This window comes from Oncorhynchus tshawytscha, linkage group LG13 (genome assembly GCF_018296145.1).
Source record: "Oncorhynchus tshawytscha isolate Ot180627B linkage group LG13, Otsh_v2.0, whole genome shotgun sequence".
Lineage (NCBI taxonomy): Eukaryota > Metazoa > Chordata > Actinopteri > Salmoniformes > Salmonidae > Oncorhynchus > Oncorhynchus tshawytscha.
Window position 1 is genome coordinate 15184791 of NC_056441.1, and position 144179 is coordinate 15328969.

At 42.2% G+C, this 144179-nt stretch overlaps 3 protein-coding genes across 4 annotated transcripts in view; 1 reads left to right on the forward strand and 2 right to left on the reverse strand.

The window, feature by feature from the left end:
• Positions 1-33286: 33286 nt before the first annotated feature.
• Positions 33287-112077, reverse strand: LOC112237284 (calcitonin gene-related peptide type 1 receptor). Of its 2 annotated transcripts, XM_024405884.2 has the most exons (17): positions 111908-112077; positions 111580-111712; positions 80189-80254; positions 73489-73648; positions 72893-73000; positions 67729-67832; positions 66758-66992; positions 65510-65620; positions 65112-65224; positions 63218-63309; positions 54466-54592; positions 48151-48304; positions 44095-44155; positions 43882-43948; positions 43304-43522; positions 42265-42306; positions 33287-36496 (listed from the first exon to the last, which is right to left on the reverse strand). In XM_024405884.2, the coding sequence occupies exons 3-17, from the start codon at positions 80231-80233 to the stop codon at positions 36272-36274; spliced, it is 1863 nt and encodes a 620-aa protein (XP_024261652.1). In that variant the 5' UTR covers positions 80234-80254; positions 111580-111712; positions 111908-112077; the 3' UTR covers positions 33287-36271. The 2 variants fall into 2 exon arrangements, with proteins under 2 accessions (XP_024261652.1, XP_042151156.1); XM_042295222.1 differs by having other exon boundaries at positions 111580-112077.
• A 16321-nt stretch (positions 112078-128398) lies between these two features.
• LOC112237283 (actinia tenebrosa protease inhibitors) overlaps positions 128399-144179 on the reverse strand; it is a 29186-nt gene continuing 13405 nt past the window's right edge. The window contains 5 exon segments of the mRNA XM_042295032.1: positions 128399-128415; positions 129059-129232; positions 132660-132836; positions 133145-133315; positions 133555-133648. Coding sequence (XP_042150966.1) covers positions 128399-128415; positions 129059-129232; positions 132660-132836; positions 133145-133315; positions 133555-133648 — 633 coding nt within the window.
• The window catches only part of LOC121839041 (guanine nucleotide-binding protein G(T) subunit gamma-T1-like), a 973-nt gene continuing 77 nt past the window's right edge, over positions 143284-144179 (forward strand). Inside the window, exons 1-2 of the mRNA XM_042295223.1 lie at positions 143284-143421; positions 143821-144179. The exon at positions 143821-144179 is cut by the window's right edge and continues 77 nt beyond it. Coding sequence (XP_042151157.1) covers positions 143299-143421; positions 143821-143949 — 252 coding nt within the window. The 5' untranslated portion in view covers positions 143284-143298 and the 3' untranslated portion in view covers positions 143950-144179. The remainder of the gene's footprint in view (positions 143422-143820) is intronic.

The window sequence follows — 144179 nt, forward strand, 5'->3', positions numbered from 1 at the left end:
GATGAAAAACATACCCAAATGAAACTGCCTATTTCTCGGGCCCAGAATCTATAATATGCATATAATTTTCAGATTCGGATAGAAAACACTCTAAAGTTTCCAACACTGTCAAAATATTGTCTGTGACTATAACAGAACTGATATTGCAGGCGAAAACCTGAGGAAATTCAACCCGGAAGTGCTGTTTTTCCTGAAAGGTTCAATTGCCTGCCTTGCCTCCATTTAAAGGGATATCAAACATATTCCTTTTCCTATGGCTTCCCCAAGGTGTGGACAGTCTTTAGAGATAGTTTCAGGCTTTTATTTTGAAAAATGAGCGAGAAAGATCACTTCGCGTCATTGTATGGCTGGGTGCCAGCAGCGTTTTGCATGCTCAACAGCTTGGAGCATACATTTTCTCTCTCTCTCCTATTGAAGAAGATACAGTCCCGGTTGAAATATTATCGATTATATATTGTAAAAACAACCTGAGGATTGATTATAAAAAACGTTTGACATGTTTCTACGAACTTTACGGATACTATTTGGAATTTTCGTCTGCGTGGTCGTGACCGCTCGAGCCTGTGGATTTCTGAACATAACGCACCAACCAAATGGAGGAATTTTGGATATAAAAATAATCTTCATGGAACAAAATGAACATTTATTGTGTTACTGGGAGTCTTGTGAGTCCAAACATCCGAAGATCATCAAAGGTAAGCGATTCATTTTATTGCTTTTCTGACTTTCGTGACCAATCTACTTGGCTGCTAGCTATTTGTAATGTTTTGTCTACTGAGAGAGATGTCCTTGCATAAACGCTTGGTATGCTTTCACCGAAAAGCTTTTTTTGCAATCTGACACGCCAGGTGGATTAACAACAAGCTAAGCTGTGTTTTGCTATATAGCACTTGAGATTTCATGAAAATTAAATATTTTTTGTAATTTAATTTGAATTTGGCGCTCTGCAGTTCAGTGGATGTTGACGAAAATGATCCCGGTAACGGGATGGGTGCTTCAAGAAGCTAGTACTTACAGCACAGTTGATGTTGACGAAAATGATCCCGGTAACGGGATGGGTGCTTCAAGAAGCTAGTACTTACAGCACAGTTGATGTTGACGAAAATGATCCCGGTAACGGGATGGGTGCTTCAAGAAGCTAGTACTTACAGCACAGTTGATGTTGACGAAAATGATCCCGGTAACGGGATGGGTGCTTCAAGAAGCTAGTACTTACAGCACAGTTGATGTTGACGAAAATGATCCCGGTAACGGGATGGGTGCTTCAAGAAGCTAGTACTTACAGCACAGTTGATGTTGACGAAAATGATCCCGGTAACGGGATGGGTGCTTCAAGAAGCTAGTACTTACAGCACAGTTGATGTTGACGAAAATGATCCCGGTAACGGGATGGGTGCTTCAAGAAGCTAGTACTTACAGCACAGTTGCCTGGCACTAACTCTATTCCATCTGTGGATTAAAAGACGACAGCAACACAGTTGCAGTGGGCAAGACTATTTGGTTGTAGAGTCCATCATGGACTACTTACTACACAATCTATGGTCTGTCATGGACCAATGAGTGTTGTTTAATGACTTGATCCAATATTGACTTCATTTCTCTGACATTTGTATTCTATCCCATCCATTTCAATCAGTGTGTTGTCTCGTAGCTCAATGCTTATTTCCAGCTTCCCCCTTTTCCCCTTTTCCCCACGGAAAGCCACAGCCTTAAGGTTCACTGAAGTGACTCAACCTCGTCAGAGTGAAGTCAACAGAAAATTGATGTTTAACTGGACCTGAGCAAATCTGAAACCGTGAAAGTGTTTCTTAGAATGGCATTTACACAGGGTTCTGCTTTGAAGCTCTGACACTGTGTGTGTGTGTGTGTGTGTGTGTGTGTGTGTGTGTGTGTGTGTGTGTGTGTGTGTGTGTGTGTGTGTGTGTGTGTGTGTGTGTGTGTGTGTGTGTGTGTGTGTGTGTGTGTGTGTGTGTGTGTGTGTTTAATTAACCTTGTGTGGACCAGAATTCCCCAGTAAAATTTTTTTGACCAATTGAAGACATTGTTAGTCCCCACAAGGTCAAATGTTATTTCTATTGGGTTAGAGTTAAGGTTAAGTTTTGGGGTTAGGGTTAAGGTTAGAGTTAGGATAAGGGTTAGAGTTAACTGTGTGTCCAAGACTATGTGTGTGTGCATATGCATGTTTGTGTGTGTGTGTGTCTATACCACCGCTCTCTAATGGACTGTTTTAAAAGCCCTACAGAGTGCAGGAAATCTCACATTCAGCACTCCTGCCGTCTAGATTAAAAGACTTTAGTGAAATGCACAACTGAGGGATCCCTGCCAGCAAGGCACATAAAGAGAAACACATAAATCCTCCATCTCTCTCTACGTGTGCAGTTCTCTGGCCCTGGACTGTAGAGGGATATATCTAGTTCTGGCCCTGGACTGTAGAGGGATATATCTAGTTCCTGCCCTGGACTGTAAAGGGATATATCTAGTTCTGGACTGTAGAGGGATATATCTAGTTCTGGCCCTGGACTGTAGAGGGATATATCTAGTTCTGGTCCTGGACTGTAGAGGGATATATCTAGTTCTGGCCCTGGACTGTAGAGGGATATATCTCGTTCTGGCCCTGGACTGTAGAGGGATATATCTAGTTCTGGTCCTGGACTGTAGAGGGATATATCTAGTTCTGGTCCTGGACTGTAGAGGGATATATCTAGTTCTGGTCCTGGACTGTAGAGGGATATATCTAGTTCTGGTCCTGGACTGTAGAGGGATATATCTAGTTCTGGTCCTGGACTGTAGAGGGATATATCTAGTTCTGGTCCTGGACTGTAGAGGGATATATCTAGTTCTGGTCCTGGACTGTAGAGGGATATATCTAGTTCTGGTCCTGGACTGTAGAGGGATATATCTAGTTCTGGACTGTAGAGGGATATATCCTGGACTGTAGAGGGATATATCTAGTTCTGGTCCTGGACTGTAGAGGGATATATCTAGTTCTGGTCCTGGACTGTAGAGGGATATATCTAGTTCTGGTCCTGGACTGTAGAGGGATATATCTAGTTCTGGCCCTGGACTGTAGAGGGATATATCTAGTTCTGGCCCTGGACTGTAGAGGGATATATCTAGTTCTGGTCCTGGACTGTAGAGGGATATATCTAGTTCTGGTCCCTGGACTGTAGAGGGATATATCTAGTTCTGGCCCTGGACTGTAGAGGGATATATCTAGTTCTGGCCCTGGACTGTAGAGGGATATATCTAGTTCTGGCCCTGGACTAGAGGGATATATCTAGTTCTGGCCCTGGACTGTAGAGGGATATATCTAGTTCTGGCCCTGGACTGTAGAGGGATATATCTAGTTCTGGTCCTGGACTGTAGAGGGATATATCTAGTTCTGGTCCTGGATATACTGTTCTGGTCCTGGAGAGGGATATATCTAGTTCTGGCCCTGGACTGTAGAGGGATATATCTAGTTCTGGCCCTGGACTGTAGAGGGATATATCTAGTTCTGGTCCTGGACTGTAGAGGGATATATCTAGTTCTGGCCCTGGACTGTAGAGGGATATATCTAGTTCTGGTCCTGGACTGTAGAGGGATATATCTAGTTCTGGTCCTGGACTGTAGAGGGATATATCTAGTTCTGGTCCTGGACTGTAGAGGGATATATCTAGTTCTGGTCCTGGACTGTAGAGGGATATATCTAGTTCTGGTCCTGGACTGTAGAGGGATATATCTAGTTCTGGTCCTGGACTGTAGAGGGATATATCTAGTTCTGGTCCTGGACTGTAGAGGGATATATCTAGTTCTGGCCCTGGACTGTAGAGGGATATATCTAGTTCTGGTCCTGGACTGTAGAGGGATATATCTAGTTCTGGTCCTGGACTGTAGAGGGATATATCTAGTTCTGGTCCTGGACTGTAGAGGGATATATCTAGTTCTGGTCCTGGACTGTAGAGGGATATATCTAGTTCTGGTCCTGGACTGTAGAGGGATATATCTAGTTCTGGTCCTGGACTGTAGAGGGATATATCTAGTTCTGGTCCTGGACTGTAGAGGGATATATCTAGTTCTGGTCCTGGACTGTAGAGGGATATATCTAGTTCTGGTCCTGGACTGTAGAGGGATATATCTAGTTCTGGTCCTGGACTGTAGAGGGATATATCTAGTTCTGGTCCTGGACTGTAGAGGGATATATCTAGTTCTGGTCCTGGACTGTAGAGGGATATATCTAGTTCTGGCCCTGAACTGTAGAGGGATATATCTAGTTCTGGTCCTGGGCTGTAGACGGATATATCTAGTTCTAGTCCTGGACTGTAGAGGGATATATCTAGTTCTGGTCCTGGACTGTAGAGGGATATATCTAGTTCTGGCCCTGGACTGTAGAGGGATATATCTAGTTCTGGCCCTGGACTGTAGAGGGATATATCTAGTTCTGGCCCTGGACTGTAGAGGGATATATCTAGTTCTGATCCTGGACTGTAGAGGGATATATCTAGTTCTGGCCCTGGACTGTAGAGGGATATATCTAGTTCTGGTCCCTGGACTGACTAGAGGGATATATCTAGTTCTTCCTGGACTGTAGAGGGATATATCTAGTTCTGGCCCTGGACTGTAGAGGGATATATCTAGTTCTGGCCCTGGACTGTAGAGGGATATATCTAGTTCTGGTCCTGGACTGTAGAGGGATATATCTAGTTCTGGCCCTGGACTGTAGAGGGATATATCTAGTTCTGGTCCTGGACTGTAGAGGGATATATCTAGTTCTGGTCCTGGACTGTAGAGGGATATATCTAGTTCTGGTCCTGGACTGTAGAGGGATATATCTAGTTCTGGTCCCTGGACTGTAGAGGGATATATCTAGTTCTGGTCCTGGACTGTAGAGGGATATATATCTAGTTCTGGCCCTGGACTGTAGAGGGATATATCTAGTTCTGGTCCTGGACTGTAGAGGGATATATCTAGTTCTGGTCCTGGACTGTAGAGGGATATATCTAGTTCTGGTCCTGGACTGTAGAGGGATATCTCTAGTTCTGGACCCTGGACTGTAGAGGGATATATCTAGTTCTGGCCCTGGACTGTAGAGGGATATATCTAGTTCTGGCCCTGGACTGTAGAGGGATATATCTAGTTCTGGTCCTGGACTGTAGAGGGATATATCTAGTTCTGTTCTGACTGTAGAGGGATATATCTAGTTCTGGTCCTGGACTGTAGAGGGATATATCTAGTTCTGGTCCTGGACTGTAGAGGGATATATCTAGTTCTGGTCCTGGACTGTAGAGGGATATATCTAGTTCTCTGGACCTGGATATATCTGTTCTGGCCCTGGACTGAGGGATATATCTAGTTCTGGCCCTGGACTGTAGAGGGATATATCTAGTTCTGGTCCTGGACTGTAGAGGGATATATCTAGTTCTGGTCCTGGACTGTAGAGATATATCTAGTTCTGGGATATATCTAGTTCTGTTCTGGTCCTGGACTGTAGAGGGATATATCTAGTTCTGGTCCTGGACTGTAGAGGGATATATCTAGTTCTGGTCCTGGACTGTAGAGGGATATATCTAGTTCTGGCCCTGGACTGTAGAGGGATATATCTAGTTCTGGTCCTGGACTGTAGAGGGATATATCTAGTTCTGGTCCTGGACTGTAGAGGGATATATCTAGTTCTGGTCCTGGACTGTAGAGGGATATATCTAGTTCTGGTCCTGGACTGTAGAGGGATATATCTAGTTCTGGTCCTGGACTGTAGAGAGGGATATATCTAGTTCTGGTCCTGGACTGTAGAGGGATATATCTAGTTCTTCCTGGACTGTAGAGGGATATATCTAGTTCTGGCCCTGGACTGTAGAGGGATATATCTAGTTCTGGTCCTGGACTGTAGAGGGATATATCTAGTTCTGGGATATATCCTGGTCCTGGACTGTAGAGGGATATATCTAGTTCTGGTTCCTGGACTGTAGAGGGATATATCTAGTTCTGGTCCTGGACTGTAGAGGGATATATCTAGTTCTGGTCCTGGACTGTAGAGGGATATATCTAGTTCTGGTCCTGGACTGTGGTCCTGGAGGGATATATCTAGTTCTGGTCCTGGACTGTAGAGGGATATATCTAGTTCTGGTCCTGGACTGTAGAGGGATATATCTAGTTCTGGTCCTGGACTGTAGAGGGATATATCTAGTTCTGGTCCTGGACTGTAGAGGGATATATCTAGTTCTGGTCCTGGATATATCTAGTTCTGGTCCTGGACTGTAGAGGGATATATCTAGTTCTGGTCCTGGACTGTAGAGGGATATATCTAGTTCTGGCCCTGGACTGTAGAGGGATATATCTAGTTCTGGTCCTGGACTAGAGGGATATAGACTGTAGAGGGATATATCTAGTTCTGGTCCTGGACTGTAGAGGGATATATCTAGTTCTGGTCCTGGACTGTAGAGGGATATATCTAGTTCTGGCCCTGGACTGTAGAGGGATATATCTAGTTCTGGTCCTGGACTGTAGAGGGATATATCTAGTTCTGGTCCTGGACTGTAGAGGGATATATCTAGTTCTGGTCCTGGACTGTAGAGGGATATATCTAGTCCTCTGTAGAGGGATATATCCTGGACTGTAGAGGGATATATCTAGTTCTGGCCCTGGACTGTAGAGGGATATATCTAGTTCTGGTCCTGGACTGTAGAGGGATATATCTAGTTCTGGTCCTGGACTGTAGAGGGATATATCTAGTTCTGGTCCTGGACTGTAGAGGGATATATCTAGTTCTGGTCCTGGACTGTAGAGGGATATATCTAGTTCTGGTCCTGGACTGTAGAGGGATATATCTAGTTCTGGCCCTGGACTGTAGAGGGATATATCTAGTTCTGGTCCTGGACTGTAGAGGGATATATCTAGTTCTGGCCCTGGACTGTAGAGGGATATATCTAGTTCTGGCCCTGGACTGTAGAGTCCTGGGATATATCTAGTTCTGGCCCTGGACTGTAGAGGGATATATCTAGTTCTGGACTATAGAGGCATATATCTAGTTCTGGCCCTGGACTGTAGAGGGATATATCTAGTTCTGGCCCTGGACTGTAGAGGGATATATCTAGTTCTGGTCCTGGACTGTAGAGGGATATATCTAGTTCTGGTCCTGGACTGTAGAGGGATATATCTAGTTCTGGCCCTGGACTGTAGAGGGATATATCTAGTTCTGGTCCTGGACTGTAGAGGGATATATCTAGTTCTGGTCCTGGACTGTAGAGGGATATATCTAGTTCTGGTCCTGGACTGTAGAGGGATATATCTAGTTCTGGTCCTGGACTGTAGAGGGATATATCTAGTTCTGGTCCTGGACTGTAGAGGGATATATCTAGTTCTGGTCCTGGACTGTAGAGGGATATATCTAGTTCTGGTCCTGGACTGGGAGGGATATATCTAGTTCTGGTCCTGGACTGTAGAGGGATATATCTAGTTCTGGTCCTGGACTGTAGAGGGATATATCTAGTTCTGGTCCTGGACTGTAGAGGGATATATCTAGTTCTGGTCCTGGACTGTAGAGGGATATATCTAGTTCTGGTCCTGGACTGTAGAGGGATATATCTAGTTCTGGTCCTGGACTGTAGAGGGATATATCTAGTTCTGGCCCTGGACTGTAGAGGGATATATCTAGTTCTGGTCCTGGACTGTAGAGGGATATATCTAGTTCTGGTCCTGGACTGTAGAGGGATATATCTAGTTCTGGTCCTGGACTGTAGTTCTGGTCCTGGGGATATATCTAGTTCTGGTCCTGGACTAGAGGGATATATCTAGTTCTGGTCCTGGACTGAGGGATATATCTAGTTCTGGTCCTGGACTGTAGAGGGATATATCTAGTTCTGGTCCTGGACTGTAGAGGGATATATCTAGTTCTGGTCCTGGACTGTAGAGGGATATATCTAGTTCTGGTCCTGGACTGTAGAGGGATATATCTAGTTCTGGTCCTGGACTGTAGAGGGATATATCTAGTTCTGGTCCTGGACTGTAGAGGGATATATCTAGTTCTGGTCCTGGACTGTAGAGGGATATATCTAGTTCTGGATATATCTAGTTCTGGTCCTGGACTGTAGAGGGATATATCTAGTTCTGGTCCTGGACTGTAGAGGGATATATCTAGTTCTGGTCCTGGACTGTAGACTGGGATATATCTAGTTCTGGTCCTGGACTGTAGAGGGATATATCTAGTTCTGGTCCTGGACTGTAGAGGGATATATCTAGTTCTGGTCCTGGACTGTAGAGGGATATATCTAGTTCTGGACTGTAGAGGGATATATCCTGGACTGTAGAGGGATATATCTAGTTCTGGCCCTGGACTGTAGAGGGATATATCTAGTTCTGGTCCTGGACTGTAGAGGGATATATCTAGTTCTGGCCCTGGACTGTAGAGGGATATATCTAGTTCTGGTCCTGGACTGTAGAGGGATATATCTAGTTCTGGTCCTGGACTGTAGAGGATATATCTAGTTCTGGCCCTGGACTGTTCTGGTCCTGGACTGTAGAGGGATATATCTAGTTCTGGTCCTAGAGGGATATATCTAGTTCTGGTCCTGGACTGTAGAGGGATATATCTAGTTTCTGGACCTGGATATACTAGTAGAGGGATATATCTAGTTCTGGCCCTGGACTGTAGAGGGATATATCTAGTTCTGGTCCTGGACTGTAGAGGGATATATCTAGTTCTGGTCCTGGACTGTAGAGGGATATATCTAGTTCTGGTCCTGGACTGTAGAGGGATATATCTAGTTCTGGTCCTGGACTGTAGAGGGATATATCTAGTTCTGGTCCTGGACTGTAGAGGGATATATCTAGTTCTGGCCCTGGACTGTAGAGGGATATATCTAGTTCTGGTCCTGGACTGTAGAGGGATATATCTAGTTCTGGTCCTGGACTGTAGAGGGATATATCTAGTTCTGGTCCTGGACTGTAGAGGGATATATCTAGTTCTGGTTCTGGCCCTGGACTGTAGAGGGATATATCTAGTTCTGGCCCTGGACTGTAGAGGGATATATCTAGTTCTGGTCCTGGACTGTAGAGGGATATATCTAGTTCTGGACTGTAGAGGATATATCTAGTTCTGGCCCTGGACTGTAGAGGGATATATCTAGTTCTGGCCCTGGACTGTAGAGGGATATATCTAGTTCTGGTCCTGGACTGTAGAGGGATATATCTAGTTCTGGTCCTGAACTGTAGAGGGATATATCTAGTTCTGGCCCTGGACTGTAGAGGGATATATCTAGTTCTGGTCCTGGACTGTAGAGGGATATATCTTGTTCTGGTCCTGGACTGTAGAGGGATATATCTAGTTCTGGCCCTGAACTGTAGAGGGATATATCTAGTTCTGGTCCTGGACTGTAGACGGATATATCTAGTTCTAGTCCTGGACTGTAGAGGGATATATCTAGTTCTGGTCCTGGACTGTAGAGGGATATATCTAGTTCTGGTCCTGGACTGTAGAGGGATATATCTAGTTCTGGTCCTGGACTGTAGAGGGATATATCTAGTTCTGGTCCTGGACTGTAGAGGGATATATAGTTCTGGTTCTGGACTGTAGAGGGATATATCTAGTTCTGGTCCTGGACTGTAGAGGGATATATCTAGTTCTGGTCCTGGACTGTAGAGGGATATATCTAGTTCTGGTCCTGGACTGTAGAGGGATATATAGTTCTCTAGGGTTCTGTTCCTGGACTGTAGAGGGATATATCTAGTTCTGGTCTGGACTGTAGAGGGATATATCTAGTTCTGGTCCTGGACTGTAGAGGGATATATCTAGTTCTGGTCCTGGACTGTAGAGTTCTGGGATATATCTAGTTCTGGTCCTGGACTGTAGAGGGATATATCTAGTTCTGGTCCTGGACTGTAGAGGGATATATCTAGTTCTGGTCCTGGACTGTAGAGGGATATATCTAGTTCTGGTCCTGGACTGTAGAGGGATATATCTAGTTCTGGTCCTGGACTGTAGAGGGATATATCTAGTTCTGGTCCAGAGGGAGTTCTGGTCCTGTAGAGGGATATATCTAGTTCTGGTCCTGGACTGTAGAGGGATATATCTAGTTCTGGTCCTGGACTGTAGAGGGATATATCTAGTTCTGGTCCTGGACTGTAGAGGGATATATCTAGTTCTGGTCCTGGACTGTAGAGGGATATATCTAGTTCTGGCCCTGGACTGTAGAGGGATATATCTAGTTCTGGCCCTGGACTGTAGAGGGATATATCTAGTTCTGGCCCTGGACTGTAGAGGGATATATCTAGTTCTGGTCCTGGACTGTAGAGGGATATATCTAGTTCTGGCCCTGGACTGTAGAGGGATATATCTAGTTCTGGCCCTGGACTGTAGAGGGATATATCTAGTTCTGGACTATAGAGGCATATATCTAGTTCTGGCCCTGGACTGTAGAGGGATATATCTAGTTCTGGTCCTGGACTGTAGAGGGATATATCTAGTTCTGGTCCTGGACTGTAGAGGGATATATCTAGTTCTGGTCCTGGACTGTAGAGGGATATATCTAGTTCTGGTCCTGACTGTAGAGGGACTGTCCTGGAGAGGGATATATCTAGTTCTGGTCCTGGACTGTAGAGGGATATATCTAGTTCTGGCCCTGAACTGTAGAGGGATATATCTAGTTCTGGTCCTGGACTGTAGACGGATATATCTAGTTCTAGTCCTGGACTGTAGAGGGATATATCTAGTTCTGGTCCTGGACTGTAGAGGGATATATCTAGTTCTGGTCCTGGACTGTAGAGGGATATATCTAGTTCTGGTCCTGGACTGTAGAGGGATATATCTAGTTCTGGTCCTGGACTGTAGAGGGATATATCTAGTTCTGGACTGTAGAGGGATATATCTAGTTCTGGCCCTGGACTGTAGAGGGATATATCTAGTTCTGGTCCTGGACTGTAGAGGGATATATCTAGTTCTGGTCCTGGACTGTAGAGGGATATATCTAGTTCTGGTCCTGGACTGTAGAGGGATATATCTAGTTCTGGTCCTGGACTGTAGAGGATATATCTAGTTCTGGTCCTGGACTGTAGAGGGATATATCTAGTTCTGGTCCTGGACTGTAGAGGGATATATCTAGTTCTGGTCCTGGACTGTAGAGGGATATATCTAGTTCTGGTCCTGAACTGTAGAGGGATATATCTAGTTCTGGTCCTGGACTGTAGAGGGATATATCTAGTTCTGGTCCTGGACTGTAGAGGGATATATCTAGTTCTGGTCCTGGACTGTAGAGGGATATATCTAGTTCTGGTCCTGGACTGTAGAGGGATATATCTAGTTCTGGACCTGGACTGTAGAGGAATATATCTAGTTCTGGACTGTAGAGGGATATATCTAGTTCTGGCCCTGGACTGTAGAGGGATATATCTAGTTCTGGTCCTGGACTGTAGAGGGATATATCTAGTTCTGGTCCTGGACTGTAGAGGGATATATCTAGTTCTGGTCCTGGACTGTAGAGGGATATATCTAGTTCTGGTCCTGGACTGTAGAGGGATATATCTAGTTCTGGTCCTGGACTGTAGAGGGATATATCTAGTTCTGGTCCTGGACTGTAGAGGGATATATCTAGTTCTGGTCCTGGACTGTAGAGGGATATATCTAGTTCTGGTCCTGGACTGTAGAGGGATATATCTAGTTCTGGTCCTGGACTGTAGAGGGATATATCTAGTTCTGGTCCTGGACTGTAGAGGGATATATCTAGTTCTGGCCCTGGACTGTAGAGGGATATATCTAGTTCTGGCTGGACCTGGACTGTCCTGGACTGAGGGATATATCTAGTTCTGGTCCTGGACTGTAGAGGGATATATCTAGTTCTGGCCCTGGACTGTAGAGGGATATATCTAGTTCTGGTCCTGGACTGTAGAGGGATATATCTAGTTCTGGTCCTGGACTGTAGAGGGATATATCTAGTTCTGGTCCTGGACTGTAGAGGGATATATCTAGTTCTGGTCCTGGACTGTAGAGGGATATATCTAGTTCTGGACTGTAGAGGGATATATCTAGTTCTGGCCCTGTAGATCTGCCCTGGACTGGGATATATCTAGTTCTGGCCCTGGACTGTAGAGGGATATATCTAGTTCTGGTCCTGGACTGTAGAGGGATATATCTAGTTCTGGTCCTGGACTGTAGAGGGATATATCTAGTTCTGGTCCTGGACTGTAGAGGGATATATCTAGTTCTGGTCCTGGACTGTAGAGGGATATATCTAGTTCTGGTCCTGGACTGTAGAGGGATATATCTAGTTCTGGTCCTGGACTGTAGAGGATATATCTAGTTCTGGTCCTGGACTGTAGAGGGATATATCTAGTTCTGGCCCTGGACTGTAGAGGGTTATATCTAGTTCTGGTCCTGGACTGTAGAGGGATATATCTCGTTCTGGCCCTGGACTGTAGAGCGATATATCTAGTTCTGGACTATAGAGGGATATATCTTGTTCTGGTCCTGGACTGTAGAGGGATATATCTAGTTCTGGTCCTGGACTGTAGACGGATATATCTAGTTCTGGTCCTGGACTGTAGATGGATATATCTAGTTCTGGTCCTGGACTGTAGACGGATATATCTAGTTCTGGCCCTGGACTGTAGAGGGATATATCTAGTTCTGGCCCTGGACTGTAGAGGGATATATCTAGTTCTGGTCCTGGACTGTAGATGGATATATCTAGTTCTGGTCCTGGACTGTAGAGGGATATATCTAGTTCTGGTCCTGGACTGTAGAGGGATATATCTAGTTCTGGCCCTGGACTGTAGAGGGATATATCTAGTTCTGGCCCTGGACTGTAGAGGGATATATCTAGTTCTGGTCCTGGACTGTAGAGGGATATATCTAGTTCTGGACTGTAGAGGGATATATCTAGTTCTGGCCCTGGACTGTAGAGGGATATATCTAGTTCTGGTCCTGGACTGTAGAGGGATATATCTAGTTCTAGTCCTGGACTGTAGAGGGATATATCTAGTTCTGGTCCTGAACTGTAGAGGGATATATCTAGTTCTGGACTGTAGAGGGATATATCTAGTTCTGGTCCTGGACTGTAGAGGGATATATCTAGTTCTGGTCCTGGACTGTAGAGGGATATATCTAGTTCTGGACTGTAGAGGGATATATCTAGTTCTGGCCCTGGACTGTAGAGGGATATATCTAGTTCTGGTCCTGGACTGTAGAGGGATATATCTAGTTCTGGTCCTGGACTGTAGAGGGATATATCTAGTTCTGGTCCTGGACTGTAGAGGGATATATCTAGTTCTGGTCCTGGACTGTAGAGGGATATATCTAGTTCTGGTCCTGGACTGTAGAGGGATATATCTAGTTCTGGTCCTGGACTGTAGAGGGATATATCTAGTTCTGGTCCTGGACTGTAGAGGGATATATCTAGTTCTGGTCCTGGACTGTAGAGGGATATATCTAGTTCTGGTCCTGGACTGTAGAGGGATATATCTAGTTCTGGCCCTGGACTGTAGAGGGATATATCTAGTTCTGGTCCTGGACTGTAGAGGGATATATCTAGTTCTGGTCCTGGACTGTAGAGGGATATATCTAGTTCTGGTCCTGGACTGTAGAGGGATATATCTAGTTCTGGTCCTGGACTAGAGGGATATATCTAGTTCTGGCCCTGGACTGTAGAGGGATATATCTAGTTCTGGCCCTGGACTGTAGAGGGATATATCTAGTTCTGGCCCTGGACTGTGGATATATCTAGTTCTGGACTGTAGAGGGATATATCTAGTTCTGGCCCTGGACTGTAGAGGGATATATCTAGTTCTGGACTGTAGAGGGATATATCTAGTTCTGGTCCTGGACTGTAGAGGGATATATCTAGTTCTGGTCCTGGACTGTAGAGGGATATATCTAGTTCTGGCCCTGGACTGTAGAGGGATATATCTAGTTCTGGACTGTAGAGGGATATATCTAGTTCTGGTCCTGGACTGTAGAGGGATATATCTAGTTCTGGTCCTGGACTGTAGAGGGATATATCTAGTTCTGGTCCTGGACTGTAGAGGGATATATCTAGTTCTGGCCCTGGACTGTAGAGGGATATATCTAGTTCTGGTCCTGGACTGTAGAGGGATATATCTAGTTTTGGCCCTGGACTGTAGAGGGATATATCTAGTTTTGGCCCTGGACTGTAGAGGGATATATCTAGTTCTGGCCCTGGACTGTAGAGGGATATATCTAGTTCTGATCCTGGACTGTAGAGGGATATATCTAGTTCTGGTCCTGGACTGTAGAGGGATATGTCTTGTTCTGGTCCTGTTTGTATGGACATCTCTAGAGGTTTCGAGTTTAAAGATGAATTCTGCCCATATCATTTAGGGTACCCGCCTGAATAAACAATGGTCTGTCATGTAACTTTGTGATTTCCAGACTTTTTGAGAAGAGCCACCTGGACTGTAGGTGTCGCTGTCGGTGATGGATGTGTGCTAATTGATGTGGGAAGGGGTGGACGCCTTTCCCCACTTATACCCTGAAGTACAACTAGTCAGACTCAGAACCACTATACCAGACATGACTATCAGAATGGGAACCTGACTTGGAGGAACATATTTTTGTAAATTTTCTACTGCTGTCTGTCTGTCTCTCTCTCTGACTGTCTCCCTGTCTTTCCCCCAGCCCTGCCGTTTGCATAGTCAAATGTATTTATGTGTCTCCTATCCATGATATTTAAGTGGTGAAATATCAATGGGAGTGTTGCCTTTCACATCTGGCATGTGTTTGTGCTTGAATTATTCTAAATGTTAAACCAGACAACTCACCTTCAAGTCTGAGCCATTTTAACATGCATTCTCCATTAAATGGTATTGTGTTTCTCCTCCGTACTTTATCTGATGTGTGTATCTAGTATTAGGGAAATGCCGTCTGGCCCAAACACCAACCAGCATATATATATACAACAACATGCTCTCACAATCTCAGTGCCGTATCAGACGTCCAAACCTTTGTCCATAAACGTCAAATTTTGAAGGTTAAGTTTAGGTATTCATTCTGAATGGTTAAGTTAAGGGTTAAGGTTTGGGTTAGTTTTAAAACAAAAAAAAACAAATAAATTCCTAGCACTGGGATTGAGCACACGACCCTTGGAGCCGGAGCTCACGGCTTATGCCCATTTTTACCCCCATCCACAATGCTCTAGCAAAACCCAAGCCTACTTGATGCAAATAACGCTCATAGTTGCCCCTAGTGGCCGATTTAGAAGTCATCTCTGGACGTGCTGCTTACTTTGAGGGACGTCTAATTTCGCAGTGGATCTTGAGCAACCTGGTTGATATTCCAGGTGGAAACATATGGAAACATGCTTTGTTGGTTTTCATCTAATAGGTGTGACTGAATAGACTGATGTATTTGTTTTCTCCAAAGATTCATGGGATTGAATGATACCAATGTGTCTGTCAGGGCATACAATCTCCTCATCTATTGTTCAATTGTTGTCCAATGTGTTGATTTATGTTTAATGCGAGTGCATGAGTGCAGTGCATAAAAACGGCCACAACATTTTATCAATCTATTTATTTCTCCTCGCTCTACACTCCAATTCTGTCGGTCATGTTGTGTTGTTGATGCGTTTCCTTCTACGAAGGCACTGATGATTGTTCTGATTGTTATTACACATGTATTTCTGCAGTCTGACACATCAAACAATTGAAGGGCTTTCCGTTTATTTCAAGCTAGTGTCACTCTACTTAGTCATGTCCTGTAGGTCTAATTTTTGTGCAGTAAGGCTTTGTTAACATCAGTTTATCTTCTACTCTTTGCTAAATTATTTGTCTTTGAAAAAATTATGAGCACTTTTTCTCACAGTAGCCTGGTCCCAGGTCTGTTTGTGCTGTGTTTCAATGACCATGGGAGTTGGCTGTACAGCACAACAAGATCTGGAACCAGGCTACACTCACTGATCCTGATCTTGTCATACTGAAATTGATTCATCCTTCTGACGCACAATCAATCCTAAGAAGTCAGACTTCGTTTTCCCTATTTATGCATATGTAATCTCCAGTTCACAGCAGGGTGTCACAGTCACAGCTACCTGACTCAAACTTCACAGTCTATATATTCCTTACACTAGAGTCCCTTCAGGTACACCACAACAGTCCTAAGAATGGATTTTGTTTTCCTATTTATGCAGATCTAATCTTCAGTTCACACGGGTGTCACTGCTGCATTAAAGTACCGGACTGAAGCTTCACATGAAGGAAGGGAAGAGTGTGTATAGTACTGCTAGTGGTGACAGGCATACAGTAGCTTTGATCTACTACAGGAGGGAGAAATGCAAGTCGGGTTTACATTTCTCACCAACAAATCCTCAGATTTACCTCTCTGCCGCCCCCTCTCTCCTCCCTCCTTCCTCCTCCCACTCTCCTCCACTGCCTCACACTCCTGTCATCTCATTCATCATTGGGATTATAATTCGCTACACCTTCAGGGCCTTCGTGTCTTGGAGCAGATTGGCAGCAGATCACACCATCTGAGTGGGATACAATGGAGGAGAAATAAATGATTTCCAACCTGTCTCCTGAGTCCACATCTGTGTGTGGGTAAAAGTAAAATTTCCTCTTGAATTTCCATTCTTAGGTTGAAAAATGTTCTCTTTCATCAGTAGCCTATGCCAGGTAGCCTAGTGGTTAGAGCATTGGGCCAGTAACTGAAAGATTGCTGGATCGAATCCCTGAGCTGACAAGGTAAAACTATGTTGTTCTGCCCCTGAGCAAGGCAGTTAACCCACTGTTCCCTGGCCACTGACGACGTGGATGTTGATTAAGGCAGCCCTCCGTACCTCTCTGATTCAGAGGGGTTGGGTTAAATGTGGAAGACACATTTCAGTTGAATGCATTCAGTTGTACAATTGACTAGGTATCCCCATTGTCTGTGCTGTACCAGCAGAAAACCCACCAAACTCCATCATCCATAATGAGTGATCCTTAGGATATCTGAGACATTTGGCCTGAAAAAGATGATTACTGAGCCTCCACTCAGGCCTGACAGGGATATAGTGATGTCTTAGATATTGGTGCCTGAGGCAGGCCTGAATGGCTTTCAACAACAACTCCAATCTCTGGGTGCTGAGCAGCCCCAAACTGCCCTGGTCTGTAGCCCTCGGAGAAAACACTTCCTTTAGATAAGTAGGAGGCCTTGCCTGCAACCATTAGTCCACACACACACACACACACACACACACACACACCTACCTACAGTAGCTCTAGCTAATTTCCATCAAAGTTGCCGTCTAGCTGACTAGCCTCCAGGCACCTTTCAACCTGGTGTTCATTGAAGCTAGCAGATGATGAATTTATACTTGCGGAATATCAAACGGAAACCAGTTATTGCTGCTCCCGCTGTGCCTGGGACACCTCGTAAAACTGTTGTAGCACCGTGGAGGATGAGGAATGTGGAACTTGGATTGAAATGTCGGAATCTGTACCCTTCTAGAATCTAACCACTGATGTTCAAGGCTCCATGTTCCCCTCAGACCAAGCATTAGCCTTACCTAAACATGTGATCCTATTTCATCAAAGTTTACACCCAAATGGCACCATATTCCCTATATAGTGCACTACTTTACACACAAATGGCACCCTATTCCCTATATAGTGCACTACAATTCACCCAAATGGCACCCTATTCCCTATATAGTGCACTACTTTTGATCAGGACCCATAGTGCTCCCATAGGGCTCTGGTCAAAAGTAGTGAATTGTGTAGGGAATAGGGTACTATTTGAAACCTATTTGAAATATGGACAGCATTGAGTTAAGTAAAAAACCCTCCGTCTCTGATTGAGATGTCTATCCTTGGTTAATAATGGTATGACACTGGCTTTATGAATCTCAGCCATGAGTGCACAGTCAATTCTTTATCCATCTACTGCTACCTGTCAATCTTTTTCACAGTTGTCCTTTGCTGTGAGCATGGGGTGGAATAGATAAACACCAAACCAGACAGTCATATCTATTTATACAATATCCTGGAGAGCATTGCTACAGTACAAGGCAAAGGGTTTAGGCCCATATAGCTGTTTGCCATTTTAAACTTCAAACAGACATGAACTTGAGGTTAACTAAACTCTTCCATTTGATTATCCATTATATAATATTGTGTGGCCCCTTTAGCCTCACTCCTAACAATTCCAAGTTTATCCGAAATAGTCATCATGATGACATCAGCACGTGTGAATGCATGAATATCTCAACGGTTGGTTATGCAAACATTCTAAATGACCTCTGCTATTCAGATCACGGGACTATGCAGACAGGGAAAAACTATGACAGGACTATGCAGTTGTCAGAGATAAACATTTACAGTACTGTGTGTGTGTGTGTGTGTGTGTGTGTGTGTGTGTGTACATGCATGCGTGTGTGTGTGTGTACATGCATGCTTTGCTTTGTATCCCCTTTATAACAGAAAAATTACTCTAAACGAATTAACTAATTTGTTAAAAACAATAAACAACATCATGTTTAGTAGCATGTAGTAATCCCAGCTTGTTTAACTAAGTGTTAGGACAATGTAATTATCTGCAAAAATGATGTTCCCTTTCCCAGTGGCTTCTTCTAGTAACACTGCAATTAGTGGCACTGTCAAAATTATTTCCTCCACACAAAAACACAGGGATTAAATTGTTCCTGTCATAACAAATTAGCATTAACGAGTCTAATCATCTCATCTCTGGTAGATTGGTGGCTTCACTGAGAGCTGGTAAGAGATACTGTAGGAAGGGTCTTTCACAACTCTCACACACACACACACACACACACACACACACACACACACACACACACACACACACACACACACACACACACACACATGCACAGACACTCACAAGCATGCGCACACACACACACAAAAGGACCAGAAATGATGTGTTCTGAGAAGCTACAGATGTAGGATCATAATTTGAGCCAGTTTGCTACAACAGGAAAATAATCCTGCAGCAACAGGAAATGTAATTTATTATGTAGATTGTAATTAATGGACATTTTTTAGGTTGATACATTTTCAAAGTGGAAATTACAATCTTTAGAAGCCTTTTTAAGCCTTAAATAGACTCCTGCAACAACAGGATGATCAAATTCTGTTCTGTTCTGCTTCTGTACTCACCAGAAAATGAGCTATTTATCTGGCAAAACTGGTAATGGCATAATGCGCCCACAAGTATTATTAGGGAGGTAAGAGGATGGCAGTTATCATGTGGAACATAAGTCTACAATCCACTGCCAGAAACACATTCTGAGTTTACTCATGGTAGAGCATCAACAGAGTGGTTTGTTTCAACCTATGGTCAACCATCTTATTAGTACTGGAACATTTACCATCTGTAAACATCTCATAGTTTTCTCTGTTCTCTAGTATAGATGATACTCTAGAGAGACTCTGTGTTTAGACAGCCGTGACTTGACTTCAGTTCAGAGCCGGCTCTACGGGGTGGCAAAGCCGGGCATGGACCCCCACGTTAGAATTTGTGCACCCCCCCACACACACACACATACAGTTTTGTTTCCCCATAAACATAACAAATGGCATATGCATTAAAATGTCCGGTTTTGCCAATGTAGCGTTGTCAGGCCTGCCAGTAGCACAGACCGGGACAGAAGCTGTTTTTTAATTTCTTAACTTTTATTTAACCAGGGAAAATCATATTGAGACCTAGGTCTCATTTGCAAATGTTCCCTGGGAACAATACAGAAAATAAAAATGATACACAATTTAGAACACAATATTAAATAAATAGCAAATATTCTATGCAATAAACAATCAAACCAAACAAACACATTTATCAATGTAAAAATCCCTAGCCTTTCTCCTAAATTGACCCAGAGACAACAACATGGTGATCTGAGGGAGGTGGGATATAACAATGCCATATTTAGTAGTTAAAATCTCCAAATGCATTCTGATTAGGCACCTAGCCATGCAATGTCATATGGTACAGCCTTCATTACCTTGTTTAGGAAGCTCATTGGATCCCACCCAGGACGAGGTCAAATTGACCGTTTATTTCTCAGAGGGAAAACAGTTGTTCACTTTTTTGGACAGTTAATAATAGACTAGATAGTACAGTCGTGGCCAAAGGTTTTGAGAATGACACAAATATTAATTTCCACAAGGTTTGCTGCTTCAGTGTCTTTAGATATTTTTGTCAGATGTTACTATGGAATACTGAAGTATAATTATAAGCATTTCATAAGTGTCAAAGGCATTTATTGACAAATACATGAAGTTGATGCAAAGAGTCAATATTTGCAGTGTTGACCCATCTTTTTCAAGACCTCTGCAATCCGCCCTGGCATGCTGTCAATTAACTTCTGGGCCACATCCTGAATGATGGCAGCCCATTCTTGCATAATCAATGCTTGGAGTTTGTCAGAATTTGTGGGTTGTTATTTGTCCACCCGCCTATTGATGATTGACCACAAGTTCTCAATGGGATTAAGGTCTGGGGAGTTTCTTGGCCATGGACCCAAAATATTGATGCTTTGTTCCTCGAGCCACTTAGTTATCACTTTTGCCTTATGTCAAGGTGCTCCATCATGCTGGAAAAGGCGTTGTTCATCACCAAACTGTTCCTGGATAGTTGGGAGAAGTTGCTCTCAGAGGATGTGTTGGTACCATTCTTTATTCATGGCTGTGTTCTTAGGAAAAATTGTGAGTGAACCCACTCCCTTAGCTGGGAAGCAACCCCACACATGAATGGTCTCACGATGCATTACTGTTGGCATGACACAGGACTGATGGTAGCGCTCACCTTGTCTTCTCCGGACAAGCTTCTTTCCGGATGCCCCAAACAATCGGAAAGGGGATTCATCAAAGAAATGACTTTACCCCAGTCCTCAGCAGTCCAATCCCTGTACCTTTTGCAGAATATCAGTCTATCCTTGATGTTTTTCCTGGAGAGAGGTGGTTTCTTTGCTGCCCTTCTTGACACCAGGCCATACTCCAGAAGTCTTTGCCTCACTGTGCATGCAGATGCACTCACACCTGCCTGCTGCCATTCCTGAGCAAGCTCTGTACTGGTGGTGCCCCGATCCCGCAGCTGAATCAACTTTAGGAGACAGTCCTGGAGCTTGCTGGACTTTCTTGGGCATCCTGAATTCTTCTTCACAACAATTGAACCGCTCTCCTTGAAGTTTTTGATGATCCGATAAATGGTTGATTTAGGTGCAATCTTACTGGCAGCAATACCTTGACTGTGAAGCCCTTTTTGTGCAAAGCAATGATGCCGGCACGTGTTTCCTTGCAGGTAACCATGGTTGACAAAGGAAGAACAATGATTCCAAGCACCACCCTCCTTTTGAAGCTTCCAGTCTGTTATTCGAACTCAATCAGCATGACAGAGTGATCTCCGGCCTTGTCCTCATCAACACTCACACCTGTGTTAACAAGAGAAATCACTGTCAGGATGTCAGCTGGTCCTTTTGTGGCAGGGCTGAAATGCAGTGGAAATGTTTCGGGGGGATTCAGTTCATTTGCATAGCAAAGAGGGACTTTGCAATTGATTGCAATTCATCTGAATACTCTTCATAACATTCTGGAGTATATGCAAATTGCCATCATACAAACTGAGGCAGCAGATTTTGTGAAAATATATATTTGTGTCAATCTCAAAACTTTTGGCCACGACTGTAGCTACTAGCTTTGTTAAGTTTTGGTAGTGGCGAGCTGAATAATTATAGCTGGCTAATAAGCATGGATACCCACCATGTTGAGTGGGATGCCGAGCTCATGGAGCAGCCTGCTGCCCCGACCACCGAGTTTGAGGAGCCTAGCAGCAAATGTAGTACCCACCCATCCCCCACACTGTGTGCTGACCAACGAGATAGAGAAGAGCCATGGCCTAGCACCAACAGCACGAGGGTAACATTACAACAAGCACCTGCACCTCCGTTACCTCAGCAACTAGGATCTGATGACCTGTTGGATATAAACAAACTGAACCAGAGGAAGCAGAGTTTATTGATTCTTGCAAAGTGAAATTGCAACAACAAACGGACACCCCACACCTTTGTCAGCAATGCTGACTGAGCTGTTGGCACTGAAACATGTCTTTGGATGAACATTTGGGACATCTACAGCAATGTGTGACACTTCTTTCTCCACTCTGAAGAACACAGACACAGCATGTTACATCAACAAAAAGCCCAGCTTGTCCAGCTGGCATTTGAGAGGGAACTGACAAGTACATTTCGCCACGAAGGAGAATGGAATCAGAAACTTCTCATGAGGTTCAACACAGCATGGAGGAGGCTGCAACTCGTCTAAATGGTAAGCTGGCATGGCCCTGGTCGCCATGCCAGAATGATTACTTCATTGGTTTTCCCTCATGTAAGCCTGGTTGTTTGGCAGATTTTTTATGTAATATATAGTTTAAGCCTTTGCTTTTTCTTCAATGCATCTTTTAAATTCATTTAATTGCTTGCTTTTGCTGGTCTAATTGCTATTGATAGATATACAGTTTTGTGTTATTTGACGGGTATAAGGACGATGACCAATGTAGCATATTGTTTGTGCTTTGAGGTGATAATGAAATTGGCAGTGCCAATTAAAGTTATCCTTTCATTGTGCTGATGGGAGTGTGGTGGCCATGTGGTGCAAGGACAACAACCTCTCCTTCAATGTGATCAAGACAAAGGAGAGGTTTGTGGACAACAGGAAAAGGAGGAGCGGGCAGGACCTCATTCTCATCAACAGGGTTGCAGTGGAGCAGGTTGAGAGCTTCAAGTTCCTTGGTGTCCACTATCATGGTCCAAACTCACTAAGACAGATGTGAAGAGGGCACGACAAAGCCTATTCCCCTTCAGGAGACTGAAAAGATTTGGCATGGGTCCTCAGATCCTCAAAAGGTTCTACAGCTGCACCATCGAGAGCCTCCTGACTGGTTGCATCACTGACTGGTATGGCAACTGCTTGGCCTCTGACCGCAAGGCACTACAATGTGTAGTGCGTATGGCACAGTACATCACTGGGGCCAAGCTTCCTGCCATCCAGGACTTCTATACCAGGCGGTGTCAGAGAAAGTGTCATAAAAATTGTCAAATACTCCACCCACCCCAGTCATGGACTGTTCTCTATGCCACCACACGGCAAGCGGTACCGGAGTGCCAAGTCTAGGTCCAAAAGGCTTTTTAACAGCTTCTACCCCCAAGCCATAAGACTCCTGAACAGCTAATCAAAGGGCTACCCAGACCCCCCCCTTTATGCTGCTGCTACTCTCTGTTTACTTTCATATCACCTCAATTACCTCAACTAACTTTAAAATGTACTTTTATTTAACACACAGATTTTTTTTGTTTGTTGATTTTTTCAAATTTAACTAGGCAAGTCAGTTAAGAAGAAATTCTTATTTACAATGATGGCCTACCGGGGAACAGTGGGTTAACTGCCTTGTTCAGGGGAACAGTGGGTTAACTGGTCTAGGAACAGTGGGTTAACTGCCTTGTTCAGGGGAACAGTGGGTTAACTGGTCTAGGAACAGTGGGTTAACTGCCTTGTTCAGGGGAACAGTGGGTTAACTGCCTTGTTCTGGGGGGGCAGGATGATGGCCTACCGGGGAACAGTGGGTTAACTGGTCTAGGAACAGTGGGTTAGCTGCCTTGTTCAGGGGAACAGTGGGTTAACTGCCTTGTTCAGGGGCAGAATGACAGATTTATACCTTGTCAGCTAGGGGATTCGATCCAGCAACCTTTCGGTAACTGGTCCAACACATTGACTCTGTACCGGTACCCCCTGTATATAGACTCGCTATTGTTATTTTACTGCTGACGATTAATTATTTGTTACTTCTATTTTCTATTTTCTACTTATCAATTTTTTACTTACCACTTTTTTTTCTTAACTTCTTAAAGCATTGTTGGTTAAGGGCTTGTAAGTAAGCGTTTGCTGTAAGGTCTAAACCTGTTGTATTCGGAGCGTTTGATAAATTTCATTTGATTTGATTTGATTTGGCAGTAGCCTTCTGTCCATGGTCCTGAATCGATGGTTACAGAGTGTTCTGTTTTAATGAGCACATCTTGAGCTACCAGTCTTCGTGGGGCCTCTCTTCAACACTGTGTGCTTTCTTTATTTCCAGACTGGTCAATTTGCTGCTCATGCTTCTCCCTCTTGCAGTTTCAAAAGCACTAGGTTGATTATGAATGGCAGCACTAGGGAGGTTATGAATGGCATCAGTAGGTTGATTATGAATGGCATCAGTAGGTTGATTATGAATGGCATCAGTAGGTTGATTATGAATGGCATCAGTAGGTTGATTATGAATGGCATCAGTAGGTTGGTTATGAATGGTAGCACTAGGTTGGTTATGAATGGCAGCACTATGTTGGGTATTAATGGCAGCACTATGTTGGTTATGAATGGCAGCACGAGGTTGATTATGAATGGCAGCACTAGGTTGGTTATGAATGGCAGCACTAGGTTGGTTATGAATGGCAGCACTATGTTGGTTATGAATGGCAGCACTAGGTTGGTTATGAATGGCAGCACTATGTTGGTTATGAATGGCAGCACTAGGTTGGTTATTAATGGTAGCACTAGGTTGGTTATGAATGGCTGCACTATGTTGGTTATGAATGGCATCATTAGGTTGGTTATGAATGGCAGCACTAGGTTGGTTATGAATGGCAGCACTATGTTGGTTATGAATGGCAGCACTATGTTGGTTATGAATGGCAGCACTATGTTGGTTATGAATGGCTGCACTATGTTGATTATGAATGGCAGCACTATGTTGGTTATGAATGGCATCATTAGGTTGGTTATGAATGGCTGCACTATGTTGATTATGAATGGCAGCACTATGTTGGTTATGAATGGCAGCACTATGTTGGTTATGAATGGCTGCACTATGTTGGTTATGAATGGCTGCACTATGTTGGTTATGAATGGCTGCACTATGTTGATTATGAATGGCAGCACTATGTTGGTTATGAATGGCATCATTAGGTTGGTTATGAAAGGCAGCACTAGGTTGGTTATGAATGGCAGCACTATGTTGGTTATGAATGGCAGCAGTAGGTTGATTATGAATGGCATCAGTAGGTTGATTATGAATGGCATCAGTAGGTTGATTATGAATGGCAGCAGTAGGTTGGTTATGAATGGCATCAGTAGGTTGATTATGAATGGCATCAGTAGGTTGGTTATGAATGGCAGCACTAGGTTGGTTATGAATGGCAGCACTATGTTGGTTATTAATGGCAGCACTATGTTGGTTATGAAAGGCAGCACTATGTTGGTTATGAATGGCATCAGTAGGTTGATTATGAATGGCATCAGTAGGTTGATTATGAATGGCATCAGTAGGTTGATTATGAATGGCATCAGTAGGTTGATTATGAATGGCATCAGTAGGTTGATTATGAATGGCATCAGTAGGTTGATTATGAATGGCATCAGTAGGTTGGTTATGAATGGCAGCACTATGTTGGTTATGAATGGCAGCAGTAGCTTGCGATTAATGACAACATGCAGGCTTTCAGCCCAGTCTCTGATGTTCGTTAGTCTATTGTCCCATCCCATGCTTTACAAATATACATCCTCACTAAAAAAGATGCTAATATAAATTGAAAGTAAATGTTACATGAATGGATTAAGGGGTGCTCCTAGGGACATTATTTAGTTATTTCTACTTAAAGGGCTACTTAAAGATTTTGGCAATGAGGCCCTTTATCTGCATCCAGTATGATGAATTTAGAGGTAGTTTCGTGAGCCAATGCTAACTAGTGTTAGCGCAATGACAGGAAGTTTATGGTATCTACTACAATGCTAGCAGTTACCATAGACGTCCAGGCATTGTGCTAATGCTAGTTAGCAACTTCCTTCAAACTGCACTTCAAACTGCACGCAGAGACAAGACATTTCCAAAATCCTGAAGTATCCTTTAAATATCAAAGGATTTTCATCATAATACCCAATAAAGATAATCACACTGTGTTTATTGTAGCTATTGTAACACTCCCTAAAATCAAAGGATTTATGCTACTAACTCAATGTTGATGATTAGACAGTGTGCGTCGTATTGTAATCCTTAAGGAGGGAGTTATTTCATGTGATGATCACCACTGTTCAAGGTCTCAGAAGACATCTGAGGGATGCTAATTTGACAGAGAGACACACACAATCAAGTACCATTTAAAATTCAATAACAGTGTTATTGTTGTGTGTTTTGTTAATAATTCGACAGGCTCTTCAAAACGTGGGAGGATGGGATCAGAAGCAAGCCCAGGGACAAGACAAAGCTCTGATGCCAGAGAGGAGTGTGCTTCACTTTACCAAATGGCAATGTGTTTTTATGGCCTGTGTGCATCTTCTGTTGTCATTGAAATTGTGTAAAATAACACAATAGATTAATTAGACAACAGGAAGTGCCTGTAGTGTCAGACGTCTGTAAGCTAAGTAGGTGGTTGTCCTACTGTGTATGATGACATCATATCGCTGAGTCTGCCAGCATCCCAAATTGCACTCTATTCCCTACATAGTGCACTACTTTTTTACACATAGTGCACTACTTTTGATGAAAGCCCTACGGGCCCTAGTCAAAAGTAATGCACTATATAGGAAATAGGGTGCCATTTGGGACGCAAACTGTCTTTCAGGGTGAAAGTCAAGATTTGTCATTTCTGGTCAGAAAAGCATAATTTCTAGCATCACCAGATAGTGGCGACCAGATTGACCACATCTTTGTGGTGTCTTTGGCAGGAGATCCGCTATCTCAGCAGGGAGCTAACAACACCAGGATATGGAGGAATACCAAAATAAAACTGCTCCATAAACAAATCTGGAGAAGGTCTGTAAATCCATTAAATGAGCCTTAGGAAATTGGAAGGGAAAAAGGAAGGAAGGAAGAGGGAACGAGAGGAGACGTGGCTGGGTCTGGCGTCTCAGCTTGGGAGGGAACGAGAGGAGACGTGCCAGGGTCTGGCGTCTCAGTGTGGGAGACTAGAGGAGACACGGTGGGGTCTGACGTCTCAGCGTGGGAGACTAGAAGAGACACGGTGGGGTCTGACATCTCAGCGTGGGAGACTAGAGGAGACATGGTGGGGTCTGACATCTCAGCGTGGGAGACTAGAGGAGACACGGTGGGGTCTGACATCTCAGCGTGGGAGACTAGAGGAGACATGGTGGGGTCTGACGTCTCAGCGTGGGAGACTAGAGGAGACACGGTGGGGTCTGACATCTCAGCGTGGGAGACTAGAGACACGGTGGGGTCTGGCATCTCAGCGTGGGAGACTAGAGGAGACACGGTGGGGTCTGACATCTCAGCGTGGGAGACTAGAGGAGACACGGTGGGGTCTGGCATTTCAGCGTGGGAGACTAGAGGAGACATGGTGGGGTCTGACATCTCAGCGTGGGAGACTAGAAGAGACACGGTGGGGTCTGACATCTCAGCGTGGGAGACTAGAGGAGACACGGTGGGGTCTGACATCTCAGCGTGGGAGACTAGAGGAGACACAGTGGGGTCTGACGTCTCAGCCTGGGAGACTAGAGGAGACACGGTGGGGTCTGACATCTCAGCGTGGGAGACTAGAGGAGACACGGTGGGGTCTGGCATTCTCAGCGTGGGAGACTAGAGGAGACACGGTGGGGTCTGACATTTCAGCGTGGGAGACTAGAGGAGACACGGTGGGGTCTGACATCTCAGCATGGGAGACTAGAGGAGACACGGTGGGGTCTGACATCTCAGCGTGGGAGACTAGAGGAGACACGGTGGGGTCTGGCATTTCAGCGTGGGAGACTAGAGGAGACACGGCGGGGTCTGACGTCTCAGTGTGGGAGACTAGAGGAGACACGGTGGGGTCTGCATCTCAGCGTGGGAGACTAGAGGAGACACGGTGGGGTCTGACATCTCAGCGTGGGAGACTAGAGGAGACACGGTGGGGTCTGACATCTCAGCGTGGGAGACTAGAGGAGACACGGTGGGGTCTGACATCTCAGTGTGGGAGACTAGAGGAGACACGGTGGGGTCTGACGTCTCAGTGTGGGAGACTAGAGGAGACACGGTGGGGTCTGACATTTCTCAGCGTGGGAGACTAGAGGAGACACGGTGGGGTCTGACGTCTCAGTGTGGGAGACTAGAGGAGACACGGTGGGGTCTGACATCTCAGCGTGGGAGACTAGAGGAGACACGGTGGGGTCTGACGTCTCAGCGTGGGAGACTAGAGGAGACACGGTGGGGTCTGACATCTCAGCGTGGGAGACTAGAGGAGACACGGTGGGGTCTGCATTTCAGCGTGGGAGACTAGAGGAGACATGGTGGGGTCTGACATCTCAGCGTGGGAGACTAGGAGAGACACGGTGGGGTCTGACATCTCAGCGTGGGAGACTAGAGGAGACACGGTGGGGTCTGACATCTCAGCGTGGGAGACTAGAGGAGACACGGTGGGGTCTGACGTCTCAGCCTGGGAGACTAGAGGAGACACGGTGGGGTCTGACACAGTGTGGGAGACTAGAGGAGACACGGTGGGGTCTGATTTCAGTGTGGGAGACTAGAGGAGACACGGTGGGGTCTGACAGTGTGGGAGACTAGAGGAGACACGGTGGGGTCTGACATCTCAGCGTGGGAGACTAGAGGAGACACGGTGGGGTCTGACATCTCAGCGTGGGAGACTAGAGGAGACACGGTGGGGTCTGGCATCTCAGCGTGGGAGACTAGAGGAGACACGGTGGGGTCTGACATCTCAGCGTGGGAGACTAGAGGAGACACGGTGGGGTCTGGACATTTCAGGTGGGAGACTAGAGGAGACACGGTGGGGTCTGACATCTCAGCGTGGGAGACTAGAGGAGACACGGTGGGGTGGGAGACTGACATCTCAGTGTGGGAGACTAGAGGAGACACGGTGGGGTCTGACATCTCAGTGTGGGAGACTAGAGGAGACACGGTGGGGTCTGACATCTCAGCGTGGGAGACTAGAGGAGACACGGTGGGGTCTGACATTCTCAGCGTGGGAGACTAGAGGAGACACGGTGGGGTCTGACGTCTCAGTGTGGGAGACTAGAGGAGACACGGTGGGGTCACAGGTGGGAGTCTGACATCTCAGCGTGGGAGACTAGAGGAGACACGGTGGGGGGGTCTGACAGTGTGGGAGACTAGAGGAGACACGGTGGGGTCTGACATCTCAGCGTGGGAGACTAGAGGAGACACGGTGGGGTCTGACATCTCAGCGTGGGAGACTAGAGGAGACACGGTGGGGTCACATCTCAGCGTGGGAGACTAGAGGAGACACGGTGGGGTCTGACATCTCAGCGTGGGAGACTAGAGGAGACACGGTGGGGTCTGACATCTCAGCGTGGGAGACTCTAGAGGAGACACGGTGGGGTCTGACAGCGTGGGAGACTAGAGGAGACAGACATCTCGTGGGAGACATCTCAGCGTGGGAGACTAGAGGAGACACGGTGGGGAGACACAGGTGGGGTCTGGGGACATCTCAGCGTGGGAGACTAGAGGAGACACGGTGGGGTCTGACATCTCAGCGTGGGAGACTAGAGGAGACACGGTGGGGTCTGACATCTCAGCGTGGGAGACTAGAGGAGACACAGACATCTCAGCGTGGGAGACTAGAGGAGACACGGTGGGGTCTGACATCTCTGACATCTCACATCTCAGCGTGGGAGACTAGAGGAGACACGGTGGGGTCTGACATCTCAGCGTGGGAGACTAGAGGAGACACGGTGGGGTCTGACATCTCAGCGTGGGAGACTAGAGGAGACACGGTGGGGTCTGACATCTCAGCGTGGGAGACTAGAGGAGACACGGTGGGGTCTGACATCTCAGTGTGGGAGACTAGAGGAGACACGGTGGGGTCTGACATCTCAGCGTGGGAGACTAGAGGAGACACGGTGGGGTCTGACATCTCAGCGTGGGAGACTAGAGACTAGAGGAGACACGGTGGGGTCACATTAGGTGGGAGACTGGGAGGAGACACGGTGGGGTCTGACATCTGGATGGGAGACAGAGGAGACACGGTGGGGTCTGACATTCAGCGTGGGAGACTAGACATGGGGCACATCCAGCAGAATGGACACCGGTTCTGACATCTCAGCGCTCTGGGAGACTAGAGAGACACTACTTCTGACATCTCTCAGCTGCGCAGACAGGGGTCCCTGGATCATCTCACTCTAAGGAGCATACGGTGGGGTCTGACATCTCAGCGTGGGAGACTAGAGGAGACACGGTGGGGTCTGACAGTGTGGGAGACTAGAGGACACAGAGATACCCAACCAAGAGGAAGATAACAAAATGCTCTCCAACAACAACAAGGGATTTGGAGTCCCTTTCTCGCATGGTAAATTCCCCACCTGATTATTCCAAGGTAGGATACGAAGAGAAAATAATATCTGAATTCATTATGGAAATAGAATGCACCCCAAATGGCACCCTTTTCTCTATACAGTGCACTACTTTTGATCAGGTCCCATAGGGCTGTAGTCAAAGTTAGTGCACTATTTTGGGAATAGGGTGCATCCTATTTCCCATTTAGGGTGCATCCTATTTCCATGTTGGAATTCAGATATGATTTTCTCTTTTTATCCTGCCTTGGAATAATCAAGTGGGGAATTTACCATGTCTGGTGATGTCAGCGTATGCTCTACTGGTGTTGAAGTCAGGTGCAGGAGAGCAGAGAGTTGTGCTCTACTGGTGCTGAAGTCAGGTGCAGGAGAGCAGAGAGTTGTGCTCTACTGGTGTTGAAGTCAGGTGCAGGAGAGCAGAGAGTTGTGCTCTACTGTTGTTGAAGTCAGGTGTAGGAGAGCAGAGTGTTGTGCTCTACTGGTGTTGAAGTCAGGTGTAGGAGACCAGAGAGTTGTGCTCTACTGGTGTTGAAGTCAGGTGCAGGAGAGCAGAGAGTTGTGCTCTACTGGTGTTGAAGTCAGGTGCAGGAGAGCAGAGAGTTGTGCTCTACAGAGAGTTGTGCTCTACTGGTGTTGAAGTCAGGTGCAGGAGAGCAGAGAGTGTGGTGTTGAAGTCAGGTGCAGGAGAGCAGAGCAGAGAGTGTGCTCTACTGGTGTTGAAGTCAGGTGCAGGAGAGCAGAGAGTTGTGCTCTACTGGTGTTGAAGTCAGGTGCAGGAGAGCAGAGAGTTGTGCTCTACTGGTGTTGAAGTCAGGTGCAGGAGAGCAGAGAGTTGTGCTCTACTGGTGTTGAAGTCAGGTGTAGGAGAGCAGAGAGTTGTGCTCTACTGGTGTTGAAGTCAGGTGTAGGAGAGCAGAGAGTTGTGCTCTACTGGTGTTGAAGTCAGGTGTAGGAGAGCAGAGAGTTGTGCTCTACTGGTGTTGAAGTCAGGTGCAGGAGACCAGAGAGTTGTGCTCTACTGGTGTTGAAGTCAGGTGCAGGAGAGCAGAGAGTTGTGATCAGGTGAACACTTTATTCGGCAGAAGCAAACAACAGACGAACGCAACAGTGTCCAACAAACCTCCAGCCAAAGGCAAAAGTGCAAAGCGCGACAAAGTCACAAATAAGCAAAAATGTTTAACAATTAAACATACTCCGGGTTGAAACATAGTACCTGGGGGAAAAACCAGCTTGGCGCGTCAATACAAAACACGTAACAAAACAATCCCACACAAAGACATTGGGGGGGAACAGAGGAATATATATATGCAGTTGATTAGGGAATGTAAACCAGGTGAACAAGACAAAACAAACGGAACAATGAAAAATGGAGCGGCGATGGCAAGAAGGCCGGTGATGTCGACCGGCGAACGCCGCCTAAACAAGGAGGGGAGTCGACTTCGGCGGAAGTCGTGACAGGTGATCCCTCAATAAGATCTGCTGTGTGGGGTTGTGCATCAATACAATCCTTATGACTGAGTAAATGGGTTTCAATAAACAGGTTAAACGGTACGTTCCTGCAACAGTAAAGTTTGATTATTTCCCCCATTGTGTATTAACAAATACAGAGACAAATGAATATGAATCTGCTCCATCTTGAGCAGGAGTCTCTTTGCATACTGCTTCATTTTCCTCTCCACTTTCAAGTTGAACACTATCATTTAATGATTCAGTTTCATGGGTTGGGGTTTTCCTATATAAGATATTGTAAAACAGCTATTTGAATGGCAGCTATTTGAAATCCAACATCATTGTTACTGACTTACTATGGTATAGCGGTGCTATAAAGAACCAACAGTCCTTGAAATTGTCCTTAGTGTAATAGACGCTGCATAGTTGCGGAGGCTCTTAGAAAAGCAAAAGCTTGGCCTATCAGGATGATAACAACCAGATTTTACTGATGAGAAGAACTGTCCTTTTCCGAGGACAACTGGGATCTGATGTGCCCAGACTTTATCTGTATCTCCAATGGCACCCTATTCCCTTCATAGTGCACTACTTTTGACCAAAGCCCTATTGGCCCTGGTCGAAAGTAGTGCACTATATATGGAATATACAGCCATTGTGTTGTATAATGGGTGTCAGAAGCATTACTGTATGACGGTTGATGAGAGAGCAGGAATATACATGAAGTCAATCTCACGATACATCGTTTCCATCACATACTCACAATGCAAATCCTCTGAAACTTGAAATGTGTATTTTTTCCAGACAGACGACTAGATTTTAAAGTATGCCTAAACCATTTAGGGGAGTAATTTGGGTACAAAATAATACAGTGGGGATTGTGATGTTGAAGTATTTTAAAACTTTTAAATCCAGTTTCTTCTGCTCCCTTTAAAAAAAACACACACACACACACACACACACACACACACACACACACACACACACACACACACACACACACACACACACACACACACACACACAGACACAGACACAGACACACACACACACACACACACACACACACACACACACACACACACACACACACACACACACACACACACACACACACACACACACACAGACACACACAGACACACACACACACACACACACACACACACACAGACACAGACACACACACACACACACACACACACAGACACACACACACACACACACACACACAGAGACACAGGCACAGGCACAGGCACACGCACACACACACACAGACACACACACACACACACACACAGACACAGGCACACGCACACACACACACACACACACACAGACACAGACACAGACACAGACACACACAGACACACGCACACACACACACACACACACACACAGACACACACACACACACACACACACACACACAGACACAGACACACACACACACACACACACACACAGACACAGACACGCACACGCACACGCACACGCACACGCACACACACACACAAAGGTTTGTTCCTAAGTCCTACAGGTTGCATAGTATTGTAGGAAAGAAAGAACAGACACAACAGGGAATCTTTTAGGAATATATTTCTGATTGAAATAGCTTTTAAACAAACAGCTGGTCACTTTGTGCATTTTACAAAACACTGTTTTTGTTTTCTTTGAAATAACGCCACACAAAGCACTTAAGAGGTCGAGAGCCAAACACAAGCGAAACAAAAGAACCAAAAACTGCGGTTGAAACATTTCACAGCTATTACACACACAAACTCTGCTGTCATGTTGACATGGGCACAGGACAACATGACCATGAACATACTAAATATACAGAAATGATAATATTCCTCCAAATTAAAATAAAAACCTTTAACATGTTATTCATATCCAGAACAAATAAACCTCAAAAGATGAATGGACCAAAACATTTTTTAAATCCACTTCACAGTGGTTAAATCCTTCTCTGGAATCAAACAGACAGAATTAGCTGTTAGAGACCTCATCAAATGGCCTTCTTCTAACTTTTCAAACGGATTGTCACCGTGTCAAATCTTCCATGCTGGCCCGACATCAGCAAAGACGTTGGAAGCAGTATTAACATTAGTGTAAGTGTAAATATTTACTTTATCTTGGCCTAATAGAATTTGAAGATGTAAAATAAATTAGATTGGCACAATTAAATGTATTGTCCCCAAAAGAAAATGTGTCTTCGGCATTCAGGTCCAGACTAGTCTGCAATGAGTCTGGGCACCTGGGGCCTCATTTATAAATGGCATTGTATGCACAATTTAGGATTACATCTGTGCGTACAAATCTTTATATAAATGAGGCCCCTGGTTGTCATCGGTACTGAAGTACCTGTACCTGTCTACAGTAACATACTGCTACATTATATCCAGATCAGGGCTGCTCCAGAGAGCCACTGGACTTAAATCCTAGCAGATGTCTATCTTTAAAAACCATGTGAAGATGGGATTAATCTGGACATCAGAAGGCCCCAAGGCTCATGGATCACTATCTGCATTTTACACACTGATAAACACACACACACACACACACACGCACGCGCGCACATGCACGAGCGCACACGCACACACATATCTCTTTTAACTCAATACAAAGCAGTGTGCTGAGCCATTTCATTCAATTTCAATGGTTTTCAGTGTCCATTCTAAAAATCAATTTTGGTTGTGCAATTTACAAAGGAACACATTTGAAGGTTAAAATGTACATTTCTATGAAACAGAAGGGGCTTGTTGAGGAGACCACCTGCAAGCAGTGACGGTAAACAAGAGATTGCGTTATTCCTGACTCCTAAAGACAGTCTTTGTGACACAAAACCAAAATCACACTCCTAGAAATTGGCCTGCGCTACCAGATTAGCTAAGAGCAAAGGATTCCACATGACACTTTCTGAAATGCCTCAAAGACTTTAATTCAGGATCCAAGAGCATTATAATTTAAGGGCATGATATATTACAGATGTAGGATCTTAATTTGATTTTTAACTTTCCTGGGGTTTAAAATCAAATCAAATTTTGTTTGTCACAATGCTTCTGAAGTTTGTAATTTCAACTTCGAAATTTCAGACTTGATTTATCCTTGCAAAAAATGTATCAACCCTGACAAAAAAATGTCTATTCATTATAATCTATGTAAAAATGTACATTTCCTGTTGCTGCAGGATTATTTTCCTGTTGTAGCAAACTGGCTCAAATTAAGATCCTACATCTGTAGGTGAATGAAAATACATATTCTGTAGTATTCACCACAAGAGAGTTGTTTGAAATCGCCCTCAGTTAGAACGATTTAACAGATTCTGTGCAATGGAAGGAAAATGCTTCTTCGAGGTAATCATGTTTTCAATTTAGATAATTGTATTGAAAATTATAATTGTTGATATAGCAACACTGTGCAGGTAGCCTTAATGTATTTACTAATTTTCTCTCCTTATTCCCTGTACTTCGATTCATAAACGATTTGAAAATGAAAAGAAATTTGAACATAATTCAAATGGCCTTAATTTAAGCACAAAACATAACGATTCTTCGGTAGCCATACAAGCTTCACTTTAGACCTTTTGGCAAATGGACACGGTAAACAACAGACTATTTCACTGAAATAGTCTCCCCTCTAGAGCCATGTGGTACTCAAAATGGCTTCTAAATGCGTTACCTATGTCATTCCATATCTTGCTTTTTATTTTAAGTTAATCAATCCATTTTGCTCTCTCTTTTGAGTCCATATCAAGGCGTTCTGTATCTTCTGCACTCTTTAAATCCAGGCCTTGTGACAGAAACACCACAAGAACAGGCAGCAGCTGTACGAACAGCAAAGCAGTCTGGCAGAGCTAACTAGCTTCACAGGACAGATAGCAGGTATTTAAAGAACAAGTCGTTGACAAGAACAAAAACATTTAGTCCGAAAAATAGAATCTTCTAAAACACCCTTTGACACTTTTAAAGTGAAACTGGTGAAACAAATATGTACAGGATTCCAGAGCTTAGGTACAGGGAGTCGTTGTCAACCTTTGACCTCATGTGTCATGGACACTGTCGGTCGCTTCAGTGTTGGATTCAGTTCATGCAGTGCATGCCTATGGCAGCCGAACCCACACATCCTTTGGTATAGATGAAGCAACAATACAGTTTCATCATCATCAACATCATCCTCAATGTCCCCATGATGTGTAGGAAGAGCTCCACAAATAGCAGCCACAAATAGCAGCTTTAGGACGTGCCACATTTCAAACTCGACTCCCGTTTCATGTATATCTTATAATGTTTTTAAAATCAGCCACAGCAGCAGCAATGTCATGTAAAGAATCATCAGCCATCGTTGGCCAAGTCATGGGAGAGATACTGTATCACTGTATCACTGTCCAGACACACACGGTCTTCTCCTTCACAGTCTGGGGCTTACCCCTCGTTCTGTCTCTGAGATGTGGAAACGCGGCGGGACCGCTGGGTTGTTTCGTGTTAGATAGTAGAGAAACGTCTCCATCTTGATTCCTCTACTAACTCTTTTCTCCTCCCACACTCAGACTGCCTCCCGCTTGTCAGGCGTACATCTCCCCTGTCTTAAGAGCCACCAGCTCAGAGTCCTCAGAGGTGTGTCTGCCGTTTAAGTGTTCGCTGTTGCAGTCGTGGTGGTACATGAAGGCGGGAACCTCAGTGATTGATGTGGCGGTGTAGGAGGTAGAGCGCATGGAGCAGTGGTCCCTCCGTCGCTGACCCCACTGGGCCTTGTACTGAATCCATTGTCGCTTCAGAGCCGCCTGCACCTGAGAAAAAGGAATATTCATATTATAAACTGTATTCTCTAATGGGTGAGTACACACACAAACGGATAAACACACACAGAGTGAGAGAGTGAGAGAGTGAGAGAGTGAGAGAGAGTGAGAGAGAGTGAGAGTGAGTGAGAGAGTGAGAGAGAGTGAGAGTGAGTGAGAGTGAGAGTGAGTGAGAGTGAGTGAGAGAGTGAGAGTGAGTGAGAGTGAGTGAGAGAGTGAGAGTGAGAGAGTGAGAGTGAGTGAGAGAGTGAGAGAGAGTGAGAGAGAGTGAGAGAGAGTGAGAGTGGGAGAGAGTGAGAGTGGGAGAGAGTGAGAGTGAGAGAACAACCATATTAAGCCACTTGCCTTCATCGGGGTTTTACAGACACACAGAGAGACTCATTAGGCACGGACAGGTGAACAGCAAAAAGACACATGGTCTGTTTATACCTCACTGTCACCTCACAGCATTTTAGTACCTCAATGTCATCTCACAGCATTTTAGTGCCTCAATGTCATCTCACAGCATTTTAGTGCACAGCCACACATTTTCATCAATATGCATGATCATTAAATCAATGTAATGTGATTGAGCTCAGGAAATGTGGATTCATATGATAAATGTTAATGGCAGTTTTTAGACATGAAGAAACAGAATTGAATCACAATTTCCTGTGATTAATTGAAGGACAATAGCTTCTCCTTACTGAGTTTAGTGCAGGTAGAGTAGATTGATGAATTTACACTCGCTTATCTGCTGTTCCTCTTTTGAAAATCACCAAGTTAGTAAATAATACATTATGAGAGTATGAAATTATTCAGCACAGCACAAATCTGATTAAGAAAAAAATGAAAACCGGAGAATTATCTTGTGTGATAACTTTATACTGCATGAATGAGCGTGCACTCTAAAAATGGAAAGCAAAGCAGTGTTTGACATAGTTCTCTCAGAAGAATGGCCTGAGCCAGCACAGGGAACATCTAATTCCTGAACAATGCCACACTAATTATTGAGTGAAAATGAGGACAGGACACACTGCACTCTCCCATGATCTAATGATGCAGAGCATGTCAACAACTAGCATTGAAAATCGAGTAAAATGACATTCGCCTGTGTTTTTTTCAGTCTGCCGTTTTTAATCATACTTTTGAATACTAGTTGTTCCTGCCAAAATCAGCACCAGGACCTAGAGACACACTGCTGTGCACAGGGTTTCACTTTTCTTTTTAAAAACTACTTGCACTCTGGTCCAAAGTAGTGCACTATATAGGGAATAGGGTGCAATTTCAGACGCAACCTGGAAAACATAACAATAAGTACTACTTTTTTCCTCATTGGCGTAACTTGACAAAGAGTTATTCAACAGACTGTGTAGCTAGTGCCAGGTCCCAAATGACACAGCTATTCCCTTTATATTGCACTACTTTTGACCACGACCCTTAGGGGAAAAGGTGCCCATGGAGAATGTATGGAATATGGTGTCAATTGGGACACAGCCTAGATCTAGGCAGTTTGGCCCCAGAATCAAATTGTGCAATGAACTCATCTCCAAAAATGAATGTCCCAAATTAGGAGACAGTAAAAGCCATTATGCTGCAAAGCAAACAAACATTCCCTTACTGTGTCAATGCGTCTTTTATCCCCCCCGACAGTGCTGAATCGGTTCTTCGGACACGTCAAACTTGGTTTACGAGAGCCGATGGAGATGCTGATGGGGCCTGGTTGCTCATGCATGAGCTAATAATTGACCTGTTTTCCAGGCCCAGAAATCATTTCCTACGTATAAAATATTACTAAACACTGCGCCTGATGGTGAACGAACACTATGTTAATTCGCTGTGTTTTTGTCAATGCCAGATTCGACCTCATGCTGTGTATTCAAATAAGGTCTCTGTTTTTCTGGGTGTGTGCATTGTTTTTCTTTCTACTTTCTCAAGCGAAGAAAATGCTCAGTCACTCTTTCTCCTGGTCTGGGCTCAGACTGGCCAAGCAGTACCTGATGCAACTCCTGACCTATTAAATGTATTCTCTCAATGTATTTTATTAACTGACTGGGTGGGTGGGCCTATGTTAAAACCTCTGGCCGTTCTGGATCATAGCATCTACAATATGACCTAAAAACAAATCTGAATGGTCTCTTTAAAAAAAAAAACAGTAATGTCCTTAAAAATTAAAAAGTTTATGTTGGTGACTCTAGATTATGGACATCCGCTGTCAGACAGCAAACAACTGCAGGCTGAGGTGAGTGAGCGACAGACAGACAGACAGACAGACAGACAGAGACAGGGTGGATGATTCGCCCCAGAGATGTTCAAGTGTCTGAGGCATTTCTAAGGCTTGTCTTCCTTCCTCTTCATCTGAGATGGTCCTAGTGCTGTTGCCTCTGCTACTGTACAGGAGTCAGCTGACTCCATAGATTCAGCACAGTAATGCTCTCTCCAACTAATTGGTGACAACTCTATCACCAACGGCCACAATGTATGAGGCCCCGGGTTCAATCCCCGGTACCTCCACAATTGTTCGGGACGGCAGGTAGCCTAGTGGTTAGAGCGTTGGGCCAGTAACCGAAAGGTTGCTGGATCGAATCCCAAGCTGATAATGTAAAAATCTGTTGTTCTGCCCCTGAACAGGGCCCACTGTTTCCCGGTAGGATGTCATTGTGAATAATAATTTGTTCTTAACTGACTTGACTAGTCAAATAAAAACTTTAAAAATCTATGTTGTTATCATGGCTGTCTGCTGTCTGTTGAAATGGTGTGCATGACGGGACAGCTGAAATAATGTGCATGATGGGACAGCTGACAGACGAGTCCTGACAGCTGAAATGGTGTGCATGACGGGACAGACGAGTCCTGACAGCTGAAATGCCACCAGGCAGCAATGAGCTGTTTCATTGGGGTCTGACTCATCATTCCCTCAACATGGCCAATTAAAACTATACTTTGCCAGAGGTTCAATTAAAGCTGTACTTTACCAAAAGGTAAGGGTTCTTCAGAGGTTCAATTAAAGCTGTACTTTACCAGAGAGATTAGAGATTCTATTAAAACTGTACTTTACCAAAGGGTTCTTTTAGAGATTCTATTAAAACTGTAATTTACCAAAAGGTAAGGGTTCTTCAGAGGTTCAATTAAAGCTGTACTTTACCAAAAGGTTATTTTAAAGATTATATTAAAACTGTACTATACCAAAAAACAATGTACCAAAGTATAAGGGTTCTTCAGATGTTCAATTAAAACTGTAATATACAAAAAAAAACTTTACTTTACCAAAGGGTAAGGGTTCTTCAGAGGTTCAGTTAAAACGGTACCATACCAAAGGGTAAGGGTTCTTCAGAGGTTCAGTTAAAACTATACCATTCCAAAGGGTAAGGGTTCTTCAGAGGTTCAGTTAAAACTATACCATACCAAGGGGTAAGGGTTCTTCAGAGGTTCAGTTAAAACTATACCATACCAAAGGGTAAGGGTTCTTCAGAGGTTCAGTTAAAACGGTACCATACCAAAGGGTAAGGGTTCTTCAGAGGTTCATTTAAAACTATACCATACCAAAGGGTAAGGGTTCTTCAGAGGTTCAGTTAAAACGGTACCATACCAAAGGGTAAGGGTTCTTCAGAGGTTCAGTTAAAACGGTACCATACCAATATTAAGGGTTCTTCAGAGGTTCAGTTAAAACGGTACCATACCAAAGGGTAAGGGTTCTTCAGAGGTTCAGTTAAAACAGTACCATACCAAAGGGTAAGGGTTCTTCAGAGGTTCAGTTAAAACGGTACCATACCAAAGGGTAAGGGTTCTACAGAGGTTCAGTTAAAACTATACCATACCAAAGGGTAAGGGTTCTTCAGAGGTTCAGTTAAAACTATACCATACCAAAGGGTAAGGGTTCTTCAGAGGTTCAGTTAAAACGGTACCATACCAAAGGGTAAGGGTTCTTCAGAGGTTCATTTAAAACTATACCATACCAAAGGGTAAGGGTTCTTCAGAGGTTCAGTTAAAACGGTACCATACCAAAGGGTAAGGGTTCTTCAGAGGTTCAGTTAAAACGGTACCATACCAAAGGTTAAGGGTTCTTCAGAGGTTCAGTTAAAACGGTACCATACCAAAGGGTAAGGGTTCTTCAGAGGTTCAGTTAAAACGGTACCATACCAATATTAAGGGTTCTTCAGAGGTTCAGTTAAAACGGTACCATACCAAAGGGTAAGGGTTCTACAGAGGTTCAGTTAAAACTATACCATACCAAAGGGTAAGGGTTCTTCAGAGGTTTAGTTAAAACTATACCATACCAAAGGGTAAGGGTTCTTCAGAGGTTCAGTTAAAACTATACCATACCAAAGGGTAAGGGTTCTTCAGAGGTTCAGTTAAAACGGTACCATACCAAAGGGTAAGGGTTCTTCAGAGGTTCAGTTAAAACAGTACCATACCAAAGGGTAAGGGTTCTTCAGAGGTTCAGTTAAAACGGTACCATACCAAAGGGTAAGGGTTCTTCAGAGGTTCAGTTAAAACTATACCATACCAAAGGGTAAGGGTTCTTCAGAGGTTCAGTTAAAACTATACCATACCAAAGGGTAAGGGTTCTTCAGAGGTTCAGTTAAAACTATACCATACCAAAGGGTAAGGGTTCTTCAGAGGTTCAGTTAAAACGGTACCATACCAAAGGGTAAGGGTTCTTCAGAGGTTCAGTTAAAACGGTACCATACCAATATTAAGGGTTCTTCAGAGGTTCAGTTAAAACGGTACCATACCAAAGGGTAAGGGTTCTTCAGAGGTTCAGTTAAAACAGTACCATACCAAAGGGTAAGGGTTCTTCAGAGGTTCAGTTAAAACTATACCATACCAAAGGGTAAGGGTTCTTCAGAGGTTCAGTTAAAACGGTACCATACCAAAGGGTAAGGGTTCTTCAGAGGTTCATTTAAAACTATACCATACCAAAGGGTAAGGGTTCTTCAGAGGTTCAGTTAAAACGGTACCATACCAAAGGGTAAGGGTTCTTCAGAGGTTCAGTTAAAACGGTACCATACCAATATTAAGGGTTCTTCAGAGGTTCAGTTAAAACGGTACCATACCAAAGGGTAAGGGTTCTTCAGAGGTTCAGTTAAAACAGTACCATACCAAAGGGTAAGGGTTCTTCAGAGGTTCAGTTAAAACGGTACCATACCAAAGGGTAAGGGTTCTTCAGAGGTTCAGTTAAAACTATACCATACCAAAGGGTAAGGGTTCTTCAGAGGTTCAGTTAAAACTATACCATACCAAAGGGTAAGGGTTCTTCAGAGGTTCAGTTAAAACGGTACCATACCAAAGGGTAAGGGTTCTTCAGAGGTTCAGTTAAAACGGTACCATACCAAAGGGTAAGGGTTCTTCAGAGGTTCAGTTAAAACGGTACCATACCAAAGGGTAAGGGTTCTTCAGAGGTTCAGTTAAAACGGTACCATACCAAAGGGTAAGGGTTCTTCAGAGGTTCAGTTAAAACGGTACCATACCAAAGGGTAAGGGTTCTTCAGAGGTTCAGTTAAAACTATACCATACCAAAGGGTAAGGGTTCTTCAGAGGTTCAGTTACAACGGTACCATACCAATATTAAGGGTTCTTCAGAGGTTCAGTTAAAACGGTACCATACCAATAGTAAGGGTTCTTCAGAGGTTCAAGCTTAAACTGTTACTGTATACTGTCTACTGGACCTCAACAAACAAATGATATAAGAGTACAACTGAATGGGAATTTGCTGGTTTCCACAGAGTGAAGAAAGATATTCTGTGTGTTGTGTGTTGTGTTAGTACAGTAGTGCTTACCTCGCCATTGAAAAAGCAGAATATCGTTGCCACTAGTAATCCCTGGAGGGAAAACAAGACAATCACACACTCTTAGAAAAAAAAGTTGCTATCTAGAGCCTAAAAGGATTCTTCGGTTGTCCCCATAAAATAACCCTTTTTGGTTCTATGTAGAACCCTGTAAAGAGAGTTCTACCTGGAACCAAAAATGATTCGACCTGGAACCAAAAAGGGTTATTTTATGGGGACAGCCGAAGAACCCTTTTGGAACCCTTTTTTCTAAGAGTGTACCTTATGTCAGATCAGAGCTTTGGTAAGGACTGTTCTGCTAGCATACAATCAATTGCCTTACATACCTGGTAATGCATTAATATATGCATGACGTAGTCATTACCTGGTCATGCATTAATAAAGTCATTACCTGGTAATGCATTGATACAGTCATTATCTGGTAATACATTAATATAAATATGACCTGGTAATGCATTCATATATGCATGATGTAGTCATTACCTGCTAATGCATTAATAAAGTCAATATCTGGTAATACAGTAATATAGATTTGACCTGGTACTGCATTAATATATGCATGATGTAGTCATGACCTGGTAATGCATTAATACAGTCATTACCTTGTAATGCATTAATAAAGTCATGTTCTGATAATACATTAATATAGATATGAGCTAGTAATGCATTAATATATGCATGATGTAGTCATTATCTGGTAATACAGTAATATAGCTATTACCTGGTAATGCATTAATATAAGCATGATGTAGTCATAGCAATTACCTGGTAATGCATTAGTCTATGCATGATGTAGTCATAGCGATTACCTGGTAATGCATTAGTATATGCATGATGTAGTCATAGCGATTACCTGGTAATGCATTAGTATATGCATGATTTAGTCATAGCGTTTACCTGGTAATTGCATTAGTATATGCATGATGTAGTCATAGCGATTACCTGGTAATGCATTAGTATATGCATGATGTAGTCATAGTGATAACCTGGTAATGCATTAGTATATGCATGATGTAGTCATAGCGATTACCTGGTAATGCATTAGTATATGCATGATGTAGTCGTAGACCTCCCCCGCCAGACGGTTCTCTGGCCTCCAGGGGAAGATGACAAACTGGATGCCCAGGAGAGGGACCAGGATCAGGGTAGCTCTCACTGCCTTCATGTACATGTTAGACTCTGCCCGGTGGGTGTCCCTCAGCTTAGTAACCAGCACCCTCACGATGTTCAGCAAGAAGAACAGATTCACCTGGGAAAGAAAGAAGGGATTTTATAAACGTCTGAACATGGTTGCTGTGTCTGAAAGGGTTGCAATCTAATCTGATTATAATGATTTTGTCTAAACAATGGAAGTCTAAACACCAGCATAGGACACAATTAGCTTTGATTGATGTGTTGCACATTCAACAGTATAACAATACATGATTTTTGGTCCAATGATGGCTACCTACGTATTAAGTTTTGATCTAGAAGAACATCCATGTACCATTATGTTCTACCTGGAACCAAAAGGGTTCTACCTTCCACCAAAAAGAGTTCTTCAAAGGATTCTGCTATGGGGACAGCCAAATAACTTTCTAAGGTTCTAGAGTGTAGGATGTAGCTTACGAGCAGTGCTGCCATGATGGGCCCGTGGACCACGTAGAGCAGGTGAGTCTCGACACTCATCCAGCAGCTACAGGAAGGAGAAACATTCTCCGTCACACAAGTCTACAAACAGACAATGAATTCTTCTTCTTCTCCTTCTAGATCTGTTCACTGCAGCCCACCACACAGCTGCTCTGTTTATTTACAATACTAATGCAGAGGACCATCACTCACTTGTCATCAAAATACTTCTTCCTTGCCACGGCATGAATGGATGCAGGCACTAAGGGAAACCCTGGAAACCAGAAGAAAGACTCTGTAAGGACATCTGCAAAATGTCAATTAATCAATTCATGAATCAATCAATGAATGATGTTATGTGTATTATGACGGAAACATCTACAATGTGGTTATTACAGTAATTAGCATGTAATTCCTCAGTTATAAGAGTAACTTCTTGTATATCTTCTGTATTTTCGATAGAAGAGGATAAAGAGGAAGTTCACTGAAAATACAACTGAACATGAACACAGACAAGGTAAGTGGAGAAATCATGTTCATTTGTATTTTGAGTCAACTATCCCTTTAAGGCTGTTAAGCATAATTTAAATACCCTTTAAGGTGAAGATACCTGGCAGAGCAGACAGCCAATGGAAGCCCTTCCTAAATTCAAAACAAGCTTATACTATCCTACAGGTGTAGGATCTTAATTTGACCTATATTGTCACAACAAAAATAATCCTGCAGCGACAGGATATACATTTTTTGTCCATAATGTTGCTTGATCGGGGGTTAGGCTATTAGCTGGCCAACAGTAGGAGACATGAAAAGTACAATACTGTTACAGTAATATAACCGTGTGTTAGTGTGGGTTTTCAATGAATTTATGTAAATCACAAAGCTCATCTGCAATCAATACCTGTGGTGTAAGAAATTTGTTGGCAATAAAAGTGATCAAATTAAGATCATCCTCATCATGCTGTCCGCTACAAGCTGAACAAGAATAAACCCACACTGAGCAATTTCCTCTAATAATCCAGTCTTGTTAAATCCTTCTCCATTAACAACACAACCATACCAGTGTTTATTGGGGGTTTCATTTTAGCTGGGCCATAAACAGATTAAACAGATGAATCCGAGCTGCGGGTCCGTTTAGAAGTGATTTATCAAAGCTCTACGGCCATATTGGCTACAGATGGACTAGCTGGATGTCCTCCATCCATTCCTCGGGTGGCTGTGTGAAAGACACTGTAGCTTCTGCCCCAAGGTTATATCACGGCATCTTTAATAATGGTCGACCATTCACAGTTATCGTATCACTTATCGGACAGGCAGGGCTCATATTATAACACATCACTCCTCCATTAAAGAGGGGGAGAACAGAACAGACAGCACGTTAACAGCAGCTATCCAATAGGAAGAGCTACTAAAGCTGTCAATCTGATACAGGGTTTGGTGGGGTTGACACACAGGGAGTGTCACAGTTAACAGTGACCTCAGGGTTGTCTCTGATCCTGTGTCCCGACACAGATTGTGTCCCATTGTGTTGTGTGACACACAAGCTGATCTATGTGTGATTCAGCGATGGTGGGAGCTGTTTACAATGTTATTTTATTTCTACAGTGAGTACAGGGTGATGAAATATGAAGATCGGCTATGAATCATGATATAGGAGCGCAGAGGCCTCCGAGGCTAGGTGAGTTTATGGTTTTGAACACACTATAACATGCAACCGGTTGCTATGAAGACTTATTGCTATATCATGTTAACCCAGACGTCATTAGAATAGATAGTGAAATACATGACCCAAAAACAGATGGGCAAGTTGACAAGGATATGAGTTCAATTCCAGCAAGGACAACATAAAGGGGAAAAACCGACATCTGGTTTGTCCGTTGAATGAAACCATTTTAGCTAAACAACTGCAGAACACACAGAATGTAACATGTTCAAACGTAAAATAAAGCGAAAACAAAAGGGAATAATTATCACTGACTATCATGACTGACCATCAAGTGAATCATTTAATTACTGTCTGAGAATGCTGTTTTGGTGACTTGTTTTCAGAAAAGCAGATGGGGAGAAGAGGAAATATGTACACTACCGGTCAAAACTCCAGGTGACTACCTCATGAAGCTGGTTGAGAGAATGCCAAGAGTGTGCAAAGCTGTCATCAAGTGGCTATTTGAAGAATCTCAAATATAAAATCGATTTTAGTAGCGCTTCCCTTCCTCTTCTTTCTACTAAGGTACACAATAGTACATTTTGGTAGACAGAAGGTGCTCTTTGGTAAAAGGGGTGAATTGGTCATCAAAAAGATAAAAGAAAAAAGAAAGGAGGACCAAGGCACTCTTCATATAATTAATTAAAATGCCTTTATTTGTATGGCATGTTCAATAGAAACAAGGTTTTAAAAATCTGACGCGTTTCGGCTGCATGGCCTTCGTCAGGGAGTACAAAGAAATAATACAATGTCCTCTTTTGAACAGCTTTTCCAATCAGCCCTAATTTGAAGAGGGAGTGGTTACACAATTGACCATGATAGTTTGTTGGTGATGTGGACACCAAGGAACATGAAGCTCTCAACCTGCTCCACTACAGCCCTGTCGATGAGAATGTGGATGTGCTCGGCACTGTAGTCCACTGTAGTCCCTGTAGTCCACGATCATCTCCTTTGTCTCCTAATTTGGGTAAATAAAAAACCCTATTACCTATTCCTGCGCATGTCTCCTGGTCCCTTTATACCAAAGTGACAAATGGGCTTTGAGCACACTATTATGTTGAACGCTGAGCTGTAGTCAATGAACAGCATTCTCATAGGTGTTCCTTTTGTCCAGGTGGGAAAGGGCAGTGTTGAGTGCAATAGAGATTGCGTCATCTGTGGGTCTGTTGGGGTAGTATGCAAATTGGAGTGGGTCTAGGGTTTCTGTGACGATAGTGTTGATGTGAGCCATGACCAGCCTTTCAAAGCACTTCATGGCTCTATATGTAGTCATTTAGGTAGGTTACCTTGGTGTTCTTCGGCACAGGGACTATGGTTGTCTGCTTGAAAAATGTTGGTATTACAGACTGGGTCAGGGACAGGTTGAAGATGTCAGTGAAGACTGTTGGAAGTTGGTCAGCGCATGCTCGGAGTACATGCCCTGGTAATCCATCTGGCCCTGCGGCCTTATGAATGTTGACCTGTTTAAAGGTCTGGCTCACATCGGCTATGGTGAGCGTGATCATACAGTTGTCCGGAACAGCCCTTATGCATGCTTCATGTATTGCTTGCCTCGAAGTGCACATAGAAGTTGTTTAGCTCGTCTGGTAGGCTTGTGTCACTGGGCAGCTTGCGGCTGGGCTTCCCGTTGTAGTCCGTAATAGTTTGTAAGCCCTGCCACATCCGACGATTGTCGGAGCCGATGTAGTAGGATTCAATCTTAGTTCGTCTGAGGGCATAGCGGGATTTCTTATTAGCGTCTGGGTTAGAGTCCTGCTCTTTGAAAGCGACAGATCTCACCTTTAGCTCAGTGTGGATGTTGCCTGTAATCCATGGCTTCTGGTTGGGGTATGTATGCACGGTTACTGTGGGGACAATGTCATTGATGCACTTATTGATGAAGCCGGTGACTGAGGTGATATACTCCTAAATGCCATCAGATAAGTCCCTGAACATATTCCAGTCTGTGCTAGCAAAACAGTCCTGTAGCTTAGCATCTGACCACTTCCGTATTGAGCGAGTCACTGGTACTCCCTGCTTTAGTTTTTGCTTGTGTGCAGGAATCAGGAGGGTAGAATTATGGTCAGTTTTGTACCTGCCTCTGTGTGTGGAGTAAAGGTGGTCTAGAGTTATTTTTTTCTCTCTGTGGTTGCACATGTAATTTGCTGGTAGAAATTAGGTCAAATGGTTTTAAGTTTCTCTGCACTAAAGTCCCCGGCCACTAGGTGCGCCGATTTTGATGGGAGTGGACCCTCTCACTTCGACTATTCCACTCTGCAATTAACCTTTTGCATTGCTTTCAATTGCTGGCTATAACTAATACAGCCTTATTGCATACAATTTAGGTTTTTGGTTTTTAGTTTAAAGGGAGTCAGATGAACTTGCGGCTACCATTTTTATGTCTCTGCGTCCAGTATGAAGGGAGTTAGAGGTAATTTCGTGAGCCAACGCTAACTATCGTTAGTGCAACGATTATAAGTCTACCGGAACAGCTAGCATAAGTAGAAAAATGCCTTAATTGCCCAAATCTCACACTATCTCTTCAAGCTAATGGGATCCCTGTGGTTAAGGCGGGTAGTAAGACTCACCCCAGCCTAGGAGGTAGTACCAGTGTAGGTGCTGCTCCTCGGCGAACACAGCCACCACAATGAGCGTGTGCAGATAGATCCCCTCACACAGCATCCAGAAGTAGTTACAGCCCAGCATGTACATGTGGAAGAAGTGCAACACCTTACAGCCAACCTGCAGGGGATTAGGATCACAGAGAGTCACACAGAGACAACAACAACACCAAATAACAATAACAACAACACAAAGCCCAATGCTCAACCAGCCCTGACACAAAATTGTTAGTGGGGGTATTATGATTTTCCAATAGGAGGACGTTCATCATTTTACCCCCTACTGCTGGAGCGTATCCCTTGCTCCACTTTTCTCTAGGTTATTGTAACTGCAGCACATTGTATTTATTTTACAAGAAAAATGTACTGCAAAGTAGCCTAAATCCTGTTCAATAATATCCACACATTCTTGTCAGTCAACACTATGCTATCATGTCTCTTTCTGTCAAATAGCACACTATTGCCTACATGGGCCCTGGTCAAAAGTGGTGCACTATATACAGTAGATGGGTTAACTGACAATGTCACGAAAACGATACGCACGCTTCAATGTGGCAGATGTCTGTGTGTTGTTGTGAGTCTGGATAACCAGATAGTTACCAACAATGACAAGAAACTGCCATGTGGGGAATCGTAAGTGACTCGTTTCATCTTGATCTTGATAAAATGTCTTGTTTTGAGGTGTTTTGACTGATCAATGCTAATATGGCTCAAATTCGCTAGCTAGCTAACCTAACAACTGTAACGATGTATTTGAGACAACAAGTGCTCATTGTGCACATTTATTTATGTTTCCAATGAATATTGGAAAAAATATATAGTTTACATGTTGTCAACAATCTAAGCCAACCAGTCTGTTTTGCCCCATAGTTGCACACGCAGCGGATTTGTTGCTAAATAATCAACCCGTCTATAGGGAATATGATTCCATTTGGGACGGGCCCATGTAGATTCATTGACTCCTCTAGGTGTTGAGATTTGTTGTTCTCAGCACTCTGTCTCAGAACATGTGTGCTGATCTGATTAGACGATTCTGGAATTGGTAGCAGCTACATTACATTTACATACAAGTACAGCCCCAGTTAAAAGTTTGGACACACCTCCTCATTCAAGGGTTTTTCTTTATTCGTTCTATTTTCTACATTGTAGAATAATAGTAAAGACATCAAAACTTTGAAATAACACATATGGTATGTAGTAACCAAAAAAGTGTTAAAACAAACCAAAATCTATTTTAGATTCTTCAAACTAGCCACCCTTTGCCTTGATGACAGCTTTGCACACTCTTGGCATTCTCTCAACCAGCTTCACCTGGAACGTTTTTCCAACAGTCTTGAAAGAGTTCCCACGTATGCTGAGCACTTGTTGGTTGCTTTTCCTTCACTCTGCGGCCAACTCATCCCAAACCATCTCAATTTGGGTTGAGGTCAGGTGATTGTGGAGGCCAGGTCATCTGATGCAGCACTCCATCACACTCCTTCTTGGTCAAATAGCCCTTAAATAACCTGGAGGTGTGTTGGGTCATTGTACTGTTAAAAAACAAATGATAGTCCCACCAGGTGGGATGGCGTATTGCTGCAGAATGTTGTGGTAGCCATGCTGGTTAAGTGTGCCTTCAATTCTAAATAAATCACTGACAGTGTCACCAGCAAAGCACCTCCACACCATCACACCTCCTCCTCCATGCTTCACGGTGGGAACTACACATGCGGAGATCATCCGCACCTACTCTGCGTCTCACAAAGACATGGCGGTTGGAACCAAAGATATCAAACTTGGACTAATCAGACCAAAGGACAGATTTCCACCAGTGTAATGTCTAATGTCCATTGCTTGTGTTTCTTGGCCCAAGCAAGTCTCTTACTCTTATTGGGAAGGCCTGATTGACACACTCTCCTCTGAACAGTTGATGTTGAGATGTGTCTGTTACTTGGACTCTTTGAGGCATTTATTTGGGCTGCAATTTATGAGGCTGGTAACTCTGCGTCCTCATGAGAGACAGTTTCATCACAGCTTAACCCATGGTTTTCGCAACTGCACTTGAAGAAACTTTCAAAATTCTTGAAATGTTCCGGATTAACTGACCTTCTTGTCTTAAAGTAATAATGGACTGTTGTTTCTCTTTGCTTATTTGAGCTGTTCTTACTATAATATGGACTTGGTCTTTCACCAAATAGGGCTATCTTCTGTATACCAGCCCTACCTTGTCACAACACAACTGATTGGCTCAAACGCATTAAGAAGGAAAGAAATTCCACAAATTAACTTTTAACAAGGCACACCTGTTAATTGGAATGCATTCCAGGTGACTACCTCATGAAGCTGGTTGAGAGAGTGTGCAAAGCTGTCATCAGGGCAAAGGGTGGCTACTTCAAAAAATCAAATATAAACACTTAGACACTTCTTTGGTTACTACGATTCCATCTGTGTTATTTCATTGTTTTGATGTCTTCACTATTATTCTACAATGTAGAAAATAGTACAAATAAAGAAAAACCCTGGAATGAGTAGCTGTGTCCAAACTTTTGACTGTTACTGTATGTCTTCTCGACTCTTGTCCCCGAGGTCCGTATACGCAGCATATGCAGCCTTCAGAACCTCTTAGCCATACAGTGGCCACTGTTTTCTTGAGGGCCTTCAATGTTGCAGAAATTCTTTGCTCCAGAGCACTCAGGACATCAGACTGGGGTGAAGGTTCACCTTCCAACATAACAATGACCCTAAGTACATAGCCAAGACAATGCAGGAGTGGATTCGGGACAAGTCTCTGAATGTCCTTGAGTGGCCCAGCCAGAGCCCGGACTTGAACCCAATCAAACATCTCTGGAGAGATCTGAAAATAGCTTTACAGTGAAGCTCCCCATCCATCCTGACAGAGGTTGAGAGGTTCTGCAGAGAAGACTGGGAGAAACTCCCCAAATACAGGTGTGCCAAGCTTGTAGTATCATACCCAAGAAGCCTCAAGGTTGTAATCGCTGCCAATGGTGCTTCAACAAAGTACTGAGTAAATGGTCTGCATACTTAAGTAAATAAAATACTCTTTAAAACCTGTTTTCACTTTGCCATTATGTGGTTTTGTGTGTAGATTGATGAGAACACATTTTAATTTAATACACTTTAGAATAACGCTGTAACGTAACAACGTAGAAAAAGTGAAGGGGTCTGAAAACTTTCCCAATGCACCCAATGTCTCCTCCTCCTCTAAGTCTTTTACCCTCCTCCTCCTCTACCCTCATCTACCCTCCTCCTTCTTTACCCTCCTCCTCCTCTACCCTCATCTACCCTCCTCCTCTACCCTGTATGTGTACTCTCATGCCCTGAGAGAGAGGCCTGTTCCTGGATAGGGAGTGAGGGCCTTTAGGCTCATCTACCCTCCTTCTTTACCCTCATCTACCCTCCTCCTTCTTTACCCTCATCCTCTACCCTCATCTACCCTCCTCCTCTACCCTCATCAACCCTCCTCCTTCTTTACCCTCATCTACCCTCCTCCTTCTTTACCATCCTCCTCCTCTACCCTCATCTACCCTCCTCCTTCTTTACCCTCCTCCTCTACCCTCCTCCTCTACCCTCATCTACCCTCCTCCTTCTTTACCCTCCTCCTCTACCCTCATCTACCATCCTCCTTCTTTACCCTCCTCCTCTACCCTCCTCTACCCTCCTCCTCTATCCTCATCTACCCTCCTCCTCTACCCTCCTTCTTTACCCTCCTCCACTACCCTCATCTACCCTCCTTCTTTACCCTCCCCCCTACCCTCATCTACCCTTCTCCTTCTTTACCCTCCTCCTCTACCCTCATCTACCCTCCTCCTCCTCTACCCTCCTCCTCTACCTTCATCTACCCTCCTCCTCTACCCTCATCTACCCTCCTCCTCTTCCCTCCTCTACACTCCTCCTCTACCCTCATCTACCCTCTTCCTCTACCCTCATCTACCCTCCTCCTCTACCCTCATCTACCCTTCTCCTTCTTTACCCTCCTCCTCTACCCTCATCTACCCTCCTCCTCTACCCTCATCTACCCTCCTCCTCCTCTACCCTCCTCCTCTACCCTCATCTACCCTCCTCCTCTACCCTCATCTACCCTCCTCCTCTACCCTCCTCTACCCTCATCTACCCTCATCTACCCTCCTCCTTCTTTTCCTTCTTCACCTCCCTCCCTCCCCCCATCCCTCCCTCCCTTCATGACTCCTGGCCCTTACATGGAGTCCAGATGTGCCATTACAAGTATGCTGAAATACAGTTCACTCATCACTAAGGTCTGTTGGTGTGATCTAAACACTTCATTTTTCCCACCAATTCATAACCACATTTACCTCAACTTGAATGCCCAACTGAGGCGTCCAGCCTAATGTAACGGGACAGTCTGCGTGTTTAAGTTACTAATGTCTGACAAAGTGTGTGTCTCATGTCTTGGGCCTAGTCCTTTGTTTGGCCTGAGCACTAGGGACTCACTCCTCCCACTTCTGGCAGACTTGGAGTCTCTACTGTGATCCGCCAGAGAGAAAGAACGCTTGTTCCTTTTTGTTCAGAGAGCACCTAGTCTATTCTCCCAACAGAATACCACATCCCTAAATCACACCGACCCAGTCTAAATTTGGCGCTCCAGAATTTCAACATGTGCAGTATGTGCAACCAACTGTGATGGGATTTTTTGTTGTTGTTCCACCCCTCGATATCAAGACCATGTTGTCTGAGGTGTGAAAGACAAACTGCAATTTAGTTCTCCCACTTCTCAAAGCAAGCAGATTATAATACATTTAGGACAGATTTGGAAAGATGGTTCTGAGCCAATGCTGCTAGAACATAGCTATTCATATTGTAAGGTCGGGTTAATAATGATAATTCCTGGACACTGCGACTTCAGATATGACTCAAGTTTTAATCAGAGCAACCAAACATCTTCAGTGGACAAATAAAATGAGAAATCATATGAACAGAGAGCTGGCACCTGCTATGGCACCAGACCCTAAACTGAGGAGATATCCCAGCAACCCCTGCTCTATAAACCAGAGACCCAGCATTCGGTATCAAATTAAGCGTTTTCCAATTACATTCCCACAATATTTATTGTGAAAGCTGTCATTCCTTCCTCCCTGTCAGTTGGATCATCAGGGTCAGCTGGTATATCTGAGGAAACAAAAAAACCTTCCACTGTGAATATGCCAGATGGATTAGGCTTGAAGTCTGTTTTTCCAGTGAGAACATGATGGTACGGGGAGAAGAGAAGAAGAGAGGCTAGAAATCAAACCCAGACGGGAGTTATTTTCTTTGACTGGATAAACTGAAGAACATCTCTAAAGTGATGATCCAATCGAGAGCATGATAACAGGACCTTACTGTGTCCATTCAACCAGGAGTTTTTACTAACCATGTGACCTAACCAGGAAAAAACTAATGTATCTACTCAAAGGTTACCCAAGTGTATCCATTTCTCTGGATCAAGATCTCTGACATTTTCTAGCTTGTTTTTGAATGACTATTAATACAATTTGGGGGAACAGACTCAGCAACTCTGTCTTGCACAATACCATAATCAAATAATTTCCTCATAAGGTGGACAATAAAAATGCCTCATAAAATACAATACTTAAAGCACCAGAAAGGGATGATCCCAGATACAGAAACGCTACATTCCATTGAGGCAGATTTACCATGTTCACCTTAACAGGCCTCAGGATTCAAAGAATTCAGCTCCGACTCAACGAGTGGCAACTGTTCAAAAGTCTGACAAAGGACAGAAGTCTTTGAGTGCTAAGAGAAGGATAACTCTGGGCTGTTTGTGCACACAACAAGATATGCAAAAAATACTCATGTCCTAACGAACACTCTTAAAAAAACATCTGCACTCAGGTTGATTGAAACTGATAGTAAACTCATTTGAATGAAGTAAAACCGAGCTCGCAGGCTGTGTTATGTTTTAAGAATTAAAAAAATATTATTTAGAAAATATCATGCAGTGAAACCCTGAGACTTATCTATCCTCTTCCCCTTAAATTGTTTTCATTTTATAGATGAAATGTGTGAGACTTACTGGAATTTATAGATGAAATGTGTGAGACTTACTGGAATTTATAGATAATGTGTGAGACTTACTGGAATTTATAGATGAAATGTGTGAGACTTACTGGAATTTATAGATGAAATGTGTGAGACTTACTGGATTTTATAGATGAAATGTGTGAGACTTACTGGATTTTATAGATGAAATGTGTGAGACTTACTGGATTTTATAGATGAAATGTGTGAGACTTACTGGAATTTATAGATGAAATGTGTGAGACTTACTGGATTTCTCTCCACTACATCTGTGTTGTTGACCACTGCTATGAGGTAGATGAGGGTAAGGGCGGAGTTGAGGACATAGGAAACGAAGAGGTTCTTATGAAGCGTGATCCTTTGGCAGCTCAGGTTCCTGAGTGAAGACAAACATACAGCATAAATAATAATGTTAACATATGATATGTGTCTGGTTGTGGTTACCCAAGCAGACATTCACAGAGAGGACTACAATAAACATTTACAAAAGTATTGTTATTTATTTTATTAGGATACCTATTAGCTGTTGCAAAAGCAGCAGCTACTCTTCCTGGGGTCCACACAGAACATGAACCATGACATAATACAGAACATTAATAGACAAGAAAAGCTCAAGGACAGAACTACAGTTGAAGTTGGAAGTTTACATACACTTAGGTTGGCATCATTAAAGCTTGTTTTTAAACCACCCCACAAATTTCTTGTTAACACACTATAGTTTTGGCAAGTCGGTTAGGACATCTACTTTGTGCATGACACGATTAATTTTTCCAACAACTGTTTATAGACAGATTATTTCACTTATAATTCACTGTATCACAATTCCAGTGGGTTTGAAGTTTACATACACTAAGGTGACTGTGCCTTTAAACAGCTTGGAAAATTCTAGAAAATTATGTCATGGCTTTAGAAGCTTCTGATAGGCTAATTCACATAATTTGCGTCAGTTGGAGGTGTACCTGTGGATGTATTTCAAAAACTCAGTGCCTCTGCTTGACGTCATGGGAAAATCATAAGAAATCAGCCAAGACCTCAATAATTGTAGACCTCCACAAGTCTGGTTTATCAATTTCCAAATGCCTGAAGGTAACATGTTCATCTGTACAAACAATAGTGCGCAAGTATAAACACCATGGGTCCATGCAGCTGTCATACCGCTCAGGAACGAGATGCATTCTGTCTCCTAGAGATGAACATACTTTTGTGCGAAAAGTGCTAATCAATCCCAGAACAACAGCAAAGGACCTTGTGAAGATGCTGGAGGAAACAGGTACAAAAGTATCTATATCCACAGTTAAACGAGTCCTATATCGACATAACCTGAAAGGCCGCTCAGCAAGGAAGAAGCTACTGCTCCAAAACCGCCACAGAAAAGCCAGACTATGGTTTGCAACTGCACATGGGGACAAAGATCGTACTTTTTGGAGAAATGTCCTCTGGTCTGATGAAACAAAAACTGAACGGTTTGGTCATCATGACCATCGTTATGTTTGGAGGAAAAGGAGGAGGCTTGTAAGCCGAAGAACACCATCCCAACTGTGAAGCACGGGGGTGGCAGTATCATGTTGTGGGGGTGCTTTGCTGCAGGGGGATTGGTGCAATTCACAAAATATATGGCATCATGAGGTAGGAAAATTATGTGGTTATATTGAAGCAACATCTCAAGACATCAGTTAAAGCTTGGTCATAAATGGGTCTTCCAAATGGACAATGACCCCAAGTATACTTCCAAAGTTGTGTCAAAATGGCTTAAGGACAACAAAGTCAAGGTGTTGGAGTGGCCATCACAAAGCCCTGACCTCAATCCTGTAGAAAAATGTGTGGGCAGAACTGAAAAAGCGTGTGCGAGCAAGGAGGCCTAGAAACCTGACTCAGTTACACCAGCTCTGTCAGGAGGAATGGGCCAAAATTCACCCAATTTATTGCGGGAAGCTTGTGGAAGGCAACCCGAAAAGTTTGAACCAAGTTAAACAATTGCAATGCTACCAAATACGAATTGAGTGTTTGTAAACTTCTGACCCACAGGGAATGTGATGAAAGAAATAAAAGCTGAAATAAATAATTCTCTCTACTATTATTCTGACATTTCACATTCTTAAAATAAAGTGGTGATCCTAACTGACCTAAGACAGGGATTTTTTTTTACTTTACTCGGATTAAATGTCAGGAATTGTGAAAAACTGAGTTTAAATGTATTTGGCTAAGGTGTATGTAAACTTCCAACTTCAACTGTATATACACTTACAATAAGAGAATCAAAATTAAAAAGGTCCTGTAGTGAAACAATACTACGAAAACATACAGAACCATAATGTAGGCATTGAAGCCAAAAGATGAAACTGGTTATCATATTTTCTAGTGTGAAAATATTCATGGAAAATACACTGTGGAGTACATAGGCTATATCATTTTGATAGTGTACAAAACATTAAGAACACCTTCCTAATATTGATTTGCACCCCCTTTTGTCCTCAGAACAGCCTCAATTCATTGGGGCATGGACTCTACAAATGTCAAGCGTTCCACGGGGATGCTGGCCCATGTTGACTCTAATGCTTCCCACAGTTGGCTGGATGTCCTTTGGGTGATGGACCATTCTTGATACACACAGGAAACTGTTGAGCATGAAAAAACCCAGCAACAGTTCTTAACACAATCAAACTGGTGCGCCTGGCACCTACAACCATGTTTTGTTCAAAGGCACTATTTCACATTCTCCGCATGTCTCAATTGTCTCAAGGCTTGCAAATCTGTCTTTAACCAGTCTCCTCCCCTTCAGCTACACAGGGACTTTAGCTTTCACCTGGTCAGTCTATGTCATGGAAAGAGCAGGTGTTCCTAATGTTTTGTACACTCAGTGTAAATCGTTAGTATATGAAATGTGACAAATCCGTTCACAGTTGATATTTACAGATTACAGTATCTTCTACAAAGCTGGAGGTCTATTATTATTACAATTAGCCATAATAAAACGTGTTTTCATCCATTCTGCATGTTGCCATAAAAACTGTAAAATGAACATATTTCATCCTAACAAAAATATTCCGACCTTTGATGTAGTAAACAAGACAATAAATAACATAAACCATTGGAACAACTAACTCTGGCCCATAATGACTTAGTCAGATGTTGCAGTCGTCTGTGAAATAGGTTCAAACAGAGAGTCATTAGAATGAAATGTCTGAACCAAGGAACCTCATATACTAAATCAAGATTGCCGTTGTTGTCAGAGCATGCTGTAAACTGGTATAACAATGGACAACAATTCATAACTTTCTCTCAAGCAACACTGAAATAATTTGCTTTGGTTCACCCATGTTAAATACTAGCACACACGACTTCCAACAACAAGTGGAATCACATCCTATTGAGAATCACACCCTATTGGGAATCACACCCTATTGAGAATCACACCCTATTGGGAATCACACCCTATTGGGAATCACACCCTATTGAGAATCACACCCTATTGGGAATCACACCCTATTGAGAATCACACCCTATTGGGAATCACACCCTATTGGGAATCACACCCTATTGAGAATCACACCCTATTGGGAATCACACCCTATTGGGAATCACACCCTATTGGGAATCACACCCTATTGGGAATCACACCCTATTGAGAATCACACCCTATTGGGAATCACACCCTATTGAGAATCACACCCTATTGGGAATCACACCCTATTGGGAATCACACCCTATTGGGAATCACACCCTATTGGAAATCACACCCTATTGGGAATCACACCCTATTGGGAATCACACCCTAAACAGATTATTAACAACTCTATTTGAGGCCCCTGTGGAGCTTCCTGATTATCACGGATCAGCAGTCATCAAAGCCTCAAAACATCAAGCCTCAAAACATCAAATGATTCTCTTTTCTATCAAAGGTTAGGAAAGTAATGTTTCCAATTTTTCATCAACCAGGCTTTCTAAAACAAGCAATTGATAACATTTTACTGCAGTGGGCTAAATCAGGGTCACACAGTCTTTCTTTGTAGTCTTAAACAAATCTACTTGAAACAAAAGTATCCACCTCACACATGGTTATGGGCTTAAAAAATAAGACACCTGTACCAAGTCAGATTTAGAGTTGAAATGTATTCCAGTCTGCATCCCAATATTACACTTCATATACATCAGAGAAGACTTGAAATATAACAAAATTGTTTGACATAGAAACACCAGATTTTTTGGCTGTTTTTTTGCAATTATGTTTATATAATTATGAAATTATGAAAAATATTAACATTCCACCCATGAGGCCACTAGAGGGCGTTTTGGTCATTTGACTGCAGGAAATGGTGTTTACTGGAGTGAAATAGTGAAAACACTTTGTGTCTAACATGTGTACACTTCAGCAACAATGTCCTGTTATCTGTCTCCAGTCATTAGCTAATGTTGCAGTCTTGATGTAAATGTGTTGTTTCTAGAAGAAGGAGAAGGAGATCTCAGTATGGCAGCATTAGTAAGGGTTCTGGGTCAGTAGTGTGTTGGAGAACAAGGCTACTATTAAATGACCCAATACAAGTAAAAAGATAAAGGAAGTGTCTTAACAGAATATCTTCAAACTAGGATGAGTAGAAAATAGGACAGAATCACTTTCTTTATCCCAAGGTGTTATATTGGTGTATATGGATGTTCTCTGGCCACACCTAAACAAGCAACAACATTTAACTTCCTGCCATTTAAATTCCTGGCATGAGGAAACCAGGTTTTTAGGCTAAAATGTCCTGGTACTCTGTAAAGTTCATGATTGTCAGATGACATGAAAATATAGGTCTTTGACCATGCACACCAATGGCAGTTTTGTCCTTCACAAGAACAATGCATATGCAGAAAATACCTCAGCCCTACTGTACAATATGGTGGTGCATCTTAGATGCTATGCGGATATTTTTCTTTCACTGGACCTGGGGCTCTTGTTGTGGTCAACGCAACGACATCATGAACTCTGTCAAGTACCAGGTCATGTTTGCAAAAAATATGGTTTTCTCTGCCAGGAGACTAAAAGTTGTCTGCAATTGACTGTTTTAGAAAGACAATAACCCCAAGCACACATCAAATTCCACAAAGAAATTGTTAATTGACCACAAAATCAACATCTTGAACCCCATTGAAAACCTGTGGTTTGAATTGAAGAGGGCCGTCCATAAGCACAAACTAAGGGTATCAAGGATCTGGAAAGATTCTGTATGGAGGAATGGTCTAATATCCCTCCCAATGTGTTCTCCAACTCATTAAACATTTGAGAAAAAGTCTCTGTGCCATTATCCTCACAGGGGAAGGGTGCTTGAGTATTGAAAACAGGGGATCCAATCAATTTGATCCATATCTTTGTTTTTTTATGACTTGTTAAAAAAGATCTTTCTCTGAGCAAAATCATGATTAGTATTAGTATAAAATATATATATATATTTTTTTTAAATGAGCATTGAATAGCTCAGTATTTGTATGAGTTATTTTATACAGGCATTTTTATTAATCTTTATCTAGGGATCGAATAATTCTGGACAAAACACACAACCATTTTTGACAACTGCATCATGTAGGACAGGCTCAGATAACCAAGTGATGCAGTATTTTTAAAGCTAACCCAACTGTATTTTTCCACGGCTAGTCAGAGTATTTTTATTGGCGAGCCCTGGCAGTGCTGAAGTGGAGGCCATAAATAAGAAGACAGTGCAGCTGTACCGCATCAAATACCACTGTAAACTGCACATCTGGAAAGTCTAATACAACATTATGACTTTAACGTTGAAAGAGATCAGCCTTTAAATACATTGCCATCCTTATAAAAGTGATGCTCCCTTAAAATCAATGCTTTGCTTACTACCTATAAAACTTCATAGAGATAATAATTAGCTGATCGTGTTGGTCTTCCGTTAGAGCTTTACAATGCCAAGAAAGGATGTATTCTATTCTCTTCTTGTCAAGACACAGATACAGAGTAGTTTGAGCGTTTTACTTTTTGCTATTACAATGTGCACCTGCACTCTGTCTTACAGGGTTGGTGTCAATTCGGAACTTCTAAATTTAGCCTAGTTCAATTCAACCCATGAATTGAAATTTGAATTGGCCATACCACACAGGAAGCAGAATTTCAATTGAATTAAAGGAAGCAGAATGTAATTTAAACAAATTCAAAGAAATTCAACTGAGACATTAAACATATTTTGTCTCCTTCCTTTGACAAATATTTTGCTAAAATCTTCTGCATCTTCTTACTAAAGAATACAGATACCATTTCAAATATGATTTTAATTATAACTCAAATATGTACAGTATTTTGTTTGTAATTTGGTTATGAGATGTTAGGTTGTACTTTCCATTCTAGAGTGAAAGTGGATTATGAATTGTTAACCTACAAAATGATCCTAGAATATTTCCAGACCACTGTAATTATTTCAAACATTTTTTCTGAGGTTGAGTTTTAGAAATGCAATGTGTCAAGGACATGTTAAACATAGTGTTGGCAACCATACATGATGTCAAAATAAATTCAAATTCTGCTTTTTCTGGGGGGTGGCCAATTCATGAATTGAATTGGAATTAATTCGCAATAGTACTCGTTACATTTGGAATGCTCATGCAGGACGGCAACATGGTCCAATTCAGACACCTACCAATATAACGTGTTGACACCACTACTGCCTCTTATCTGACCAACCCACTAAACACAAATACTGTGTTTGTAAATGATATCTGGGTGTTGGAGTGTTGCCCCTAGCTGTCTGTATTTGATATGTTTTTAAGAACATTGTGCCGGCTGGTTGGCTTAATATCAGGAATTTTATGTATAGCTTTTACTTTTACTCAAGTATGACAATTAAGCACTTTTTCCATCACTGACTGAGCCAACTTTTCCAAGTCAGTAGTAGCCAATGTAATGCAGAAATGTTGTTTTGGTTCCTGCAGTTATATCCCCCCATAAGGTGTCTTTAAGGATAATGGCCTGAATTAAAAAAGCATGTCAAATAAATGTGATGGTCATACTGCAGGATCATTGCTACGGCGAAAGATTGGGTTATAGGGACGTATTCATACATATGGAACGTTCCTTCACGATCTGCTTTGGATCATTTGATTGTCACACAGCAGTGTTTTTCTTCTTCTTTTTCTGAGTATTGACATACTCTTGACTTCTCAAACTTTTCTTTACAATCTGTTTTTGAAGAACTGATTTTTTTTAATGACTAATCAGCATTTGACATTATCATGGCAGAGTCAATTGCTTGCACATATCTATTGCTCTGAGGTGATTTCAGACCTTCTCAGTCATCATAACTCTCTCCTTAGGTTTGATTTAACCACCTTTACTGACCTCGACTCCATTAAAATTCACCAGTAGTTTTCCTTAATATGCAGTTCTTCCTTAAGTGTGTACTCACAACCTATATTTATTAAGATAAATCAGCAGGGATTACCATTAAGGTTGCCCTACACTTAAATAAGAGCATAGCCAACTCATTCTTTAAACTGTCCTGAATTCATGCTTCTTTGGTCATGAACTCTTAAATGTACAGGAAATGAATCTGCTTTTAAGTAGTTACACAGAAATAAGCCAGCATGAAATTAAAAGGACATGAGTATCAGAATGAGTAAAACATTCAGAGACACTGTTACTGCTCCTAAATATGAGTTTCACTAGGGTAGCGTGGAGGTCAAGGTCCATAATCCAATGCAGCTACAGTAACAAATCAAGCTTATTTGTGGACGTTCAGCTTCTAAAAATCTTAACTTGAAATGGTGTATGATAATCATAATGTCAAATATTCTAAGGCAGAAAACTCATTATAAAATGTAAATAATTGAATCATTTTAAAATAGTCACTGTGAAATGTAATCGTTGTAACATTTTCCATCACTATTGAAGAATATGTGATCTATCCATTTACAATATATTAGGAAATCCCGAAGAGGGGAAAAAATGATATTATCCAATCAAAATGTCTTGCCTTCAAATGCTACCCAACTCAATCACAGAAAATGACAAATTGGAAACCAGAGTGTTGTGTGGAAATGACAAACACAATTTGTTGAATAGATTTCCCTAAATGTGTGGAAAACGCATTTAGGCTTAATGTGAAGATGACATTTTCACAGGTCTGCACTGCCAGTGTTATCTCAGAGGAAACACACAGCCATCTTTACAGTTCAGTTACCTCAGAGGAAACACACAGCCATCTTTACAATTCAGTTATCTCAGAGGAAACACACAGCCATCTTTACAGTTCAGTTACCTCAGAGGAAACACACAGCCATCTTTACAGTTCAATTACCTCAGAGGAAACACACAGCCATCTTTACAGTTCAATTACCTCAGAGGAAACACACAGCCATCTTTACAGTTCAGTTACCTCAGAGGAAACACACAGCCAAGGAGAAATATATAATGCTGTCTGAACTGTAGCAACCACAGTCATCACCGCCATCGTTTTCATCATATTTATCACCACTATCATCATCCTAATTTTCCTCAGGATTAGGTGCGTCATCATCTTCTTCATCATCGTCGTCGTCACCATTATCATCTTCATCACTTGTTCAAGTGGGAAAAAAGTGTTAAGTGTCCCAAGACAGACTACTCTCCCTAATCAAACCAGTAGTTTGTTTCAGAAAGAAAGAAACCCAAGACAGATTACTCTCCCTGATCAAACCAGTAGTTTGTTTCATAAAGAAAACAACCCAAGACAGATTACGCTCCCTGATCAAACCAGTAGTTTGTTTCATAAAGAAAGCAACCCAAGACAGATTACTCTCCCTGATCAAACCAGTAGTTTGTTTCATAAAGAAAGCAACCCAAGACAGATTACTCTCCCTGATCAAACCAGTAGTTTGTTTCATAAAGAAAACAACCCAAGAAAAGATTACTCTCCCTGATCAAACCAGTAGTTTGTTTCATAAAGAAAACAACCCAAGACAGATTACGCTCCCTGATCAAACCAGTAGTTTTTTTCATAAAGAAAGCAACAGCAGCATCTATATTTACCTGAAGTAGAAGAATATAGCCAGAGAGATCAGGAGGGAGGCTATGGATAAGGCATGACCCACAATCGCCATGTAGTACAGGATATAGGCCATCTGGAAAATACAAATACACCCTATATTCAAACAAATAAGACTATACAGTAGTGCATCAAGGACATTCATTCACCGTTAACCCTGACTTCCATTTGCAACCTTGATGTAAACAAAATATGAAAGAGGGGAGACTAGGACATGGCCTTAAGGTCTGCAGCACCGATGGTTTTAATCCATCCTCTAATCAAGGTGTGTCTGAGCCACGCTTGAATAACGAATAGTCATAGCATTCTTTGTGTCTTCACAAAGGTCTTTTTAAGAAACCGGCGCTAGATGCAACGATCAGTGTTCTTTATTGGTCTGTTCCAATAAAGAGGAACACATATTTATCTGTCTGTGTCACATTGCTAGAGTCAGACGTTGTACTATGCATTACTAGAGTCAGACGTTGTACTATGCATTACTAGAGTCAGACGTTGTACTATGCATTACTAGAGTCAGACGTTTTACTATGCATTACTAGAGTCAGACGTTTTACTATGCATTGATAGTCAGACGTTTTACTATGCATTGATAGAGTCAGACGTTTTACTATGCATTGATAGAGTCAGACGTTGTACTATGCATTACTAGAGTCAGACGTTTTACTATGCATTACTAGAGTCAGACGTTTTACTATGCATTGATAGAGTCAGACGTTTTACTATGCATTACTAGAGTCAGACGTTTTACTATGCATTACTAGAGTCAGACGTTTTACTATGCATTACTAGAGTCAGACGTTTTACTATGCATTACTAGAGTCAGACGTTTTACTATGCATTACTAGAGTTTTCAGCATTACGTTTTACTATGCATTGATAGAGTCAGACGTTTTACTATGCATTGATAGAGTCAGACGTTTTACTATGCATTGATAGAGTCAGACGTTTTACTATGCATTGATAGAGTCAGACGTTTTACTATGCATTGATAGAGTCAGACGTTTTACTATGCATTGATAGAGTCAGACGTTTTACTATGCATTACTAGAGTCAGACGTTTTACTATGCATTGATAGAGTCAGACGTTTTACTATGCATTGATAGGGTCAGACGTTTTACTATGCATTGCTAGAGTCAGACGTTTTACTATGCATTACTAGAGTCAGACGTTTTGCTATGCATTGATAGAGTCAGACATTTTACTATGCATTGATAGAGTCAGACGTTTTACTATGCATTGATAGAGTCAGACGTTTTACTATGCATTACTAGAGTCAGACGTTTTACTATGCATTACTAGAGTCAGACGTTTTACTATGCATTGATAGAGTCAGACGTTGTACTATGCATTGCTAGAGTCAGACGTTTTACTATGCATTACTAGAGTCAGACGTTTTACTATGCATTGCTAGAGTCAGACGTTGTACTATGCATTGCTAGAGTCAGACGTTTTACTATGCATTACTAGAGTCAGACGTTTTACTATGCATTACTAGAGTCAGACGTTGTACTATGCATTGCTAGAGTCAGACGTTTTACTATGCATTACTAGAGTCAGACGTTTTACTATGCATTGATAGAGTCAGACGTTTTACTATGCATTGCTCAGAAATAGAAACCTGTTCCTCTATGACTTCCTACATATCATGATTGTAAAATGTAATTGTGTGTAAGCGTAGGTACATTTTACTGCACCATATTTCCCCTTTCTAGCTCAATTTGACCAATTGTTCCCCCCTTGGTCTCCTCTGCATTGAATATAACTGTATTATCGCCTTTTGAAAATGTCCCCTTATTGTGATTTGTAAAATAGGATAGAGTGTATGCTATAAATAGCACATGTATGGGATTGATGGATCACTCAGTGACAAACCTTACCTTCAGCTTGCCAGTAGTGTGGAAGTTACACAGCGTGTAGTTGGACCACGTCCTATTGGAATCTGGGTGGCGGAACCACTGTCCTGATTCGCTACAGGTCTTTGTAGCTTTTTCTGATGAAACAATGAAGTAGGATTAATAATACACACTTTGAATATGTTTAACACTTAGCCACTTAAACAGAAACACTTAAACTGTACATGGCCGTAAAGCTTTGCAACCACTTGACACCATGAATAATGAATTAAACGCTATGAATACTTCAAATTCAAGCCAAGTTCCACAGCGATGCATTTATCACAAAGAGTTAACAAGTCAGCATGGGAGAATCATTCATACCAGGACTTTATTGATTCTTGCTTACAGTTTAACAAACGCCTCTTATAGCCAGGCCTTACCTGTGGAGTCGAAGTCACGGAAATAGTTTGGGCAGTTCTGCCAGGTGACTGTCCCAGCAGGTGTATCATCCCAGCACAGCCAGCCATCCCAGGTCCGGTTACAGTACAGCCCTGCGCCGCCAGCAACACACAACCAGACACAACACACTAATGAAGACTCATTGTAAATACACTATGTTGCTGGGTGAAAACAACTGTACATGAACCATTTGGCCACACTGTCGTCTGTCTACTGGTATAGTATGTTTATATCCGAATTCTGAACAGTCATTGTTTGTCTCTGTGACTTGTGATCGTACCTGTCTTTATGGGTTCTTCTGATTGTGTGCTGTAACCCTGAAATGACTGAAAGTATTTTATTATATTCAAATTATATTTAAGCAATAAGGCCAGAGGATGTGTGGTATATGGCCAATATACCATGACTAAGGGCTGTTCTTATCTCCACAAAAGAACTCTGGAGCTCTGTCAGAGTGACCATTGGGTTCTTCATTGGGTTCTTTGTCACCTCCCTGACCAAGGCCCTTCTCCCCCGATTGCTCAGTTTGGCCGGGCGGCCAGCTCTAGGAAGAGTTTTGGTGGTTCCAAACCATTTTTATTTAATAATGCTGGATGCCACTGTGTTCTTGGGGAACTTTAATTCTGCAGAAATCTTTTGGTACCCTTCCCCTGATCTGTGCCTCAACACAATCCTGTCTTTGAGCTCTACAGACAATTCCTTTGACCTCATGGCTTTGTGTTTGCTCTGACATGCACTGTCAACTGTGAGACCTTATATAGACAGATGTTTGCCTTTTCAAATCATGTCCAATCATTTAAATTTACCACAGGTGGACTCCAATCAAGTTGTAGAAACATCTCAAGAATGATCAATGAAAGCAGGATGCACCTGATCTTTTTTTTTTTTTTTTACTGTTTTCGCTTTGCCATTATGGGTTGTTGTGTGTAAATTGATGGAAAAATCCATTTTAGAAAAAGGCTGTTTCGTAACAAAATGTGGAAAAGGTCAAGTGGTCTGAATATTTTCCAAATGCACTCTATCACAAACCCCCAAGGAGCCTGATTGCTATTATAAACTGGTTAACAACATAATTAGAGCAGTAAAAATAAATGTTTTGCCATATCCATGGTATACGGCCTGATATACCATGACTTTCAGCCAATCAGCATTCAGGGCTCAATCCACCCAGTTTATAATCTGGAATAATCCCACACACTGAGTATTAAAGTAGTGCACATCATCACTACCTGATTTGTTATACGGCTGGTCTCTGTTCATCTTCTCAAAGCATTTGTATTGACCGTCGATGATCTTCTTCCTCTCCTCCTCCTCCTGACTGACCCTGGGGCTGACTGGAGTCTCCACAGTGGGCTCCACAGACCCTGGCTCTAGCAGACCATGGAGAGTCACATTCTGTCTGATTGGAGTCTCCACAGTGGGCTCCACAGACCCTGGCTCTAGCAGACCATGGAGAGTCACATTCTGGGGAAGAACAACATGTAACGGGACAGACACCATAAAGAAACACACAGAATACAGCTTGAGGATTTCTATTTGTCAACAGGGAACAGTATCAATGACTATATAAACAAAGATGGGTAGAATACAGCGTGAGGATCAGTGACTATGTAAACAAAGACAGTTTTTTATTTTTTTATACATTTGCAAAAAATTCTAAAAACCTGTTTTCACTTTGCCATTATGGGTTATTGTGTGAAGATTGATGAGAAAACATAATTATTTAATCCATTTTAGAATAAGGCTGTGGCAGTGTCTAGAATACAGCGTGAGGATTTCTATTTGTCAACAGCGAACAGTATCAGTGACTATAAAAACGTAGATAAATAATTAATAGAAGAAAAACAAGCAAAAAACAATACAGACAAGATACAGAATAGGTAGGTGGGCCCAGAGTTGTTCCGGATCTAGAGACTAAACAAGGAAAAACTCCTGGCTCTAATTATGGCGTTAAACTATCAAAGGAATAATAACAGGGAAACACAACAGACAACACAAGAACAGTCCACCCAGACTGCGTTCCAAATGTCACCCTATTCATTAAATAGTGCACTACTTTTGACCAGGGCCCATAGGGTTCTGGTCCAAAGTAGTGCACGTCATAGGGAATAGGGTGCCATATGGGACTTATTCCCAGTCCCAGACAGACCTGTACTTTTTTGACCATTAATCAACAGAGAACGAATCAATCTCCAATTACCTTTAATTTGTCCTTGGAGAGCATCAGACATTTGGACCAGGTCCTATTAATGGAGGGACTTTGGACCCAATTACCAGATTCATCACAATATTTTGACACTTTTCCTGCAAAAAAAATGTAATGGTAATTGTTAGCGGTGTAATTTGAGCTATGAGTAATGGTAACTTGGCAGCTGCTGAATCCATCAGTGTGATAGGGGCAAGACATGAAGCCGCTGCTATAGCTCTGCTGACTGGACTGTAATATCAACTGTCGAGTCAATAGTTAGGCTTTTAGTGTTATCTCATTTTGCTGTCAGACACCTTTTATTTATTTATTTAGAAATACAATACCGTTCAAAAGTTTGGGGTCACTTAGAAATGTCCTTATTTTTGAAAGAAAAGCAAAACAATTGTTCATTAAAATAACATCAAATTGATCAGAAATACAGTGTAGACATTGTTAATGTTGTAATGACTATTGTAGCTGGAAACGGCAGATTCTTTATGGAATATCTACATAGGCATACAGAGGCCCATTATCAGCAACCATCACTCCTGTGTTCCAATAGCACATTGTGTTAGCTAATCAAAGTTTATAATTTTAAAAGGCAAATTGATCATTAGAAAACCCTTTTGCAAATATGTTAGCACAGCTGAAAACTGTTGTTCTGATTAAATAAGCAATAAAACTGGCCTATAGACTAGTTGAGTATGTGGAGCATCAGCATTTGTGGGTTCAATTACAGGCTCAAAATGGCCAGAAACAAATAACTTTCTTCTGAAGCTTGTCAGTCTATTCTTGTTCTGGGAAATGAAGGCTATTCCATGTGAGAAATTGCCAAGAACCTGAAGATCTTGTACAACGCTGTGTAATAATCCCTTCACAGAACAGAGCAAACTGGGCCTAACCAGAATAGAAAGAGGTGAGGGAAGCCCTGGTGCACAAATGAGCAAGAGGACAAGTACATTAGAGTGGAAAGGAAAGACATTTCACAAATTAACTTTTAACAAGGCACACCTATTAATTGAAATGCCTTCCAGGTGACTCATGAAGCTGGTTGAGAGAATGCCAAGTCTGTCCAAAGCTGTCATCAAGGCAAAGGGTGGCTACATTGAAGAATCTCAAAAATAACACTTTTTTCGGTTTAGTACAGGATTCCATATGTGTTATTTCATTGTTTTGATGTCTTCACTATTATTCTACAATGTAGAAAATAGGATGAGTAGGTGTGTCCAAACTTTTCACTGGTACTCTATGGTAGACCGCTGCACCACTCTGGAGGCCCATATGTTGTCATTTCAATAACATATATGCTTTCATATTGTAGTATCATATCAAATGTATGGTTTACCAAAACGGTGGGGTGGCGGCTTTGCTGTTGTTTGCACTGCAGATTGCCCTTTTAAGTGTTATTTTGTTTCCCCTCACTACTCAATTGAGCATCACTGGCATCACTGCCAGCTCCAACTTTTACATTTACTTCACTACATTCCTAAAGAAAGTAATGTATTTTTCACTCCATACATTTCTCCTGACACCCAAAAGTATTTGTTACATTTTGACAGGAAAATGGTCCAATTAACACACTTATCAAGAGAACATCCCTGGTCATCCCTACGGCCTCTGATCTGGCAGACTCAATAAACAATAATTCTTAATTTGTCAATTATTTCTGAGTGTTGTCGCGTGCCCCAGGCTATCTGAAAAAAAAAATCATTGTCATGTCTGGTTTGCTTAATATAAGGAAGTTAAAATGATTTAGACTTGTACTTTCGATACTTAAGTACATTTTAGCAATTACATTTACTTTTGATACCAAATACTTTTAGACTTTTACTCAAGTAGTATTTTACTGGGTGACTTTCACTTTTACTTCAGTCATTTTCCATTAAGATATCTTAACTTTTACTCAAGTATGACAATTGAGTACTTTTTCCACCAGTGCTGAGAGCCAGCTCCTTGTCATTCAACAAATTCACCACCAAAGCTAAAAACACTTAAGATTTAAGTCATGGGCATCACATAAGTTTTTATTATACCAGACTTAAGGGGAACTCTTTTCTGCTGTAATCCTTAAAGTGTGAGTTGAATCTCCTGTTGATTAATGCCAAAGATCACGATGTTCCCTCTCTGGGAGTACGCTAACCCAGCAACCTGTCCTACCCCAGCAGCTAATCAACGGTTACATAAAACCCAGCAGAGCTTTCACAGACATCTGGCATCAACCAAGCTGATGAAGGATGACCTCATTAAGAAGCTTGCTGCATCACCAGCCACAATAATCTAATTGCAGTTGTAAAGTGTCACTGGTCAGATCAGGGCCCATTTGCAAAAAAACATCTCAGAGTAGGAGTACTGATCTACGATTAGTTTTGCCTTTTAGATCACACTGATTTAAATGACATGCACATAAATGACAAAACCTGATCCTAGATTGATGTGTTTGATACATACGGCCACTGGGCTGCAGATCTAGAACCAGGTCCCCCCTGTCCAGATGTTCATATTCATTATGATCTAAAAGGTCAAATTGATCCAAGATCAAAACTCAGGTGAACCCAGGTACAGAGAGGATAAGGGAAAGGGAAAGTAAAGGGGGATACCTAGTCAGTTGCACAACTGAATGGCTTCAAACGCATTTAACCCAACCCATCATTCCGTATCATCTCCATAATCTGGCCTCTAAGGCCTCTAGATATAGTCTCTAGACACCCTTATCATCTCTATAATATAGTCTCTAGACACCCTTATCATCTCTATAATCTAGTCTCTAGACACCCTTATCATCTCTATAATATAGTCTCTAGACACCCTTATCATCTCTATAATATAGTCTCTAGACACCCTTATCATCTCTATAATCTAGTCTCTAGACACCCTTATCATCTCTATAATCTAGTCTCTAGACACCCTTATCATCTCTATAATCTAGTCTCTAGACACCCTTATCATCGCTATAATCTAGTCTCTAGACAACCTTATCATCTCTATAATATAGTCTCTAGTTACCCCTATCATCTCTATAATCTAGTCTCTAGTTACCCCATCATCTCTATAATATAATCTATAGTTACCCCTATCATCACTATAATCTAGTCTCTAGACACCCTTATCATCTCTATAATATAGTCTCTAGTTACCCCTATCATCTCTATAATCTAGTCTCTAGTCACCCCATCATCTCTATAATATAATCTATAGTTACCCTTATCATCTCTATAATATAATCTATAGTTACCCTTATCATCTCTATAATCTAGTCACCCTGTGAAGCAGAAACCGAGGCGGCGGATCAGACAGTGAGGAGACAAATAGGATGTTCTGGTGCTCACTTCTCTTAGAACTTTTATTGACAATAGGTGCAGGACGAATTTACCAATAAACTTTGTACAGAAGGTAACAAAAAGGACGTTGACAAAGACTTGAATAAATCAAAGATATTCTCAGTTTAAACTATTCGGGCAACAACTCTTTGCTTATAACCAAACTCAGGAATAACTCTACTCTAGCCAACATGTTGCCTGCCCAGCCTGCCGTCCACCAGGCAAAGGTCAACTGAGGACCTAAGAACTTTTTACAGGAACTCCCTTCCGCTAGGAATGTTCCATCCCGATAGCCCCAAAACACATTTCTACCATGAATGTGTCATTTCCCATGGACATACAGTATATCATAAACAACAGTTTTACATAAACACACACAACAATAACTTCTTCTTTAAGTCTCACAATACACATTCATGAAGTAATTCACCCCCAGGATAATTCATCACTTTGTTTATTCCCACCAACCAATAAATGTTACTTGATGACTCGTAGACTAATTTGCACTTTTTGTAATGCACACCGGCACTTCAACAAGGAAACAAACACATCAGGTAGGTTACATTATACGATTAGTCTCTACCAACAATTAGATCGTTATTCCTCTAATATATTTCACATTGCTAGAGCATGTACATTTTAAATTGTAAGCTTTATACACTGTAGAAACATGGTTAACAAGTTATATTGCTTTAGTAACTGGCGTGCATAACAAACACTCGACTTACATCAAAGTATTGTTGGGAAACGGAATGCGGTCCTCTATCCAACATATTCTATTTTGTTTCAGGATTCTTGGCTAAACCTTGAAGAGATACAATAACGAGTCTTTCTCCAACCAATCATTTGTTTCATTGTCTATAAATCACCAATCATTTGTTTCTATAATTGTCTAATAAATCTCTATCATCTAGTCTCTAATCATATCATCTCTATAATCTAGTCTCTAACCACCCCTATCATCTCTATCATGACACATCCTAACTATCATCTCTATAATCTAGTCTCTAACCACCCCTATCATCTCTATCATCTAGTCTCTAATCACCCCTATCATCTCTATAATCTAGTCTCTAACCACCCCTATCATCTCTATCATCTAGTCTCTAACCACCCCTATCATCTCTATCATCTAGTCTCTAACCACCCCTATCATCTCTATAATCTAGTCTCTAACCACCCCTATTATCTCTATAATCTAGTCTCTAACCACCCCTATCATCTCTATAATCTAGTCTCTAACCACCCCTATCTCTATAATCTAGTCTCTAACCACCCCTATCATCTCTATAATCTAGTCTCGAATCACCCCTATCATCTCTATAATCTAGTCTCGAATCACCCCTATCATCTCTATAATCTAGTCTCTAACCACCCCTATCATCTCTATCATCTAGTCTCTAACCATCCCTATCATCTCTATAATCTAGTCTCTAACCACCCCTATTATCTCTATAATCAAGTCTCTAACCACCCCTATCATCTCTATAATCTAGTCTCTAACCACCCCTATCATCTCTATAATCTAGTCTCTAATCACCACTGTCATCTATGTCATTTAACCTCAAGTCACCCCTAACATCTCTGTAATCTTGTCACACCTATCATCTCTATAATATAGTCTCTAGTCACCCATATCATCTCTATAATCTAGTTTCTAGTCACGCCTATCATCTCTATAATCTAGTCTCTAACGTCTAGTCACCCCATCATCTCTATAATCTAGTCTATAGTTACCCCTATCATCTCTATAATCAAGTCTATAATCACCTCTATCATCTCTATAAACTACCCTATCACCTGTGGCCTGGCCATTTCCCTCTGCAGAGATTGTATCATTTATCAGTGTTTAGTCTTACCAGAGATGTCCAGGCCAGGGTAGTCTGGGCAGTTCTGTGTGGCGTAGGTCCCCACCGGAGTCTCATCCCAACACAGAAAGCCATCCCACATACGGCTACAGAACACACCTGCATCAGTGAGAATGACTTTAATGTCTATGCCTATATATTTACAAAACTTTAGGCTACCTCCCTATTGCTAAACCATGCGTTAACAATTCATGTCGAAACCTTTTATTTACATTTGAGTCATTCAGCTCATTTAGCTCAGTGCCTCTAACACTTTCCATACGCCTAATAGCTGAGGTGCATATGCATTTAGCATTTAGCATTTAGCATTTAGCATATGCTATGGTACTTTTACAGTCCTATATCACTGCACTTGAGTCCTGGTAACAACATCTCTATCTCTACCTATAGCATCAATGAAGCACTGATTACACATCCATCCACTAAGCATTACGCAATCAAGGTCATAGCATCAACACAAGTGCTTTCTCAAAGAGCCCTAGTAATCAGATCCCTGTCTCCTAGTAACTATTGTGATTAGATTAAAAGGGTAATCTGGTATTGGTACATCCGTTTTTGGACTTTGAAATGATTGATTTGTGCTTTACCTGTTCTGTTGTGCTGCTGATCTCGGCTGAACAGTTCAAGACATTTGTATTGACCCTCGGTCATGGTCTGCCTCTCGTCCTCCATTATGGTCAGGACAGGCCTGAGAGATGTGTCTGGGCTAGCAGGCTCAGAGCTGGTCTCCCTGGCAAAGGTTCCGCTCTGCAAAGACATAACAACCACTTCATCTTACCAGAATAGAGCTATCGAACACCAAAGTGACTGGCTAGTGATGTACAGTACGTGTAGGTTGCACTTAGGCTGTGCTGCCCTGAAAAGAATTGCCCTGAGCTTAATCAAGTTGTGTTGTGACTATTGGCATGCTTGTCTTTAAACAGGCAATGTGTAAGGGTCTGGTACTAGAATGAGTCATTCTATTGCTATGGTTTAGTATTGGTATTGTGAGAGTGATTTATTGACAGTATACTCCCACATGCGTTGCTGATTCATGCTAAAAGCAATAGACAATAGTCTCATCTTGTGCTTTTCTCAAGTGAGTGTCACAATGCTGTACTTGAAATGTGTGTTGGCGTGGTTACAGATGACTAGCAAACAAGAACCCTTATATGAATAGAATGAGAGCCTCTCTCTGATCCTGTCTGTTCTCCTATTGTGTGGTTTGGAAAAGAGGCTTGAAAACCATGGGAGCTCATCTCGTCTCCAAAGCTGATATACTGTAGATAACGCTTCTCTGCACAAAGACGAGAAGGAAATCAAGACTCAAATAGCAGCTGTGTCCAACAATGTGTCGTTGGGAGTGTGACTCATCTCTCCTAATATTTTGACAAAGAATAAATCCACTCAAAGTGCCAGGGTTTGTCCTCTCTCTCTCTCGTTCTCTCATTTTCACAATTTTTTCCTCTCTCTTTCTATGATCAGTGAGCAGAAGATGTGTACATGAACGGGTATTACTCCTTCATATAAATGAACTAAGCCATCATGAAATCCAGCCATGTGCTATACTCATTTTGAGTATATTGTATGTTCATTTGGGCCTTTGGAAATATGTTTCTCTCTCTCTCTCTCTCTCTCTGTGTTTCTCTCTCTTTCTTTCTTGCTCTGTCTCTGTATTTCTCTCTCTTTCTTTCTTGCTCTCTCTCTCTGTATTTCTCTCTCTTTCTTTCTTGCTCTGTCTGTATTTCTCTCTCTTTCTTTCTTGCTCTCTCTCTCTCTGTGTTTCTCTCTCTTTCTTTCTTGCTCTGTCTCTGTATTTCTCTCTCTTTCTTTCTTGCTCTCTCTCTCTGTATTTCTCTCTCTTTCTTTCTTGCTCTGTCTGTATTTCTCTCTCTTTCTTTCTTGCTCTCTCTCTCTCTGTGTTTCTCTCTCTTTCTTTCTTGCTCTGTCTGTATTTCTCTCTCTTTCTTTCTTGCTCTCTCTCTCTGTATTTCTCTCTCTTTCTTTCTTGCTCTGTCTGTATTTCTCTCTCTTTCTTTCTTGCTCTCTCTCTCTCTGTGTTTCTCTCTCTTTCTTTCTTGCTCTCTCTCTCTGTATTTCTCTCTCTTTCTTTCTTGCTCTGTCTGTATTTCTCTCTCTTTCTTTCTTGCTCTCTCTCTCTCTCTGTTTCTCTCTCTTTCTTTCTTGCTCTCTCTCTGTTTCTCTCTCTTTCTTTCTTGCTCTCTCTCTCTGTGTTTCTCTCTCTTTCTTTCTTGCTCTCTCTCTCTGTGTTTCTCTCTCTTTCTTTCTTGCTCTCTCTCTCTCTGTTTCTCTCTCTTTCTTTCTTGCTCTCTCTCTGTTTTTCTCTTTCTCTTTCTGTGTTTCTTGCTTTCTTTCTCTCTCTCTGTGTTTCTCTCTCTTTCTTTCTTGCTCTCTCTCTCTGTGTTTCTCTCTCTTTCTTTCTTGCTCTCTCTCTCTCTGTTTCTCTCTCTTTCTTTCTTGCTCTCTCTCTGTTTCTCTCTCTTTCTTTCTTGCTCTCTCTCTCTGTGTTTCTCTCTCTTTCTTTCTTGCTCTCTCTCTCTCTGTTTCTCTCTCTTTCTTTCTTGCTCTCTCTCTGTTTCTCTCTCTTTCTTTCTTGCTCTCTCTCTCTGTGTTTCTCTCTCTTTCTTTCTTGCTCTCTCTCTCTGTGTTTCTCTCTCTTTCTTTCTTGCTCTCTCGCATACTTTAATTAATTTACATGAATATTAACACAATAGCTTGGAAAGACTCGCTTGCAAACAGCTCCCACCCGCCCCACCCTCCTCCCTCCTCCTCCATCTCTCCTTTCTCTTTGTTATTACTTTCATCTCTTCTCGTTTAACTTTCAGAGCGTTCTTTTCCTTTTCCAGGAAAATGTACATCAGTCTTACCTGACAATTCAAAGCATACTGAGCTACAGACACTAAAACAAAATGGAGGAGGGGGAGATTTAGATTTTCATCTGAGAGTTTTCGGAATATTGATGATGTCCCATGTAGCAGTTTAGCAGCCGTACATATGATGTCACTCCAAACATTGAAGTAAATGACGTCATACATACGACCACCAGGCCACCACCAATGTCAGCTTTAAAGCTAAAAAAAAAATCAAAAATCCCTTTCAGACAGTGAGTAAACCTCACATGTCCGTAAAGGTCATTCCTCTTTCATTTCTTCCACGTATCCTGCTGAAATAAGAGAGTTACTGAAATAAGAGTGTTACTGAAATAAGAGTGTTACTGAAATAGAGCTTTACTGAAATAGAGCTTTACTGAAATAGAGCTTTACTGAAATAGAGCTTTACTGAAATAGAGCTTTACTGAAATAGAGTGTTACTAAAATAGAGCTTTACTGAAATAGAGCTTTACTGAAATAGAGCTTTACTGAAATAGAGCTTTACTGAAATAGAGCTTTACTGAAAAAGAGTGTTGCTAAAATAGAGCTTTACTGAAATAGAGCTTTACTGAAATAGAGCTTTACTGAAAAAGAGTGTTACTAAAATAGAGCTTTACTGAAATAGAGCTTTACTGAAATAGAGCTTTACTGAAAAAGAGTGTTACTAAAATAGAGCTTTACTGAAATAGAGCTTTACTGAAATAGAGTGTTACTGAGAGCCTTTCTGGAAACGAAGAAAACAAAGTGCATGAACATCTGAGAGATTAAAGAGATCCGTATGAATTGACCTTCTTACACTCAGCCAGACAGGCAAATTTAATTTAATATAATTACATGGTACGAACACTTATCGACAGCCAATTTATCATAATTTACAGATGAATAGAAGACTAAAGGTACAAAGGTATTATTATCAGTACAAAGGTTTCTAGTTGATCCAACCTGTTGCTGTACCGATCAAGAAGTTTACCAATACAAGTAAAGGCGAACATGTGAAACAAAACATCTAGAATCCAATTTGTTGACAAATAAAACTCATTTCTACATGCCTTACCTGGTCATGTTCAATAACAGACTGTAACTACATGAACGCTCGAATAAATTACCATCACCATCATATCACTTTGCATCTCATTAATATTTAATTAGGCTGATATCTTCTGACTTGGTAACAGTGAGTTCCAATGTCATAAAGAAACAAACAGCAAAGACCCTGGCATTTGTGCTGAAGGTAATTTGTTTTCTGTCTATGGCAGCTGACCATTATGGGTTGAAATAAAGTATGATGAGGGTCGGTACACACGTGGGGAAGCATCCACACACACACATGCACACCAACACACACACACACACGCACACACACACACACACACACACACACACACACACACACACAAACCAGCCTCTGCCATTCATAGACAGTACATGCAGACATTTAGCATCATGGCTGAAAGACCTCCAGGCTTTTAGGTCATCCATCCCACTGGGCACAAACTGGTTGAATCAACATTGTTTCAATGTAATTTGTCAACATATTGTGACATCGAATCTGCGGGGAAAATACATTGGATTTGCAAAAAGTCATAAACGTAAACTTTTGTTTTGAGGGTGAAATTTCAACTATAGGATTATGACATCATGGTAACCAATTTCCAACATAGACAACCTTGCATAAACCTTGCATAAAATATGTTGAATTTGAACTTTTGAAACAATGTCAGATCTTCAACGTTATACAGTATCTACTACCAGAAAAACAATAGGCCGGGTAGCACCTCTTACTGGAGAGTTGATCTGTCTACAGCTGTCCTTTGGTTTCCCATCCAGGGTTTTAATGGTGCTACACATAGGATTTCTTGTTGTTGAATTTTTGCATTGTAAATTCCGAAGATGTCCATAATATATCTGGAGTAATAGTGGAATGATAGTGTTTCACAATATTACTCACCCACCAGTGTTGTTATTGGCTGTGATATTCACCTATTGATTTCTCCCGCCAGAGCGAAATCGGTTGTCAAAATGGGAACGCTGTGTTGACTTTACGGCTGTGTTACATTAGCTAGTGGAAATCGGGCCATCGGGCCAAGCGACAATGACGCTCTGTAATTTCCTGATTGTTAAAATTCTACACTCTTTGCTCAATTTCAGTTTGTGAGAAAACAGGCAATTAATAGTGTAGGGAATCATTGCACTACCATCTAAATCGCTGGGAAATATATTTTCAATAACAAAAAATATAATTTTCTACAGATGGTGGCCCAAAACCGAAAGTAAAAGGCTCAAGTGCGAGTTTCCGCCATGTTAGGGGGACATTGGATGAGGGGGAGGGGGAGATTTGTTTTGAATGCAGCCTAGTGCTGTCGCTTCCACATCGGGCAGAAGTTCAGAGAGATTGTAGGTAGGTGTAGTATCTTTAACCAAGCCCTGACTACTACCACTGTGCTGTGGCTTCCACATCGGGGGGAAGTTCAGAGAGATTGTAGGTAGGTGTAGTACCTTTAACCAAGCCCTGACTACTACCACTGTGCTGTCGCTTCCACATCGGGGGGAAGTTCAGAGAGATTGTAGGTAGGTGTAGTATCTTTAACCAAGCCCTGACTACTACCACTGTGCTGTGGCTTCCACATCGGGGAGAAGTTCAGAGAGATTGTAGGTAGGTGTAGTATCTTTAACCAAGCCCTGACTACTACCACTGTGCTGTGGCTTCCACATCGGGGGGAAGTTCAGAGAGATTGTAGGTAGGTGTAGTATCTTTAACCAAGCCCTGACTACTACCACTGTGCTGTCGCTTCCACATCGGGGAGAAGTTCAGAGAGATTGTAGGTAGGTGTAGTATCTTTAACCAAGCCCTGACTACTACCACAGCGCTGTCGTGAGAATGATTTACTGAGAGATCTACACTTAATAACTAAATAGATTCCCTGTTGCAATCAAACTCATTCCAAAGAGTAGGTTTAACAGAGCAAATGGAATGTAAAAATACTTTATAAGTCATATCATGAATGATACATTTAGGCCTATATACTGTAGCATTTGCCAAGTCATCAACAGCTATTGTTTCAATTCAACCCAGAGTTCAACTAAAAATCAACAATATATAGAGGCCTAGTGTTTCAAGATTTGGTTGATAACAAATTGAATCTACAAATTAATAATTAATATGTTGGATTCACATCTCTATCTCTCTATCTCTCTATCTCTCTATCTAAGTTAAATAATAGGCCTAAATCAAACTTTATTTGATTTATTTTACTTTATTTGAAGAGTATTCCAAGTTTGATTTGATGTAGTCCTATTCTTTAACTTCGAATCCAACATATTATTAATTTGTGTAACAAACTGGATATTGAATTGTGTTTGGTTGTCAACACAACCAAATATCAACATTTGAAGGAGATAGTTCCTTCTGTGCCACTGCCTTAGTCTGGCTATGATTCCAGTTTGTGTTCAGGAAGCATGCAAAGGTTGCAGGTCTGTGGAGATCTTCACAATTGCTTTAATAATCTTTGCAGAATCTCGAACAGCATTGATTACTTGGACCATGTATGGTATTTTAATCTTGACTGCACACCAGTTCATTTGGTTGTGTTATTAAATAAAGCACAGTAATAACACATTCTTTTGTTGTATTTAACCTTTATTTAACAAGGCAAGTCAGTTAAAAACTAATTCTTATTTTCAATGACGGCCTGGGAACAGTGGGTTAACTGCCTTGCTCAGGGGCAGAACAACAGATTTTTACCTTGTCAGCTTGGGGATTCGATCTTGCAACCTTTTCGGTTACTAGTCCAATGCTCTAACCACTAGGCTACCTGCCGCCCCAACAGGTACCCTTGTGGTTTTGTATAAATACAAATGATCTAATATTGCATTCTCATTTGAACTTTGTTGTGCTTTTAAATGTGAAAGCACAGTGATAACACATTCAGATGACAACTAAATAAAAAATCTGATATTTTTTTCATTGGAATTTGGTTGTGCTTTTAGATGGTTAAAAGACAAGACACATTGAGAATTCAACACATTTCTGTCTGTTTCTTTGAGTGGGTGAATAAAGGTTGAAATCTCAATGATCAACGTCTCAACAATCAACGTCTCAGCCAAACATTACCCACATTTCCACGTTGAAATTCTGTAATGTGCCTAGTGAGATGCTCCTAGTTGCCAAACTGAACCAATTAGTGATTGACTTGATGTAGTTCACTAATCCGTTAATCTATCTGATTTTCTCTATTTGTTAAAAACCAGTCGAGTTAAACGTATTGCAGTTTATCTTGGACATTTACCGCACAAATCATGTACAATTTGGTTTTAAAAAATGACAGTAATATATAAACTGCATTACAGTAATGAACACTGCACAAAAGTAATCTACCAACAATTATTTGTGTTAATGAGAAGCTGAAGATGGACTCACCACCAAGAAAGATGTCAGAAGCCAGTAGGAGCTTTTTAACCCCATACTGTCTGGTCCCAGTCAAGTCTGTGGAGACAGAGAAGAGAACATACTGTTGTTTAAAATGATGTCAACTCAAAATGTGTTTTTCTAGCAGAAAATTGGGTAAACATATGAACAGAACCGAGTTGTTGTTTTGAAATACGATAAGGCAGCCTTGAGTTTGGACTGCAGAACAACATTCATTATGCCTGAATGCAAATATACTGCAACAGTGGTTCCCATAAGTTTTCCTGTGCCGGGTTGCATTCATGGGGAGGGAGGGAGAGAGAAAATGATTATACTGCCAACAGCATACTGCAGAGGTGCTTCTTTCTTAAGTTGAGTGGCTGGACTGTCATGCCTGGGAGTAGTATTTATTCAATTTTAATTGTTTATTTATTTTGTACCTTTATTTAACTTGGCAAGTCAGTTAAGAGCAATTTCTTATTTACAATGACAGTCTACCCCAGGCCAAACTAGGACAACTGTGCACCACCCTATGAGACTCCCAATCACAGTCAGATGTGTTGCAGCCTGGATTTGAACCAGGGACTGCAGTGAAACCTCTTGAGCTGATATGCAGTGTTTTAGACCACTGCTCCACTGCGCTAATCTAGTCCATGAAAGTTAGATTAGAATTCCCCTCAGGTCTCTACTTTGGACCTGCAGATCCCCATTGTAAGCCCATTATCTGCTGTGTTACGCCAATCAGTGTGCAGCTGTTAGATTTTCACACCTCACTGGGGCTCCACAGCAGGTTCTGCATCAGTGAGCATGTCATTGTGACTGACTTTGGAGGTTGGACTGGGACTGGGGGAGTGTGAGGTCAGTCTAGGTAGGATAACGGTCTAGAGAGGTATAACGTTTCTTTGATTAAGCACTTCATTATTTGAATGTGTTACTTGAAAAACTATAATCCCTTTATGGACATTATTGATGTGCCATCATAAGCAGTGGCTTGCTCTGGTGCCTAAGGAGCAGTGGCTTGCTCTGGTGGCTAAGGAGCAGTGGCTTGCTCTGGTGGCTAAGGAGCAGTGGCTTGCTCTGGTGCCTAAGGAGCAGTGGCTTGCTCTGGTGCCTAAGGAGCAGTGGCTTGCTCTGGTGCCTAAGGAGCAGTGGCTTGCTCTGGTGCCTAAGGAGCAGTGGCTTGCTCTGGTGCCTAAGGAGCAGTGGCTTGCTCTGGTGGCTAAGGAGCAGTGGCTTGCTCTGGTGGCTAAGGAGCAGTGGCTTGCTCTGGTGCCTAAGGAGCAGTGGCTTGCTCTGGTGCCTAAGGAGCAGTGGCTTGCTCTGGTACCTAAGGAGCAGTGGCTTGCTCTGGTGCCTAGCAGGAGCAGTGGCTTGCTCTGGTGCCTAAGGAGCAGTGGCTTGCTCTGGTGCCTAAGGAGCAGTGGCTTGCTCTGGTGCCTAAGGAGCAGTGTAGGAAAGGGAAGTATATCCATTCAAGCTCCTTCTGTACCGTACAGCCTGACAACATCCTCAGAACAGGCTTATAGTAAAACTTATAGTAAAACAAAGACAAGGGAGACAACTGTCATGGTCATCTGAACAGCTTTCAGTAGATCTAGGATCAGCATAACCTCCCCGAATCCTAACCTTAACCAGTAGGATGGGAAACAGTAAAACTGACCACAGATCAGTGTCTAGGTGGAACTTCATTGAACTCCAGCCGTGCACAGCCAGTAAAACCCCCTGTTCATCTATGCATGCCAGCTCCAGCTCCTAACCCTTCCAGATGGCTGAGGGCTGTGCCACACAGAGAACAAGACTCTTACCCATTGCTGGCATGGCTTACTCACCCGCCTGTGAAATGGTGCTCAGAGAGAAATGGGGAATGGGGTATATTGTAGAAAAATACCAATGTGTATTTGTGTGGTATCCAGCCATGGGAAGGAAAGAAGGAGAGAAGGCTGAGGATTGGAGATTGTAATGTAAGTGCCAGTTTTATCTTTTTACCTTGATCTTGTCTTACTACTGTGAGGCAGTGTCCCTCAGGCTATCGTGTCGGTGTTAATGACACACTGTTATGAGTTATAAATACAATACAATAACACCTCTGATGCTGCTTATAAGCCTTACAGTTATAATCAAAGTCAAAACACCAACAGTGGGAACAGAGTGATACTCATGAGGTACACTACATGACCAAAAGTATATGGACACATGCTTGTCGAAGATCTCATTCCAAATTCGTGGGCATTAATATGAAGTTGGTCCCCCCTTTGCTGCTATACCAGATTCCACTCTTCTAAGAAGGCATTCCACTAGATGTTGGAATATTGCTGCGAGGACTTGCTTCCATTCAGCCACCAGAGCATTAGTGAGGTCTGGCACTGATGTTGGATGATTAGGCCTGGCTTCCAAACCGATCTCGACAAGCAATTTCTGTATGGACTTCTCTTTGTGCACAGGGGCATTTTCATGCTGAAACAGGTAAGGGCCTTCCCCAAACTGCTGCCACACAGTTGGAAGCACAGAATCGTCTAGAATGTCATTGTATGGTGTAGCGTTAAGATGAAATGAAAATAAAAAACAGGCCCAGACCATTATTCCTCCTCCACCAAACATTACTGTTGGCACTATGCATTCGGGCAGGTAGCATTCTCCTGGCACCCGCCAAACCCAGATTCGTCTGTCAGACTGTCAGATGGTGAAGTGTGATTCATCACTCCAGAGAACGAACACATTTCCATTGCTCCAGAATCCAATGGCGGCCCTAACAACCCAAAGCACACAACCAAGACAACGCAAGAGTGGCTTTGGGACCAGTCTCTGAATGTCCTTGAGTGGCCCAGCCAGAGCCTGGACTTGAACCCGGTCCAACATCTCTGGAGAGACCTGAAAATAGCTGTGCAGTGACGCTCCCCATCCAACCTGACAGAGCTTGAGAGGATCTGCAGAGAAGAATGGGAGATACTCCCCAAATACAGGTGTGTCAAGCTTATAGTGTCATACCCAAGAAGACTTAAGGCTGTAATCGCAGCCAACAGTGCTTCAACAAAGTACTGAGTAAAGGGTCTGAATACTTATGTACATTTGATATTCCAGTTTTTTTATTTAGTATACATTTGCAAACTTTTCAGAACCTGTTTTTTCTTCGTCATTATGGGGTATTGTGTGTAGATTGATGAGGGGGGGGGGGATAACAATTGAATACATTTTAGAATAAGGCTGTAACATAACAAAAGGTGGAAAAAGTCAAGAGGTCTGAAAACTTTCCGAAGGCACTGTATATAGGGAATAGGGTGCCATTTGGGTTGCATCTTCTGTCCCCCTCCCTGCCTCAGACATCCCTCTAAGACAGGGATGGGCAACTGGCGGCCCCCCTTTTGAAGGCCCTCGGATCATTCCCCACCTCAACAAAAAAAAGCTGTTGCAAATTAAAATAGTAGAATACACAATGTGCAATTGTTTGATTTGGCTGTGCATCAACAGCTTTTCTCTTGTTGTGTCAGTCACTGACAGTCACTCAATTAGCCCCTGTCAGCTGACATGTTTTAATCTAGAGGCCAGCTATCTAAACCTGTAGTAACGAAGGTGGAATTAGAGCCCGGTGGGCCCCTCTTGGATTTGTTAGTCAATCTCACTCAGATATCATATTAAAAACTGTAAGAGTTGCCTATCCCTGCTATAAGACGTGTGACACAATAGGGAGAGAACGCCTCTCTATCACAGAAGTTGAGTTTCAACCAGATGAATGACAGCCCATTCAACATCAATACTGATGGCTGTTTACTAAAATGCGACATAAGTGAATTACGAGCTATTATAGTCAACACTGAGGGAGTGTTTAAGCTGCGTCAAAAGGAGAAACAATATAGGCTTTATGGATATCTGTGTTTGACTTGTGACACTTTTCTGTCTCTCTCTCTTTCTCACTCACTTTTGCTTTCTCTCTCATCAGAATAGTTTTTTTCCCATGCCGAGTTTATACAGTACTATCCACTCTGTCTTAATAAAAAAAAGAATGTGCTTTCCGTTCTGCATGAGCCATAACATCTTAGCAACACATTAGCTAGTTAACCCCAGCCTTGTAGGCTAAACCCCAGACTATAATTGACGCCCTAGGCATGTTTCTCTTCCAACTGGGGGAGTCGCAGCGTGACAGTATCTCTATTTAACCCATTAGCTCAGTCGCTCAACAACTTCTACGCAGAGACGTATGGAGACCGTAACATCAACGGGCCATTATCTGAACCTATGACATGTGGTATGTGGAGTTGCAGTACTCTATATGCAGTGGACAGAGAAAAGCACTCACTAGCTGGAGAGAGCATCTATAATGAGGTGGCACTTTAGAGCAGCAGTAGCAGTGCTTTCCATCGCTGGGGACAGGATGGTGATGTGGATCAAGTGGGGATATAAGGGTTATATTTAGAGGGTGGGGACCTCTCCAATATAACTTTACACAGAGTAGCAGAGCCACTTAGGCTACTGGTTGCAGAAAGGTGAGGACTAGATGAGGAGAGAAGAGCACGGCAGTGTAAGAGACCGACGGTAAAGAGAATAAGTTGCCGGAGTTTGATACATCATGAAGAAATGTCAAAACATTTATTTGGTTTTGGGAAAAATGAAGTCACAGTCCAGAGCAAAGTTTTCCAATAAATGTGTAAAAAATGTGATTTTTAAAACTTATATTGCAAATCAATTTATTGTTTTTTAAGTGGTTCATAGCTCTGTGCTCTTTTGTCCTACCTCGAAAAATCATTTTAGAATTCAAAGCAGACCCAACATTAATTCATACCGAAGGTCAAGCCGCGAACTCAATGAAAGAATAATAACTCCAGCCCTAAAAGGGCTTTCATTATGGAAGTGAAAAGAGATATCTCAGAGTGACGGAATGCTTGGACACCATGGCCTTTCCATGCTGGGTCTCTCTCTCCTGGCCTCCTGCTCTATCCCTCCCTCCCCCCTCTCTCTACCCCTCTCTGTTCCGTTATCAGTCAGTCTGTCACCTCTCAGAGCAGGGTGATGATGTCACCTCTCCGTCTGGGTCTGGATGGTTCCAGGGTGATTGTTCCCAGCCTGTATGATCTAGTGACAGATCCATGGTAACACATATGTGGCCTGGAAGCCTGGGTGATGGAGGTCCACTTTGGCCCTGACATGACATTGTATCAGACATCATTATTCAGTCTGGTTTGGCCACACGATCCACCAGAATGTTCTGGAGTTCAATCTCGAGCCAGACCTGACTGTATGGAAGTATGCAGGGCCATATATTTAAAATATTATTCAAATGCTATTATAGTTATTTATTATATTGATCTTAAATATATGGCTCTGAAAGTGTGTACGCAGCAGTACTCGTAGGGAGGCGTGTATGGGGCAGATAAAAACACATGTTCTGCATTAGTAACGTGTATGTTTACATAGAACGTGGTTGACATTGGAGTGTATAAATTATGTTTGGTGATAGCGATGTCATGTTCTTTCATGGGAGAGAGTATAGGAGTGTTGCATATGTATTGCAGGTTACATGTTTATTGTGTGTAAATAAGACGTCTTGAATGGCGGAGGTTACACATTCTCTATAATCCACACAGTACCTGAGAGACCCGTTCATTCCCCACTTAGCTCAGCTCACATTTGTTAGTTGTTTAGGTCAAGTCAGGGGTAATACACACTTAGTGGAGATGCCAACAACTGGATGTTTCCAGTTTTCCGGGATACAGCTAATTCAACGTAGTAATTCAACGTAGCTTCATTTTCCGCTGAAAACTGGATGTGGGAATGCAACGTTAGGTTGGGGGGGTAGTCTGGCACAGGAGGAAGGTTAAAGAGGTTAATTACCCCAGTGAAACCTTTATCACTATCTGGACGACAGTCCCTCTCACTCACTGCTCCCATCGATCTTTGGCCTTATTATTCCCAGGTGTGGGATCCCACTGAATGTAAGGGAGTCTCTTGTCCCCTCCCCTCCACTCCCATCCTGTCCCTAATTACTGAGTGACTCCTCCTCCGATCCCCTGAATCATTATATCCTCTATTCTCCCCCTCTCCTCTCCTCTTCCTCACTTCTCCCCATCTCTTCTCCTCCTCTCCTCCTCACTTCTCCCCCTCTCCTGAATAATTTTGGAATAATAGCAAAATGAATGAAAACAGCAACTGTCAGCAATTAACCACAGAATGGCTTTTTTTATATACACTACCGTCCAAAGGTTTGGGGTCACTTAGAAATGTCCTTGTTCTTGAAAGAAAAGCACATACTAGTTGAGTATCTGGAGCATCAGCATTTGTGGGTTCGATTACAGGCTCAAAATGGCCAGAAACAAAGAACTTTCTTCTGAAACTCGTCAGTCTATTCTTGTTCTGAGAAATGAAGGCTATTCCATGTGAGAAATTGCCAAGAAACTGAAGATCTCGTACAAAGGCAGTGTACTACTCCCTTCACAGAACAGCGCAAACTGGCACTAACCAGAATAGAAAGAGGAGTGGGAGGCCCCGGTGCACAACTGAGCAAGAGGACAAGTACATGGGAGGACAAGTACAACAGGACAAGTACATGGGTCTCCCGACCCATTTATACCAACATGACACCGTTTCCAGCTACAATAGTCATTTACAACATTAAACAATGTCTACAATTTGATGTTATTTTAATGGACAAAAACAAAGACATTTCTCAGTGACCCCATACTTTTGAATGGTAGTGTAGCTGTGGCTTTATGGGCCTGAAGCCTGTTGGGTGTGATTAATATGGAGGCCTACCAAATGCGTACGGTGTTCTGCCATTTTCCCTGGATGAGATATCTTTAATCTAAGTCTCTGTCTGGGAGCCGGATAGAGTTTTTTTTACTGAGGTTGTACATTGAAACTCAGCCTGCCTATGCTGTTTATCTTGCTCATTTACTGGTGTATCATTCAGAATGATACATTGGATTTGTAAATGTTGGGCCTCGTGCAGATATTAAAGCTAGAATCCTTTGTTGCTACATCCATTTTGGGACTTCTAAATGAATGATATATACCAATTGATTCTTGAATAATATACCTTATAAATGCCTCATGAGCTTAGATCAACAGTCATACACCATCAGAACCCAAAATATAAGCTTGTTTGTAAACATTGTTTATGTAAACAAATACTGTATAGCCTCAAAACATGGTTAAAACTATACATGATGTTATATCATGGATGCTCAGTCCTTGTGTTTATATTTGTAAATATGAATTTGAGAGTGGTTACATTTCTCCAACCATATCCCTTAGCTTTTCAGCTAAACGGGCGGCAAGTAGCTTTGTTACTGTTTCAGTTAAACATTCTAGCTAATACACAGCCATAATCTCCTGCCTGTGTTGGATGTAGACATTTTTATTGTTTAACTGTTTAACTTTTGAGCTGCAGGCTTACACCTGAGTAGATAAATAAAAAAAGTTATTTCAACAATGTTGTTATTGTGAAGACCAGCTTGGATAAAAAAGCTCAGTAACCCCTTATCCTATCAGCAATGGATAAACACATGTATCCAGGCATCCAAAGAGACAGACAGCATTTTTCGTCCCATTGGTCAAACCTTGAAATAATACTTATCTTGTCCAATAACGTTTTTAAGCCCATTTTCTTCAATGAAAAATACAAATTCCATATAAAAGCTATTGAGCTGTAACCCAATGTATTTACCAGTACCTTCTCCTATAGTTATTCTAACAGAGCACAGGAGGTTAATCCCTGCATGAGCAGACCAGAGCTGTGTACCAAATGGCATCCTATTCCCTTTATAGTGCCCTAATTTTTACTCTATTCAAAACTTGTACCCTATATAGGGCAGGGTTCCTCAACTGGTGGCCCGCCAGTAAACTGTAAAAACACAGGGAAATCAGCGATTGTGATTTTACTTTAAGAAATCTGTTCCCCCTAGTATTCCCACGCATAACAGAGACACGTGATCATATACATGTGTAAGCACCGTTTGAAATGATTGTTTTATTCAAATATCATATCTGTTTGGGCTTCTTGCGGTCAATTTGCAGTTTACAAATGATATGTAAATATGTTCTGGCCCACCGACCATCCACTCAATAAAAGTTAAAAAACAGTCTGCAGATGAATCTAGTTGATCATTTACATATGGGCAACCATTTAGCAGACACTCTTATCCAATGTATCTAGGGTTAAGTGCCTTGCTCAAGGGCACAGTGGAAAGTTTTTCACCTGGTCAGTACAGGGATTCAAACCCACAACCTTTTGGTTACTGACCCAACGCTCTTAACCACTAGGCTACCTACCACCTAGTGCTCCCTGAAATAGGGAATAGGGTGCCATTTGAGATGCATGCCAGCTCTATCCTCTCATATTCTGCTCTTGAGAAGGAGCACCCTTCACTGTGAGAGCAGCTTTTATTCTCTACACAATGGAATGGAATACAGGGAGGAAGAGGCAGGCAGCGTCAAGTGCTCTGGTGGTGAGCCTCTACAATGTAAGCCTTTACTATCTGGTGAGCCTCTTCAAAACAAGCCTTCACTATCTGGTGAGCCTCTACAATGTAAGCCTTTACTATCTGGTGAGCCTCTACAATGTAAGCCTTCACTATCTGGTAAGCCTCTACAATGTAAGCCTTTACTATCTGGTGAGCCTCTACAATGTAAGCCTTCACTATCTGGTGAGCCTCTACAATGTAAGCCTTTACTATCTGGTGAGCCTCTTCAAACCAAGCCTTCACTATCTGGTAAGCCTCTACAATGTAAGCCTTCACTATCTGGTGAGCCTCTACAATGTAAGCCTTTACTATCTGGTGAGCCTCTTCAAAACAAGCCTTCACTATCTGGTGAGCCTCTTCAAAACAAGCCTTCACTATCTGGAAAGCCTCTTCAATACAAGCCTTCACTATCTGGTGAGCCTCTTCAAAACAAGCCTTAACTATCTGGTGAGCCTCTTCAAAATAAGCCTTCACTATCTGGTGAGCCTCTTCAAAACAAGCCTTCACTATCTGGAAAGCCTCTTCAATACAAGCCTTCACTATCTGGTGAGCCTCTTCAAAACAAGCCTTCACTATCTGGTGAGCCTCTTCAAAATAAGCCTTCACTATCTGGTGAGCCTCTTCAAAACAAGCCTTCACTATCTGGTGAGCCTCTTCAAAACAAGCCTTCACTATCTGGTGAGCCTCTTCAAAACAAGCCTTCACTATCTGGAGAGCCTCTTCAATACAAGCCTTCACTATCTGGTGAGCCTCTTCAAAACAAGCCTTCACTATCTGGTGAGCCTCTTCAAAATAAGCCTTCACTATCTGGTGAGCCTCTTCAAAATAAGCCTTCACTATCTGGTGAGCCTCTTCAAAATAAGCCTTCACTATCTGGTGAGCCTCTTCAATACTAAGCCTTCACTATCTGGTGAGCCTCTTCAAAATAAGCCTTCACTATCTGGAGAGCCTCTTCAATACTAAGCCTTCACTATCTGGTGAGCCTCTTAAATACAGGACATCAGAGCTAGGGAAGGGGAGTGAACAAGTGAATATGGATACAATACAAAAAAGGTTTGAGTGATGCTTTAACAGGAGAAGGCCATGTTGGACCGTGTTTTGGATCTAAGGCCCATCTTAGGCAGCATTAGGTGGAACTATTTATAACGGAGGTTTAATGTTTGTGGGGGCGCCTGCTGAGAATCGTCCAGTATTTCCTCCCTCAACACTTTGAATGTGACAACATGGAATTCTGTCGGGTGTCGTAAACTCCCAGTCCACCCTGTCATAACTCACACATATAAGCTTCCTTACGCGCCTGTCTGTGTGCTCTGCAGATAGAACCTTTAAGCACTCAGTTTTAGAGTGAGGCAATATCTTAAAATTAGCCAGCTTCTTCCATCTTTCCATCTCCTCTCAAAAAATATTTGGACATTAACAGCTGTCCTGAAATACACTGAGGTTTTTTATTTACAGTATCAGTCAAATGTTTGGACACACCTTCATTCCAGGGTTTTTCTTTATTTTTACTTTTTTTCTGTAGAATAATAGTGAAGACATCAAAACTATGAAATAACACATATGGAATCATGTAGTAACCAAAAAAGTGTTAAACAAATCAAAATATATTTTATATTTGAGCTCCTTCAAAGTAGCCACCCTTTGCCTTGATGACAGCTTTTCACACACTTGGCATTCTCTCAACCAGCTTCATGAGGTAGTCACCTGTAATGCATTTCAATTAACAGGTGTGTCTTGTTAAAAGTTCATTTGTGGAATTTATTTCCTTCTTAATGTGTTTGAGCCAATCAGTTGTGTTGTGACAAGGTACAGGTATACCACCTGTTAGCCCTATTTGTTAAAAGACCAAGTCCATCTTATGGCAAGAACAGCTCAAATAAGCAAAGAGAAACAACAGTCCATCATTACTTTAAGACATGAAGGTCAGTCAATTCGGAAAATATCAAGAACTTTGAAAGTTTCTTCAAGTGCAGTCGCAAAAACCATCAAGAGCTATGATGAAACTGGCTCTCATGGGGACCGCCACAGGAGAGTAAGACCCAGAGTTACCTCTGCTGCAGAGGATACATTCATTAGAGTTACCAGCCTCAGAAATTGCAGTCCAATAGCACGTCCTGACCATAGAAAGCCTGTACAAGAAATTACCATAAGACATTAGACTGGTGGAAATCTGTCCTTTGGTCTGATGAGTCCAAGTTTGAGATCTTTGGTTCCAACTGTAGGTGAACTGATGATCTCGGCATGTGTAGTTCCCACCATGGAGGAGGAGGTGTGATGGTGTGGGGGTGCTTTGCTGGTGACACTGTCTCTGATCTATTTAGAATTGAAGGCACACTTAACCAGCAAGGCTACCACAACATTCTGCAGCGATACGCCATCCCACCTGGTGGGACTATCATTTGTTTTTCAACAGAACAGTGACCCAACACACCTCCAGGTTGTTTAAGGGCTATTTGACCAAGAAGGAGAGTGATGGAGTGCTGCATCAGAGGACCTGGCCTCCACAATCACCCGACCTCAACCCAATTGAGATTGTTTGGGATGAGTTGACCGCAGAGTGAAGGAAAAGCAGCCAACAAGTGCTCAACATATGTGGGAACTCCTTCAAGACTGTTGGAAAAGCAGGTGAAGCTGGTTGAGAGAATGCCAAGTGTGTCCAGAGCTGTCATCAAGTTAGCTTTGAAAAATCTAAAATTTAAAATAGATTATGGTTTGTTTTAACACTTTTTTGGTTACTACATGATTCCATGTGTTATTTCAAAGTTTTGATGTCTTCACTATTATTCTACAATGTGGAAAATAAGACAAATTAAGAAAAATCCTTGAATGAGTTTGTGTGTCCAAACGTTTGACTGAATGGCACCCTAATCCCTTCATAGTGCACTGCTTTTGACCAAAGCTAGGAATAGGGTGCCATTTGGGATACAGGTCTGGCTGATTGCTGCTCTAACATCTCTGAAGACTGATTTACATGTGTGTCATTGTATCCTATGCTAATGTCATTGGGACCCCTGGGACGCAGAGGAGATGTTTGAATAAAGAGGAAGATTGACAGTTATTTGGGGATGTTTTCCTCACTATCTATCTTTGTACTGGAACTAAGTCATGTGACATACTGGGAATTCATTAGACAGTGGTGCTGCTACACAGAGATTCAACCCATTCTATTGTTTAACTGTATACTGTATATAATATCCTAACACCAGTATAGAGAGGAAAGGCATTATAACAAATAACTGGAACCAACATGCTAGTTCATTCACAGGTCAGACAGAACTACAGTCATATGTTTCTGTGATGTTGAAAACATTGGAAGTACATGGAGAGTTACAATATGGATGAAAACACCATGTATATCGCAGACCTGGGTTTCAAATGTTTCAACAGAATATATTCAAAAACTTTGAGCGTTTTCTTGAGTCTGCCTGATGTGCCATATGGGAAGGGTTAGCAGTTTTTGGGACTTTCCTGTTTGTTTATTAAGCCAGGCAAGCTCAAACAGACACAGATAAAGTATTTGAAACCCAGTTCTAGTGTACAGTATCTCACCAGGATAACAGTCCTCACTCATGAACTCCAACTACCTGCAAGACCAGACTGTTAAACTATGGTCTCGGACCAATACACATTTTTCTATCAGGATTCAATCCAAGAGCTGTTGCAGACAGTCAGCCATCTCTAAATCATACACTCCACTTCTTCTAAATCCACTCTGCTTCCAGCCCTGTGGGTAGTAATGCTAGCATGATCTGGACATCCCTGATTTGTTTGCTCTACTGCAAGGCAATGAAGGCATGCAGCTTTGCTGGGGTGGTGATTGCTGTCAAATATCCAGTAATTGACTCGCTATTTTCACAGTTGTCTGCTCTTTGACATCGACAAAGGGAAACAAACAGAAAATGTAATTCAATTAAAGGAACAACAGTGCTTTTCTCTCCGATGAGCAGATTCTCTCCTGACAGTTCTGACATTTTGTTTATCCCTGGACTGATGTTGTGTTGTTTAAATACCTTGATTTCAGGCCCTTCTCCACCATTGTTTAATAGGTATTTTGGAGGGACTAAAAAGTCCTTGATTTTAGGTCAATTATGAGGATATCTACGTTTGAATGAGGGCTGAGGGCTATTTTAAGGGGGAGAATAACAAGTCCTTTCATCTAGTCTACCTTCGCTCTGTTTATACTGAGTTTGTTGATTTCCTTGGACTTTTTCACCAACATACATCTCATCTGTCAGTGAGTGACATTTGTTCCTCTATTCACCTAAAGCAGACAGTGGAGGACAGATCCAAAGTGACATGTTGAATATTACTGCCAGAGCTATGGGCTCTCTAGGTAGTGAAGGGGAAAACACAAGCAGAAATAATCCTGATTATTGTCCAGCTCAAAAAAAGATATACAAGTGTACCAATTTTTCATGCCTATATATCACACAATATTGCAGTATTTTAAAAAAAACTTAGAACTGAATTATAAGGTGCATCAAGATAAACCCTCAGGGTCAAAAGCTGAGAATCTAGGAGAGATCATAGATCTGTGGACTAGGTGGAAGGCCAAAAAGTTCAAATATCCAAATCCTAAAACTCAATCTAGGGAGGTTCTTTGGTGCTAGAGGTTCAAAAGATCAAAGAGAATGAGCACAGATATACTCTAGGAGAATTATAGGTGCACAAAGGGAGCTTCTAAGAGCTTTGGGAAGTGCAGCGCTTGGTGAATGGAACCAACATTAGTCCGATAAATCAGAGCTGGTAGGAGGCGATAAACTGCCAGAAATAGCTCTGCTTACATCCAAAATGGCACCCTATTTCCTTGATAGTGCACTCCTTTTGACCAAGTAATGCACTATATAGGGAATAGGGTGCCATTTGGGACACAAGCTCTGTGAGAGCAGAGAAGCAGACACAGGAAAAGCACATCCCAGACATAGAGCCCAGTGAAGTCAATGGGGACTCCAGGGGGATGTCAGTCTTCCATGATACAATGCAGCCAAGGGATAAGCTACACACTGACTAACCTTAATGGGGAAGAGGAATACTGTTATGGCCTTCTTTCCCCCCATGCCTTCCATCTGAGAAAAAAAGTTGATTTAATAATGCATTTCCTGTAACGAAGAACAATTAGTTTTTCTCTCTGAAAACAAGATTAACCCCACATAATATTGTTTGTGTACCATAAAAAAAACTACAATTGTTCATGTCTCATACCATGCAAATATATTTAACACATACATTATAAATATCACAAAGACAAAACAGAAGACATTCTAAAATGATTTCTTATGCAAATGAGTGATCATGCCTCACAAACCCAACAGCCTCAGCAATATATATACCATTATTTAACTAGGCAAGCCAGTTAAGGACACATTTTTATTTCCAATGCTAGCTTAGGAACAGTGGGTTAACTGCCTTGTTCAGGGGCAGAATGAGAGATTTTTACCTTGTCAGCTCAAGGATTTGATCCTGCAACCTTTCATTTACTAGTCCAACACTCTAACCACTAGGCTACCTGCCACCCTACAAGAACATGAGAACATTATGGCAGTCAGAAATTAGGTATGGGTGAAGAAGCGAAAGGCAGCTGTTGGGTTGCAGGGAATCCAGATGAATGTGTAGGTGATCATCTCATTGTGATCATCTCATTGTTTTGTTGGTTCCCTGACCGTCATGTCGATGTCTATGTCTTTCTTTGTCTCACTCTTTCTATAGATGTCTCTCTTTTTCTCTTTCCATTTATTTTTGAACAGTATTTTTGTACGATTGTTCCAGCTTTGATTATTTTCAGGGACAGCCAGAGAAGGGAGCCTTAACTCAGTGTGATAAACGTATTCCTAATGTAACAGTATAACTTTAGACCGTCCCATCGCCCATACCCGGGCGCGAACCAGGGACCCTCTACACACATCAACAACAGTCACGCACGAAGCATCGTTACCCATCGCTCTACAAAAGCCACTGCACTTGCAGAGCAAGGGGAGCTACTTCAAGGTCTCAGAGCAAGTGACATCACCGATTGAAACACTATTTAGCACGCACCACCGCTAACTAAGCTAGCCGTTTCAAATCCGTTACACCCAGTTTCCTTCAGAAATGACAGCGACATGAAAGGTGTATAGGATGCTACTATTGCAGGCAGCTACAGTTCAGCTGTGATTCTGATGTCGACCATCTCCTTTTCTTTTTACTACCATTTTTTGATTTAGCAAAATAATTTAAAGATGTAAAGCTAAAATAAACCATTTATATTAACTTTTTTTTGTGTGTAATTTTTTATGGCAAAAATCATAGCTTTGTTAGCAGATTTTAAAGTATTACAATAAATTGCACTAAAAATGAGAATATCACTGAAAATGTGATATTCTAAATAACTGGGTTAGTGGAGGCTTTACGTGGCTCATCGTACTCTAGCGACTCCTTGTGTCGGGCCAGTTGCTTGTGAGCTGACCCTGGTTTCCAGTTGAACAGTGTTTCCTCCAACGCTTCCGGATTAAGCTGGCGGGTGTTAAAGAGTGTGGTTAGGCAGGTCATGTTTCAGAGGACACATGACTCCATCTCTCCCGAGCTTGTTGGAAGTTGCAGCGATCAGACTGAAAATTGGGGAGAAAAATGGTCCCAAACTGTTAACCCTTGTTTGGGTCTGTGGGACCCATTTTCAATGTTTACTGAAGGAAAATAATTCTGTGAAGAACATGTAAAAGAACACATTTTCCTTTCATTCACACTGGACCCGAGGGTAATAAAAGTGTGTGTGTGTGTGTGTAGGTGAAAACAAGTAAAAATGAAACAAAAAGGTCTGCTGTGTTCCTCCATCTTCCTCCTCCCTAGGCCTGCTGTTTCAACATAGCACTAATAACCTGTCTGTCTCCCTGGCTTTCTGTCTGTCTCCCTGGCTTTCTGCCTGTCTCCCGCTTTTCTTGGTCTCTTTACCCTTTGTAGTGTGTGAAACTACACAATGTTTTACAGGAACCTGCACAATGTTATTACAATACATTATTTGATAGATTCGATACATTGTAAAAAATGCAGTATTTTCCCATACTCTACCCCAGCCAGGTGCAAATTGGGGGAGGGACAACAAATAAAAAAAGCTTTGCAGGTGTGGCTCCTTACCATAATCAATCAGTATGGCAAAATGATCTCTGGTCATAGGGCCTTAGAAATCATTTTTGCAGAGAGAGAAGCTAGTGTGGAAGGAACGTCTTCCACTGTGGAAGATGAAGAATTTTCAGAATATGAGGATCATGTCTCTGTCAATTCAGAGTCTGACAGTGAGTTGGAAGAAGAGGATGAGTTTGACCCTCAGACAGCCCCAGGACCAGCCCGTCAGCAGCCAGCAGCCAGTCCCAGGACCAGCCTGTCAGGAGCCAGCAGCCAGTCCCAGGACCAGCCCGTCAGCAGCCAACAGCCAGTTCCAGGACCAGCCTGTCAGCAGCCAGTCCCAGGACCAGCCTGTCAGCAACCATCCCCAGGACCAGCCTGTCAGCAACCAGCCCCAGGACCAGCCCGTCAGCAACCAGCCCCAGGACCAGCCCGTCAGCAGCCAGTCCCAGGACCAGCCTGTCAGCAGCCAGTCCCAGGACAAGCCCGTCAACAACCAGCCCCAGGACCAGCCTGCCAGCAACCAGCCCCAGGACCAGCCCGTCAACAACCAGCCCCAGGACCAGCCCGTCAGCAGCCAGCCCCAGGACCAGCCTTTCAGCAACCAGCTCATCAGCAGCCTGCAGGAGGAGAAATATGAATGTCAAAACATTTGGAAATTGAATGGTCTTCTTGCCCAAGGCATGAGCCACCCTGCATGGCTGCCAATGTGATAAGGATGCAACCAGGGCTGACGAGGATGGTGGTTACTCATGTACAGGACATAATGTCTTCTTTTGAACTGTTCATCACAAACACCATCCAGAAAATCATTCTGAACTGCATTAATTTGGAAGGAAGATGTGTTTTTGGAGAGAGATGGAAGGAGATGGACCAAACTCATTTATATGCATACTTTGGGGTTCTTATCCTTGCTGTTGTTTTCAGATCCAATGGGGATTCCACCGAATACCTGTGGGATGCAGAAACTGGCAGATAACTTTTCCATGCAACAATGTCTTCCACATTATTTCCAGGATTATCCGCTTCGATAACCGAGACACCAGACCAGCTCGGCGGCAGAGAGACAAGCTACTGTAGCTGCAATCAGGTCAGTGTGGGACAAGTGGGTGGACAGCCTACCCCTGTTTTACAACCCTGGGCCCAACGTTACTTGCAAGTGTATATGGGCAAGCCAGATGGAGGAGCCCCTGAGAAGAACCAAGGTACAACACGTTTGTCACCTGGGTGGCGTTGAACCCAGATTGGAACAGAGGGAAACTCCAGAGGAGACGGCTCTTTCTCGAGGAGCTGGGCAAGGCCTCAAATCCAGAGGAGGCAACGTATCCCAACGACCCCAGCTTCTGCAGCCACCGTGAGGAGGATGCTGGTGCCCCATCCGCCCGACCCCAGAACCAACAACTCCAATACCGGAAGTAAGTGTGAGTGATTTTGTTGCGTGTGTGTCTGACTCTCCTAACTTGGCCTGCTGTAATTACATATGTGAGTAAGATGTTAGTACATTTCCTGAACTAAGTGTTTTCATCATTCTAGATTGCAGCCGGTAGCAACAAGAAGAAGCCCTGCGATGTGTGTGGACCCAAGAAGGACAGGAAGACACAGTACACATGCATCAAGTGTAAGAAATACATTTGCAACACACACACACAGTAAAACTCTGTCTGTCATGTGGTGTGTAGACCGGCCTTAATTTGTGTTCAATGGGGCTCATTTATCATTTCCATAAAATACTGTATGTAAAATTTGTCTTTCCAATTTGTTCAGTTCAAAGCAATAAACATCAATAGTGAAGAAAACCTTTTCATTTATATTTATTCAAGATAAACAAGATTTATTCCACCCATGCCTTGATTATAATAGATTTTTGTTTACAAAAATCACATTTTTAAAAAAATGAATAGTGCTTTTATTGATGAATGTGATCTAGCAGAGGTAAACGTCAAATATTCACCATGTATGCTGTCTATATTGCTTGTAATTGATGTAAGTCAACATCTAAGAATGAAGTATTTTTTATGTAAATTGTTATGGCTGTATTGTTTTAGAAACCCAATAATGTTGTGGGTCCATCAGGCCCGCGAACATTGGGTGAATAACAAAAACATGAACCCCACACAAGGGTTAATGTAGCCTGCCTCTAGGGGGTTCTGGTTCTGTAGCTCTGCTTATTGTTAGGCAACACAGACAGTTCTAAATGCCAAATAAATTGGCACCGTTGGGACAGAGTCACTATAGAAGGACTGGAACCCTCTCCCTGGCCAACTAATCCTCATCATTAATCACGTCCATAAAAAATTGTTTTTACCTAATTGCCACATGTTCAATCACATGTTGTGTCAACAGTCAACACCACATTATTTAAAGGAATCCCCAGTCATCTGATCTGCATGCCGTATTAGGATTCTTGGAATGTTTTTGTTAGCTGAGAATACAAAGGATCCAGTTTCTATAGCAGATTCGTCGGTCACACGGCATTCCCAGTCCTGGAACATGGCCTCGTTGAAATATTTCCCAAATCATGAATGAACAGCACCAGCAGGACATTCTTCCCAGTTTTATTGTGCCTGAATGGATCTAATTCCATCATTAAGAAAAATATGGTGCCAGCCATAGAAATATAATAACTAGAACGGAAAAATGTCCCTCAGACCATGGCAATTTCACTGCATCCACATTGACTTGATTGTGAAAAACAACTCTAGTGTCTATTTTATTTCTATGGTGCTTGTGGCTGTATTCCCTGCAGTGCAGTCTGTCATATCGACCCCTACTGATGAAGTAAGAGGAACTACATGGGGGAAACATCTTCTGGCACATCCCCAAGGGTTATTTACCTGAAATCTGATTAATCCTGGAATCTGAACCATGTTCTCATTCACAGTAACGCATCACAATGAGAAAGGTTGTTGTTGCTGTGGAATATTCAATCAACAGAATTGTGTTCCGTTTAAAAAAAATGGCTTGCACGTGTTTTGGTGTGATACAGAGAAGAGAGAGGGTGCTCTTGGAGGGGAATCATAATTTAAAAGCAAAAGGAAAAATTATAACCACAAATGGGTGCTAAGTGGCATTAAAAAATACAAATCCAGGCACTGGTGTGAGTTTGAAAGTTAAAAAACTTTAATGTAGGGGCTAAGTCAAGACATTGTTAAATACCGGTGTATTTTAATAATTAAATGTGAATGTAATTAAGCCATGAGCACTGGGACTTTACATGAAAGGTAATTAACATCACTTTGGTCATTTAAAATTCTCTTTCTTGAAATACTGCATGCCTAGCCCTAATTAGGGAAATAACCACCTCTGGTGTTTAACTTCTGGAACCACCCTAACTTCTATCTACTCTCACTATTCCGTCTTAACCTATTTCATTATCAAACGAGTGTTAAAAGGAAACACTAATGGTCTTTAAAGGGATGTATTTTTAAGATTTTCTCTGTTGTGGTTAATCTACGTGAACAGTCAGTGGGCTCAAAGGTTTATCTCACCAGAAGCTCTTCTCCTATCAATGCCTGGCTTAGGTATTTTCTTTAATGTGCAGTGAGCCATTCAGTCCAGTCCACTACACTCTCTCTCTCTCTCTGTTTCTCTCTCTGTTTCTCTCTCTGTTTCTCTCTCTGTTTCTCTCTCTGTTTCTCTCTCTGTTTCTCTCTCTGTTTCTCTCTCTCTCTCTCTCTCTCTCTCTCTCTCTCTCTTTCAATTCAATTCAATTCAATGGTCTTTATTGGCATGGGAAACAGATAATAAACTAAAGTGAAATAAACAATAAAAATTTAACAGTAAAGTTCCAAAAGAATAAAGACATTTCAAATGGCATATTATGTCTCTTTCTCTCTCTGTCCCCCCCTCTCTCCTTCCCTCTGCCCCCTTCTCTCTCCCTCTCCCTCTCTCCACCTGATAGCATTACCACAACTGGCCTCATAGCAACCATTTAGAGAGCAGGAAGGGAAGAGTCTGTACAGCTAAGTAAAGTCTAAATTACCCCACGATTTACTAATCACACAATGGGGTGTGGCCTAATGCTTTTTATGGGTAGCAAAGCAATCTGCAGTGGATATTGTAAGCTAATTTTCCAGGTCTGTCTAATGTGAGATACTTTGCACAGATTTAACTAAGTTTGTGAAATGATTACATTTAGGATGTGCCTTTGTGGTGCTATTCATTTGATTCAGTCTTAAAGCATTTTTGTTTCTGATGATACTGTATATGAGAACAAATTGGGACTATTTAGCATTGTTGGGAAGTTTGAGTGGACAAACTAATGATGAAGAATGGCCATCCGTTGTGTTGTATTGATTAGAAGAGAAGGCAATGCGTCCTTTTCAGCCATAAGCTCTTAAGTATTCATAATCAGGCCTGTGCATTTTTCTTATCTCTCCCATTTGTATTTCTTTATTTCAGATAGTAATAATGCAACTCTGCAACTGTCTTGGTAAAAATAGCACTTATCGTTTTAAGACATCGTAAATAAACGTTCTCCTTTAATTCTTCCATTTTCTAAAATATACTGTTCGATGGATGGTCCAGGAAAATGTTGATAACCACATGAAAGCACTTCCCTGTTCCTGAGTCTGTAACTTGGCATCTGGGGTGAGCATGCCACAAGTGAAAAATGTAAATCTAAATTTGACCCGAGTTTTGTACTCTTCATAGATCACAGACACGTTGAGGCCGGTCCTCACATTTGTTTTGAGTTGGCCAAGTTTTATATGCTGACAATAATATTTAATAAACTGCTCTAGAGTTTCTGCCTGGAGTTCTTAGGGAATGTGCAATCTATTACTTTAGAATTAGTTTTTGTGATTTAGAAAAAACTATTTGTTTAAAAAAATCCATGGCAAATCAAAAACAGTGTAATCCCAATTCTTTCAAATGATTTGACTCTCTTTGATATAAAGTACAGCATATAACAACTGATTAATGAAAAAAGTGGACTATGGCCGTTCCATCTATTATGGCAAACAGCGTACTCCCAATTATTTTAAGTTATTTCACTGCCTGTGATAAAGTTGTAGAAAAGACACATGTAGTTGGTGGAATCGCCGTTTAATTCATGACCACTTGCGCAGCTGGGCCAGGGCGCTTTACTTAGGTCAGGTGGAAATGTCCGACAGATCTCAACTCATTAAAAGGAGAAAATCGCCAGCGCCCGACCTCGCTAAATTCTCTTCCCCAACACCGTCTAATCCAGACATTCTGTGCGTCCGCGAATCAACGTAAATCCACTGAATCATCTGAACCATCTGTTGCTATCCGGAGAGCAGGCCATAAATTATTACCGCGAAGCGCGCCTTGGAGGGCACGCTTCAAACCTACTGTGTCATGTCAATAGACAATGATCACGGCCCTACAAATCATCACAGGCCAATTATCCGATTGATATATTGTTCAAATGTAACGAAATTACATGTACATACCAGTCAAAAGTTTTAGAACACCCACTCATTCAATGGTTTTTCTTTATTAAAAAAAAAACTATTTTCTACATTGTAGAATAATAGTGAAGACATCAACCTATGAAATAACACATATGGAATCATGTAGTAACCCAAACATATTTCAACAAATCAAAATATTTTATATTTGAGATGCTTCAAATAGCCACCATTTGCCTTGATGACATATTTGCACACTCTTGGCATTCTGTCAACCAGCTTCACCTGGAATGCTTTTCCAACAGTCTTAAAGGAGTTCCCACATATGCTGAGCACTTGTTGGCTGCTTTTCCTTCACTCTGCGGTCCGACTTGATTTAATACATGATATTCTGTTTCCTTTGTTATGCAGCACAGACAAACTACCCAGTAAATATATGACTTTGTGGTTAAAGGAATTCCTGCCTCAGTCTCCTCCATTTGTATCTGTCACCTGACCTGTGATCACCCGTTCACCTTCACTATTGTCAGTCATACCTGTCCAGCTACCCATACAGATTCCAAAACCTTTCAAAAGTACTGTGTAGTACAACAGATCCAAATAAATGAAAACATGTCAAGATCTATAAAATAACTGATAGAAGAGCAAAGAGAAGAAGCCAGTAGCACCCAGAACCCTGTATGTTGACACGTAGGTGGCTCAGAATAAGCCTTTCTATATATGATCATCCATCTGTGGTTCATAACTCATGAGTCTTGATAAACTCCTTTTTTTAAGTCCAGAAAAACTTGCTCACATTCTTTTTAGTGTGTGCTTTTAGTTATCACCAGAAGAAAATACCTTTCCCAAGAATCCCTTCTTTCCCTTCCTCCCTTTCCATCTCGAAGACAGAGTGATGTGCTTTTCTAAGGTTTTCTCCTCTCACTCATCATCCAACCTGGCAGTGAAAGTCAAAGACAGGCAGAGGCAGCCGATGTATCATTATCTATCAACATCATGAGTAAACTAGTTCATTTTAATCAAAGGTTTTATCTCTCTGACATGGCAGACATTTTGAAAGAGTTTTCAACGTTTCAGCAGAACTTTAATGATACAGTTTTGGTAGCTAATGAGATAGCATTACTGGAGTTTTAAATATAAAAATGTGTGATGTGAACCAAACAGACCAACATTTTGTCAAACGAAAGAAGAACAAAACAAGTTGCTGAGATGCAGTGTAGGTGAGATGGAAAGAAAGCGAGTGTACTGGGTTCGTTTCAGAAAGGGGAGTGGTCATGTCCGAAATACACTTACTTGCGTTCTAAAGAGTATTAATTTAGGGTATGCGAAAATATAGCGTTTTATAGTATGTGAAATTTTGAAAACTTAGTATGCTTTAAATGCCTGATATCATACTAACTGGCCTTTTCATCGAGTAGAATCTGCTGCATACTATTGAAGAAAATAATTGTCTTTCGAGACCCACTTGTATTTGACAATAGCTGATAATCGCATGAGGTGACACGTTTTACTGAAATTAACGAATGGCGGGAATAAACACAATTGTGCATCAGATGACACATTCTCAGTATGGAGGAGTAGTATGTTGATATTTGTTGCTTACTGCATACATTTGTACAAAACAGTACGTTCTAAATAGTATGTAGTACGATTAGTACACAGTACGTAGTTTTAGTAAGTAGTAGGCAAGACAGATTTCAGACATGGCCAATTGGCTGCAGGACACTAGTTATTTCATCATGAGTCCTCGGTCTCTAGTTAAATAGTTCACTGAGGAGCATGCTCTGGTTCAGGGACTGAGAACTCAAGCCAAGCCGTTATACTGCTCTGACAAGCTTGTTTAACGGTAGCCGGGGCCTGTGCGCCACTGATTGTGATTGGTAGCTCTCAACAGATCGTTATCTAAGGCTGAGTTTATGCATGTTAGCGCAGCAATGTAGAAATCAATAGCATTATGTAATCAATTGTTTTTAACCAATTTAAAACCAATACATGTATCAAGTATAGAGTATAACCCCAAGCCCCCTCCCTCAGAAGGGGAAATTGTTATTATAAAAAAAATGTGTGGAGACAATTACACGGTGTAAACAGTGTTCACGTAACAGTAGCCTAGATAAGAATACAATTGTGCAAGTATATTTAATGTTTTAATTATATTTTTGTAAATTTGACAACATTTCTCAAAAATTCCCTACTCTTCTCCTGTATCCACTTTGTTTTGTAACCTTCTCAGGAGATTGAGAAGGTCAAACAGCGGAGAACATCGATCCTTTTCGGCTGCTTCCCAAATGGCAGTCTATTCCATATATAGTGCACTACTTTTGACCAGAACCCAATCGGTCTTTGTCAAAATTAGTGCACAATATTTTATCTTTATTTAACTAGGCAAGTCAGTTAAATTTTCAATGACAGCCTAGGAACAATGGGTTAACTGCCTCTCCAGGGGCAGAAACAACAGATTTGTACCTTGTCAGATCAGGGGTTTGAACTTGCAACCTTCTGGTTACTAGTCCAACACTCTAACCACTAGGCTACCCCACTGGAATAGGGTGCCTTTTTGGGATGCATACTTCCTTTGAAGTCACCCAGACAGGCCCCAGGGTTCATGATCAATAGAAGAAAAACAAACCAATGTGGGGTTGATTGTTCCTGGCGTATCTTATGACAATTAAGCATTATAGGCTGCTTGTACCAAAGTTACAGTTAAATATAGGTCGCCAGGCGAAACGCAATCAATCAGGAGTAGAACAATTAATTCCCATTGAGAGACTGTCTTGACCGAGAAACTTGAGAAGGGGGAAGCATAAATCAGTCAAAATGATAAATGTCTCACAACGGTTAAGGAATGTCCGTAGGAAAATGACAGCTGTATAAATGATACTTTTCAACCAGACAGTTATTCCAGTCTCTCTGATAGAGACTTGTGTGATATTTTGATTGTAAAACAGTGGTGAAGCCTTTTTGCTAGCTAGGCCAAGTCTGTGGATCTTCCGGCTGGAATGAGAACTAAGCATTCAATGCTGTCAGTGTTTTCCTCAGTTTTTAGCAGAAGCTGTTCCGTTGTGCCCTTTTCATCCAATCCTTATGATATGTGTAGATGTATGACGCATAGAGCATCTGCTCATTAACCAAGATTGTATCTACGGTTTAAATCCCCATGACCATGATCTCAAACAATCTGCAGACAGACTTCTAACCTGTGTGAAACATCTGCACCAGTCAGGCCTCACATCTTGCTCTTCATTGTAATCAGAGGGCTGATATAAATCATATGCATGCCAGTCTCTCTTGGCTAAGAGTTGAGGAGAGACTGACTGCATCACTTCTTTTAATAAGAAACATAAATGTTTTGAAAATCCCAAATTGTTTGCATTATCAACTTACACACAGCTCTGACACACACACTTACTCAACCAGACATGCCACCAGGGGTATTTTCATAGTCCCCAAATCTAGAACAAAATCAATAAAGAGTACAGTATTATATAGAGCCATTATTGCATGGAACTCTGTTCCATCTCATATTGCTCAAAAAAACAGAAACCCGGTTTAAAAAAACAGAAAGCAACACCTCACAGCACAACGCCTCTCCCCTATCTGACCTAGATAGTTTGTGTGTATGTATTGATATGTAGGCTACATGTGCTTTTTTTTAAATTGTTGTAGTTCTGTCCTTGAGCTGTTGTTGTCTATTAATGTTCTGTATTATGTCATGTTTCATGTGGACCCCAGGAAGAGGAGACTCTGCTTATGCAACAGCTAATGGGCTGTATCACATCTGGTCGTGATTAGGAGTCCCATAGGCCGGCGCACAATTGACCCAGGGTCGTCGGGGTTTGAACAGAGTAGGCCATCATTGTAAATAAGAATTGTTCGTAACTGACTTGTCTAGTTAAATAAAGGTTAAATTAAAAAAATACAAATAAATGGGGATCCTAATAAAATACAAAAAATGCCAAATGCTACTGAATGTCAGTGATCATCAAAGAGTGATCATATCTGAAGCTATAATCTGGCTCAAATTGAAGATAGCCATAGGAGTAACAACATGGCTGGCTGAGAAACAATGCATGGTTCAACAGTATTCCAGCGCTCTCCTAATTTGCTGAATTGAATCCTCACATTTCTAAGTGAAATCTACATACCAATAGTATGGTGCATTAACTAACTCAAATCCAAAAGTAAAACCAATGTTGTTGGGAGAACCACTGCCATTAAATATCCCCTCTGCTCTCTCCAGATGAACCGTTCCATTAACAGAAACCCTCTCCTCTTCCTTCTCTCTATCCACAAACAATGTCAAATAAATATGGTCAGGGTTAGAGCCCTTTACTCAGGAGAGAACGAGAAAGCTATCAAGGGAGATATGACATTGACACAGAGAGGAAGTAATAGTCTGGAAAGGGCAGGGGAGACGATCCCTAATAAACGAGAGAGAAAGATTTCCACAAAGGCCCAAATGAACATAAAATGTAATTAACCACAAGCATATGTATGGCTTAGTTCATTTATATGAAGGAGTAATCTCCGTTCATCTACACGTCTTCTGCTCACTGATCATAACCATTTTAGATTGGATACCGTAACAATGATGCTGAGAGTCAGGAAGCAGGTGACGAGATTAATAATAACAAACGTAGAGCGATACAAAACAAGCACGCGTCTGGACATGAACACAGAACCAATACTGCCTGAAGAGTGATGCTAGGGAGTAGATAAAGGGTGAGTAATCAGGGTAATGATGAAGTCCAGATGTGCGTAATGATGGTTGCTAGGTGTGTGTAATGAGGGTTGCTAGGTGTGCATAATGAGGGTTGCCAGGTGTGCGTAATGAGGGTTGCCAGGAGTGCGTAATGGGGGTTGCCAAGTGTACGTAGTGATGGGTTGCCAGGACTGGTTGTTAGTAAACGTCAAGCCCCAGAGTGGGGGAGTGGGAGTAGACATGACAGATACATTAGGGTGCATTGTATCAATAATGAAACAACAGTAGGAAAATAGCTGTAAAAGCAAATTGCCTTCAAGTAGGACTGTTGGGAGAAATGGCATTTTGAGAAGAATGGCTTGGCTGGGTTCTGAGGTTGTCCATGGTCTTTTCATGATGAAAACAAACTCATTACTGACATTTATATTTTAATTAATTGTACACCTTACACAAATATCAACTGCCACAAAGTAAAATCACAATAATGCATAAAAATCTTTCCAAAGACAGATGCCACTCCCTCATTGGACTACATTACATCTGAATCAGAGCCAATATCTCTACTCTCATAATAGAATCAGCCTATATCTCTACTCTCGTAAAACAATCAGAGCCTATATTTCTACTCTCACAATAGAATCAGCCTATATCTCTACTCTCGTAATAGAATCAGCCTATATCTCTACTCCCGTAATACAATCAGAGCCTATATCTCAACTCTCATAATAGAATCAGCCTATATCTCTACTCTCGTAATACAATCAGAGCCTATATCTCTACTCTCATAATAGAATCAGAGCCTATATCTCTACTCTCATAAAAAAAATCAGTCTATATCTCTACTCTCGTAATAGAGTCAGAGCCTATATCTCTACACTCATTATAGAATCAGCCTATATATATACTCTCATAATAGAATCAGCCTATATCTCTACTCTCCTACATCTCTACTCTCCTATATCTCTACTCTCATAATAGAATCAGAGCCTACATAGCTACTCTCATAATAGAATCAGCCTATATCTCTACACTCATAATAGAATCAGCCTATATCTCTACTCTCATAATAGAATCAGCCTATATCACTACTCTCATAATAGAATCAGCCTATATATCTAAACTCATAATAGAATCAGCCTATATCTCTACTCTCATAATAGAATCAGCCTATATCACTACACCGCCTTTCCTTCCAGTTCTCTGCTACCAATGACTGGAACGAATTGCAAAAATCACTGAAGCTGGAGTCTTATATCTCCCTCTCTAACTTTAAGCACCAGCTGTCAGAGCAGCTTACCGATCACTATACCTGTACACAGCCAATCTGTAAATGGCACACCCAACTACCTCATACCCATATTATTACTTACCCTCTTTCTCTTTTGCACCCCAGTATCTCTACTTGCACATCATCATCTGCACATCTATCACTCCAGTATTAATGCTAAATTGTAATTATTTCACCTCTATGGCCTATTTATTGCGTACCTCCCTACTTTTCTACATTTGCACAGACTGTACATAGATTTTTCAATTTTATTTTAGTTATTGATTGTGTTATTGACTGTACGTTTGCTTATGTGTAACTCTGTGTTGTTGTTTTTGTTACACTGCTTTGCTTTATCTTGACCAGGTTGCAGCTGTAAATGAAAACTTGTTCTCAACTGGCCTACCTGGTTAAATAAAGGTGAAATTTTAAAAAATTACAATTAAAATAGAATCAGCCTATATCTCTACTCTCATAATAGAATCAGCCTATATCTCTAATCTCCTATATCTCTACTCTCCTATACATCTACTCTCATACGCTCTGCATAGGATCAAGTGTGATCAAAGCACTCTCACACAACTATACTGTACATCAGCTCCACCTACTGATGCAGACGGGTGTTCAGTATAGTATAGGTAGACAGTGTGTATAGGAGAGCAGGGGGATACTGATCTTGGGTTAGTTTAGCATTTTTTTTAGGAATGAGGGAGGGGAAGCTGATCCTAGGGGCATACCTAAGGGAAAGTTGATCCCGGAGTGTAGTATATAGGACTGAACGTTAGGTAGACACAGCAGGGCTCAATCACTGGAAATGGTTAACAGCGTAGAGGGGGGAGAACTGGCACACCACCCAACACTATTCAAAATAGATTCAGAGAGAACAGCTCCTCTTTGTGTTCCAGCAGCTTAAAAATGTCTTCGGTAGTTCGAAGACAGCTGATCATGTTGCTTCAAGAACATGAGTGATATGCATTAATTTCGACCTGACAGCACACATATTGCAACAATTATACTTGTAATGTAATATTCACATCCTGCCATCGTTAGCTCTATGCGTTGTCCTCCAAGCATGCTTCAGGGTCCCCCAGTGTCTATACATTTCATTAATATGTTATGTTAATTGTTTGTGGGAGCAGCTGCATCCACACATCAGTGTGAAAAAGTATCCAAAAGGAAGCTGTATTCTCTCACACTAGCTTCATGCACTACTGTGTATTTTATAATGGAAGAAAACTCAACACATTCTGGCTGGATAATGTCTTGACATAGCCCGCAGTAAAATGTTTTACTGTCGATAAAAGAGAAAACATATTTTAGAAAACCACTTCAAGATGAAGTTGCACGAAAGCATGTCTTACACAAAAGCTACAGTACACAAAAGGCCCAAGGACAAAATGTCCACACAACAACTAACACATTTCAATCACATTTCATTTAAAGCTACAGTTTGGGATTCAAAAAACAATATCGAAGAACGGAAATGGCTGCAGGAGGGACAGTGTGTGTGTGTGTGTGTGTGTCTGTGTGTGTGTGTGTGTGTGTGTCTGTGTGTGTCTGTGTCTGTGTGTGTGTGTGTGTGTGTGTGTGTGTGTGTGTGTGTGTGTGTCTGTGTGTGTCTGTGTGTGTGTGTGTGTGTGTGTGTGTGTGTGTGTGTGTGTGTGTGTGTGTGTCTGTGTGTTGTGTGTGTGTGTGTGTGTGTGTGTGTGTGTGTGTGTGTGTGTGTGTGTGTGTGTGTGTGTGTGTGTGTGTGTCTGTGTGTGTCTGTGTCTGTGTGTGTGTGTGTGTGTGTGTGTGTGTGTGTGTGTGTGTGTGTGTGTGTGTGTGTGTGTGTGTCTGTGTGTCTGTGTGTGTGTGTGTGTGTGTCTGTGTGTGTGTGTGTGTGTGTGTGTGTGTGTCTGTGTGTGTGTGTGTGTGTCTGTGTGTGTGTGTGTGTGTGTCTGTGTCTGTGTCTGTGTGTGTGTGTGTGTGTGTGTGTGTGTGTGTGTGTGTGTGTGTGTGTGTGTGTGTGTGTGTGTGTGTGTCTGTGTGTGTGTGTGTGTGTGTGTGTGTGTGTGTGTGTGTGTGTCTGTGTGTGTGTGTGTGTCTGTGTGTGTGTGTGTCTGTGTGTGTGTGTGTGTCTGTGTGTGTGTGTGTGTGTGTGTGTCTGTGTGTGTGTCTGTGTGTGTGTGTGTGTCTGTGTGTGTGTGTGTGTGTGTGTGTGTGTGTGTGTGTGTGTGTGTGTGTGTGTGTGTGTGTGTGTGTGTGTGTGTGTGTGTGTGTGTGTGTGTGTGTGTGTGTGTGTGTGTGTGTGTGTGTGTGTGTGTGTCTGTGTGTGTGTGTGTGTGTGTGTGTGTGTGTGTGTGTGTGTGTGTGTGTGTGTGTGTGTGTGTGTGTGTATGTGTGTCTGTGTGTGTGTGTCTGTGTGTGTGTGTGTGTGTGTGTGTGTGTGTGTGTGTGTGTGTGTGTGTGTCTGTGTGTGTGTGTGTGTGTGTCTGTATGTGTGTGTGTGTGTGTGTGTGTGTGTGTGTGTGTGTGTGTGTGTGTGTGTGTGTGTGTGTGTGTGTGTGTGTGTGTGTGTGTGTCTGTGTCTGTGTGTGTGTGTGTGTGTGTCTGTGTGTGTGTGTGTGTGTGTGTGTGTGTGTGTGTGTGTGTGTGTGTGTGTGTGTGTGTGTGTGTGTGTGTGTGTGTGTGTGTGTGTGTGTGTGTGTGTGTGTGTGTGTGTGCATTTTCCCAGGGCACATCCCAGGGACATGACAGCACCAAGGTTTAACTTTCATTTGAATTGTATCTACTTCCTTGCTCTCCAGACTCTCTTCTATCTGCTGTCCTGTCAGTCGGGCATATCTGCCTCTCCACTCATCACTGATCACACAGTATTGTATTATTACAGTATGTGTATTACTCCCCAATCTCACAGATAGAAAGAGCAACCAGACATATGCAACTGAGCTCCAATTGGCCTGTGTGTTCGTGTGTATGTGTGTTTCTGTCTGTCCTAGTGTCCCTTTATATCTGTGCACATTGCTTTTATAGCCCCTCAGCCCGTCTCAAATCAATACCGGTTCAGACAGACAGGCAGGCAGGCAGACAGGCAGGCAGACAGGCAGACATGCAGGCAGACAGACAGACAGACAGACAGACAGACAGACAGACAGACAGACAGACAGACAGACAGACAGACAGACAGACAGACAGACAGACAGACAGACAGACAGACAGACAGACAGACAGACAGACAGACAGACAGACAGACAGACAGACAGTAATACATTTCCTTAAACATGATTACATTAATGGAACTCATCGATTCAACGAGGCATCCCATCCAGATATAGCCACAATAGCCACCTGGGTACTTTCTGTCCCTGGCCCGGTCAAAGTAGTGCAGCATGTAGGGAATAGGGTGCCATTTGGCTTGTAGCCTTACTGATTCTCTGTACGTATAGATTTGATGTAAAAGAGGAACGGTTTAAGGCTCTGTCATGGCAGTTATCAGTAGATTTAGTCCCGTCATGACAAGTCCACATCAAGTTGTCAGAGTGGACACAGTATGGTACAATTAATACTATACCACACTCTGATTTACACAAGAGCTTGGTAGTCCACTGTGTTTATCTTTTGGTCCAGCATTCTGTCGTTGATAACAGCCACTGTCTCCCCAGACACAATCACCACATCTCATTCACACACTCTTCATGAGGGAAAAGTGGTGCTGCTTTAGGCACATTAATAATATTAATGCTCAACTTGAATTGTCTTGTAAAATCTTGTGTTCCTCTAAATGGCACTGCTAGGACACAGAACTGATGAAACCTTAAATCTGCCCAAACCACTGAGAGGAACTGTGGATATACAGTATGGGAAGGGGAAATGGTAGGCTAAGCAATGTTTTGTACATAAGCTTTGAGAAAGTGTCCTACATCAGCATATCATGCTCAAAGAAAAATCCAGAATATGTATCAACAGCATTCGTCTATTAGGCAGGGATGGGTTTTGGAAGGTATGACACATGCTAAAACTCGATGCATTTTACATTCCACAGCATTTTATTTGTTTTGTGTTATTTTTATATTAAATAAATCATGCCACAGCCCTATAAACCATGTTAAATTGTGTGAGACCGGTTGCGTGATATGGTCAAGCAAATATGCCATCCATTGACTATATGATTCTGAAATACACTTACACTATGCCCGTTTATAGTCACGGCTAAATCATCAAATATTTCCCATTGTGTTTCTTTGGTGTTTATAACATATTTTATTCCCATGATCTTATTCTTGCCAAATATCACCCAACATTATACACAGAGTTGACGATGGGTCACTGCCATCCGCTCAGCACAAGCTGCGCAACTGAAAACAAGGGGGCAATTTATTTATGTAAAAATTGCAAAATTGAACTATCATCAATAACTCTTGATTAGCGGGCGATGTTATTTTATTACTGGAGTGAGAGATAGTGACAGACAAATAAGAATACGAATCCAAAAGTGATTAAATAAATGCAGTAAGATAATTGAAAGCTATTACCTTGGTAAAGTTGGGTTGAAAGATTGAAATTCAGTAATCGGGGTCCAATAGTGAAGTATTTCAGAGGAGCCCGACGTTGCAGCCTATGTAGACGAAAAGCTTGTTCCGAAACTGTCTTCCATTGTCCGTGATCCTATTTAACGAAATGTCAATTTACAATATTTTTTCAAACGGATAAGATTTGTCCACTCGATATAATAATAATAATAATAATAATAATAATAATAAAATCAATCGAGTGCGACAATTGCCATTGTTTAATGAACTGCAGTCATGAAGGCTACTTTTTATGGCTGGCGCGTGGTTAACGCTTTCGCTGTGATAATACCTCGTCTGTAGCCGTTAACTCTGTGACAGTTCACCAACCGGTAGTCCAAGTGCATCTAACTGCCGCTTCGCGTTTCGCAGACGGTGCATGTGGCGGAGCTTCTCCTAGGATTGTCACTGCCCGGTAGGTTTCAGCACTCTGTTAAACACACTGCATGACGAGGTGCGAGCATCTCACTGTGCTCTGTCTTCTCACTGGTCCTCTGATCTGGGCACGAGTCTTGAAAAGGACAATCCAGGTAATAAACGTGTAACCCAATGGAAATGAAGATTCCCACCGGTTGATTATTGCTGTTGCTATCATCTTCCTCCTCAGTAGATCTGGTAGGCTATCTTATAAAACATTTTGATTGGCTATTGATTCATTGAGAAAATGTTGAACTAATTATTAATATTTTTATTCTATACTGAACAAAAATATAAACGCTACATGCAACAATTTCAACGATTTTATTGAGTTACGGTTCATATGAGGAAATCAGTGAAAAATTAATTAATGAATAAATTAATGAATTAATGAGTAAATTAATGAATTAGGCCCTAATGTATGGATTTCACATGACTGGGCAGGGGTGCAGCCATGGGTGGGACTGGGAGGGCATAGGCCCACCCACTTTGGAGCCAATCCCACCCACTAGGGAGCCAGGCCCAGACAATCTAAAACGACGTTGGAGGCGGCTTATGGTAGAGAAATTGACATTCAATTATCTGGCATCCACTCTGGTGGACATTCCTGCAGTTAGCATGCCAATTTCATGCTCCCTCGAAACTTGAGACATCTGTGGCATTGTGTTGTGTGACAAAAATGCACATTTTAAAGTGAGCTTTTATTGTTCTCAGCATAAGGTACACCTGTGTAATGGTCATGATGTTTAATCAGCTTTTTGATATGCCACAACTGTCAGGTGGATGGATTATCTTGGCAAAGGAGAAATGCTAACTAACAGGGATATAAACAAATTTGTGCACAAAAAAATGAGAGAAATATGTTTTTTGTTCATATGGAACATTTCTGGGATCTTTTATTTCACTTCATGAAACACCGGACCAACACTTTACATGTTGCGTTTATATTTTTGGTCAGTATATAATTCTATGTTTTTTCAGTGAGGTGATGCATTTGTGATTTTCAAGGCACAAGGCACAAGCAGCATTCTTAATTAATGGTCCTCCTACCTATGGCAAAAGGCAAAAAGGAGGGGCTGCATAAACAAACACAATCTTTATAGTCATCTTCAGGATTTTCTTTGTCCTGGGAATCATCATCATCATCACCATCTTTCTTCTTCTTCCTTTTCTCGTACAATTTTTTTTTTTTAATTCCTTCATCCTCTTTTCTTCTTTTCTTCTTCTTTTTCTTCACACAGAGGGGGCTATGGGGGTGTGAAGCTGCATATTTATGACTTATTTTTTAAACTGAAATGCATGATTGTCTTGTCATCTCTAAGATTCATCTCTAAATCTCAAACAACAGCGATACTTTCAAAACGCTCAGACAGTTAATCCACTTGGGAGAACGGGGCGGGCAAACAATCTTTCATGGATGTTTTTTCTTTCAACTTTGAAAAGAACTTTGCCCTTTTGCTGCATGTGAGGAGTGTTGGTTCACGTCTTTGAGAGATCATTAGATTAACCTTAATTAACTAGCGCACATCATCTCCCAGTGATTATTTTAATACACACTGCTCATTAGTGATGCCACAATGTTCATTTAACACAGTAAAGAAAATCATGTTCTGGGATGCGCTTGAAATGGCAATCTGTTCCCTACATAGTGCCCTTCATTTGACCAGAGCCATGGAGGTATGTAGTGCACTATGTGTGTGCCAGTTTCTTCAAATACTTTGCAAATACAACTTATTTCTATATGAAAACTGAACTGGTCTATTCATTCCTTTTCAGTAGGTGCTCTTATAAAGAGCAACCTACAGTAGTGAGTGCATACCCCCACAGACGATGCAACCCACTCCTCCTCCGGCGGCGTCCAGTCCTAGCGCATTGCGTCTCGCGCCCCCCGAGCGAGTACGATGGAGCAGCGGCTGGGTGCCAGGGATTTTTGCTCCAGCTTGAGCTCTACCTGGCTACCGTTCGTCCGACTCCCTCGGGTGAAGAGAGTGTGAGCCTCCTCGTCTCCTGCTTGACGGGTAGAGCCCTGGAATGGGCCAACGCTGTCTGGAACGGCCCAGACTCTGCTCGGGACCACTACCCGTTTTCGGGCCGTGTTCGACCACCCTCCTGAGGGCTGAGCGGCGGGTGAGCGACTGTTTCGCCTCAGACAGGAGACGAGGAGCGCGCAAGACTTTGCCTTGGAGTTCCGGACCTTGGCCACTGGTGCGGGGTGGAATGACAGGGCCCTGATGGACCACTACCGGTGCAGCCTCCGGGAGGACGTGCACAGGGAGCTAGCTTGTCGGGACACCACACTCTCCCTCGACCAGCTCATAGAATTGTCGATCCGACTGGACAACCTGCTAGCTGCCCGCGGGCGTTCAGAAGGGGTCCTGTCAGTTCCACCTCCCAGCCCTCCTGCTCCAACTCCGATGGAGATGGGAGGGGCTGCATCGAGGGGGACTGGAGGAGGAGGTTCCTCCTGCACCTACTGCGGGCGGAGAGGACACACTTCAGACCGGTGTTGGAGGAGTCCGTCTGGGAGTCGAGATGGCCGGCGGACCACTTATCGGCCACCCCAGGTGAGTAAGCACCAAACTCACCCAGAGCTCCATGTTTTTATAATTTTTTTCCCCTCCGTTTTTCCCCTCTCTCCAGGATAAGGTGCTAGTCGATTCAGGCGCAGCTGGGAGTTTTATAGATCGGAGGATATCGTATCTGATCGAGGTCCCCAGTTCACGTCCCGAGTTTGGAGGGAGTTTATGGAACGTCTGGGGGTCTCGGTCAGCCTGACCTCTGGTTATCACCCCGAGAGTAATGGGCAGGTGGAGAGAGTGAACCAGGAAGTGGGTAGATTTCTGCGGTCATATTGCCAGGACCGGCCAGAAGAATGGGCGAGGTACGTCCCATGGGTGGAGTTGGCCCAGAACTCACTCCGTCACTCCGTCACTCCTCCACGAACATGTCGCCATTCCAATGCGTGCTGGGCTACCAGCCGGTTCTTGCTCCGTGGCATCAGAGTCAGACCGAAGGAGTGGGTGCAGTGCTCTAGGGAGACCTTGAGGGCAGTCCAGGACACTCTCAAAGCAGGCTGGTGGACAGCAGAAGAAGAGTGCTGACCGCCACTGCAGTGAGGCCCCTGTGTTCGCACCAAGGGACAGGGTCTGGCTCTCGACCCGAAACCTGCACCTCTGCCTGCCCTGCCGGAAGCTGGGGCCGCAATGTGTGGGGCCCTTTAAAGTCCTGAGGAGGATAAACGAGGTGTGTTATAGATTACAACTCCCCTCTTACTATCGCATTAACCCCTCGTTTCATGTGTCTCTCCTCAGGCCGGTGGTAGCTGGTCCCCTACAAGAAGGTGAGGTGCCAGAGGTCCCTCCTCCCCCTCTGGACATTGAGGGGTCCCCGGCTTACACGGTAATAGCTATTCTGGACTCGAGACGCCGGGTGAGGGGCCTGCAGTACCTCGTGGACTGGAAGGGGTACGGTCTGGAGGAGAGGTGCTGGGTACCGGTGGGGGATATTTTGGATCCATCGCAACTAAGGGAGTTCCATCGCCTCCATCCGGATCTCCCTGCGCCTCGACCTCCGGGTCCCCCTCGAGGCCGCGCTTCGGGGGGGGGGGGTACTGTCACGAATCCCGCCGAAGATGGTGCCTCTTCCTGTTCGCTCGGCAGTCGTCGTCGCCGGCCTACTAGCTGCCACCGATCCCCTTTTCTGTTTCCGTTAGTTTTGTCTGATTAGTTTCACCTGTTTCTTGTTTGGGTTTTGTTTTGGGCTATTTAAACCCGGTAGGCCCGCCGGCTTTTGTGCGGGCTTGTTTTTCTGTTCATGGTGTGTGGATTATTGTGGATTCCGTTTTTCCGGACAGTTTCGTCCTGTGGCGTGACCGTTACTCTGTTCTTGGAATAAAGATCCACGTTTTGAACTACCCTGCTCTCTGCGCCTGACTCCTCCACCCACTACTCCTAGAAGCCTTTACGGTAATTCTGATTTTTCAGGGGGTGCTGCATCACCTTCAGCACCCCTACTTCCCGCGGCTATTCCATACTTCTAGGGTGCTTTCTCACCAGCTTCTCAGGTTTACTGTTCATTTGAGCGATATGAAATGGAAGGGAGTTCCATGCAATAATGGCTCTATATAATACTGTACTCTTTCTTGACTTTGTTCTGGATTTGGGGACTGTGAAAAGACCCGTGGAGGCATGTCTGGTGGGGTAAGTTTGTTGGTCAGAGCTGTGTGTAAGTTAACAATGCAAACAATTTGCAATTTACAACACATTAATGTTTCTTATAAAAAGAAGAAGTGATGCAGTCAGTCTCTCCTCAACTCTTAGCCAAGAGTGACTGGCATGCATAGTATTTATATTAGACTTCTGATTACAACGAAGAGCAAGACGTGCCAGTTTGTTCCCCGCAGCACTCTACCACACGACAATAATCAAGATAAGACAAGACTAGTTCATCTGACTATTAGAGATCAGGGAGATATAGTTCATCCGACTATCAGAGACCAGGGAGATATAGTTCATCTAACTATCAGAGGCCAGGGAGATATAGTTCATCCGACTATCATAGACCAGTGAGATATAGTTCATCTGACTATTAGAGACCAGTGAGATATAGTTTGTCTGGCCATTAGAGACCAGGGAAATATGGTTTGTCTCACCATTAGAGACCAGGGAGATATAGTTTGTCTGGCCATTAGAGACCAGTGAGATATAGTTTGTCTGGCCATTAAAGACCAGGGAGATATAGTTCATCTGACTATTAGAGACCAGGGAGATATAGTTCATCCGACTATCAGAGAGATATAGTTCATCTAACTATCAGAGACCAGGGAGATATAGTTCATCCGACTATTAGAGACCAGTGAGATATGGTTTGTCTCACCATTAGAGACCAGGGAGATATGGTTTGTCTGGCCATTAGAGACCAGGGAGATATGGTTTGTCTCACCATTAGAGACCAGGGTGATATCGTTTGTCTGGCCATTAGAGACCAGGGAGATATGGCTTGTCTGGCCATTAAAGACCAGTGCGATATAGTTTGTCTGGCCATTAGAGACCAGGGAGATATAGTTTGTCTGGCCATTAAAGACCAGTGAGATATAGTTTGTCTTGCCATTAAAGACCAGGGAGATATGGTTTGTTTGGCCATTAGAGACCAGGGAGATATGGTTTGTCTGACTATTATTATTTATTTATTTAACCTTTATTTAACAAGGCAAGTCAGTTAAGAACAAATTCTTATTTTCAATGACGGCATAGGAACAGTGGGTTAACTGCCTTGTTCAGGGGCAGAATGACAGATTTTTACCTTGTCAGCTTGGGGATTTGATCTTGCAACCTTTCGGTTACTAATCCAATGCTATAACCACTAGGCTACCTGCTACCCCAATTAGAGAACAGGGAGATATAGTTCATCTGACTATTAGAGACCAGGGAGATTTAGTTTGTTTGGCCATTAGATAGCAGGGAGATGTAGTTCATCTGGCTATTAGAGTCCAGGGAGAGTTGGTGTTTTTAAAAGGGCAATCGCACCTGGATAAAGGTTAGACCCAGCGTGAAACACAGAGCAAAGCTGTCCTCACTAGACCCTTCATCAGACAGCATCCTCTTAGAAAGCCAAACCCGCCCACTGGTTTCCATGTTCTAAAAGATATGAGAGTGCCACTGAGAGGCCAGTGCCCTACACAAGCAGGGAAGAGATCTTCAGCCAGCTTAAGCCCATCATTTCCATTGTTTGAGCCAGGTAGAGAGGAAAGGGAGCCAGTCAGACACCTGTTTCATGAGGCGATGCTACATTTCAGGCTCTAGAGGTGAAAATAGAGGCACGTAATGACGGCAGGCGGTAGATAATGTCATGGGTATCACATTCTCCACAGAGAGGATCCTTGTGGCAATATCTGGAGAGTTCCCCAACTCAAACAACTTTTGATGTGGTTGAAGTGAATAGTTAAATCGGTGCAATTTTGCATTTGTAATGACAAATAACTGTTGATTGTGTTGAATTTACAGGTATTTGATTCTGAAGTGGCACAAAGTCACAGGTCTACTCACAGCCGGGTAAGTACTGTGTCGTACATCGCATGTCACTGTCATATAAGAAATTCAACTTTCTTCCAAGAACCTTTTCAAAGAACTCTGTAGATCAAAATAATTCCATCCCATCAGGTGGAGAAGACCTTTATAGTCTACATGTTGTCTGACTTATCGTGTGTAAACAATGAATCTCACATTTTGGAGAGGCAATACTGTGGGCAGCCTTCTATTTGCTGTGGACCCACTACAACTCAACTACAGAAATGTAATGTTCTCTTGCAGTAGGGTGATCAAATTAACATCCTACATCTGTATATGCCCATAGGCTGGAGGCACTCTTCCATGATGTCAGGCCAGCATTTTGTGACCATTCCTCTGAGCTTGGCTACAGAGGCAGAATAACCTTGTGTTTGATTTACAGAGGTAATCACAGAAGGATGGTTCCACACCTCTCACCTGCATACACCTTGCTTATTGAGGGGGTTCTAAGTTCAGCTCTCAGGATGTGGAGCGCTATACAGCGGCCTCCCTCCACAAAGTCAGTATGGAATATCACTTTATTAAGATGCACTAATCCAATAGTTCCAAGGTGTTTACCTGCCAAGTCTGTCTGCTGAGAATGGCTGAACTTCCTTTCTGATATAAAGTCATTAACCTTTGGAAGCTGCCATGTGGAGTGCACAGAAGACGGTACGAGCTGAGATGGAAGTATTTTTTCACTTTGTGAATGTTTCGGAAAATGCATTAGGTTAAAGAAATGTGTTGGTGTGTGTCTGTGTTCAGGGGATTTGTTGGAGTCATTTCAAATTTATTTTTTATTTTTTACTTTGATAGAAAACAACTCAGGCACGTGTGCAGCTTGACTGTATCTATAGAGGGAGAAGGAAGATTCTACCTACAGACTAAAGGTATATGCTTCTGCCAATCATAATACAAAAGTCGCTGAATAAGCACATATTATTTGAAATAAAAGATTAATCATCAAACTCAGTGTTCAGTGAATGCAGACCATGTAATTTAGGGGAGTTTCACTTTTTTCATAGGCATTCAGATGAAATTATAAAACCTTTTGATTACATCCTTTGAACATTCAAATCACATGAACTATTTTATGCACTAGGATCTTAAGATACCAAGCTCTTCGAATGTGAAAGCTAAACCCTCAGTTACAGTGCCTTGCGAAAGTATTCGGCCCCCTTGAACTTTGCGACCTTTTGCCACATTTCAGGCTTCAAACATAAAGATATAAAACTGTATTTTTTTTGTGAAGAATCAGCAACAAGTGGGACACAATCATGAAGTGGAACGACATTTATTGGATATTTCAAACTTTTTTAACAAATCAAAAACTGAAAAATTGAGCGTGCAAAATTATTCAGCCCCTTTACTTTCAGTGCAGCAAACTCTCTCCAGAAGTTCAGTGAGGATCTCTGAATGATCCAATGTTGACCTAAATGACTAATGATGATAAATACAATCCACCTGTGTGTAATCAAGTCTCCGGATAAATGCACCTGCACTGTGATAGTCTCAGAGGTCCGTTAAAAGCGCAGAGAGCATCATGAAGAACAAGGAACACACCAGGCAGGTCCGAGATACTGTTGTGAAGAAGTTTAAAGGCGGATTTGGATACAAAAAGATTTCCCAAGCTTTAAACATCCCAAGGAGCACTGTGCAAGCGATAATATTGAAATGGAAGGAGTATCAGACCACTGCAAATCTACCAAGACCTGGCCGTCCCTCTAAACTTTCAAATCAAATCAAATCAAATCAAATTTTATTTGTCACATACACATGGTTAGCAGATGTTAATGCGAGTGTAGCGAAATGCTTGTGCTTCTAGTTCCGACAATGCAGTAATAACGAGCAAGTAATCTAACTAAGAATTCCAAAAAAAAAAAAAAAAAAAACTACTGTCTTATACACAGTGTAAGGGGATAAAGAATATGTACATAAGGATATATGAATGAGTGATGGAAGCAGCATAGGCAAGATACAGTAGATGATATCGAGTACAGTATATACATATGAGATAAGTATGTAAACCAAGTGGCATAGTTAAAGTGGCTAGTGATACATGTATTACATAAGGATGCAGTCGATGATATAGAGTACAGTATCAACGTATGCATATGAGATGAACAATGTAGGGTAAGTAACATTATATAAGGTAGCATTGTTTAAAGTGGCTAGTGATATATTTACATAATTTCCCATCAATTCCCATGATTAAAGTGGCTGGAGTAGAGTCAGTGTCATTGACAGTGTGTTGGCAAGCCACTCAATGTTAGTGGTGGCTGTTTAACAGTCTGATGGCCTTGAGATAGAAGCTGTTTTCAGTCTCTCGGTCCCAGCTTTGATGCACCTGTACTGACCTCGCCTTCTGGATGACAGCGGGGTGAACAGGCAGTGGCTCGGGTGGTTGATGTCCTTGATGATCTTTATGGCCTTCCTGTAGCATCGGGTGGTGTAGGTGTCCTGGAGGGCAGGTAGTTTGCCCCCGGTGACGTTGTGCAGACCTCACTACCCTCTGGAGAGCCTTACGGTTGAGGGCGGTGCAGTTGCCATACCAGGCGGTGATACAGCCCGCCAGGATGCTCTCGATTGTGCATCTGTAGAAGTTTGTGAGTGCTTTTGGTGACAAGCCGAATTTCTTCAGCCTCCTGAGGTTGAAGAGGCGCTGCTGCGCCTTCCTCACGATGCTGTCTGTGTGAGTGGACCAATTCAGTTTGTCTGTGATGTGTATGCCGAGGAACTTAAAACTTGCTACCCTCTCCACTACTGTTCCATCGATGTGGATGGGGGGTGTTCCCTCTGCTGTTTCCTGAAGTCCACAATCATCTCCTTAGTTTTGTTGACGTTGAGTGTGAGGTTATTTTCCTGACACCACACTCCGAGGGCCCTCAGCGTTGTTGGTAATCAAGCCTACCACTGTTGTGTCGTCCCAAACTTGATGATTGAGTTGGAGCAGTCGTGGGTGAACAGGGAGTACAGGAGGGGCTCAGAACGCACCCTTGTGGGGCCCCAGTGTTGAGGATCAGCGGGGAGGAGATGTTGTTGCCTACCCTCACCACCTGGGGGCGGCCCGTCAGGAAGTCCAGTACCCAGTTGCACAGGGCGGGGTCGAGACCCAGGGTCTCGAGCTTGATGACGAGCTTGGAGGGTACTTCAGTTGGAGGGTACTACTTTCAGCTCATACAAGGAGAAGACTGATCAGAGATGCAGCCAAGAGGCCCATGATCACTCTGGATGAACTGCAGAGATCTACAGCTGAGGTGGGAGACTCTGTCCATAGGACAACAATCAGTCGTATATTGCACAAATCTGGCCTTTATGGAAGAGTGGCAAGAAGAAAGCCATTTCTTAAAGATATCCATAAAAGTGTTGTTTAAAGTTTGCCACAAGCCACCTGGGAGACACACCAAACATGTGGAAGAAGGTGCTCTGGTCAGATGAAACCAAAATTGAACTTTTTAGCAACAATGCAAAACGTTATGTTTGGCGTAAAAGCAACACAGCTCATCACCCTGAACACACCATCCCCACTGTCAAACATGGTGGTGGCAGCATCATGGTTTGGGCCTGCTTTTCTTCAGCAGGGACAGGGAAGATGGTTAAAATTGATGGGAAGATGGATGGAGCCAAATACAGGACCATTCTGGAAGAAAACCTGATGGAGTCTGCAAAAGACCTGAGACTGGGACGGAGATTTGTCTTCCAACAAGACAATGATCCAAAACATAAAGCAAAATCTACAATGGAATGGTTCAAAAATAAACATATCCAGGTGTTAGAATGGCCAAGTCAAAGTCCAGACCTGAATCCAATCGAGAATCTGTGGAAAGAACTGAAAACTGCTGTTCACAAATGCTCTCCATCCAATCTCACTGAGCTCGAGCTGTTTTGCAAGGAGGAATGGGAAAACATTTCAGTCTCTCGATGTGCAAAACTGATAGAGACATACCACAAGCGACTTACAGCTGTAATCGCAGCAAAAGGTGGCGCTACAAAGTATTAACTTAAGGGGGCTGAATAATTTTGCACGCCCAATTTTTCAGTTTTTGATTTGTTAAAAAAGTTTGAAATATCCAATAAATGTCGTTCCACTTCATGATTGTGTCCCACTTGTTGTTGATTCTTCACAAAAAATACAGTTTTATATCTTTATGTTTGAAGCCTGAAATGTGGCAAAAGGTTGCAAAGTTCAAGGGGGCCGAATACTTTCGCAAGGCACTGTATGTAGCGGTGGTCTAGTTTCCAGACCAATTCTTGATCTGTCACTACATAGAGACTATGTGGAGGGCAGTATATGCCATGCTTTAGAGGCAGACAGGCTTAGACCAGTAGGCTTTCACAAAGCCTACTGCAGAGTTATACAGTACAGTGGATCTGTGTTTCCATAACATGGTCAAGGGACAGACGGAAGCAGTGAGACAGATAGGCAGGGAGGGTCAGCCAGGCCAGCCCAGACATGGACCAGACCAGAGAGTTCAACTCAAGGGTGAGAGAGAGACTCCACTCATTTCAATTCAACACTGGATGATGGACTCTGGGGAAAGTGTGATGCCATGTATTGGTACGGAAACAGCCAGAGCACTCAGTCACAAGATGTTAGGTTTAGCCTGCATCCCAAATGGCCACCAATCTCCTTTGTTGTGCTCTAGTTTGACAAGGGCCCAAATGGCTCTGTAGTGCACTATATACAGTAGGAAATAGGGTGGCATTTGGGACACATTTTTGTACTGACACACGACAGCCACAGCTTGTGGGCAATGGTCAGAAAATGTACTTCTCCTATAGGACGATTTAATTATTATATCAGTCACCTCAACATGACCAAACTTCTTGATTCCCTTTGGGGGAATAATTCAAAGGGATGTATGAGTGAAATGCATTTAATTAAATTTTTATTTAACCTTTATTTAACTAGGCAAGTCAGTTAAGAACAATTTCTTATTTACAATGACTGCCAAACCCTAACCCGGATGAGGCTGGGCCAGTTGTGCGCCGCCCTACGCATGATGAAAGGATGAAAGGAAGAAGAGTCCACTGGGCAAAAACTGGTTGAATCAATATTTCCATGTCATTTCAACGCAAATGCAATGTGATAACGTTGACTCAATGTGGGCGTCATCAACATAAGAGCATTTAGTCTTTTTTACACCTAACTTTAAACCTAAATCCAATAACATGGTGAATTGTTTTGTTGATTTCACGTTGAATTCACATTAGTTGAAAACTGAACCAAATGTAAATCAAACCTAGATGTTGATCTGTGCCCAGTGGGAGGGGTGCTGCTGCTTACTCAACCCAGAAGTAAATGTGGGTGGAAGTTTGTAAAACGTTGCCTTGGATCCCCACCCAGTGGCTGTTTATGCTCCAGGTCCTGCTGCCAAGCTGTGAGGTCATGCTGAAGAAAGGTCCTTACAGATAGAGGACTGGATCCACCCACAGATAGAGGGGTTAGAAGGAATAGACTAGTAAATCCCACACGCCCACTCGGGTTTATTATGGATACTAGAAACACAGTCTACATGGAGCCTGGGTGGTTATCCTGTGATGCAGCTTTCCACTTTTTATTGTTTCATATTTTTATAAATAAACAAGATACATACACACAGACATAAACAGCCTAACATCAACATGACCTTCCTGTCCCTACTCCATCCTCTGCCCTCCAGAGGTAGGCAAGCCTATAGCATAAAGCCCTCAAAATCAACTCTGAACCTCAAAGCCAGTTCCACTGCATTTTTTCATTGATCCCCTTTAATCAGGACTGATTTACACCTGGGACACCATGTGGGTGCAATTACTTGTCAGATAGTACAGAAAACCAGCAGGCTCTGGACCTCGTAGGTTAAGAGTTGAATACCTCTGGCCTGAAGTCTATTAAATCGGGGGGCTAGGGTCAGTTTGTTATATCTGGAGTATTTCTCCTGTCTTATCCGGTGTCCTGTGTGAATTTAAGTATGCTCTCTCTAATTCTTTCTTTCTCTCTCTCTCTCTCGGAGGACCTGAGCCCTAGGACCATGCCTCAGGACTACCTGGCCTGATGACTCCTTGCTGTCCCCAGTCCACCTGGCCGTGCTGCTGCTCCAGTTTCAACTGTTCTGCCTGCGGCTATGGAACCCTGACCTGTTTACTGGACGTGCTGCCTGTCCCAGACCTGCTGTTTTCAACTCTCTAGAGACAGCAGGAGCGGTAGAGATACTCTGAATGATCAGCTATGAAAAGCCAACTGACATTTACTCCCGAGGTGCTGACCTGTTGCACCCTTGACAACCACTGTGATTATTATTATTTGACCCTGCTGGTCATCTATGAACATTTGAACATCTTGGCCATGTTCTGTTATAATCTCCACCCGGGATAGCCAGAAGAGGACTGGCCACCCCACATAGCCTGGTTCCTCTCTAGGTTTATTCCTAGGTTTTGTCCTTTCTAGGTAGTTTTTCCTAGCCACCTTGCTTCTACACCTGCATTGCTTGCTGTTTGGGGTTTTAGGCTGGGTTTCTGAACAGCACTTTGATATATCAGCTGATGTAAGAAGGGCGTTATAAATATTTTGATTTGATTTGATTTGAAATGGCAAATAGGCCTACTGAATTATGTAATTCAGGGGTAGGCAACTCTGTTCCTGGAGTGCCGCAGGTACTGCAGGATTTTATCCCAAATAGGCACCACACCTGACCAACTGAGCTAATTGATCAGTTCAGTGACTGCCTGAATTCAACACACCTGGTCTTCCAGGTCAGTTAACTCAGAATGTATGAAGTGTCTGCGGCCCTCCAGGACCAGGGTTGATGTAGTTGCCTACATAGCAACACAAAGAATAAGAAAAGAAAGCAATGCATTGGAGATGTGTCAAAGTATTACAGATCATTCTTCTTTTTCATTTTTAGATGGTCATAAGATTCATACGGAGCATAATCTTTTCTGCACAAAATAAATATGTACATTTACTTTCTCAAAATAAAGTGTTTGTATCCCAAATGGCACCACATTCCTGATTTAGTGCACTGCTTTTTACCAGTGTCCTATGGGTCCTGGTCAAAAGTTGTGCACTATACACGGAATAGGGTTCCATTTGGAATGTCCATCCTATTTCTTTTTCCCAAGGGCAGCTGTAAGGGGTGTAATGCTGCCACCAGGAGGCGCCTAAAGTTCTGTTACTCCAAGTTCTCCTCAAACTTTGGTTACTGCTCTGTGTCATCTTTGAGCTTCCAGCACTTTCAATTGTATTATTAAATGAATAGATGATTATTTGGTATACTACATGCAATCGCTTTTATGAAAAAATAATTTTCTTACTAGCACTGACTGGTGATAAGTACTTTGAGGATAAATGTACTTGCTATCCATTGTGAGATGTTGTTGTCCCACCTAGCTATCTTAAGATGAATGCACCAATAAGAGCATCTGCTAAATTACTAAAATGTAAAAGTGTAAAATGTTTGATTTCTATAGACTTCCAACCAATATTATGGTGACTGAATATTGCCTTAGAACAACAGGCTTATGCAGCATATGAGGTAAAGGGTCTGATAACTCATGAAATGGACTGATTAGCACATGGGATCCATGGTTCTCTATATAAAAGTAATTTAAATAAAACAGTGAATTACCAGTAAATTGCCTAACCCATTGTTCTGCCACTAATACAGTGGCCTGACTAGAAACTCATCGCACAGCGCGAGCACTCCTCTGAGTTCGAACTCAGAGGGTTTTTTTGTAATAGAAAATAAATCACTAAGTCTATTACAGAAGGAACATTTTCACGGCATTTGCTGGTGATTTTATCTCATGACAAAGTGACAAAAAACAGGGATACATTTTTTTATGTGATTAAACTTAGGAACGTTCTTTTCTGAAATGCGTATTTTTTTGTTGTTGACAAAAGCGAGGAGTGGAAACTTCAAAGTAACAATTTACATACAACTATGGGAACATTTTCATTCCCTCTAAATCCTTCTTAATGTTTCCTCCATTTCTGGTCCATGGGTGTTCAATTGGATTGGAAGAATTGTGTCACTGTTCGCCTCCTTTCCAACGCTAGCATTCCGTCACCTCATCTAAGGACAGGGAGAGAGATAGGTATATTTGGGACCCGATTCAGGAAACTGGGCATATATGGCAAGTCACGACTTTAAAAAAATATATTTTTTATCAAAATGAGTTATTTGGCAGAAATGCCTTCTAGAACATGTGAACTTCCATGTGCGTTAATAACAAACTTGTATGCCATCTGTAAATACGAATAAAATGGTTAAATTACGAGCCGAATCCAGGTGGTGAGTCACATTTATGACATCCTCTCTGATACCACATCCTCGGTAATGGATGATTTACCCTGAAGTCCTAATAGAGTACCAGCCAGACATATTGCACGTTTACTATTTATATCCAAGCTGAATGGGCTGGCAGTTACCTTTTGATGACTCCCATAAATATGTATAGCCTCCACAGAGCTACAGCTTTTCTTTAATGGGATGATTGAATAAGGGGGAAAAGCACAGGGCAGGTACAATGGTGGGGGTGAAAGATAGGCTACAAGGTTGTTTTATGAAACTCCACATGAGAAGATTTATTAAACTTTTGTCATGTCTTAGATGGTACAGAGCAACACTGAAAACAAGAAAAATATGCATGTGTACTGATTGTTAACGGTTTTCTTCCGTCGAAGGAGAGTCGGACCAAAATGCAGCATGGTTAAATCGATACATCTTTAATGACGATGAAACACAAACAATACAAAACAAAACAACAAACGGAACATGACAACTAACACAGAGACAGGAACAATCACCCACGAAACACTCAAAGAATATGGCTGCCTAAATGTGGTTCCCAATCAGAGACAACGAGAATCACCTGCCTCTGATTGAGAACCGCCTCAGGCAACCATAGACTATGCTAGAAAACCCCACTAAGCCACAATCCCGAAACCTACGAAAAAACCCCATACATAAACACAACACAAAATAAACCCATGTCACACCCTGGCCTGACCAAATAAAGAAAGAAAACACAAAATACTAAGACCAGGGCGTGACACTGATTCTGCTGCCAAAACTAATATTTACACATTAAATAAAAATGCATGAGCGTGAACAGAACACGTTGTTACTTTTCTATTGAGATGGTTTCTCAACAGAAACTTGCAAGTTAGGGTTCATGTCAAAACATCAAAATAGATTACATTGTTGTGTTGACTTTGCGATACTGTATATACAGACTCTGGTAAAGAGGTTAATGTAAATATAGTTTGTTGACTTCCTTCTAAGGCCAGCAAAGTAATAAATGTGCTGCCATAACTCTCTCCATCTATTAAGGGGGGCAGCAGGTACACTAGTTGTTAAGAGCATTGGGACAGTAACGAAAGGTCGCTGGTTCGAATCCCTGAGCCGTGCTGGTGAAAAATCTGAGCAAGGCACTTAACCCTAATTGCGCCTGTATGTTGCTTTGGATAAGAGCGTATGTAAAATGTAATGGTTACTACCCTCCTCTAGTCTGGCTGTTCTGAAGGGGCTGAAAGTAACCCAGTCAAAGCAAGATAAGAGAAAGTTAAAGATTTAGGGTGGAAAGGAAGTGGGATAGAGAGAGAAACAGGTATCAAGCTCTTGGATGAGAAGGGGCATGGTGATAATGCAAGCATACATGAAAAAAGAGGACACACATTCAGTTCTTATTCCTGTTTGGTAACAGCATTATATTTAGAGGCAAAGTGGAATTTCAGGACAAATGGGAGAAAAGCAACTGAGTAGTGTACAGACAAAAATGTCTTGAGTTATTTTATTATATCCATTATGTCATGGTGTGAAAACTTAATATAAAGTTAAGCAAAGGTTTTCGTTAAAATGTACTATGTTGAAAACACAAAACAATACATAAATTATTTTGCTAATATTGCTTAACAATTTAAACAGTGCCTCAGTATAACTTCATCATAAATGGTGGAAAACACTAAACTGTTAAAGTATTTTTTAAAATCTAAAATACATTAAAAAAATTCTACAAAAATATATTTTTATATTGTATGATAGTTGCCATGGTAAATGTATACTACAATACAAACTGTCTTGAGAAACGTACTCAGCAAAAATACTGCTGGTGTAGGTCGATTCACATTTGATTGATTGGTTTGCTATTTTCAACTATGCATCACAATGAACCATTACAGACAAGGCAGTGCAAGTAGCAAGTCAATTATGGTGCAGTAAAAAAAATACAATTCAACATGTCAATGTTAGTTCATTATTATTCATGTGCCCCTTTGAATAAAATCATGAATCAAATGTGACCATTTAATATTGTTATTAGGCTTTATTCCGGTTTTTGAATCAAAATGGTTTCCCAGCTGAAACAAAGAAAATGAAAATCACAGGTCATTATTACATCCCAGTAAGGTGCAGAACGTTCCGTTTGCATGCTGGTGGGCAGGGAGACCCTCAGCTCTGCTAAAACCATCTAAAACTATTGAAAACTATGTGCAGATTAACCTAAACCACACATACCTGTCAGTTATAATACACTTTTATTTTACTCAAATATCCAATTAATGTGGCCAATATTGAGAGATTGAGATGTAATTCAGCTGTTTTTGGGCACTGTACTTCCTTGAAAGATGGCCGCGCTTAATCCCCAGTTAGAAAAGGACAAAGTCAAAAAGCATGTTACTTATAATGTGATCCAAAGTTAGCCAGTCCTCCAGTCACACAATGACCTCAAACACAACCTGTTACTCTGACACTAGCTGGCGCTAACGAAAAGGTCTGTAGCCATTACTGCAATTATGGGGAACATGCAAATGGTTGTTGAGCTGGCAGATGTAATAAGTCTATTGGTCATTATATTCAAAAACACCCCCTCCCTTCCCCCCAGTTATATCTTCAGATAAACAGAGAACTGTGTGTGTGTGTGTGTGTGTGTGTGTGTGTGTGTGTGTGTGTGTGTGTGTGTGTGTGTGTGTGTGTGTGTGTGTGTGATGACCACTATCATACCTTTAGCACAGATGTCCATGCAGCTTTGTCTGGATATAAAGTTGTTGCTGCTTCCTCCACAACCTGAATAGATGAACTGCTCACACATCCTGGAGGCTGAGTTGTAGTAGTAGCGCGGTATAGATGCAGCACATCCTCCTTTATCCAGGGGATCCAGGCAGAGCACAGGAGTAGCTGTCGAGTACATAAAACAACTATAACAACTCTGGGAGAGAGTAGGCTACTCTTCAGCTAACATTAACCAAGACGCTCATCTCTGGTAGTCTGTAACCTAGCCTGGGTGCCAGTCTGTTTGGTAATGTAACCTAGCCTGGGTGCCAGTCTGTTTAGTAATGTAACCTAGCCTGGGTGCCAGCCTGTTTGGTAATGTAACCTAGCCTGGGTGCCAGCCTGTTTGGTAATGTAACCTAGCCTGGGTGCCAGCCTGTTTGGTAATGTAACCTAGCCTGGGTGCCAGCCTGTTTGGTAATGTAACCTAGCCTGGGTGCCAGCCTGTTTCTGATCTGTCGCCAACTCCTTATGGAACTCTCATGCCAAACATGACAAGGAGTGGCCAGGAGTTGAACAGCTAAATAGATGGGTAACCAGGCTACATCTCTAGTTTCTTAATAACGTAAGTAGAAATAAAATTGAAAGAGGATACTGGATGGAATCATTTCAGAATAATATTGTTATAGAATAACAGGACAATAGGCAGAGAGTAGGCTACTCTTCAGCTTGCTTTGTCTCATTTTCGACCGAGAGGCTCATCCCCGGCTTCTGAACATAAACAGACGCACAACTGAGAGAAATGTATGGAATAATTTCAGGACAATGCCTGAGAGAATTAAGGCACTCAGATACAGTGTGACTCTTGAGTATAGTATTGATAGAAGAGACTGTTAGAGTGTCAGGATTGGTCCTTTTTGTACTGGTCCTTCTTTGTTTTTTTTGTTTTGTATCCCCATTTTCTCCCCAATTTCGTGATATCCAATCACAATCTCGTCTCATCACTGGAACTCCCCAACGGGCTCGGGAGAGGCGAAGGTCGAGTCATGCGTCCTCCGAAACATGACCCGCCCAACCTTGCTTCTTAACACTTAACTTGTAAGCCAGCCGCACCAATGTGTCGGAGGAAACACTGTTCAACTGACGACCGAAGTCAGCCTGCTGGTGCCCGGCCCACCACAAGGAGTTGCTAGAGCGCGATGAACCTGGGATCGAACCTGGGATCGAATCCCAGGCTGTAGTGCCTTAGATTGCTGCGCCACTTGGGAGGCTGGTACTGGTCCTTCTATCTAGTTTGAGTATAGTATTGATTAGAGGTCGACCGATTCATTGGAATGGCTGATTAATTAGGGCCGATTTCAAGTTTTTATAACAATCGGAAATTTGTATTGTTGGACACCGATTTGGCCGATTAAAATTTTTTAATTCTTACAACTTTATTTAACTAGGCAAGTCAGTTAAGAACACATTCCTATTTTCAATGACAGCCTAGGAATTGTGGGTTAACTGCCTCGTTCAGGGGCAGAACGACAGATTTTCACCTTAACAGCTCGGGGGATTCGATCTTGCAACCTTACAGTTAACTAGTCCAACGCTCTAACCACCTGCCTCACGCGGAGCCTGCCTGATACGCGAATGCAGTAAGCCAAGGTAAGTTGCTGGCTAGCATTAAACTTATCTTATAAAAATCAATCAATCAATCACATTCACTAGTTAACTACACATGGTTGATGATATAACTAGTTTATCTAGCGTGTCCTGCGTTGCATATAATCGATGCGGTGCGTATCATTGCTCCAATGTTTACCTAACCATGAACATCAATGCCTTTCTTAAAGTCAATATAGAGAAGTATATATTTTTTAACTTGCATATTTAGCTAAAAGAAATCCAGGTTAGCAGGCAATATTAACCGGGTGAAATTGTGTCACTTCTCTTGGGTTCATTGCACGCAGAGTCAGTGTATATGCAACAGTTTGGGCCGCCTAATTTGCCAGAATTATACGTAATTATGACATAACATTGAAGGTTGTGCAATGTAACAGGAACATTTAGACTAATGGATGCCACCCCTTAGATAAAATACGGAATGGTTCCGTATTTCACTGAAAGAATAAACTTTTTGTTTTCGAGATGATAGTTTCCGGATTCGACCATATTAATGACCTAAGGCTCGTATTTCTGTGTGTTATTATGTTATAACTAAGTGTATGATTTGATTGAGCAGTCTGACTGAGCGGTGGTAGGCAGCAGCAGGCTCGTAAGTATTCATTCAAACAGCACTCTTGTGCGTTTTGCCAGCAGCTCTTCGTTGTGTGTCAAGCATTGCGCTGTTTATGACTTCAAGCCTATCAACTCCATAGATTAGGCTGGTGTAACCGATGTGAAATGGCTAGCTAGTTAGCGGTGTGCACTCTAATAGCGTTTCAAACTTCACTCGCTCTGAGACTTGGAGTGGTTGTTCCCCTTGCTCTGCATGGGTAACGCTGCTTCGAGGGTGGCTGTTGTCATTGTGTTCCTGGTTCGAGCCCAGGGAGGAGCGAGAAGAGGGACGGAAGCTATTCTGTTACACTGGCAATACTAAAGTGCCTATAAGAACATCCAATCGTCAAAGTTAAATGAAATACAAATGGTATAGAGAGAAATAGTCCTATAATTCCTATAATAACTACAACCTAAAACTTCTTACCTGGGAATATTGAAGACTCATGTTAAAATGAACCACCAGCTTTCATATGTTCTTATGTTCTGAGCAAGGAACTGAAACGTTAGCTTTCTTACATAGCACATATTGCACTTTTACTTTCTTCTCCAACACTTTGTTTTTGCATTATTTAAACCAAATTGAACATGTTTCATTATTTATTTGAGGATAAATTGAATTTATTGATGTATTATATTAAATTAAAATAAGTGTTCATTCAGTATTGTTGTAATTGTCATTATTACAAATAAAATATATATATATATTTTTAAATCGGCCAATTAATCGGTACCAACTTTTTTTGGTCCTCCAATAAATCGGTATCGGTGTTGAAAAATCATAATCGGTCGACCTCTAGTATTGATCCGTGGAGGCTGCTGAGGGGAGGACAGCTTATAATAATGGCTGGAATGGAGCAAATGGAATGGCATCAAACACATGGAAACCATGTATTCAATGTATTTGGTACCATTCCACCTATTCCGCTCCAGCCATTACCACGAGCCCGTCCTCCCCAATTAAGGTGCAACCAACCTCCTGTGGTATTGATAGAGGTGACCCTTAGAGCTTCACGGTTGGTCCTTTTGTACTGGTCCTTATATCCAGTTTCATTTCCATTTCATATTGCATGTCATCATGGCCAGACTTTTGATGAGGATGTGGCTGGTTGCAATCAAATGGCCAAATTTCATGAAAAAGCTTCCTCTAATCTTGTTTCTACATCATTCCAAAGTAATACAGTGTTAATAACACAATAGAGTGAACACCTTTATTTAACTAGGCAAGTCAGTTACAAACAATTCTTATTTGCAATGATGGCCTACTCTGGCCAAACCCTGACGATGCTGGGCCAATTGTGCACCGCCCTATAAGCCCATGCTCAACACTGGATGTGGAAATGTTTTCCCTATTGTGGTCTACAGTACTCCATGCAAGACAACTGGTCCTGAAAGCGGTTCGCGTTGCCATGGCAGCCTCCGTAGATGAACTGCTCACACTGCATGGTGATCATGTTGAAGAAGTAGCTCGGCATATAGGCCTCACAGGGACCCGCCTCTTTCTGGAACGTGCAGATCTGGGGGACCTCTGGTGGGGTGGAGAAGGTGAAAAGAAACACATTCTTATAGGAACTATTGAAAAATGAAATAGGTCACATTGTATTGTCTTTTATCCTGAATTGGTTTGGATTTCCATTTCAAAACCCCAAAACTTTTCAAAAGTGCTGACGGCTATATGTTCATACAATTCACGACTTAGAATTGTTTTGATGAAATAAAATGGCCTATAGTCTAAATAAAAAAAATAAAACTGAACTTGATGAATATTTAAATGCAAAGAAAAACTTCTGAGAATACCACACAAAAACAGACTTGTATAAACAAATAAAAACGTACTTGGTATTCCAAAACATGCTATCTCACACGCCAGAAAACTCTTGAAGTTGTTTGCATTCCCTTGGCAGCCTCCATAGACAAACTCTTCGCATTGTTGAGTGAAAGTATTGTAGTAGTAACGTTGGAGATATACTTTGCAAGGTCCCTCATCTACTTGAAGTAGACACACCTCTGAAATTAGCAGAAACACACAACATCAACACTATTGCTGGCTGCAAAATTAGGTCAAGGAATCTCTGAAGTACAGATTCATGTCGACAACAACTTTATCACTACTGAAAAGTCATGAGCCAACGCCCATCGATTGATTATGATTGCAAAGTATTTTGGCGTCGAGAAAAACTAATACAATATTAATGTGGCTATTACCAGTTACGGTATTAAAAATACATCAAATCATTTTTCTTTACCTTGTTTCGTTGAAAATGCAACGACGTAACAAAAAGAGCATGAAAGGATCAGAAAAATCAATGAATTGAGCTCCATTGTTGTAGATTTTCCCCAAGTTCAATTCTCCTTAACTCTTCTAACTTTTCGCACCATCAGTACAGCCATTTATACTCTTGTAAACGCTTTCCAAAGCGGCTCGAGGGGCGGGCTATAATGGCTCATTTCCATACAAACCCGAAGTAGGAACGACCTGATTAATGTTTTGATCTGCATCATAGACAACGTCACGTTCATACACTGTTGAACTAATAACGCAATATGTCAAACGTCCTTCATCGCGCGCAATAGATACGGTCCAAACATTGATGTGGAAAGAGACTACAATAAATGTAGGCTAGTCTGGGAATGAAACTATTATGGGAGTATCATGAGAAGAAGAATTTGTTAATTAACAGATTTATGACCATATGTGTCATAACATATGACAATGTTAATTATTGTTTTTCTTCTAGTTGATTTAACTTGTGAAGTCAGTTAAGAACTAATTCTCATTTACAATGACGGCCTACCACGGTCAAACCGCTGGGCTGGGCCAATTGTGCGCTGCCCTATGGCACAGCCCAATCACAGCCAGATATGATTCAGCCTGGATTCGAACCAGGGACTATAGTGACGCCTCTTGCACTGAGATGCAGTGCCTTAGACCACTGCACCACTCACTTTGCAAAGTGGTTTCTAGTAATTAATTATAACAAATGATTAGATCTAGAATTTGAGAGTTTATTTATTAATGTGGGCGACAGGCTTTTAACGTTCTATTCGGTTCATGTTTAAGCCCTAAATCTAATTCAGATGAATGAAATTCAAATCAAATTTTATGTCACATACACATGGTTAGCAGATGTTAATGCGAGTGTAGCGAAATGCTTGTGCTTCTAGTTCCGACAATGCAGTAATAACCAACAAATAATCTAGCTAACAATTCCAAAACTACTACCTTATAGACACAAGTGTAAGGGGATAAAGAATATGTACATAAAGATATATGAATGAGTGATGGTACAGAGCGGCATAGGCAAGATACAGTAGATGGTATCGAGTACAGTATATACATATGAGATGAGTATGTAAACAAAGTGGCATAGTTAAAGTGGCTAGTGATACATGTATTACATAAAGATGCAGTAGATGATATAGAGTACAGTATATACGTATACATATGAGATGAATAATGTAGGGTATGTAAACATTATATTAGGTAGCATTGTTTAAAGTGGCTAGTGATATATTTTACATAATTTCCCATCAATTCCCATTATTAAAGTGGCTGGAGTTAAGTCAGTGTGTTGGCAGCAGCCACTCAATGTTAGTGGTGGCTGTTTAACAGTCTGATGGCCTTGAGATAGAAGCTGTTTTTCAGTCTCTCGGTCCCAGCTTTGATGCACCTGTACTGACCTCGCCTTCTGGATGATAGCGGGGTGAACAGGCAGTGGCTCGGGTGGTTGTTGTCCTTGATGATCTTTATGGCCTTCCTGTGACATCGGGTGGTGTAGGTGTCCTGGAGGGCAGGTAGTTTGCCCCCGGTGATGCGTTGTGCAGACCTCACTACCCTCTGGAGAGCCTTACGGTTGTGGCCGGAGCAGTTGATACAGCTCGCCAGGATGCTCTCGATTGTGCATCTGTAGAAGTTTGTGAGTGCTTTTGGTGACAAGCCAAATTTCTTCAGCCTCCTGAGGTTGAAGAGGCGCTGCTGCGCCTTCTTCACGATGCTGTCTGTGTGGGTGGACCAATTCAGTTTGTCTGTGATGTGTACGCCGAGGAACTTAAAACTTACTACCCTCTCCACTACTGTTCCATCGATGTGGATAGGGGGTGTTCCCTCTGCTGTTTCCTGAAGTCCACAATCATCTCCTTAGTTTTGTTGACGTTGAGTGCGAGGTTATTTTCCTGACACCACATTCCGAGGGCCCTCACCTCCTCCCTGTAGGCCGTCTCGTCGTTGTTGGTAATCAAGCCTACCACTGTTGTGTCGTCCGCAAACTTGATGATTGAGTTGGAGCGTGCGTGGCCACGCAGTCGTGGGTGAACAGGGAGTACAGGAGAGGGCTCAGAACGCACCCTTGTGGGGCCCCAGTGTTGAGGATCAGCGGGGTGGAGATGTTGTTGCCTACCCTCACCACCTGGGGGCGGCCCGTCAGGAAGTCCAGAACCCAATTGCACAGGGCGGGGTCGAGACCCAGGGTCTCGAGCTTGATGACGAGCTTGGAGGGTACTATGGTGTTAAATGCCGAGCTGTAGTCGATGAACAGCATTCTCACATAGGTATTCCTCTTGTCCAGATGGGTTAGGGCAGTGTGCAGTGTGGTTGAGATTGCATCGTCTGTGGACCTATTTGGGCGGTAAGCAAATTGGATTGGGTCTAGGGTGTCAGGTAGGGTGGAGGTGATATGGTCCTTGACTAGTCTCTCAAAGCACTTCATGATGACGGAAGTGAGTGCTACGGGCGGTAGTCGTTTAGCTCAGTTACCTTAGCTTTCTTGGGAACAGGAACAATGGTGGCCCTCTTGAAGCATGTGGGAACAACAGACTGGGATAGGGATTGATTGAATATGTCCGTAAACACACCAGCCAGCTGGTCTGCGCATGCTCTGAGGGCGCGGCTGGGGATGCCGTCTGGGCCTGCAGCCTTGCGAGGGTTAACACGTTTAAATGTTTTCCTCACGTCAGCTGCAGTGGCAAAAAAGTTATTTAGTCTGCCTGGGAGCAAGACATCCTGGTCCGTGACGGGGCTGGTTTTCTTTTTGTAATCCGTGATTGACTGTAGACCCTGCCACATACCTTGTGTGTCTGAGCTGTTGAATTGAGATTCTACTTTGTCTCTATACTGACGCTTAGCTTGTTTGATTGCCTTGCGGCGGGAATAGCTACACTGTTTGTATTCGGTCATGTTTCCGGTCACCTTGCCCTGATTAAAAGGGTAAGGTGTGTGTGTAAATAGTCCACACACTCACTACAAAATATTGCCTTGTATCTAAGGAAGTGATACAGTATACAGTATAAAACATTAACACATTGAGCTTATGTCATTCTTTATTGTGTCATAGTCCCCATCACATCTGGATGTTTCCCAATAAAAAAAAACAATCACAACTCTGGGCATCCATGCAGGATCTGCCTTGGTGAACTTTATTAGCTTTTCTCTTTACATCAATAGAAATGTAAACCGGTGGGAACTCTAAAAGGTATGAAGATACCTGTTTCAAAAGGACCAACTCAGTGGCCTTGTAGTTAGTGTCCACCCTGAGATCGAAGACCGTACAAATATGGCCCAATTCCTCTCAAGCTGCCTCAACGCTATGAGCCGTTCCGGCTTGCACATGCCAAGGCTTGTGCAAGGCTACTTAGCTTTCAACAAGGAGAGTGGAGTGAGAAAATGTCATGAGCTGCTTTATAATGTGTCCTATTTCTGTCCTAACCGACAACTGCTTCCCTGGATGCATAAAAACAACAACACTCTCCCCCTCATTGAGATTTTGTCCTTTGATAGACCCCTACTAAATGTCCATGAATTATAATCCACCAGTGGAGGCTGCTGAGGGGAGGATGGCTCATAATAAATGGCTGGAATGGAGTAAATGGAATGGTATCAAACACGTCAAAGATGTGGTTTCCATGTGGTTGATAACACTCCATTGACTCCATTTCAGCCATTATTATGAGCTGGCCTCCCCTCAGCAGCCTCCACTGTAATCCACATAATAATTCAAATACATTGTTGCTGCAGTATTCTTTTCCTGCTGTAGCAAACTGTCTTAAACTAAGATCCTACATCTGTACCTGACCTGTATTTGATAGAATATTGAATAAGAGTCTTGGTCAAAGAAGAAAGGCCTATTTCCTAATACATACAGTGCCTTGCAAAAGTATTCGGCCCCCTTGAACTTTGCGAACTTTTGCCACATTTCAGGCTTCAAACATAAAGATATAAAACTGTATTTTTTGTGAAGAATCAACAACAAGTGGGACACAATCATGAAGTGGAACGACATTTATTGGATATTTCAAACTTTTTTAACAAATCAAAAACTGAAAAATTGGGCGTGCAAAATAATTCAGCCCCCTTAAGTTAATACTTTGTAGCGCCACCTTTTGCTGCGATTACAGCTGTAAGTCGCTTGGGGTATGTCTCTATCAGTTTTGCACATCGAGAGACTGAAATGTTTTCCTATTCCTCCTTGCAAAACAGCTCGAGCTCAGTGAGGTTGGATGGAGAGCATTTGTGAACAGCAGTTTTCAGTTCTTTCCACAGATTCTCGATTGGATTCAGGTCTGGACTTTGACTTGGCCATTCTAACACCTGGATATGTTTATTTTGAACCATTCCATTGTAGATTTTGCTTTATGTTTTGGATCATTGTCTTGTTGGAAGACAAATCTCCGTCCCAGTCTCAGGTCTTTTGCAGACTCCATCAGGTTTTCTTCCAGAATGGTCCTGTATTTGGCTCCATCCATCTTCCCATCAATTTTAACCATCTTCCCTGTCCCTGCTGAAGAAAAGCAGGCCCAAACCATGATGCTGCCACCACCATGTTTGACAGTGGGGATGGTGTGTTCAGGGTGATGAGCTGTGTTGCTTTTACGCCAAACATAACGTTTTGCATTGTTGCCAAAAAGTTCAATTTTGGTTTCATCTGACCAGAGCACCTTCTTCCACATGTTTGGTGTGTCTCCCAGGTGGCTTGTGGCAAACTTTAAACAACACTTTTTATGGATATCTTTAAGAAATGGCTTTCTTCTTTCCACTCTTCCATAAAGGCCAGATTTGTGCAATATACGACTGATTGTTGTCCTATGGACAGAGTCTCCCACCTCAGCTGTAGATCTCTGCAGTTCATCCAGAGTGATCATGGGCCTCTTGGCTGCATCTCTGATCAGTCTTCTCCTTGTATGAGCTGAAAGTTTAGAGGGACGGCCAGGTCTTGGTAGATTTGCAGTGGTCTGATACTACTTCCATTTCAATATTATCGCTTACACAGTGATCCTTGGGATGTTTAAAGCTTGGGAAATCTTTTTGTATCCAAATCCGGCTTTAAACTTCTTCACAACAGTATCTCGGACCTGCCTGGTGTGTTCCTTGTTCTTCATGATGCTCTCTGCGCTTTTAACGGACCTCTGAGACTATCACAGTGCAGGTGCATTTATACGGAGACTTGATTACACACAGGTGGATTGTATTTATCATCATTAGTCATTTAGGTCAACATTGGATCATTCAGAGATCCTCACTGAACTTCTGGAGAGAGTTTGCTGCACTGAAAGTAAAGGGGCTGAATAATTTTGCACGCCCAATTTTTCAGTTTTTGATTTGTTAAAAAAGTTTGAAATATCCAATAAATGTCGTTCCACTTCATGATTGTGTCCCGCTTGTTGTTGATTCTTCACAAAAAATACAGTTTATATCTTTATGTTTGAAGCCTGAAATGTGGCAAAAGGTCGCAAAGTTCAAGGGGGCCGAATACTTTGGCAAGGCACTGTATCAATTACATAAGTAGAGAACTATATCCCATAATGACAAAGCAAAAACAGTATTTTTTAAACAATTTTGCAAATGTATTAAAAATGAAGAAAAATTAGCTTATTTACATAAGTAGTCAGACCCTTTGCTATGAGACTCGAAATTGAGCTCAGATGCATCCTATTTCCATTGATTATCCTTGAGATTTTTCTAGAACTTGATTGGAGTCCACCTGTGGTAAATTAAATTGATTGGACATGATTTGGAAAGGCCAACCCCTGTCTATATAAGGTCCCACAGTTGATAGTGCACCTCAGAGCAAAGACCAAACCATAAGGTCAAAGGAATTGTCCGTAGAGCTCCGAGACAGGATTGTGTCAAGGCACCATTGAAGGTCCACAAGATCACAGTGGCCTCCATCATACTTAAATGGAAGAAGTTTGGAACCACCAAGACTCTTACTAGAGCTGGCCGCCCAGGCCAAACTGAGCAACCGGGGAGAAGGGCCTTGGTCAGGGAGGTGACCAAGAACCCGGTGGTCACTTTGACAGAGCTCCAGTGTGCCTCTGTGGAAATGGGAGAGCCTTTCAGAAGGACAACCATCTCTGCAGCATTCCACCAATCAGGCCTTTATGGTAGAGTGGCCAGACAGAAGCCACTCTACAGCAAAAGGCACATGACAGCCTGCTTGGAGTTTGCCAAAAGGCACCTAAAGGACTCTCAGACCATGAGAAACAAGATTCTCTGGTCTGATGAAACCAAGATTGATCACCTTGCCTGAATTCCAAGCGTCATATCTGGAGGACATGGCACCATCCCTATGGTGAAGCATGGTGGTGGCGTCATCATGCTGTGATGTTTTTCGGCGGCAGGGACTTGGAGACTAGTCAGGATCGAGGGATAGATGAACGTAGCAAAATACAGAGATCATTGATGAAAACCTTCTCCAGAGCGCGTAGGACCTCAAAGGTGAACCTTCGCCCCAGTCTAACACCACAACGACCCTAAGCACACAGCCAAGACAACGCAGGAGTGGCTTCGGGACAAGTCTTTGAATGTCCTTGAGTGGCCCAGCCAGAGCCCGGACTTGAACCCGATCGAATGTCTCTAGAGAGTAGAGGTCGACCTTATTAATTGGCATGGCCGATAAATTAGGGTCGATTTCAAGTTTCATAACAATCGGTAATCGGCATTTTTGGACGCCGATTATGGCCGATTACATTGCACTAATGTATAGACGCTTTTTAAAAATTATTATTATTTAATTTTTTATACTGTGTTATTGACTTGTTTATTGTTTACTCCATGTGTAACTCTGTTGCTGTCTGTTCACACTGCTATGCTTTAATCTTGGCCAGGTTGCAGTTGTAAATGAGAACTTGTTCTCAACTAGCCTACCTGGTTAAATAAAGGTGAAATAAAATAAAATAAAAACTCCACATGGAGACTGCATGGCAGACAGAAGCCACTCTTGTTACACGAGTGCAGCAATGAACCAAGGTAAGTTGCTAGCTAGCATTAAACTTATCTTATAAAAAACAATAAATCTTAATATAATCACTAGTTAACTACACATGGTTTATGATATTACTAGTTTAACTAGCTTGTCCTTCGTTGCATATAATCATTGTGGTGCCTGTTAATTTATCATCGAATCACAGCCTACTTTGCCAAACGGGTGATGATTTAACAAAGCACATCCGCGAAAAAGCACTGTCGTTGCACCAACGTACCTAACCATAAACATCAATGCCTTTCTTATTAAAATCAATACACAAGTATATTTTTTAAAACCTGCATATTTAGTTAAAAGAAATTCATGTTAGCAGGCAGTATTAACTAGGGAAATTGTGTCACTTCTCTTGCGTTTTGTGCAAGCAGAGTCAGGGTATATGCAGCAGTTTGGGCCGCCTGTCTCGTTGCGAACTGTGTGAAGACCATTTCTTCCTAACAAAGACCGTAATTAATTTGCCAGAATTTTACATAATTATGACATAACATTGAAGGTTGTGCAATGTAACAGTAATATTTAGACTTCGGGATGCCACCCGTTCGATAAAATACGGACTGGTTCTGTATTTCACTCAAAGAGTAAACGTTTTGTTTCGAAATTATAGGTTCGGATTTTACCATATTAATGACCAAAGGCTTGTATTTCTGTGTGTTATTATATTATAATTAAGTCTATGATTTGATATTTGATAGAGCAGTCTGACTAAGCGGTGGTAGGCAGAAGCAGGCTCGTAAGCATTCTTTCAAACAGCACTTTCCTGCGTTTGCCAGCAGCTCTTCGCAATGCTTGAAGCATGGCGCTGTTTATGACTTCAAGCCTATCAACTCCCGAGATTAGGTTGGCAATACTATAGTGCCTATAAGAACATCCAATAGTCAAAGGTAAATGAAATACAAATGGTAAAGCGAGAAATAGTCCTATAACTCCTATAATGACTACAACCTAAAACTTCTTAACTGGGAATATTGAAGACTCATGTTAAAAGGAACCACCAGCTTTCATATGTTCTCATTATTTTACATGGAGACTAAATTGAACATGATTTTTCGGAGACTAAATTGATTTTATTTATGTATTATATTAAGTTAAAATAAAAGTGTTCATTCAGTATTGTTGTAATTGTCATTATTACAAATATATATATAAAAATCCGCCGATTAATAAAAATCGGCTATTTTTGGTCCTCCAATAATCGGTATCTGAAAAATCATCATCGGTTGACCTCTACTGGAGGGACCTGAAAATAGCTGTGCAGCAACTCTCCCCATCTAACCTTACAGAGCTTGAAAGGATCTGCAGAGAAGAATGGGAGAAACTCCCCAAGTACCGGTGTGGCAAGCTCGTAGTGTCAAACCCAAGAAGACTTGAGGCTGTAATCGCTTGAAATTTCTCATCCTAATATTTATATAATTCTTAATTCCATTCTTTCACTTTTAGATTTGTTTGTATTGTTGTGAATTGTTAGATACTACTGCACTGTTGGAGCTAGGAACACAAGCACTTCGCTACATCCGCAATAACATCTGCTATATTTGAATGCGACTAATTCAATTTGAGTTGATGTAATAACATAAAAAAGATAATGCACATAAAATCTTCATAATTCATAAAGGTCATGTTAACTGACTGATATTAACACATAGAACAAAACATATATGATCTCATAAGCCTGTGTTAACCTCCAAAACCCATTTTCCCCCCATTAATTTAATTTTTTAGGACTACAAGCTGGCAAGCTCCATACTCCCACACATTTTTTTCTGTCTGCATTTTCCCTCTGCACTGACATGTAACCTTGCTACATCTAAAAGCCATAGAAAATGTAGGCTAATAGATCCATAGGCTACACATCTCTACACAAGATGGTTCCATGTGGCTCAGTTGGTAGCACTTACAATGCCAGGGTTGTGGGTTCGATTCCCATGGGGGCTCAGTATCAACATGTATGAACTCACTACTGTAAAATGCTCTGGATAATAGTATCTGATAAAATGTCTAAAATGGAGCCATCTGTTGTAGTATCTTTCCTTAGTCTATGCTTTTTTATCTGTACTGAAAACTCAGATTAGCCTTCTTGTCATGCTAACCTGAACTGCCGTGTCATTCCCCTTGACCCATATCTGCATTGGAACAGTAAAGAGAATCACAGGCAAAATATTGTTGGTATCCACATACTGTTCATATTCTTCCACTCTCATCGCAATTCTTAGACATCATAACAACACAACAGCCATGTGGATTAAAAAAGAGACTCATAGCAGACACCTGGAGAGTGGCCCTATGGCCTCTACTATGATGCTGCAGTGTTGGATTAAAGGGCATAGTTTTAATCAGATAAAGAGATTAGGATGTTTATGCAGATTACTTTATAACCAGGATTGAGGGAGAGGAGAGAGATTTCTCTGGCAGTATTCAGAGGTGGAAGACAGTTACCTGTAAAACGCAGTAAGTATTTTTTTCTTGTATTTTTTCCAATTAATATAAATATTTGATAAATTGACGTTATTACATGAATTAATCTAGCAAGCATAGGGAATGGATCATCTGAGTGTAGTATTGGGGGCAATTTTTATAAAATAAAATAATATCCACAACCCTAATCAACAAAATAACAAAGATACGCAACCTAATTCATACAATGATGATTGTCATGGTTCTACGAGACACATTCTAAAATAGTTTTTGTGAGTGTGGCTCTTCTTTAATAAGAATATGTTTACCTTCCCTTTGGCAACAATGTATTTCTATTCTTTGACAGACAATGCCGGGGTGATAAATATGGACGAGTTGACAGACGTGGATAAGGCTAAAATGGAAAGAGACCAAAAGAAGATTGAAGTCAAGCTTGAGAGATGGATGGTAAATTTGACACCTTACTTTGATTGATCATTTTTCCCATTGTAAAAGATTAATATCTAATAATAATAATAATAAGCGGGATAGTAATACATTTGCCCTGTATTTTAAACATGGATAAAAGCCATGAAATGTTCCAAAGTGGAATGGATTGGTCATCAAAAGAGACTGTAATGACAGGTAACCTAGCGGTCAGGAGACAGTAACTGAAAAGTCGCTGTTCACGTAGTTGGCTCAGGGATTCAAACCAATCTGTCCATGTGCCCTTGAGCAAAGCATATAACCATAATTGCTCCAGTAAGTCGCTCTGGATAAGAGCGTCTTCCAAATGACTAAAATGTAAATGCATTCTTGATATTACAGTTGTGTGTGGTACATGTTAACCCTTCTTTTGTATGACAGACGTCTAAGTGCTGTACTGAGTTTATGGAGGCGGTTCAGGCCGGTGTAGAAGAGGACACTCTGGTCAAAGGCATCGCAGAAGACAAGAACCCATTCAAGGAGTTGAAAGGTGGATGTGTCGTCTGCTGAAGAGGACAGGAGTCAAAACAGACAGTGGTGCTTTTCTTTCACTGATTAGACCCTCTCTAGTGCCCAAGGACATGCCACCTTCCTAGGAAACATAGCTGGATCACCAATAGCTAACCGAGAGGCGATGGAAAAAAACTAACAGATGTAAATAAATCTAAATCTCATGAAACCATGTAAATGAATCCTTCTAGATTGTGATCCCTCCTTGGAGTGATGCAGGAAATAAGGGT

Excerpts from the sequence above, each read along its gene's own strand:
- LOC112237284 (XM_024405884.2), bottom strand. The coding sequence starts at position 80,233 with ATGGGGTTAAAAAGCTCCTACTGGCTTCTGACATCTTTCTTGGTG. Across the intron at positions 63,310-65,111 it reads ACACTACTGGCAAGCTGAAG|ATGGCCTATATCCTGTACTA; the intron begins GTAAGGTTTGTC and ends TGTATTTTCCAG. Across the intron at positions 42,307-43,303 it reads ATATACTAATGCATTACCAG|GGATTACTAGTGGCAACGAT; the intron begins GTAATCGCTATG and ends TTTTCCCTCCAG.